Source organism: Lepidochelys kempii, chromosome 14, assembly GCF_965140265.1.
Source record: "Lepidochelys kempii isolate rLepKem1 chromosome 14, rLepKem1.hap2, whole genome shotgun sequence".
Classification (NCBI taxonomy): Eukaryota; Metazoa; Chordata; order Testudines; family Cheloniidae; genus Lepidochelys; species Lepidochelys kempii.
Genome location: NC_133269.1, coordinates 14753693 through 14893875, shown reverse-complemented (window position 1 = coordinate 14893875; position 140183 = coordinate 14753693). Strand labels below are relative to the sequence as shown.

At 44.9% G+C, this 140183-nt stretch overlaps 7 protein-coding genes across 18 annotated transcripts in view; 4 read left to right on the top strand and 3 right to left on the bottom strand.

The window, feature by feature from the left end:
* Positions 1-22791, top strand: part of GGA3 (golgi associated, gamma adaptin ear containing, ARF binding protein 3) — a 33706-nt gene extending 10915 nt beyond the window's left edge. For 2 of the 3 annotated variants that reach the window (XM_073311855.1, XM_073311857.1), the window contains exons 4-17: positions 230-328; positions 1371-1494; positions 2433-2536; positions 3083-3163; positions 5383-5520; positions 7051-7132; positions 7677-7793; positions 9012-9275; positions 10060-10127; positions 11300-11604; positions 12344-12612; positions 13533-13702; positions 15591-15701; positions 18721-22791. In XM_073311855.1, coding sequence (XP_073167956.1) covers positions 230-328; positions 1371-1494; positions 2433-2536; positions 3083-3163; positions 5383-5520; positions 7051-7132; positions 7677-7793; positions 9012-9275; positions 10060-10127; positions 11300-11604; positions 12344-12612; positions 13533-13702; positions 15591-15701; positions 18721-18831 — 2043 coding nt within the window. In that variant the 3' untranslated portion in view covers positions 18832-22791. The remainder of the gene's footprint in view (positions 1-229; positions 329-1370; positions 1495-2432; positions 2537-3082; positions 3164-5382; positions 5521-7050; positions 7133-7676; positions 7794-9011; positions 9276-10059; positions 10128-11299; positions 11605-12343; positions 12613-13532; positions 13703-15590; positions 15702-18720) is intronic. The other variant, XM_073311856.1, reaches the window with a different exon arrangement.
* NUP85 (nucleoporin 85) lies at positions 21618-38751 on the bottom strand. 3 transcript variants are annotated; one of them, XM_073311858.1, is made up of 19 exons: positions 38591-38751; positions 37935-38025; positions 37112-37274; positions 36244-36314; positions 34409-34452; positions 33382-33451; positions 32149-32270; positions 30634-30768; positions 29869-29991; positions 29198-29329; positions 28640-28746; positions 27713-27796; positions 26627-26692; positions 25973-26124; positions 25754-25871; positions 24078-24178; positions 22639-22790; positions 21890-21976; positions 21618-21799 (listed from the first exon to the last, which is right to left on the bottom strand). In XM_073311858.1, the coding sequence occupies exons 1-19, from the start codon at positions 38621-38623 to the stop codon at positions 21698-21700; spliced, it is 1953 nt and encodes a 650-aa protein (XP_073167959.1). In that variant the 5' UTR covers positions 38624-38751; the 3' UTR covers positions 21618-21697. The 3 variants fall into 3 exon arrangements, with proteins under 3 accessions (XP_073167959.1, XP_073167961.1, XP_073167962.1); XM_073311860.1 differs by lacking the exons at positions 37112-37274; positions 37935-38025; positions 38591-38751 and adding an exon at positions 36734-36746; XM_073311861.1 differs by lacking the exons at positions 21618-21799; positions 21890-21976; positions 22639-22790; positions 24078-24178 and adding an exon at positions 24464-24665.
* An 8816-nt stretch (positions 38752-47567) lies between these two features.
* On the top strand, positions 47568-57809 carry SUMO2 (small ubiquitin like modifier 2). Its single transcript, XM_073311309.1, has 4 exons — positions 47568-47708; positions 49753-49884; positions 55503-55574; positions 57173-57809. The coding sequence occupies exons 1-4, from the start codon at positions 47688-47690 to the stop codon at positions 57233-57235; spliced, it is 288 nt and encodes a 95-aa protein (XP_073167410.1). The 5' UTR covers positions 47568-47687; the 3' UTR covers positions 57236-57809.
* A 4363-nt stretch (positions 57810-62172) lies between these two features.
* On the top strand, positions 62173-80188 carry JPT1 (Jupiter microtubule associated homolog 1). Its single transcript, XM_073311308.1, has 5 exons — positions 62173-65385; positions 69062-69204; positions 69701-69798; positions 73265-73289; positions 79248-80188. The coding sequence occupies exons 1-5, from the start codon at positions 65330-65332 to the stop codon at positions 79394-79396; spliced, it is 471 nt and encodes a 156-aa protein (XP_073167409.1). The 5' UTR covers positions 62173-65329; the 3' UTR covers positions 79397-80188.
* Positions 80189-81497: 1309 nt separating this feature from the next.
* Positions 81498-95501, top strand: NT5C (5', 3'-nucleotidase, cytosolic). 4 transcript variants are annotated; one of them, XM_073312035.1, is made up of 7 exons: positions 81773-81799; positions 86129-86445; positions 87502-87602; positions 87681-87741; positions 88578-88692; positions 88791-93987; positions 94498-95501. In XM_073312035.1, the coding sequence occupies exons 2-6, from the start codon at positions 86296-86298 to the stop codon at positions 88976-88978; spliced, it is 615 nt and encodes a 204-aa protein (XP_073168136.1). In that variant the 5' UTR covers positions 81773-81799; positions 86129-86295; the 3' UTR covers positions 88979-93987; positions 94498-95501. The 4 variants fall into 4 exon arrangements, with proteins under 4 accessions (XP_073168133.1, XP_073168136.1, XP_073168134.1 ...); XM_073312033.1 differs by lacking the exon at positions 81773-81799 and adding an exon at positions 81824-82108; XM_073312032.1 differs by lacking the exon at positions 86129-86445 and having other exon boundaries at positions 81498-81799.
* Positions 84137-93790, bottom strand: ARMC7 (armadillo repeat containing 7). 4 transcript variants are annotated; one of them, XM_073312038.1, is made up of 4 exons: positions 93735-93790; positions 92564-92658; positions 92259-92402; positions 84137-90628 (listed from the first exon to the last, which is right to left on the bottom strand). In XM_073312038.1, the coding sequence occupies exons 2-4, from the start codon at positions 92652-92654 to the stop codon at positions 90291-90293; spliced, it is 573 nt and encodes a 190-aa protein (XP_073168139.1). In that variant the 5' UTR covers positions 92655-92658; positions 93735-93790; the 3' UTR covers positions 84137-90290. The 4 variants fall into 4 exon arrangements, with proteins under 4 accessions (XP_073168139.1, XP_073168138.1, XP_073168137.1 ...); XM_073312037.1 differs by lacking the exon at positions 93735-93790 and adding an exon at positions 93321-93726; XM_073312036.1 differs by lacking the exon at positions 93735-93790 and adding an exon at positions 93346-93726.
* Positions 95502-101707: 6206 nt separating the features above from the next.
* SLC16A5 (solute carrier family 16 member 5) lies at positions 101708-126801 on the bottom strand. Of its 2 annotated transcripts, XM_073312030.1 has the most exons (6): positions 126502-126568; positions 125346-125507; positions 121797-122041; positions 107779-107922; positions 105167-106033; positions 101708-102276 (listed from the first exon to the last, which is right to left on the bottom strand). In XM_073312030.1, exons 3-6 carry the CDS (start codon positions 122011-122013, stop codon positions 102035-102037), a joined length of 1470 nt encoding a protein of 489 aa, XP_073168131.1. In that variant the 5' UTR covers positions 122014-122041; positions 125346-125507; positions 126502-126568; the 3' UTR covers positions 101708-102034. The 2 variants fall into 2 exon arrangements, with proteins under 2 accessions (XP_073168131.1, XP_073168130.1); XM_073312029.1 differs by lacking the exon at positions 125346-125507 and having other exon boundaries at positions 126502-126801.
* Between the last annotated feature and the right edge of the window lie 13382 nt (positions 126802-140183).

Sequence of the window (140183 nt, the reverse complement as noted above, 5' to 3'; positions counted from 1 at the left end):
CATGCTCTCTCGAGATTGGGGAAGCTGCCTGTTTCGATAATTTCACAGTCAAAGAAGTGGGGTTCAAGCCTTGTGTCCTTGGGTGGAAGTTCCTCTATCTCAATGAAATGTGACCCTTACCTGTCACCTGTTCTAGTTGGGGCCTCCTTTAGAAGAAACCAGCTGTGTGGGATGTGTTTGGGTTTGGGATGTGTTGATTTCACCACCTGTTTCTGTTGCTTGAACACAGGTGCTGGAAGCTTGTATGAAGAACTGTGGGAGAAGATTTCATAATGAAGTAGGGAAGTTTCGGTTTTTAAACGAGTTAATAAAAGTTGTGTCTCCAAAGGTCAGTCTTTAAGCTATTTTCTATACCTATTTTGTAACAGTCTGGCCTTTCTAAAACCACAAGTAGCTCCCAAAGTGTGCAGCACAGTATCTGGCTCACTGTGTGAATTAGTCTGTAGCTTTTGTTTGCTGGGTGTTTTGCACTGTGATTACTAGTTCTCTCAGCAAGCAGCAGTTGTTTCTCGTTGCTTGTGCAATACTTAGCATTGCTCATTCCCTTAATGTGGTGCAAGCACTTTTAGACCTTGTGTTACTCATTTTGTTTAAACATGATCATCAGCAGGGAGAGGAATCGTAATTCAATGATTAGAGAAAGGGACTAGGAGTTGGGGCTCCTGGGTTTGGTTCCTGGGTCTGCTACTGACTTGCTTTGTTGTCTTGGGCAAGTCACTTAACCTCTCTGTGCATCAGTGTAGCAGGCGGGTAATACTTACATTTCTTTTAGGGATCTTATGGGGCTTCATTCATGTTTGGAAAGCATTTTGAGATTCTTTGGTGAAAGGTGATGTCAGTGCAAAGTATTATCATCACCATCATTTTCTTATAACAAAAGCAACTGGATACTAACAGGAGGTTTGATCCTTCTTCCATTGAAGTCACTGGCAAAGCTCCTACTGATTTCACTGGGAGCAGGACTGGGCCCAGAGCATCCCATTTAGCCATGGAAGAACTCCAAACTGAATTTGTCTCATGTTGTCTCAGGCAGGTGGAGACAAGATGATGTTTTATCATGAAACACAATGTAAATATTACTTTAAAGAGGTAAGGGAGGTTTATGTCATGGTAAACTTCATCTTGTATCAGTGTAGTTAGTGATGAGTGCTCCTGGCCATCTGTGTTACAAAACTGTATCCCAGATCAGCACAGACAGGATACAGGGGGATATTCATACTCCCATCTAATGTGAAAACAGACTTTAATGAGCACATAATGAATTCCCATATTGAGTGGTTGGGTTGGTATTTTTTTTTGTTTTGTTGTTTTTTTTACAAAGAGAGAGAGAGAGAGTGACATGTTTTCCTTTCTTCCCCCTGCCCCCTCAGTACCTGGGAGACAGAGTCTCGGAGAAGGTGAAAACCAAAGTTATTGAGTTGCTGTACAGCTGGACAGTAGCACTGCCAGAGGAATCCAAAATCAAAGATGCCTACTATATGCTGAAGAGACAAGGTGGGAAGCAGCTTCTCATTCGTGCATTCCTGCACCCTACATGTTTAAGCAGGAATGTCTCAAAGTGGGGTCAGTCAAGAAAGCAGCCTGTATCTGGGGGCAGGACTTGTTCAATCAGATGGTAGAAAAGACCTAGAAAAGTCTATGTGAGAATTTTACACTGGTTTAACTTAAATTGGTTTTTAAGCTGATTTAGTTAGTGCAAACCTCTGTGTAGACGCTCTTATTTTAGTTTGAGTGAATTATCCTGATTTAGCTTAAATTGATTCCTAATTAATTTAAACTAAACAAGCCTGGTTTAAACCAAAATAAGAGCATCTTTTTCACATAGGCAAGGCCTAAAGTGGTCAGAAGAGACGCTCATAGCTTCAGCACAAAGAGTCTGTCTTCGGAAGCCTCTATGAGTATAATGCAAAGTTAAGGATTTTGTGGTGGGGCCTGGCTGTGAAACTTGATCCTTTCTCCAACTAGTGGCTTGAGTCTGTGGATACCGCATCCTGCATTATTGTTCTCTGCTTGTCTGTTCTGCTTCCCTTATGCTAAAAATACACATGGCTTTGGATTTGCATAAAGCAGGATTACATGGGGCCTTACATTGGAGTTCCCAGGCCAATGTGAAAGGAGAAAGACCCAGAGTGGAGAGCTATCGATTATGTGGGTTGTAAGGATGTGGCAAACTAACCCCTGGAGTGTTGGCCTTTCCCTAAGGAAAACATCCCTCAGTTCACCAGATAACATGCACAGGGATTTTGCTGCTGTATTAATCCTCACTGAAATATCCTTCCATCTCAGTGTTCGAAGAGCTGGGCTGCATGTTCCCTCTGAACCCAGTATGTGAATAGCAGCGCTGCACCCTCTCTGTGCTGCCTGTATACAGATATTAGCACTATCCTGAGTGACTGCATGTACAAACCTACTTCGTTTCTCTTTCTTCTCAGGTATTGTTATGTGTGACCCTGTAATTCCAGTGGATAGAACTCTGATCCCCTCTCCACCACCTCGCCCAAAAAACCCTGTGTTTGATGATGAGGAGAAATCCAAGGTAAAGTGAAGGCTGGAATCTTGATACCCACCAACAAAACAAAACAACTTAAAGTAAAAGGAAGTGCTCTGACTCAGCTCTAATCTGCTGGTATGTGGGCCTGATTTCACTTGGACTGTGGGTTTGATTCTTACCACTTGGAGATTCAGAGTTGAAATCCTGAGTTAGAGACCATCTCAGTGTTGTCACTGTCTGGCCATTTCTAGTTAAGTCGCTCTCCAACTGCTGTAATGGAGGAGAGAAAAAGCTTTTCACCTTTCTGCACCGGGAGGAATTCTTGTCTAGTATCAGAAAGTCTCCAAGATCCTAATGTGCTTGTACTGTACATGAATGAAAATCTGGTAATTTAACAAAAACCAAAATAGCAAATCCATTGAATGACTCCTAAAGAAGTTACTGTAGTTGGAAAAGCTTTGACCTAAGTCTGCTTTCTCTGAACTGTCCACTTCCCTTTCTCCAGTGCAGCAGCCATTGGATACATGATCTTTCTGCCTCCCTTTATTAAGAAGCTACTTTTCCCTAAAAAGTTCTCTTCTCTTCTTACAGCTTTTAGCCAAACTGTTAAAAAGCAAAAACCCAGATGACTTACAAGAGGCGAACAAGCTTATTAAATCAATGGTAAAAGAGGTAAGAAAACACAATAGAATTATTTAAGAAACCCCTGTAGTAATGATCATTATCAGGGGCTTGCTTTGTCATTTGTAAACATTTTAACACCAGCTGGTACACAGCTTTAGTGACTCGTGAACAGCAGAATCGCTGGACTTGTTCTTTCACTCTCCATTAGTATTGCACTAGTTCAACTATTTAAACCGGCCTGCTCATCTGTGCTTGAAGCTTTGGGGACTGAATGACTCAAGGGAATTAGCAATGAAGTCTAGAACCTTTCACCTTTAGGATTGCCAGTCACATCCAGTCCATAGTAACTGAAAGTTGATATCATCCAGTGGCTGTTGGGTGGGCTGTGTGAAATGAATTTGTTGGTGAGTTTCACTCTGGGTCCTAGTTAGCAGGTGTTTGCATCACAAAACCTCTATAGCTGGTTCCCTAGTTGGAATATAATAGCAGAAAGGGCAAGGATCAAATGAACCATGGGGAATGAACTACCTTCTCACTCCTCAAGGGGGCACTCTGCATCAGGGATTGGTGAGGGAGAAGCTTGAATTGCTGCTGTCTTTGTAATATCTGATCTATGGATACAGAGGACTGTCTCCAGGGTCGTCAATCTGGCACTTATCGCAAGTTGTCTACATGCACATATACATCCAACCCTACCTATTAATGAAATTCTGATGTGTCCATCCACTCCAGTATCCAGGCGTCATGGAGTTCAAGTGACCCAATGTTGTTCTGGCAAGGAGAAATACAGTTTCTAATTTGGAGAGAATACAAGTCACTGGAATCTCTTTTCTGTATAAGTTAACCCTGCTCCCATGCAACTGTAGGCATCACATTGAGGGGTCTCCCTTATCTTTGGTGGAGAGCATATGTCATAAATATAAAGGGAAGGGTAACCACCTTTCTGTGTACAGAACTATAAAATCCCTCCTGGCCAGAGGCAAAACCCTTTCACCTGTAAAGGGTTAAGAAGCTAAGATAACCTCGCTGGCACCTTACCAAAATGACCAATGAGGAGACAAGATACTTTCAAAAGCTGGAGTGGGGGAAGAAACATAGGGTCTGTCTGTCTGTGTGATGCTTTTGCCGAGACCCGGTCAGGAATGCTCTTCAGAACTTCTGTTAAGTTAGTAAGTAATCTAGCTAGAAATGCATTAGATTTCCTTTTGTTTAAATGGCTGGTAAATAAGCTGCAGTGAATAGAATGTATATTCCTATTTTTGTGTCTTTTTGTAACTTAAGGTTTTGTCTAGAGGGATTCTCTATGTTTTGAATCTGATTACCCTGTAAGGTATTTACCATCCTGATTTTACAGAGGTGATTCTTTTACTTTTTCTTTAATTAAAATTCTTCTTTTAAGATCCTGATTGCTTTGTCATTGTTCTTAAGAGCCAAGGGTTTGGGTCTGTGTTCACCTATGCAAATTGGTGAGGATTTTTATCAAGCCTTCTCCAGGAAAGGGGGTGTAGGGCTTGGGGGGATATTTTGTGAGGAAGACGTCTCCAAGTGGGCTCTTTCCCTGTTCTTTGTTTAACACGCTTGGTGGTGGCAGCATAGGGTTCAAGGACAAGGCAAAGTTTGTACCTTGAGGAAGTTTTTAATCTAAGCTGGTAAGAATAAGCTTAGGGGGTCTTTCATGCAGGTCCCCACATCTGTACCCTAGAGTTCAGAGTGGGGAAGGAACCTTGACAGCATACATGCCTAATTAGAATGGGTTAGAAATTTTCTGATGGAATGTTTTTGGAATGGAAAATGCCAATTTGTTGAAAGTGAATCATTTTGCGGAAACGTGTTGATTTCAACAAAATTTTGTTTAGGGAAAAAACAGAATGGAGCATTCCAATATTCCAATTCTAACTCTTCGGAACGGAATGTTTTGATTTTCTATTTCAAAATGCCTTTTTGTTTAATTTTAAAAAATATTATGTTGTGTAATATAACATTTAAAAAAGTCAAAATGGGAACAAAACATTTCAATTGACCCTAAACAATTTTGTTTTTAAATTTCTTTCACAAGAAGTTTTGAATTTGTTTTGGTTTTGTTCTGTGTCAGAATGGAAGGCTTTTTTGAAATTGCAGAATTTCCAGCAAAATAGAAAATCTAGTTCCTGCCCAGCTCTATTTCAAATACGCATCAGCATTTCATCTGATGCGACTCACAGCTGAGCTCCTGCTGTTGAGATCTTGTGGGAAGATTCACTCTCCTCTTTTTGTTTTAAACCTTGAAGGATGAGGCTCGGATCCAGAAGGTGACAAAACGCATGCACACTCTAGAGGAAGTGAATAACAATGTGAAGCTGCTGAATGAGATGCTGCTTCACTACAGCAAAGAGGACTCGTCGGAGGCTGATAAGGAGCTCATGAAGGTGAGTACAAGCTCATCGCTCTGCATAGGAGTCCTTCAGCATTTCCTTCTTCCAGACTTTATGGAGCTTTACCTTTGCACAAAGTTGCAAATACGCAGAACAAAGTGGTCAATGATATGAAGAGCAGCAACCAGAGCTGAGAGCAATCTATGGGAACAATCAGCTGGAGATGATAATACTATGTACTTAACGGCACTATCTCTGTTTACAGGTGGTGAAAGTGAGCACACCAAGAATGCATGACTTGTTGAGATCACACAGTGTGTCAGTGGCAGAATCAGGAAGTCACATTTTCTGATTCCCAGTGCCACTGGCCATGCTGCTTGTGGTGGAAAAAGTCATCTCTCAAAGGACCATATTCAAATAAACTTACAATCTTTGATCCAAACAAAAAGGTTTCCTTCCCTTCAGGGGAAGAGCTTGTCGACACTGTATTTAATGGAGAGAGCACCAAGAAAATAATAATCGAAAAGGACCGTAAAGATTGGTTTAATTTCTATAATAGACACAGATTTTTAATCCACCAGGGGTTCTCTGTGGCTGTACATGCAAATTTCACTCTATAATATAAAAAATAAAAATGATACATACATGAGCACCTCAGGTGATGGTAAAAAAACACCACAACTAATTCAGAAACTTGCCCTTCCTTGAACCCATCTCCACCAGAGTGGAGGTAGTGACCTGTGTGCTCATGGACCACTCCCTGGACTGAAGACAGGAATTTTGGTTATGGCACTGACTGGGACTAAAGAGATCTGGATTCAGTTCCCAGCTCTGACTTTGAGTAAGTCATGTGGTTTCCTTGTGCCCAGTTCCCCACCTGTAAAATGGGGATGACCATACTTCCGTTCTTCCAATTAGATCGTAGGCTCTTTGGGGCAGGGAGTGTACAGCACCTAGCACAATGGGACCCCATCCTCATTTGGGGTCTTAAGGAGCTACTGTAGCAGAGATGATGATTAAAATAGTCCAGCATATGGAGTACAAAGAGAATTAAGTATAAATGCCAATAGCATGGAGGACTGATGATATCAGTGGCAGGCCATGACATTTGTAATAAGACATGCAACAACTCACTTGCATGCCTTATGTGGTCCAAATGGTGTCCTCCATTCAGCATGACCTTCCAAGTACAGCAAGCTTTACAAAATGGCATCCCCCTTGGGGGCTGGACAGAAGAGTCCTGCGATCTGCCAGTGGGACAATGCACAACCAGTTGGGCATGTAGTGTGTGCCTTGTGTACATAGCATGCCACTGGCTGGTATTCATCTTTATTATACTGAGAATGTAGATCGGACTTGGTCTCCTTATGCTGCTAAAATGGTGAATAGCTCCCTATGGGACTGGGAAAGGGGAATTTGGACACCTAGTTGGACCAGCACTCGCATCAAGAAAAGACTCTGGGTCTCCCTTCATACTGGGACTTCCATGCGGATGAATCATTTCATGCTGACTGCAAGAGCAGGGTTTGTTGCTGTCGATGGCTTTTGGCTAATAAGATGCTTTCTCCTGATCTCTCTTCCCAGGAGCTCTACGAAAGGTGTGAAACCAAAAGACGGATGTTATTCAAACTGGCCAGTGAAACAGAGGATAACGACAGCAGTTTGGGTAAAACAACCATCTCCCCTTTTTGGTGGGAAGGGTATGTGGCTTAAGGAGGAGTTTGCAGCCAGGCTGGTGTGGCCAGTAACTGTGCAGGGATACAGCAAGGGGGCTATTAATGTTACATTACTTCTTTCCGTGCTTCCATGGATGTGAGTGGCCTCTAACAGGCAGATAAAAACCCAAGGCCCTTAAAGCTTACAATCTAAATTAGAGCAGGGCCCTGGCAGTAAGAATTGGTAGGGAGGGAGGCTGTGTGGGAAACGATCTCAGTGAACACAAGGTAGGGGGCATACGGCTCTTAGAGGAGGGGAGATGTCCCTATGGGAGCTAATCACTGAGTTGTTATTATTTATTACGGCAGTGCCTCAGGGCCAGCTGAGAATGGGGCCCCATTGTGTGAGGTGCTGCACAGACAGCCCCTGCCCTGAAGAACTTGCAGTCTAAATAATGGGTTGTTGTTGATGATGATTATTGAGCATCCAAAGCAGTAGAGAGAGCAAAGTGACTGAAATCTCTACTGGAGTTTTTGCCTCTCTCCCACATCTAGGGGAAATTCTGCAGGCCAGTGACAATTTATCCTGGGTAATAAATTCCTATAAAAAAATAATCGAGGGTCAAGTCATCAATGGTGAAGTGGATATCCCAACACTGTCTGCAACAGAAGGTGAGTAGCCATCTGTTTGGTTCGGTTTTGAATCCTGTCATTTTGAATTTCCTCTTTTGAAGGGTGTCCAATTAATTGCAGTAAAGGACAGTATTATCAGCTGTTTGGGCTAAAATCTTCCCAGGTAGGAATGACAAATCAGCTCCCAAACAGCAGCCATGATGGACACACGGATGAGTTTATAATTCTAGCCACCGGTGACAATGCTTTGACTTGGGAGGCTCTGCCATTTGCACTGCTGGCTTTTTAATAATGAAACTTTATGACTTGTGACGTTCTGACTAAGCAGACCTGCATGTGACCTTGGCTTTCCTGTCTGGATTACTAACAGCTGATGTGGAATGCAACCTTTTAGTTAGATTATTCAACCGTCCTGGCCCCACCTGAAGGGTTAAATACCATCAGGGGAGAAGTTAACATACATTTATTGTTTATCTTGTTCTCTGTGCTTAAATGTAAGGTTGGGAGCATTATCTAAGGGATTGGAGCAGGGCCTAGGAGTCGAGGGATGTGGGTTCTGTTTCTGGCTCTGCTAGCAACTCAGTTTGTGAATTTAGGCAAGTCCCTTATGCTGCCACTATCTGCCTCAGTTTCCCCATCAGGAAAATGGGACTAACAATAGCCACTTCTCTGGGGTGCCATGAGGCATAATTATTGTTTGGAAAACACTCTTAAGATTCTTGGATGAAAAACATGAGGGAAATGATCGTTGTACAGAATGGTGTCCCTTGTCACAGGGAAGAGTGAGGATTTGCTTGTGATGAACTTGAAGGGGACTCTGGACACAGAGAAAGCCCGTAGTTCTTTTTGGCTCGCTAGTACCACCTTGACTGAGTGCAACCTGTGCTGCCTATTGTCACCACACTGGGTCTCCCAAGTTCTAGCCAGAGCTAAGCAGGCATGGAAAGGATTGCCAGCTACACTACACATAGTGCATGCAGTGGAGAGAGCAGTGGCTGGATTGGGCTCCTCTTTTTATACAGAAGTTTCCTAACTATACAGTGTCCAGCTCAGTAGCAGTGTAACAGCAAATCCTCCAGTGGAAAATATCTAGGTTTCCTTTCTTCTGACGAGTCCAAAATTCTGATTAAAAGAGAAACCCCCTTACCCAGAGCATCTCTCTGATAACTTTGCCCTGGCTATTGCCTTCACATTGTTCAGAGCCTTTGCTCCAGCTGACTGCAGTCCCTCTTATAATTTTTCTCCCCATCTCTGCAGGGAGCGATCCCACCAGTAATCTCAGTGCGCTCATTGACCTCGCTGGCATGGACATCTCCAGCACCCCGCCACCACCAATGCCACCTGCAACACTAACGCTAGTGCCGACACAAGCTTCATCAGAAATCCCCATCCTCCCACCTCCTCCTCAAAAGTTTGGTCACTCGCGGAGCCGGTCCTCCAGCCAAGCAGAAGCTCCTTTGACTCATCAGAGCAGCACGGCCAGTTCCCTCTTCTTGCTGGATGAGGAGCTGCTGTGTTTAGGTAAGAGGCTGGTGTGGCTAGGGTATGTTCTGGGGAAAGGGTTTTATCATGGAGCCTGGTTCTTGAGCTGGGCTGCAGAGAACAGTGTATCAGTACTAGCCATAGATTGCCAGTTCTGTGGTTTCTTATTCTGGTTTGTTTTGGATGTCATCATCCACTGGACACCTAAGAAGCTCCCTCCACAGAGTGGCCCTGTGAATGGGAATTTGGCAGTAGGCTAGAGTTAAAACCTCTGGAGACTCTTCCTGAAATAGGGGTAGGTCACAAATGCAGTGACTTTGTTGTAATCCCAGTCTAATCTCTACGGGTGCTTGTCGACATCAGAAAACCACCACCACACTTGGTTACAAGTTTCAGGACTGAAATAGCAGTGGGGGCTATGGTTAGAAGAAAAGTGCATTAGCAAATCTGCATACAGCAGCCTGCACAGTACTTGCCTTTGGGACTCTGATACTGAATAACAGAGGATGCTACAGGTCAGGAAACAGGAACATTGGAAGTGCTGCATGGAGAAGGTTGCCTGTGTGTGCAGGACATACCTGCATTAGATCATTGAGCCTGTGGCTGATCATTGACACGGAATGTGCATGTCTCTTTAATGAAGCTTTCAAACTGTACAGAGTTGAACTGAGTAGTTTTACCACAGTGGTGAAACACCCTATAGGAGGTGGGAGAGGGTTAGAAAAACTAGCCGTCGAGCTCCCCTTCTTATTGCCTCTTGACTTTAATGTTGAGAATTTTTGCAATTTTACTCCAGTATCCAAATCTTTTCTTCTGCATTCAGGCCTGAATGACCCAGCCCCCAGTACAGTGAAAGAGTCGACGGAAAACAACCAGTGGAATATGTTCCAGGTACGAAGAGAGGGATTTATTGACAGAAAGACTGTCATTGTGGGAGATCTCTGAGCACTCTTGATGTATGCTTTTACCATATCCTGTGGGAGTGCTCACACGCAGGCCAGAGATGATAACTTCCAGACGTGAAGGCCTGTGTCTTGCCTCTGGCCTTGTGTAACTGGGATATCTGAACCAGTACAGAGAAGATATCTCTGCTTTCACTTTCCTTCTTTGTATGTGCTGCTTTTTGGTATCTTAACAAACCTTGATACAAAAGCTACCCTTTCACATGGGAAGGATGTCGGTAAGTCTAGACTGAATAGAAACACAAGGGATGCACCCAGTTTGCAAGGGAATAGCTGTATTCTGGACTGAATACACTCGGAGGCCAAAGGCAGAGTCCATCGTCCCAGGAGACTGGGACTGCTGAATGAACAGTTAGCACCCTTCAGTTGTTGCTACGCTGAAATGTACTGTCCATCTTCTCTCCCCTCTGCTCTGGCTATTTACTCCTGAGGGCATTCTGCGCCAAAAAATTAAAAATTCCGTGCCAAAAAAATAAAAATTCTGCATACAATATTTTAAAATTCTGCAAGTCCCGTCCTCCCCAGCACAGCCAGGACTAGTAGCTGAGCTCAGTGCAAGGTAGGAGCCACCAGCCAGGTCTTCCCCAGTCCTGCCCCCTGCGATTTACCACTCTGCTGGCTGCCCTGGGCACCCAAAACATACTGCTGGGGAGGGTTGGGTGACCGCTCTTGTGGCTTCCCTTTGCTTCCCTGTCAGAAAGTCATTTTTCTGCATGAAAGCAAAGAAATCTGCGGGGAACATCATTTCTGCACATGCACAGTGGCACAGAATTCCCCCAGGAGTAGGCTATTGTAAGTTTCTCTGCTCTGTTAGGATACTGCCCTTAGGAATCCCCATCCAAATGCCCATAATAAACATGGCCACCTCAACTTCTGACTCCTCCCCACTTTGCTCCTTTCCACTAGTAGTATCCAGTCGAGCACAGCACCATATGCTGTCAAGTAAACTACAAATTGGATGTAGTCCAATAGATGCAACATATTCTTCTGCTTGCTTCCTCCCCCTTCATGTCCTAATGGGTAAGGCCTATATCAATGAGTTACCATGGTATCTAAGGCATGGCAGGAATTAATAGCATGCACCTGTCCCCTCTGTTGCAGAATGACCAAATGGACCTTGACTTCTTTAGTCCGAAGCTGGTGACTGTCGGCTGCAATACTGCAGTGAACCCTCTTCTTCATCACACATCACAGTCTGTGTGTGGAACATCAGCGCCTCTGCCTTCCACTTTCACAGCCTCTCATATCCCTGCACCTAATACAGCCCCGTTCTTGTTCTCTGCTGGACCAGCAGCCCCTCTGGACCCGCCAAAGACTATGCCAGTTCAGTACCTCAGTTCAGCCGTGGGAGACAATGCTTTGCATAAGATGGATGCACTGGGACATCTTCTTGAAGAGGTCAAAGGGTAAAAGTCCTGGATTTTGCTTCCTCTCTCCCGTTTGAAAGTTATCCTTGCTATAGCTGTCAGGTTGACAATAAGGATGTCCTGTTTCTCGCTCTAGTTTGATGGAAGTTTACTGTTGGATAGTGATGGTCTTACATTTATTTAGCATCTCTCCTCTTGAAGGATCTCAAGCACTTTACAAACTGATATACAAATTATACCCAAAGGTCACTGACCCACCACTGAAACGCAGCCATCTCAGTGGTGAAGCACAGCATCTGCTTTGCACTGCACAGCTACACTACACAATGGTTTAGGTAGGCAGATTGGTAAGTTGACCAGAACACTGGGGCTAACAGGGCCTACTCTTGTGAAAAGTGCCCTGAGATCCTTAAATGACCGTAAGTGACCAGGACCCTTGTTTTCATCTCATCTTCCAGCAGTACTGGGTCCCAGCACAATGCTGAGGCACTGGCTCATTGCTGATTTGGAGAGGAGTGACACCTCCCAAATCACCACCACTCCCTGAAACATTGCGTAATGTTCACCCAGCCCAACACTGCTCAACACAGAAGACTTTACAGTGTCACGACACGAGGGTATGATTGCAGGCCCCTGGTTTCACTCTAGTGATTTGCCATTGTCTCTGGTAGTGCGGGAGATGGAGTGAAAGCCTGCTTCACGCTCAGTGCTGTCACTGCCACTTCCGCTAGCCAATATAGTTCTTAATTTGCCACTTCTGTTTTTGTCTCCCTCCTAGGCCTTCAGCCCAAGTGAAGTCAGCGCCCTCAGTATTCCACCCTGGGGTTACCTTGCCAGCCACTGTCACCTCTGCCCCTTTAATATCCACCACAGGATTGCCAGTTGCTGCTCCAGTGGCCCCTACTATTCCTTTTCCAAGCATCTGCACGGCAGGTTCAGGAAGCCCTCTATACCAGCCAGCTTCATTCCAACAGCAGGGCAGCCCTCTGAAAGGGCCTGATGCTTCTTTGGCCAATGTCCATGTTCCACTGGAATCCATTAAACCCAGTAAGTATCTCAGACCCTTTTCAGCCTGCTCCCAATCCTGGACTGTTGCTGTTCCAATACTCTAACTCTCAGACGTTGTCAGTTAGCGGTATAGGGCCAAATTCTCTCTGTAGCACCCAGATAACACTGAAGCATGTCTATGGGGTTGCAGGGATGGAACTGAGAGCAGAATCCAGCCCTCAGCACAGACCGCATTTAGGGAGGCTATGCAACCAGTTCTGGTTGTAGCTTTCTGGTTCCCAAGGATGGGGCTGTTGGCAGCTAAGCATGGAATGGACTTTCTTTCACGTGGTCCTGTCCTGCCCACAATACAATATGTGCAAAAGATTGTAGGGTCTCAGGCCAGGGTTTTATGGCCAACTCCTTCCAACCAGCAAGAGAATCAAGAGGTTTTTAAGTCCCTTAATTTGAAACTACTGTTTCTCCTTGGAATCCCCTGCCTGTGTTCTCGGTATACTGCCGTATGCGTACAATAGAGCCGACAGTTGCCTCTGAGATTGTGCTGCCACTTACAGCGCTGGAGTGCTCTGAAACAACACACTGCAACGTGCCACTCAACCCAGGTGCTAAGAGCCTCACTCTTGATACTGCAAACCGTGGTTAGCTTTGAGCCAGGGTCCCTACTGTGTAGCAGTGCTGTCATCTTGACACACACCCCACTATGCTTCTTGCCTGTGCTACTGCCATTACACACCTCCACTGTGTTTTACCTAAAAACCATCGGGCTATGTTAAAGCCCAGTCCAGCCCTGGCTAAGCAGGAAAGCGACATGCAGGGTGTCTGTGCTGATGAACAGGCGATTGGACTTTGGATAAAGTAGGTTGTTCTGTCAGCTCTGTTGCATTCAGAGCACAAAACGTTTGGCTTTTCCTACCACATATATAGTCTTGTGTTTCTCTTCCCCTTCCCTCCGTCCCCAGGCCGTGCTCTTCCAGTGACAGCCTACGATAAGAACGGGTTCAGGATCCTCTTACACTTTGCCAAGGAGTGCCCACCGGGGAGGTCAGACGTGCTGGTTGTGGTGGTGTCCATGTTAAACACAGCACCTCTTCCTGTGAAGAACATTGTACTGCAGGCTGCAGTACCAAAGGTAGGGACACACAGACTCAAAGATAGATTGGGATCATACTTCGACACAATGGGTGTGAGCTCTGGGACTCAGACATGACATTACAATACTAGCTTTTCTTGGGCCTCTACTTTTTCTGCTTCCAAAGAGCCCTAGAAGAGAGGAGAGACGGTCTCTGTGTATCCTAAGTAACATACAGCAACAGATACTGCTGGTAGGGAGCATGTACCCCCTGCAGGGTAAGGTCAGCTCATAGCAGCATCAGGGATCCTGTTAAAACTTGGCCAACAGTTGTGGTGTAGCTGAGAGCTACCCATGTCCCTGTAACTGGGTTAAAGCCTCAGCTTCCTGACAGCACGATCAACAAATGGAATAAACTCCCAAATGGTGGGTTTAAACCCCATTGAAAGGGACATTTAAAACTAAACTGGACATTCGACCAGAAAATATACAATGGGGAATAATCCTGTCCTGGCCAGGATTGAACTAGAAGATCTAACAAGGCTTTTCCTCTTGTCTTTTCTGATCACATTGGGGCAATGATCCCATGTTCTGAAATCCCTCCTCCACCAACGTCAGAGAGTGTCATTCAACAGAATAGGAAAGCTGGCTTCTAAAATGCAGACACAAAGCAAATGGGTGGGGAGGGGTGTGTCCAGTTTACAGAAGGGGATTGAAAGACATAGAGCCCCAGTGGAAGTAGCTCCTGGTCATGTTTTTAGAAAGGGGAAGAGACAAAAACGAGACAATTTCAGGGGCTAATATTATTTTGCACTGTGCCCTGGGAGAGGTTTCAATGTGAGCTTTTGATTTTTGCTCTCTCTAGTTTTGGATGCCTGATTATAGTGTTTGAACATCAGCTCGGAGCTTGGTTGTATTCTGTCTGCATTGGCTAAGGCAGTGGTTTTGAAACTTTTTTTCTGGCGATCCAGTTGAAGAAAATTGTTGATGCCCGTGACCCAGCAGAGCTGGGAATGAGGGGTTTTGGGTGTGGGAGGGGCTCAGGATTGGGGCACGCGGCTGAGAGCTGTGGGATGGGGCTGGGGATGGGTTTGGGGTGCATGAGGGGGCTTTGGTTTGGGAGGGCTCAGGGCTGGGGCAGGGGGTCAGGGTGCAGGAGGGGGTCAGGTCTCTGAACTGGGGGTGCAGGCTCTGGGCTGGGGCCGGGGATGAGGGGTTTGGGGTGGCGTGGGGTTGGGGCTTACCTCAGGCGGCTCCCCATCAGCAGCGCAGCGGGGGTGCTAAGGCAGGCTTCCTGCCTGTGCTGGCACCACAGACGGTGCTGCACCCCGGAAAAGGCCAGCAGCAGGTCCAGCACCTAGGCAGAGGCGCTCTCGCCCGCAGGCACCGCCCCCTACCTCCCATTGGCCAGTTTCTGGCCAATGGGAGTGCGGAGCTGGTGTTCGGGGTGGGAGCAGCATGGGAAGCCCCGTGGCCTCCCTCCCGCCTAGCAGCCGGACCTGCTGCTGTCTGCTTCTGGGGCACAGCGTGGTGTCAGAACAGGTAGGGACTAGCCTCCCTTAGCCAGGCAGCACCGCCGATGGGACTTTGAATGGCCCGGTTGGTGGTGCTGACCAGAGCCACCACGACCCAGTGCCTCACATTCCGCAACCCAGTTTGAAAACCACTGGGCTAGGGAATCTGTATTAAAATCTTTCCAAGGACACCGCTGTGCTAGAAAGGTACTGTCATGGTTTTCCCAGCCAGTGCATTATCTCCGTGTTGATTTATTTTAGTATGTGCCTATGACTATATGCTCAGTATAGACCAGGCTTATCTGTGTCCCCTGCTCCTCCCAAATGAACACTTGCTCATGTACACAGCTTGGGTGTGCAGCCTGTGCGTAAACCCTTTGTTACCCCAGTGCAGGTCATGGTACCTGAGGGTTCCTTTTGTTTCACATTTGCAGTCCATGAAAGTGAAGTTGCAGCCACCCTCGGGTACAGAACTTTCTCCATTCAACCCCATCCAGGCACCCGCTGCCATCACCCAAGTCATGCTGCTGGCAAACCCTGTGAAGGTGAGAGGGGCTCAAAACTTCAGCAAAAGTGACTTCTCTTGTTGTTTTACGAATCTGATGAGGATCAAATTCCATGTGGGTTTAGACTAAATATTTGTACAAGCGTGATTGTCTGTCCCCAAAGAGGAATTACCCTGGAGTGCTGTCTTGAGGCAGAGTGAGATTAATCATCGCGGAGGAGTATGTTGGTATATTAGCAGTATCTCACCCCAGGGACAGAGAGTCAGGGGAGGGAGAGATGGACTGTGCTTTTGCCTCACTCCACAGCAATCCTTCTAGATCAGTTCCTGTACAATTCCCCATAATGTTAACACTTCAGTGGCAAGGAACAGTTAGGGCTCCACCAGGGACTCTTCCCTCACCCCTTATGGGATAACATTCACGTGACTATCTATGGTGATAGTTTACAGGGTGACATGAATTGTAAGAAGTGATCGGGTATAATAGAAATATTATTGCTTTATTGAGTTTGTAGCCAGACTAAGTTGACCTAATAGCACCTAGAAAGGTCCTTCTCCCCTGTACCTTTGCGATATTAACTGAAGTTTAATTATGACCACTTAAATAACATAGTTAACCCCCTCTCTTCTGATCATCATACTAGAAGCATTCAGCTATCATATTTACCTGGAGCACCTTGCTATCCCAGTTGTGTGCTATCTATTTGAATAAGATGTTCCAAAATCAGATACTCAACACAACTAATATTAACAAGGGGGAAGGAACACAAGCCACAGTAGGGAAATAATAGGTTAACGAATATTTAGAGAAGTTAGATATATTCAAGTCAGCAGGGCCTTATGAAATGTATTCTAGGGCTCTTAAGGAACCAGCTGAAGCAATTTTGGAGCCATTAGTGATTATCTTTGAGAACTCATGGAAGAAGGGTGAGGACTCAGAGGACTGGAGAAGGGCGAACATAATACCTTTAGAAAGGGGAACAAAAAGGCCCCAGGGAATTATAGACCAGTCAGCCTAAATTTGATCCTTGGAAAGGTACTGGAACAAATTATTAAACAATCAGATTGTAATTACCAAGAAGGTAATAGGGTTATAAGGAATAGCCAGCATGGATTTGTCAAGAACAAATCAGACCAAACCAACCTAATTTCCTTCTTTGACAGGGTTACTGGCCTAGTGCATGCGGGAGAAGCATTAGTCATGGTATATCTTAATTTTAGTAAGGCTTTTGACACAGTCCCACATGACATTCTCATGAGCAAGCTAGGGAAATGTGGTCTAGATTAATTTTCTGTGAGGTGGGTGCACAACTGCTTGAAAGACCATACTCAAATAGTAGTTATTAATGGTTCGCTGTCAAACTGGGGAGGGGACACATATGGGGTCCCCAAGGGTCAGTTCTGGGTCCATTACTATTCAATATTTTCATTAATAACTTGGATAATGGAGTGGAGAGTATGCTTTTAAAATTTGCAGATGACACAAAACTGGAAGGGGTTGCCAGTATTTTGGAGGACAGGCTTAGAATTCAAAACGATCTTGACAAATTGAGAGAGTTTGTCTGAAATGAACAAGATTAAATTAAATAAAGACAAGTGCAAAGTACTACACTTAAGAAGCAAAAATCAAACGCACAGCTACAAAATGGGGAATAACTGGCTAGGTGGTAGCACTGCTGAAAAGGATCTGGGGGTTATAGTGGATCACATTTTGAATAGGAGCCAACAATGTGATGCCGTTGTGGAAAAAAAGCTGCTATTTTTCTGGGGTACATGAACAGGACTGTTGTATGTAAGACACAGAAGGTAATTTTTTCCTCTCAACTCGGCAGTGGTGAGACCTCAGCTGGAGTACTGCATCCAGTTCTGGGTGCCACACTTCAGGAAAGATGTGGACAAATTGGAAAGAATCCGAAGGAGAACAATAAAATGATGAAAAATTTAGAAAAGCCAATCTATGAGGAAGCGTTAAAAAACTGGGCATGCTTAGTCTTGAAACAAGAAAACAGAGGCGGGGCCTGATAACAGTATTCAAATGTGTTAAGGGCTGTTATAAAGAGGACAGTGATCAAATGTTCTCCATGTCCACTGAAGGTAGGGCAAGAAGTAATGGGCTTAATCTGCAGTAAGAGATTTACGTCAGATATTAGGAAAAACTTTCTAACTGTAAGGGTAGTTAAGTCTTGGAATAGGCTTCTAAGCAGTGAAATCCCCATCAATGGAGGTTTTTAAGAACAGGTTGGAAGAAACACCTCTCAGGGATGGTCTAGGTTTACTAGGTCCTTCCTCAGTACAGAATGCTGGATTCAATGAGCTCTTGAGGCCCCTTCCAGCCCTACATTGCTAGAGTATATAAAGTTCAGAGTCTGAACTCAAGTAGTCTTTTGATTTTTCAGATAACCTGGACATTTGCTACTTACTATTTTTGAAGATTATGGTAAAAGTGGCATTTACAGCATCAGTTAAAAAGTGTTGGATCCCAAGGTACAAAGATAATGGGGTTTTGTTGGATTTCTATAAACTCACTTTGTGGAATATCTAGAAAAGCCATGTAACCAGGGGAAGGCAGATTTCTTTTTCCCCGGGTCATTCTCTAAGGAATAGGAATCTGTCAGGTTTTATCCTTCCTCTACATCCTGCAGTATAGTTTTGTTTTGAAGCTTCATACTCTTTTAGCACTACTAAAGCATGTGTTCAGTAGGATCACTGGGAAGCAGCTGAACTACGAATGCTGGTCAGTGTATACAATGAATCTGTATTGCAATGTAAGTGCTTTTCTTCTGCTGTTTCACTCCAAGAGATGGATCTCTCATATTTACAAACTAAAGAATAAATAAATCAGCCTTATTAAGTATCCAGAAATGCTCCATTAACATATGCTGGCCCCTTACCCCAAATGGTGTGTCCAGACAGAGCTGTTGTGGGCTCTAAAATGTTATTACAGAGAAGTGTGTCATTTGGAAGTACTACCATTGTTCTCCTGCTGCTACTGATATCATGGCCTTCCTGCTCCAAGGCAGGCTGCTACTTTAACATCTTGTTTTTCTTCTTCCTTGCAGGAGAAGGTGAGGCTGAGGTACAGACTGACTTTCACTTTGGGAGACCAGCCCAGCACAGAAGTTGGGGAAGTGGATCAGTTTCCCCCAGTAGATCAATGGGGTAATCTATGACCCAGCGAGTCTGCCACAGTCTCCATGAGAGGACCAGGCAAGGATCCCAAAGGGACTGAAATGAATGTGGCGTGGAAGGGGCACACATGCTATCCACTGGTGATGTTTAGCTTTGTTTACATGTCCTGACCACTTCGCTTGTAGCTTTAGTCTGGAATGTTTTACCTCGGGTTGAAGTGGGCCCGGGGCATCTATGCCAAGAATGAACTGAGTGGCAGCCAGAGAGAGGCTTTGCTGGCTGCTTTATCTTGGTCTCTGGGTGAATCTGGTTCTATCTTCCACTTTGTTATTAAACTTGAAATTATGGTGTTCTGCAAGGGAGACCTGTAGCCAGAAGGGGACTGGTTGGCTTCCTCCCTTGCTGTTGTACAGAGATGCCTACAGGCTGGTAGGGTTATGATGCCATCCCGAGTTTCCTTGGTGCAGAACCCTAATGTCTGTGCCTGCCCTAAGGCTATTGTCTCATTGACACCAGAACTGAACCTTCTAGGCATGCTGTGCAGTAACCATTGGCTCCAAGATGGGAGGGTTTTTTTACAGTAAAATGACACTTCTTGCCCCCTCTGTTCTCCTCTCCAAGGGCCAGCCTAAGCCAGTGCTGCCCGTTCAGACAGTAATTGTGCATTGTGTGACACTCTCTTTAGTTGCTTTCTTTTATTTTATACTTCCAGCTGCCTCTGCACTGTCTGTCTTCCAGGCAGCTTGTGCTAATTTTTGTACTCACATGCCTGTACTGAATATTCTTCTGCCTTCATCACATTCCATAGTATGGGGGAGAGGAAATGTGTGTAGCGAGGAGGTAAAACCAACAGGGCCAAAGGGCTCCAGTTGTCTTTGCGTGGGCAGCATAGGTTACACTGATAAAGGATGGCAACTACAGTGCAGCAGCCTCAGTGCAACCACTAATCAGGTGCAGAGGCTGGACCAGGGGTACGGAGAAAAGCCTCTCAGTTTCCCTTGTGCAGGCGGTATTATTATTATTAAAGTTGAATAGTGTGTTCTCTCAAAAAGACTAGGAATACAAGATGTAAATAGTAGAGCTAGAGGACATCTAATGATAAGTGAGCAGATTGACGAAAGTAAGGCAGAATCCACGAGGCTGTGACAGTGCACTGCTGGGTTTAGAACCCTATTTTATTTGTTCCCAGTATTAAGTGGCTCAGTGCAATTGTCTCCACACGGGGAAAACCAACTGTATTTTTAAATCATGGGGCTCAGCCGAGTGAGCCCGCTATCTACATGACTTAGGAGACGTAGTTCAATACACTGAAAGTTTGATTCCAGCAGTCTCTCCCCCCCCCTTAATTTAAAACCTACACAATCCTTCAGTGACCTTTTAGCAAATTGTTTTAAAGAAGCATTTTTTCCTGTTTTAAGTCTGTAACCTTACACTCCTGTGAAGACAGCATGTGGGGTGGCTGTATGGAAACTTAATTACACTAGACAAAGTATTTCTAGCAGTGCAAGGTACAGGCAAACCGCTCTTAAATGGTGAAGGGAATAGTCAGCCTGACTGTCCAGACTCAGTACAGCAGGAAGATACTCCAGCCTCTTATAAGAATAAAGCTAAAATGAGGAAGTGCTGCTGGATTTAGTGGAGGTTATAAAACACATTACTGTAAGTAGAGCTCAGAATTCTTTCTAGCCATCTTATACTTTCCACTGTGGCTCCATGTTTTTCTTCAGAGTAGTGAGAAATACGAACCACAAGGAGACGTGAAAGACACAGCAGATGCCCTGATGCGAAGGGGGCACTAGCCCTTGAAAGGTAAGTGTAGAAGTAAAAATCCAAACTCAGCTCGCTGAATGTCAGCACTGGTTTGGCACTCAGGACCAAGGCGTGTGGCCTCCTCACTTGTCTTTGAGTGGAAGATGCTCCTGGATCCTGAAAAAAAAGCAGCAGCTGTGTTCTTAAACTGATGGAAAGAGGTGGTGAGCAAGGAACAGTCTTTCTGCTTTCAACGTGGGCCTCACTGGCATTGTAGACAATACATTTAGGGGCTTCGCTTAGCTCTTTAAGTCTGCCCAGGTGCTGTAACGTATTGTTAGGAAGCAGATTTCACTGCTTTAGATGCCTAGACGTGACTCTCACGGTGGCTGTGAGGAAATCAGAAGAGCACAAGTGCTTTCTGCAGAATGGCTTCATCCTCCTTGTTAACGGCACCACAGTGCCCATGCTGTACAGTCAAAGGGCAAAGTACCATAGTCTCACTGCGGGGAAAAGTATTGTACAAGCTTTGGAAATTAAACTATTTATGAATGTTACTTGTTCATAGGTTGAGGTTGCAGCTTCATACTGAGCCGTCATTGTAAATATGTCTCCAATGCATTTGTTTTGCTGCATGTTAAATAAACTGTTTTCCCTACTTTGCTCTGTGTGCCACACTTTGTGACAAACTAAGGAGTAGGTTGCCGTTTGTGGAAGCCAAGAGATTCAATCCACCAACCCCAAGGAGGTGGTGTCTGCTACATCCATCAGGTTTGAAAGGTGGGCTATTCAAATTCAGTTCTAGTTACAAGAGATGACACAACTGAAATGGTATCAGAGGCAAATGTTACACGTTTAGCTACTTGACTAACCATGTAGGTAAGCCGGGCAAGCATCCCCCTGCAAGCTGACTTATAGCAACCAAATCCTTCACAGGAATCTAGGGCCACAGAATGCATGTTGGGGACAGTTTATCACTAAAGGAATGTGGAGTGGGAGGAGACTTCCTACATGTTCATTGTCATTTAAAACAACATTTAGAGAAGACAAACAACACTGGCACAAGAACAGCTAGAAATATGCAAAACAAGACATTTATTCTTAGAAAAGCAGTCAGTTTTATGTACAGTATGCCACAGTTACTTCAGTAGCCCCTTCTCATGATCCTTCCAACGTACCCTCCTTGACAATAGCTCGGGCAAGGTTTCGTGCAAGAGCAAGTCTCAGGATTTCCACCTTGGTGGTCTCAAAGTCATCAACCTAGAAACAAGAATAGTTTTATGGAGACTTGCTTCCTCTTTCCCATGCTACCCCAGTTGAATCATCCAGTTGACCTCAGGCCAACATTACCTGGAGTTTCTGGTTGTCTGTCTTTCCAGCTGTCAGGTCCTCCAAGCAGCGCATCAATTCATAGGTCTGCTCTGCTGAAAATATTACCTGTGGGAAAGAGACTGTTTGCTTAAAACATTAACCACTTATCTAGGAGATCCAGAATGAGAGGCTCCAGAGGGATAGGTCAACGATTGGAGAATGCTTCTGCATGCCCATGACTCCATTTGGACCACTTAACACCTGGTAAATCGTGGGTCTTGCACTTGTAAGGCTGTACTTTTCTGGATGGACCGTAAGCCAGAGGAATGCACACTGGAAAATCCCAAATTCAAGCACCAAAAACAACTGGGCAAGTCTGTAGCAAACCTAAATCCTCAACAATGCATTGAGAGTCTGCTACTTTGAAAGGAGAGGGCTGAATTTAGTGCTGATTTACACCCCTATCCCTCACCACCTGCAATCCTAGTGTAAACATAAGAATTTCACAAGATGTGCATCAGAGATTAATTTTGTCCTAAGTGCCTCTGCATACTCCTCGCCACCACTGGCCATGACTTTCACATGGCCACACATTTCTTGAACAGCCAAATCTAACTCATTTGCATGAGAAGTATGGAGAGTCGCTTGTGTCAGTCATGAGGGGTGGACACGTAGTTCTGAGATTCCCTGTCATATTTGTGTACACCTACTTCCAGTCAGGAAAAAGAGGGGTGCCTGTGGGTCAACAAGTATGGTGGTTCTGCCGTTGCATCAGAACCCACATTCACCTCTTTTTGCTCCAGGAGGGGAAGAGCATCAATTAACAAGGTCATCCAGAAGGAACACGGAGCAATACGAGCCGTCATCAGCATCAGGAGCAGCTTGGCAGCTTCAGAGAACCGTTTCTCACCATACAGCCGATGGAATTCTCGGTACTTCCCTGTGCGTGTGGTGGGCGAGGGGAGTAAAACGTTAGTTGCAGTCAGAAGATCCCAGGCTTTGGTTACAAAAAAAATAAGAGGGTAATCCTGCTAATACAAAGCCTGTGGTACAACTCCCAGAACTTAAATGGGTGGAAGACTGGGCCCTTTGGCAGGTCTGGGCTAAAGAGGGACGCTGGAATCTTGTACAATTTATACATCCAAATAGCTTAATAAATACTGGGTGAGGACAGAAGGAAAACTGCCTTTTTTTGATGTTTACCACTTGAACCTGCTTAAAGGACAACACCCCAGTTTTGTTCAGGGCAATATAGCGAGTGTCTGTGCAGCATCTTCCAGAATAGCTCAGAGAACAGTTTTAAAATCAAACACATTCTGCAAGTCACCATTTCCTTTAAAAGTGGCCTGCAAGGGAAGAAATGGGCCTCTGCCCTGTGGACCTGCTTTAGAACATAACAGGGTTTGAAAGGCTTTCCGGAAAGCATTGATTTTTCTGATTGCTTATATTGGAAATTTAGATCTTTGTTAACCTGCAAGTCTCGGAACCCCCAGGATCTGGTTAGGAGAAGATCTGACACCTAGGAAGTGAAGTGGTTAATTGAGGAGGGAAGGGATTTCACCAAAAGACAGGCAGGTATTGACAGCGTATGGTTTGGTGCCACCAAGGGAAAGAAGTTGTGCATATACAAAGGAAGCGGATGGAGCCCTTCCGGTGCTATTTGGCAGAGGGCCAGCCCCCTAGTTCCTGTATGGAGTCAACTCCTCCTCACTGTGAGCTTGGAGTTCCATGCGGAACAAATAGAGCTGCGGAAATGTACTCTGGAGAGCTCTGAGTAGTGGGCAGAACTACCCTATGGGCAAGGTAATTAGCACAAGGGGGTTGCCCTTGTGTGGATCTAGGAAAATCGGCACATACGTTTTTCCAGGTTCTGATCACTAACTCCTCACAGGAAGCACCGCTAGATGGGAAAACTAAATGCTTACTGAGTTAGACTTTAGTTTAGATTTATAAATCCCAGAGCCCTAGACTGCCCGGCACAAACGGTGGAACATCAGAGACCTTCTGCGAATGCAGTTTGAGGTAAAACAGTCTGCCAACAACAGCGAGAGGATGGCACCCCAAAGCACACCCAGTAATTTGCTCTCTCCCTGACATCTCTAATGGACTCAGGATGTAAAGGGGAGAAGAAATTAAGAGAACCAGTAGCAGCTCCAGAGAAATGGTTGCAGGGTGACCACCACTCTAAAGCAGTTCTAGGAAGGGTCTGCAGGCAGCAGATTCTTACCAAGAAATGTCAGCCGATCACTGAGCAGCATGGAGGGCCCCAGGTTGTCGATAAGGTCCAGGTCTGAGAAGCTGCCCCTCTCACAATAATCCTTCAGGAACCTACAGGGAAGTGGCACACGCTGGAGGTCAGAGACTGGTGTTCACCAGGTTCAGCCTACGCTTCCCAGAAGCTTAATTACCCAATGTCACTCTGTTTTAATCACCTGCCCAAAGAGCCAAAACCAGTCCACGGAGGCAGGGCCCATTCAGATGTTACTGTGTATGTTTAATACACCCGTCCATGCACCCTTTATTTCTGTTGTTGTTCAGGATATTTGCAGTCACCAGGATTTGTTTTTCAAAGCAAAGGTGGAACAGCAGCAGCACAGCAAGCAGTCCTGAGGCAAAGAGATGCATAAACAGCTCTGCCAGCTCATAACAAAGGCTTTGTTTTTCTGCTGCACAGAAGAGGTGATAAGCAGCAGGAGCAAATTAAGTCTTAAGAGTTTTTCCAGTGGAGCCTTTATTATGCTGCTGCTTTCAGTGCCTGCTTCCTGGGTTGGTTTTCTTCCACATTCTGTTCAAGTAAATAGAGTCCCTCCCCCTCCTAAAACAAGACAAAAATAGCACTCCTTTCTCAGGTTACTCAGCCCTGAAATGTGAAATAATACCTTGGGCTTCTATGGCAGTTTTTCCCAAACAAATGGGTCCTGGGGGTTGTGGGAAGATTCTAGATGGGTCGCAGGACACTAAGCAAACATACACTTCTCCCAGCCCAGAGAGCAGGGTGGCCCCCAAGGAGTGTAGGTTGGAGATCAAGCCTGCCCCACGCTCGCCCAACAGTGTCAACTCCTGTCCCAGGGGCTGGGCCCAGCTCCTGCTCTGGGGCATTGTGACCTGGCACACAGGGTTGCAGTGCCACCCAGCTGCCCAGGATTAGGATTGCGATGGCAGGGCAGAGTGCGCATGTAGGTAATGATGGATCACAAAAAAAAAAAAAAAAAGAGAAAATGCAGTTTGTGGGTCACCTTAGCAAAACGTTTGGGAACTAATGTTCTAGAGTATCTTCTACCCACTGATCTCAAAGTTACAGTTTAATCCTAGCTGAGACACGGGTACTTTCCCCATTTCCTCCAGCTGTAAAAAATGAGGCAGGTATATGATACGACTTGTCAAAGATCACACAGGAAGCCTAGAGCAGGTCAGAAATGGAAACCAGATCTCCTTTCTCCCAGCCCTGTGTTCAAACTAGTAGGGTGTTCCTCCTCCCGTACAGCCCCCTCACTGCCCACAAGATTAAGTGCTGAATAGTTTATTCAGTTCAAAACTAGGATCTCTGTGAAATAAGGTTAACTTCCTCTGTTACCTAAGATTAAGTCAATCTGTAGGTCTTATCTCCCTATTCTTGTCCTCTCAGGATTGCAGAAGGTGGGGAGGAGAGTGGTAAGGAAAAGAGAAAGAGCTAAGGAAGAAGGATGTTGCAAACATTGCATAATCCTTCGTCTCTGAAAGGGATCAAGAATTTAATTCACTAGCACAGGTGCTGCACTAGTTTGTCCTAAGGGGAGGAAGGTTCTATTCTAAAACAGATTGTCTCAACTAGCCTTCAGAAGAGCCTTCTCAGGACAGTGGTCCCCTCCCCCAACCATTACTGCAATGTCTTTAAAAGGTTCTGCTCAGAGAACAAAGACCCACCTGTCCGATATGAGCGTAGCAAACGCTGCGTCCTTGGCTCGGATGCTCCAGGACAGTGCTGAGCCTAAGCGATTGTTCCGCACAGCTTTCATGGCCATGATTTTACAGATGCTGCGAACTTTGGGATGAAGTGGGGAGAAGAGAGAAATGGAGAGTCAGTTTTTAGTAGTTACACCCAGGCCACTATAAGGCAAGGAAATGTCATGAAGAGTTAGTCACCTTGTTCGTGCATCTGTCTCTGCTCACAGATCCTCAGCACCTTGAGGGCTTTTTGCTCTGTGTTGAGGGGGATTCGCTCAATATGAAGCTCCAGGTAAACCTTGCCATACTCTGGACAATGATCAAAATAATCTACCCCCAACTGCCACAGGCTACAAAAGAGGGGAGGGAAAGGTCAAATGTTCCTTCTAAGGAGAACTCTCAATTAAAGCACTTTATTATAGTCACAAGAGGGATTTGAGTCCAGATTAAGAACAGTAACACTCTGTAGGAGACCCCTGATTAGGTCACTCATCTTTGAGACTTAAATTGGCTTTTACTTTTTATCTAGTACTGATCCTATAGTAACCGCTCTGGAATACCGCCGCCTGCACCAGCTGCTCTGCACACTTTGGGTTGTGACATTTATAACTAGAAAAGACAAAGCACTAAAACTATGGTATAGGGACTTGATGGACTCTAATAGATCTCTTCCCTCTTTAATTCATGGTTCTAGCAGAAGCAGCCCAAAGGCTTTGTCAAACAGCTTGATCGATATCCCTTTCCATAACTCGAGCCACTTAATTGTGCTGCCTTTCACATCATTAACATGAAGGTTTCTCTTTTGTTGCCCAATGTCAGTCTGGTATCTGAAAGCAGAGAAGGAGTTGTTACCTGTGATGGGAAAAGAGCCCGGAGGCATACTCCAACAGGAGGAATTCACGCATATTGGAACCAAAACTGCAACAGAAAAGTAACACATTTTAATCCTAACGTATACTCAGACTACCATGTGATTACCTAATTTATTAATGACAGGATTCAGAGTAGCAGCCATGTTAGTCTGCATCCGCAAAAAGGAGTACTTGTGGCACCTTAGAGACTAACAAATTTATTTGAGCATAAGCTTTCGAGACCTACTGCGCCGTAGCTCATGAAAGCTTATGCTCAAATAAATTTGTTAGTCTCTAAGGTGCCACAAGTACTCCTTTTCTTTTTGATAATTTATTAAGTGTCTCACACAGTCCAGGCTACAAGTTGTTTTTGTTTTTTTAAGAAGTCTCTAAACTAGTCTATTTTTTTACATCACATGCACATCAAGGTTTTTTATTGTAGTGGGATCCCTCAGTACACACCCATTAACAGCTGCAAGGTTGTATCTCAATGAAAAGACTCTGCTGAAGCTATTGTTAATAAATACTTTTCATCCTAGAGTATCTGAGTGTGGTTTACAAACTCCACTGAAAATCGGCCACCTCTTGGGAGAGACATCACAGCTGTTGCATAACATTCCACAGCTAAAAAATAATTTAGAAGATCCTTTAGCCAACTGAAACTGCAAGCGAAATTTAGATAGAACGCAATTACTCAAGTTGGAATTTAGCAAAGGCAAGAGGATTAATACTCCTACTTCATTCAAAATGTGCCATGAGATCTCTAATAACCAGTCAGTTATAGTTCACCTGGAAAAACTTCACTGCCATCAGCACAGAAGACCCTAACATCACTCTGAGGCGCTGGTTCAGTATCAACTCAGAGGTGTGGCAGGTTGGCATTCTCTCCTGCAACATTACTTCTTGCAGCACTTGGATTTTCCTCTCTATTCCACAGGTTTCACTGGAATATACAGCACATCCCCTCTCTCTGAATCTCTGATATGTGGTTCTTCACCAAGAAAATACTACATTATCCTTCTATCACCACTCCTTATTTCTACCTCTGGCCTCTGGACAGTTGAGTAAACAATGCAGAGGCACTTACTAGAGATTGTGAGACTGCAGGAGTTTGCAGTGATCCAGCAGGTCAGCCAGATGAGCCACAAACCACCAGTTGCTCAGGGCGATGCTGCATTTACAAAAAACAAAGGAAGAAAATATCAGCCTGTTAATCAGTGGTTCTCAAACTTTAGCAACCCGACGAGGACCCCTATTTTGATTTAAAATTTTTCACAGATCGCCAAGCCCCTCTCTCAGCCCCAGGCTCCATCCCTTTCCCCGAGTCCCCACCTCCCCCCCCCCCCGCGCACCTCCTCTTCTCCCCCTCTTTCTGCCCCCTCTCATAGCATGCCCCGTCCCTCCCTCCCCCTCCCAGTGCCTCTTGCACACCACTGAACAGCTGTTCCCTGGTGTGCAGGAGGCACGGGGGGGGGGGGAGGGAGAGGAGAGTTGATCAGCAGGGCTGGTGGTCCCAGACATAATTCCGCCCCCCTCCCATGAGCATGCCCCATCCCTGCTCCTCCCAGTGTTCAACAGCTGTTCCCCAGGGTGCAGGAGGCGCTGGGAGAGAGTGAGGAGTTGATCAGTGGGGCCTGCAGACTCCCCTGGAGTACCCTCACAGACCCCAGTTTGAGAAACACTGCTGTAACTGACAAGTGACATGTTATGTTTTCTGGCAACATTTCTGACTGTCATAGAAGCAACACACTGCCCTAACCCAGCAGGCTTGCAGACGAGTGACACTATGTCACAGACCTAATGGAATGGTATTTTAATTGCTGTCTGGCCTTAGGTGTTCTTGCCAAAGTCTTTAAAAGGTAGATCAGAAAGGCTCAATCATTCTTCTTATGTGCACATATCTTCACATGCAGGCAGACTCCTCTCCACAAGAGATGCCAGCTTGCTGTTGGACTGAAGGCACAGAGAAGCAGTGCTGTATAACCAAGAAGTCAAAGTCTTACTAAAACTCAACCTGCATTCTTTAATCACTTGATGGATCTCGAACTCAAAGGCTGCCATTAAGATGCTGTCTAGAGGCTCAGGGCTGCTCTCTCCTCCCAGGAACAGGTTCAGGCTAGACTGTGGAAGCCCCAAAAAGACAAGACACAGTCAATGCAAAGGGCCATGGGGACAGTGCAGGAGAAGAAATTTGTTTGGCTGCATCAGCCTTATTTAGACCGTTTTGGAAAAAAATTAGGGGGGGGGGAGATTGAGAGATAAACAAAAAAAAGTGACTGAAAGGGTTAAACAGGATTCATCTGTGTTTTCCTAGAACAGATTCAACGCTATGACTTAAGGAAATTAGCATAGGTATTTGCAGTTTGCAACATTCACGTAGAAACTGAACCAGTTACATGGCACACTGAAAACTCTTGGTCAGCTGCAAATTTTTTACTCATAGCACATGTGTGAAACTCCCTGCAGGTTGCTGTTCCACTTTCAAACTCTGTAGGAAAATCACACAAGTATCTGGGCCCTGTAAAATTTCAGCCCTCCCAATGTGGTTTGAATGCAATAACCCCAGACTTACCTGTGCGTAGAAGCGAAGTTCCACTGGCTTCACAGTTGGATGGGAGTAGACAAGTCGGGTGACCAGAAAGTGGTACCAAGTAGTCATGAGCTCCTTCTTCTCCAGTATGGTGTTCTCATCTCCCAGCAGGATCTAGCACAAAAGAGAAACACCTCCATAAGCCCCCGAAGACTCACATCTTCATTACTAGCTTCATTCCTTTTAATCCCTCAGCTCTGCTTCTCTTGGCATCACGCCCTTAACAGGACATGCAATCAACAACAACTTAATTAAAACCAAATAACTAAGAGGAAAAGAACAGCAGCTCTTGGGCATGCCCTTGACCAAAGCATTGTATTGAGGGGAGAGTCTGAGCTGATGGTATCAACCTTGCACTTAGGATAGCAGATTTCAGCAGAGAGCCTCAAAGTGTTTCACAACAGTTAATCAGGCCTCGAAACATGCCTGTGAGCTCAATTCTATAACCAGCATTGCTGCCCGACTTATGGAGAGGTGAAATAAGGGGAAGCCATTTGCCCAAAGTCATGCAGAGTCCAACACTCTAGATTTCCTGCTTTAACCAGCAGACCAACCGTACCTGTGTCCACACAGCACTCCCAATCCCCAGTGGATGGCTACTGGTGCCTTCCAATGTGTGACCATAACCTCCTTCCTTCCCAGCCACAACACACCTTGCAGATGGACTCCATGTGGGGATTAGAAGCAAAGGTCCCATCCTGGAGGTACCGCTGACATTCTTCATGCCAATGCTGCCATTTCAGTTCCATCTCAGTCAACGTCTGTGTGTTGCCAATCTGAACCGGGAAGATACATACATACCATAAAGCAAATGCAAAGTCCAACCTCTACAATGGTCATTCAGTGTGACTCTCAAACAAGACTTTCATGGGCAGAACAAAACACTGGCCCCCGGCAAGGATTTTGATGTGTGCTGCTACCAAGCTTCTCCATCATTTCAGCCATTTAAATATCAAAGTGACAGAATGTACAGGAACCCACAGGGGACCACAATGTAGCATCTGCTGCCTTTTCACCATGAAAAGACCACTGCAGCATGTGCGGGTGAAATCTACAAGGAAAGTTCTCTGGGAGGTTGTATAAGAGCTGTCAATTGGAACATTCTGAAGAACTAGAAAAATGACTCCCCCTCCCCAGCGTTGAGTAAGAACAGGAATCACCGCCAAGGCCATGTTACCTTTTAACATAATATGCCGTTCTCCCTGCATATGGGTCTTTTGGGTTGTTATAGAACATGTATGTTTCAGCCAGAAGGCGTCAGAATTCAGACATTTTAGTAGTCAGTAGGCCAGGATGTTATGTTATAGTGGCCCACAGGTGAGATGATACAGAGTGGACTACAAATGCCACCCCCACTACAGACCACTGCATGCATTATTCCCCAGTGGAACTGTATGAGAAAGCTGCTGCATGCATACAGTAAGAATGGGCATCTTCTTCATCAGGTCATCCAGAATTTTGCACATGCCCATCGACGTGGGGTTGGCACTGGCTTCCTTAGAGAGTAAGTGCCGTGCATCATCCATCCGGCCCTGCAGCACGAAGATGTCCACCTGCAAAAACCACCACAGTTGTGAGCACCAAGCAGAAGCAATGCTGAGACACCACCTTCATGCAGAATCAGACCAAAGGTGAATTTTAACTGAGTTAACATTTGTGGCTTAGAAAAGTTAAAGGAGCCAAAAGTGCTTAAACTACAGATCCTGTTAACTCAAATGCGTGCGCAGCACAAGCCTCCTGGCACAGGGTGAAGGGCCCCTTTAAGAGGGAGGAGAGTCCATGACTCCTCAGCTGCTTCCCAGTTGAGTTTAAATGCACCTGGATCATATAAATGGAGAGACAGACAGTGGAGGAATCAGTCAGGAAAAGAGCCTGAGAGAGACAAGACAGAGGGAGATGAGAATTGCTTGGGGAGGAGAGACCCAGACAGAAAAAGAAGTAGCAGAGGAGAGCTGGTATACAGAACCAGCGGGAAGAAGGTAAAGCATGTTGGTGGTGGGGACTGGCCAAAGCTGGGGAACCCCTGCCAAGTTACAGCACAGTTCATGCAGAGGCCTCTAGGAACCAGGGGAAGAACCAGCCCTGGTTAGGAGAAACCAAACCCAAAACAAGAAGGTTGATGCTGGAGGGTGGATCCTAGGAGCAAGGGCAGGACTCACAGGCAGGGGGACTGGGGTGAATGAAACACTACAGGAATACCCCCTGCAACACTCCTGAATGGAGAACTGTGGGAAATCACACCCAGAACAAGGGGTTGGTCCTGCAGGGACATTCCTTGAGCATGGGTAGGACTCTCAGGCAGGGAGGCCTGCATGGGAGGAACACTGCAGGGAGTTCTCTCAGACTTGGAGTGATCAGAGAAGCATCATGGGGGGAAGTTTGACACTGGGAGCTCTCAGGTGGATAGCCTGGAGAGTGATGCCTTGGAATAAGGGTGAAAAGACAGAGAAGATTGGCGATGGACTCTCCCTCAAGAGGGTGAGCTGGAAATGGTGTCCCAGGAGGGGGCATGAAAAACTGCTATGAACCTGCTGTACTTGTGGATTTCAGGGAGAAGGGTTTTATACTGTAGACTATTGTATATGTGCAGGAATTAATTATGCCTAAAGGTGGGCTTTTGAATCAGACTTTGAAAGAGACTGGTCCTTTTATGGACGGACCTGTCATGCCAGGTCCTGCTGCAGGAGGGCACCCCAGGTGGGGTGGCCCTATAACATATCCCTATACTGTGCTGGCCCTGGCCTCTATTTTGATCTGAAATCCTCTCTAGGGGTGAAGGTAACAGTCTTCATGATGGCTTTAGCAACTCTGCCAAATGTGAGTTTCTGAGATGCAATCTAGTGTACAAAGCCACTCATGAGGAAGGAGGGACAGAACACGCATGCAAATGTATAAACTCCTTTGATGGAGAGAGCACTAATTTCTTTACTCACAGCATTCCAGAAGTCTTTATGTTTTGATGGATTTTCACTGCTCAGAACTTCACGGACCATGCTGTCTACGTCACAAATATGAAGACGAACCCAGTCGAGAAGGTGAAGCAGGAGATGACCAGCTGTAGGCAGAGAATACATCTCTCCATCAGATCCCTGTTGTTTTAAGATTCGATCCCTGTTGTTTTAAGATTCTAACATTATTAGTTTCATAATATATTTCCCGCAGGCAAAAGCAGAGGACAAGTCTACCTAGTCCTCTGGCTCATTCATAGGATTTTTATCTGCCAGGCTCAATCCACCAAAGGCCTTGGAAGAACAGCAGGCTGCTGCCAAATTAACAAACTCAGAATTTTACAGACTGAAAGGGGATTTGCTCCTTTGTCTATTAACCTGCTCCATAACACAGAGACAAAACAAAGCTAGTTAAGATTGCTAGCTAACAACATTGTTGTCACTTGTCACAGGCACTTCAAAAACAAGAAGATGAATAATTATCATAATCTTATATTGGCCACATGAGGCACATAGTTTTACTCTTCATTTTATTTTCCTCTCCAATCTGTTCTCTCTTCGCTGGAAACGAGGAGGAAAACTAGTACCAGGTAATTCATTTACTCTCAACAAACCAGTTTGAGAACCTCTCTTCTGGAATGTGTGAGTGAATAGGCATCATATGTTTACATATTTTGACTGCCTAAAAAGTAACTTGGATTGAAATCCTAGGCCAAATCCTCTCCTGGTGTAATTCAACTGATGTCAGTGAAGACACTCTAAAATCAGTGGAGCTGCACCAAAGAACGTGGCCCCTAATGGGTAAGTGATACTTAGCATTTATATATAGTCTATGCTTATGAATTTAATAGTATTTTGTACTTAGAGGTTGTTTATGCTTGAAATTCAACAACCTGAGAAAAAAATTCTGTTTGATATCACACTTCTCTATTAATTTCAAGTACTATGAGCCCACTCCAGTTCCACTGTAGTACAGAGGAAGGCAAAAACTGGAACAGAAAAGAAAAGGGAAAGAGCTCTATTAGTTTAGGGCACAGTGCAAGACAGAGAAGACAACTCTTGTCCTAGACAGGAAGCATTAGGGGTAGGGTTTGTTGCCACTTCCTGGCAACATTAGTATGACTTTTAGAGACATGCCAAGATATGTTCTGATGGGCACGTTATACATTTCTAGAACAAATACCTATGCAAACAAAAACATCATACTCCAATTCTCACCTGGCACTACTTCAACGAAAAGGATCTCACACAAGTTCCAGATCAGCTCCATCGCGGACAGAATAGAGACCTGAGGAGCAACAGGTACAGGTTTCACATGCAACAATCACTCCAGAGTTTCCTAACATAGCAACCAAAGAGACATTTGAACCACAACATGTCAAATATCAGCCTTCCTCCTTATCCACTCCTCTGATAAGTTTACTACTTTGGACAGAAGTGTTTTACTAACATTTCAGAGAAGATCAGTAGTCAAATGAGACACTGGGCCACATATTTGATTTAGGAAGTTTCAATGCTGCTCGCACATTAAAATATACCATATTTTGCTTGCGCATTAAAATAAAACATCTCCCATCTGTGGTCAACACTAAGATAGTACAGGAATTCTTTCTGACATTAAAGCTCAGGAATCTAAGAGACCTCAATTGAAAGTTACAATGTTTATTTTGGTTCTCAGTGAGACCTCAATTGAAAGCTACAATGTTTATTTTGGTTCTATAAAGATAATTTAGATCTGAATTTATAACCCAAGGAAAAGTTATGATAGAGAGAAAAGGCCAATATGGCAACATTAATGCTGAGAAGATAATGCCACAGCTTGCATTCTTTACTCTTCCTGGACAATAGTTCCACTATTGCTTCAAGTGCATGATTTCAAGGCTCGCTACAGGCCTCAGCAGTTTTGGGGTGGGACATCAGAGAGGTAGGCTCTAAGGGGGAGGGGGGGAGGCTGGGGTATTAGTTCATGGTTGGACTTTGTTAGAGGGTGACAGTATCGGAGGTCTCTAAAATTGGATCTATACATAGATTACATCAGAGCAACCACAGCTCTCAGATAACTCCTACAACTTGTGTCTCTTGCAACATTAGCAGCATATTGCTGCCTATACCACCAACGCAAAAGACTAAGGAAGCAGATTTAGAGCATATCATTGTCACAACACACTTGCCTGGTGTATTTGCCGGCAATAGGTTTTTTTTCCGGTTGTGACTAGATTTCATAATACAATGTTTTTTAAATTACCTGGGTGCTGTGCTGGCATTGCAGCTCAGGGTCCCGGGTAGAAACTGAGGGAAGAGAGAAAGAAGTCAAAACACCCCAAAAACATTTTTCCAGCCCTCTGACACTGCTCAGAAATGAGGCAGTTTCACGTTTGGATCCAGTGATATGTGTGGTCATTCTCCAGTCTCGCTATCATAGACTTTTAAATGTTATTAGGTATTTCCTTAGTCACTTAGCACCTTTTATTAATTTTGTATAAGTTCTGATCTCTTTTATAAGTGTGACAGAATGCATAACATCATTCTGAGAGCTCTGTGAAAAGATAATATTCATAAGATGTTATAGTAGTAAGCATCCTTCAGTCTCGAGAGACCAGGGGTATGCACCCCTGAGAGGTAAAGAATTTACTCAGTTGATTTTATGGCAGCTGCGATCGTGGCTGAAGAGACCCACTCGAGAGAGACAATCTTTGCCATATCGGTTACATTTAAAGATGTTTTGATAACCTCCAAGCACCCATTAAAGCAGGCACACTGTGGCAGGACAACACCCTATTGTCTGGAGACTGCCCAGTTGTATGCGGGCGGTGGTTGTCTAGTTAGATATGATGATCTCTCCCACCACTGGAGACAGCCCCTGATCTATGCCAACCGAGTAAGAGCTTAGAACTGGTGGACTGCTGCCTCCCGTGTCGTGTCGATGCTCGAGGTGAAGCTGGAGTACCTCTCCAGGGACAAGCCTGGACGGATGATATGGAGGTCCTGAGTTGCCCATGCATCAGCCCCCCCCACCCTCCTCGACATCACCGGTAAATCCAGATGAGAGGAAGAACCAATACATCTGGTACCCAATCTACTGCTGGAGTTGCCGGAAAGATACTAAAATATTAGTACCCGACCGCCTTTAGGGCTCCACTCCAGATTTTCTGTCTGAGTTTACTCTCATAGCCCTGCATTCCTCAACAAGGCAGTGGGGCTTTTCTGTCAGGGGTTGCTCCCTTAGCCTTACACCCTCCCGGGCTACCCACAAGGCAGTGGATTTGATGAGGTAGTACATCTACTCTCATTATGGTAGTACGCATAGCCTGACCTGACTTTCTATGATGTTATATCTGGAAACAATTTTGGTTGCTGGACTGTATTTCAACATTGATTGATTGTGGTAACTGTCCTGCTAAATGTCATTATTACATATATGATATACGATGCTCAGCGGTACAAGAGGAGTAGGAGTAAGGAAGACAGCAAAGTTATAGATGGGGTGCCACATGCAAGAGAGAGCCTATTAACTAAGGATGGAACCAACTGTCATCAGACTCTGCCTAAAAGTGACAACAAAACAGGGACATTACACTTGTAATAATGATCCAGTATGGTTACCTACTCTTCTGACTCTAAGAGTTAGAAGCTGCATTTCCCAGCAGAGAAGATGAGAAGGAATCTTAAATTAATGGAGTGACAAATAAATAATGAGAAGCCTGGCATTCTAAGAGGGACAATAAGAATGACTGTTTGAGGCAGTTAGAAGTGGGAGATTACAAAGCATCTTGAGAAAAGGAAAAACATCAGATTTGTGAAGCAGCTGAAAAGATTAAGGAGGGAATCAAAGAGTAGAGAAATAAATTAGAAAGAATAAGAATCTTAAAAAGTGAGTGCAAGAGTAAATTTTGAAAATTCAATTAAAAAATAATGCACAAAGTCTCTCCCTAGGTTTACAAATTGACATGGCACCAAGGGAGTGAAACTGCAGTCTCAACAGTTACTGAAATCTGAAAACACTTTTACAGCAGTTATAACAAATTGCAAATGTTATTTTTATGGTCTCGAATACAGTCTCTTCTTAAATGGAGAACTTACTAGCCAACTGGTGCATCTCCTCCATACAGGCTCTTATGACTGAACGGTAGTTTTTACTCACTCGAACCAATCTGCCAAGAATACAAAGGCTTTCTTTAGAGATTTATTTATTGTTAGCTTGTACCTATAGGCTAATAGGGCCCCGATTCTGCACGTTTCTCTGCAGAGGCAGACCCCTTCTGCACTATACTGAAGTCAGTGGGGCTCCACACAGCCAAGAGGTCTGTCTACTTGCCGGATTGGGGCCTAATTTTGTAAAATGAATATTGGAAACATTAGTTTCACAATATTACAGAGGATCAGCTGCTGAGAGAATTTCAGTTTCATTATCTTCCTCATTGGATATAGATTCATATGTTTGGTAGAAGGGGAGCAACATATTGGTCCTTTCCTGCACAGTATAATTATTATTGTATCACCTTGCCTCGCTTCCTAACAAGACAATCTGTAAAAGGCAAATACACCGGTCAAAGGGGAGTTGCTCTCCTACCTCATGTCTCTAGATGAGGCAGTATCCATCAACAGTGAAGGAGACTGGGTATAAATAAAGGGAACAATCAAGATAAGATATGTTTCTTTAATAAATTCAGAAAATGAACAACAGGTATGTACACAGGTATGTACTGTATGAACTGTACCTTTAATAACTCTCACAAGGTTACCACCTAAGGAGATGCATGGACACCACACTATTTGGGAAACAGATCTGAGGGAACCCTTCCCAACCTGCCTTCACCCTCCACTATTAAGTAGCACAGAACAGACTATCTGAATTGCACCTCACTATTGACAAGTTCTCCATGGGGGACAGGGAAGCTGACATGTTCTCTGTTTGTTTCAAAACTATCTATCATTTCTGTTTACTCACTGTGCTTTCCTTGACTTCCCAGCCAACTCTTCCTCACTCCTCTGGAGTCCAACAAAGATCCCATGGGATTCATTGAAGAGTTTGCGTAAGGTCTGCGAGTACACATCTTGATCTTTGCGAACAATGAAAATGTTGGGGCAGCCTGGCCTTTTCTCTGCATGTTCTGAAATGAAGCATGTAAACCATAAAATAACCAAATGAATGCTCTGCAGTGTCTAATGCAGATAATCCATCTCAACCCTTCAAAAGTTAAAGCCTACAGTAATGGTTCTTAAAATATTAACTAGCAATTTGTTTGGTAAGAAGTCTAAGAGTCAGCACAAAAACAGGGCAAGAGGCACAGAACTACTGATAAAATATCAAACACTCTGTAAAACTCAATTCCAACAAAAACCGCTAATAATTTGTGTGTAATAATGCAAATACAAATCTCTTCAATATATTAATTCTTAAGTCTGATCACCTATGCTTTATAAACACTGACTGAATTCTCAACTCTGACACCATTTGATGGTGTTCTTGAAGCCTCAATTCCTGGAGTCAAATGACTGCCCAGGAAGTTTCTAGCTCTCATGTTGCAGAAAACTTGAAAGAACATGATCTGAGAGTACCCCAAACTCTTGGAAAGGCAAATAAAAAGAACCCCAAATTTATTTTCAGATATCTCATTTTAAGCTAATTTATTTTGGGACCTAACTCACAATTTCTGAACACCTGAGGTTAGGCATACACCTGAGGTTAGGCATACCCCTATTTACTCTGCATTAGTAGTTAGTAAAATCCACCAAGATAAACACTCAAGAATGAAAAAGAAGTTATCCACCTTTTGGGAACAAAGTTTCATACACCAGCATCTCTCCAGGTCCCCAGGCAAAACACATTTGCTTCCTGTTGGAGTCCACCCCAGGAATCAGCTGTTAGGAAATAGGGCAGAGGGTTTGTCAAGAATGCAGCTGTTCTCTAAGAGAATTGAACAGGCAAACAGGATTCCTCTTCCCCTTCTAGGGTATGTTTACCCTTCATCCGGGAGTGAACCTCCCAACTTCGGTCCACAGGCTCATCTATACAGCCATTTTTATTACACTAGGCCCAGCCCCATTAGCACAAGTCTGTCTATACGGGCTGGGAGTCTTGTTCTCAGATGCAGTAGAGACATGCCCTCAGTTTTCCCATCTGTAAAATGGGGATAATGATACTACCCTCCCTTGTAAGCACTTTGAGATCTACTGCAGAAGGGTGCTGCTCCGATTATCCCTGCATCTTTTTGAGGGAGGACTCATTTGTGCTAATGAAGGAAGACAACCAGGAATGCACATTCCCGAGGTCGAAAAGCTGAAGTGAGCCACAACAGTTCCCTGCCCCGCACAGCCGCTCCCCTCTGCCCAGCGTGCCCCCTTGCCCGTACCCTCCCCCACCCTAGTGCTCCTGGCAGAGGGTGTCCGCCCCCACCCCGGGAGACGGGGGCTCGCTCTGCCCTACAGTAAGCGGCGGCTCCACGTCCAGCTCCTCCATGTCAGCAGCGGGTTCGCCGAGCCGGGGACGGCGACAGGCAGCGGAAGAGAACGAGCTCCGCCGCCTCAACAGATGGCCCGCACCCAGGGAGTCCCGCCCAACGCCAGGCGCCAGGCCGGGCGCCGCGCAGAGACAGAGGCCCCTGGTTCGGGGCTGCCCTGGCGATGCCTGCAGAACTCTACTCCTCCGGGCCCTCACTGCTTCAAGCTTCCCCTCTCGATCAGCTCCCGGGGACGGGGTGGGGACTAGTGTGTGTTAGAAAGTGTGTGTGGGGGGGATAAATCCTCCCTGTGTGGGCTTTATGTTGCGTTTGGGGAGGCCCTGAACTGGACAGTCCGGTGGTGCGACGGGCTCCGGAAGGGCCCCGCGAAGGTATATAGGCGGGAGAGTCGGCGGAGGCGTGCCAGTCAATCAGTGTGTGATGGGGCCTGTGGTTGTGTGTGGATGGAGTGGGGGTGGGGTAGTTGGCGGCTGTTACCCGTTTCCTGGGTCAGCTACTGGGGTTTCTTCGGGAGCCCGGCTTGTCCGTAGGTCAGGCCTCTGGTTGTGCCTCCCTAGCGCTGGCAGGGCAGCTGAGCTGCTCGCGGCGGGACGTTGCCCCGTGCTGTGGTTGTCTCCCTTGATCCTGGTGACGGCTGTAGGGCGCCTTCATATCGCGCCAGTGGGCAGCCGCACCCCCTCAGGATGGAGCGGGAGCGCCGGGGGTGTTGGTGTGTTCCCGTGTGTGGGGGGGGTACTTCCCCATCCCTGTGAGCCCAGAAATAGCTCAGGGGTGAGAGAGATGGTTGTCCCAGCAGGGCTGGCAGAAACCCTGTCTGCTGGCCTCGTCTTTCTCTCCGTCTGCATAGGTGGGGAGGATGGAGTAAATTGGTGTGATGGAGGGGCTGCCTGATCTGCTCCACATCCTGGGCCTTGCTGCTGGTAGTCTATTCTGCCCACTGATGGGTATCATTATCTGTGTGAGTTGAGGTGTGGAGAGTGTAGTTATCCATCCCTTGCCACCCGGGGACCTTAAGTTGGCATATGCCTCGCCATTTATGATCGTCATTGTTAAAATTTTTCTTCTTGCGAAGGGGCTCAGAGAAACTTCTTAATGGTTGCCGTGCCTACACAGGTGGTCTTGAACAATGACAAACAGGACAGCAGATGGCTAGGCGCTTTGAAATATTACTAGCCTCCATCCGTCTCACCAGGCTGACTTGGGATCATGAAGTTAGCATGGGATTTCAGGTTCTCTGTTCTCCCCTCCTTTGGTCTGACAGTTAACTTCTCTAAGAGCCCCAGATGCCCAGACAGGCCTTGCCTTTCATGCAGTATCTGGCCAAGGCCAGAGGGTGCTGGTCCTAGCCTCCGTGCCTACCTAGGCCAAGCTAGGGAGTTGTCAGGTCAGCATGAAACTTCATCTTGCCCTTTTTGGGGACCTTGAAGCTTTTCAAGCTATCTGGGAACATGACAAAGAGCAAACCCTTTCTTGAATTCACCACTTGCCTAGCCAAGAAGCAAAAAAGCATTGTGTCCTGGAAAATGTGAAGTTTGTTGAAAAATGAAGTGATTGATTAGTTTTTAAATCTTATACTTTCTAAACCAATCTCATAAAGTTGGGGGGGCGGAGGGTCTGATTGTGAATGATGAAGGTTTGGAGTGGCATTTTCTACTTCATGCACAGAACTAGAATTAATGCAAAGTGAAAGCTGGAGGTTATAGTGGATCACAAATTGAATGAGTCAATGGCATGCAGGTGGAAAAAAAGCTAAAATCATTGAGGTGTATTAACGAGTATATGTGAGATACAGAGATAATTGTCCTATTCAGTACTGATGTCTCAGCTGGAGTACTGTCTAGTTCTGGGCACAACACTTAAGGAAGGATGAGGGTATTTTTGTTGCCCTTTAGAACATAGTTTGACAGAAACAAAATAAGATCTTTCTCAGATGTTGATGAGATGAGCACGAAATTGTACAGCACATTTGTAAAGGACACGTGACAGAGTGATATCTATGGCTCTTACTGAAATGAGAGCATTTAATTTCTAAACAATCCACGTATGGAAATGAACAAACTTAACTCTGTCTTGTAGTGACATTCTGCAATAACTAATGTTATGATTAAGATATTTTGTTTGTAGTCCCAGATTAGATTAAACTGTTTTTTTTAAAGACATGTTAGAAGTTTTCCCTTTATGGTGTCAGCAGAGGGCAGAATTAAGATTGGTTGGGTGCCTTAACTTGCAGTTTTTAAACCATGATTTGAGGACTTCAATTGCTCAGACATAGATGAGAGGTTTATTGCAGGAGTGGGTGGGTGAGATTCTGTGGCCTGCATTGTGCAGGAGGTCAGACTAGATGATCATAATGGTCCCTTCTGACTTTAAAGTCTGAGTCTAACTGTGTATTTCCACACCTTAACAGAGCTGGTTGGAAAAATTCCGACAAAACATATTTTCATCAGAATTTTGCTGATTCATCTAAAACAAAACGTTCCATGGGGGTGGTTCAATTCCAACAAAGTTCTGCTGGAACTCAGGGAAGGTTCTGACAGAAAAGCTGACTGGCTTTCTGCCACCTCACCCGCTGGCTACTCAGCAGCCCATCTGGTGGGGCTTCAAAGGAGCCTGGACTTCTTGACCGCACAGCAGCTTGCCTGGCTCCTAGCTCATTGGCAGCCCAAGATCTAGAGCTCTAGGTTGATTTCCTGAATTTATAACACTTGATTTTGGGACAATTATAGCACATCCCTCTAATATATTTTATCCTTAAACTACTACTATGTTCTCTAAAGTTGAACTCTGTTAACATTATTTTTTGTCTGTGAATGTCCTTGGTTTTTAAAAAATTTTTGTCATCCACGAGCACTAACCAAGAAACCCAAAGAGAATATGACCATGTAATATTTCTAATGATTTGTGGTATCAACTTTGAATCATTCTTTAAATCTTAACTTTTAAGAGCAGATTCAGCCCCTACACCAGAACAAGTACCACTGGCATCACAGTTCAGGCAAGTTCTTTCATAGTTAGGGGGTGGTATAGAATAAAGTGCAAAAATTGTTTGTAGGAGAAACAAACAGAGAGCAGGTTAAGGCAGCATTGCCAGAGCAGAAGGGCAGATAAGTAGGGAGAGGCAAAGATGTGAATAGTTTTGATGAGAACAAGAAGCTTGACTTTATGCAGTGGAATGGGAGTGGGTGGGGAGGTCCCATGGTAAGGAAGATGATCTTAGCAACTGTATGGACAGAAATGGGGTGATGTTGGTTTTGGGGAGGTCGGAAAGGAGGAATCAAGTTTGGAGATGAGGTCCTGAACAAGAGTCTTAGCTGTGTGGACAGAAAGGATTTTAGAAATGTTATGGAAGAAGCAGTCATATTTAGGCACAGCATGGACGTGTGGGTCAAGGGATAGCAAAGGAGATAAAAATGCATCTCTCCTGCTGCGCTCTCCAAAGTTACTGGTCTGAGTAACAAGGAAGGTGATTGTGTTTTCATAGGTTTCAGAGTGGTAGCTGTGTTAGTCTGTATCAGCAAAAACAACGAGGAGTACTTGTGGCATCTTATAGACGAACAATTTTATTTAGCATATATCTTCCTACTGTATTTTCCACTCCATGCATCTGATGAAGTGGGTTTTAGCCAATGAAAGCTTATGCTAAATAAAATTGTTCATCTATAAGGTGCCACAAGTATTCCTCATTGTTTTGTGTTTTCATAGTGACAGGTAGTGATTAAAAAATTAGTTCACTTTTAACCGGGATGGATTTAAATTGACATGAAATACCCAGGAAGAGCTATCAGAGAGACTGAGGTGTGGATTGGATTGAGGGAGTCAGGTCAGAAGTGGAAAGATAGAATTTCAAGTCATCAACGTAATTGGAGCTGTATGGGTAGAAGAGGTCACCCAAGGAGTGTAAAGAGAAGGGACCATGAAAACTGTGGTGTCTAAATGGAGACTAGGAAGGAGTTAGGGGAGCAGGGTGGTAAGAGGGGTCACTGAAGGTACAACCAGAGAGGTAGGAAGAGAAGATTTGGAGGAGGAAGGCAGGGTAGATGGTCTCAAAAGCAGCTGAGAGCTCAGGGGAAACTCAGGATGATGTAGAGATCCTGAGATCTGGTTGTGAAGAGGTCTATTTAGTGTTTCAAATTTCCTTATTAAAAAGCTAATATGGCTGCACTTTGGCTAATCACATGAAGCATTAAAGTATGGTTCCATCTGAAATGTGACCCTATAAAAATACCATTGTGAGGAGACTCGCTTATTGTCTATGATTTCTAGGTCAAATTTGATTAATTTACAGGTACATATTAGTTTTTGATAACTACCAACAATGCAAATTCATCCTGGGTTCTGAAACCTAGATTTACCTGTAATCTAGATTATACCTTTAGTCTGAGCCTTTATTGTGGTGTTTTTAAATAGTTTCCCTGTGTCTTGTAGGCATTTCACTCTCGTATCTCTTCCTTTTAATTTCTATTTAACTAGCTTCCTCATTTTTGTGTAGTTCCCCTTTTTGAGGTAAAAGTCTACTGTGGTGGGTTTCTTTGGTATTTCCCCCTCTACAAGGATGTTAAATTTAATTGTATTATGGTTGCTATTACTGAGTGGTTCAGCTATATTTACTTCTTGGATCAGATCCTATCCTCCATTTGGGACAAATCAAGAATTGCCTCTCCCTTTGTGGGTTCCAGGACTAGCTCTTTCAAGAAGCAGTCATTAATATAGTCTAAAAATTTTATCTCTGCATCCGGTCCTGAGGTAGCATGTACTTAGTCAATATAGGGATAGTTGAAATCTCCTGTTACTGGGTTTTCTGTTTTTGTAGCCTCTCTAATTTCCCTGCATATTTCACAGTCACATCACCATTTTGGTCAGGTTGTTGGTAGTATTCTCATACTGCTCAAGCATGGAATTTCTGTTCATAGAGGTTCTATGGTAGATACACTTTTGTACATCGCTAAAGAATTTTGTTCCCTCCTTAGTGTTGGTATCCTTTGAGAATTTGTGGACTCTTGTTACGCCTTCCCTTTTATCTCTAAATTATTCCTTGCATGTTAACCCTTCGCATCCTGAAACTCAACTGTCTCTGGCAGTTGAATTGCATCAGCTTGTAGCATCTTTGCAAACTGTACCTTTTGTGGACCTGGTCATCTTGAGTTCCAGAATCTAATCTTTTGTTTAACACACACACAAAAAAAAAAGCCTACAAGTCTGGAGTGCTTGATTACTAAGTTAATCTTCAAACTGTTGACTATTTGACAGAAAACCTGGAACAATAGTTGAGATATGAACTCCCTCTTGTCTCGGAGTATAGACTGAAGCATAAAGATTATTTTGTTTGTATTATAAACATCCCCCCCCAAGAGCCCCAGTCATGGACCAGGATCCTATTGCGCTTGTTGATATACAAACATGGAACAAAAAAGATAACTAACTTCTGATCAAAACATGTAAGAAAGAACAGTTATTGTAGGAAGATCTGCCCAATCTACTGTGAGTGGAGTGTTGTTGTGCCTCAAGCAGATACAGCTTGGAAGAATGTCTCACTTCCACTCCCTTCCCAATTCAACCTCTGACTCTCTCCAGGTAGCCAGTATCTTTCTGATAGAATGTGTTGCCCAGAACTGAATGCAGTGTTCCATAGCAGGATACAGAATGAATAGTACATTGGTAGTGTTCAAATACAGTTTGGTCTTTCCTGTGTTTGTATCCAAGCCATGTTATGAAGGCACCATATTGGGGCCCCTTGAACATGAAAAGGAGTAGAATGTTGAGACCAGAAGGTTGCATGGTATCTGATGTTAGATTCCTACTATCAGTGCTGTGATAGAGTGAAAATGTTACAGTACATGGGAGGCCAGACTATAATGCAGCTCCCCAAAGCAAATTTATGTTCCCTGCACTGGATGTAGGTAGTGGTCAGTCAATCCACAGAGTGTATGACTCAATAGGCCAAGTCCCTCCTGTAGGTCTGATGCCCTGTGATTACCTCAAACTCTTGGACCTAGCTTAGTGTGAAGATTTAATTTCTAGACAACGCCTAACAAGTGGGTGTGAGAATTCAGTTTGCAGCCAACCTTGTGTAAGGCTAAGTTAGATGGGCTTTGAGAAGCGGACTACTAATAGAGAAGAAAAATCCATGGCAAAAGACGATAAAAAAAGGGGAGCAGCATCCATAGTGAAACAATACTGGGGAAATCTGAAAGGAAGGTTGAGTTTTGCTGGTGAATCGAAGTTTTCTTATTTGACATTGCACAACTTTCAATGTTTTCATCTGTGCAATTTTTGTAATGTATCTGCTCCTAAAATGCACCTCCCACAAACTTTATGTATTAAAAATGTACACATTTTGTTTTGTTTTTTGCCTCATAGCCCAAGTATGTCTTGAAACAGCTGGATATGATGAAAACAGTTCCATTAGCAAGACCTAAACTTTAAAGACTCAAGAACAGCTTTGATGGAACCTAGTCTCAGGCTGTTAGATATCAGCTGAAGGTCTCACAAGTGCAAACATCAATTCCATGGGTGTCTCCCATCACCTTGATAAATTCTTGGATGAATTTCCAGATGGCATGTGTGACAACGGTCACTGTGAGTCGTTTGGATCCAGCAAAATATACTGAGACATCATTGGTTCTCTGATGTATAGCTGGATTTGAAACACCTGAATGTCCCAGGACATTTTTAAGCATGGCAGCAGTGACTTGAAAGGGTCAAATAATCAATGAGATTCACAATAGAATGCTCTGAGTTAGTCCCAGTATATCTGTTATCAAGTGATTTTTCTAAGTATCATATCACATTCTTCCTGAGTTCAAGGATCTGAAAAATAAACTTTGAAATTGAGTCAGATTCTGCCTTCGGTGTACATGCAGGACAGGCCCCATGACTTCAGCAGAAGCTACTAAATTTGAAAGAATCTCACCAGATTTGATTTATGCCTACGATTTCTTGAGAGGAAAGCCAGCACAGAATTCCTTGAGGTGGGAGAATTCTGTCCTTCACAATTGAACTAGCCCCTTATAAACACTTTATATAATGTATTGGACCCTCCACTAGCAATGAGAAAGGGTAAGAATAGAAGAGAGGTTCTCAAACATGATCAGCAGACCACCAGTGGTCTGTAAGCTCCATTCAGGTGGTCCGTGGATAGTTCCCTCTAAGGTGCGTGTCTGGGCGACTACACAGAGGATGAAGAGCCACCCACCTAATTAGTGGAGGCATGCAGGCGTGGCTCCACTAATTAGGTGCCTGGACCGTGGAGAAGACGCATATATAAGGTGAGGTGGTGACCTTGTGGGGAATAGGAGGGGGCAGTGGGGTGAGAAGAGGGGTTGGGGGGAATTTGGGATGTGCAGGACTGCAGCAGCCAGAGAAAGAGGCAACTTTCCCTAGCTCCAGAGCTGCGGCTGCCAGGGAGAAACAGCCCTTCTTCCCAGCCTCAGCTCTGTGGCTGCAGTGGGGGGAGAGACACCCCTCCTTCCCAGACTCAGCTCGGGGGCTGCCGCAGCAGTGGGGAGAAGGCACATCCATCACATTAGAAAGGTAAGACTACTGATATTAAAAATAGTTGTGTGCTTTTATTTGTGGAACAAAAAAATAAGTATGGGGGGGTTTTATATAGTTCTTTTATCCACAGCGCTTTACAATAGTTAGCTAATGGTACAAACATTTGGAAAAATCATTAAGTGGTCTGCGGAGACCCTCAGCGATTTTCAAATGGTCTGCGGGAAAAAAAAATTTGAGAAGCACTGGACAAGAAGGTTTGAAAAGGATCAATGTAATGATACTATATTGGGACTTTGCTACTCTAGCTGGTAATACTGTGTGGGGAAATAGTATAGGAGTAAATGGGAAGGATGATAGCATTACAACCACAAAGTGGTGTACAGGGCTTGGTCTACATTAGTATTTTACAGCAGTATAGCTGTGTCTCTCGGGGTGTGAAAAATCCACACCTCTTGAAAAATGTATCTATACCAACCTAACCCTGGCTGTAGCCAGCACCAGTTCAATGGAAAAAAATCTTCTGTTGAGTGCTAACAGCTCTTGGGGAGGAGGATTTCAAAGCTAGTGCAGCTGTAGTGTTTTAGTGTAGACAAGGCCTAAGTGAGAGTTATATGGCAGAGGCGCAAGCGGGTGGCTGGGGGTAGCAGTGATGGGGGGTGATATCTCTAAAGGCCAGGGACTGGGTGGCGCTGCAGATGTGGGTTCAGGGTGGCATATAGGTATGTACACCCTTACCTGCACCTTCCTATGTATGGAGATGCAGGTGTACCTGAGGGGCATGGTAGTCCAAGGGTGGGTTTACAAGGGGGCATTCAGAGGACTGTGTAGCAAAGACGGGGGAGGGAGGGGGGAATTGAGAGCCTACACGGTGCTGTGCAAAGGGGGCTGAATAAAGGGGTATGGGGGACATGGCAGTGTATGAGGGCCACAGTACAATTGTGGCTAGGACTCCAGCTGGGGATACATATGAAGCAGGGGCGTGTGTGGGCCCAGAAGGAGCTGTATATGAGGGGAGTGTGGTGAACCTTGGAGTGACTTGAGTCAGGTCTGTGGCCCAGGAGGGACTGGTTAGGAGCCCCCTTGGCCCCTGGGTGTGTATCTAGGGGACTTCAGGGGACCCACCTAGGGCCAGACCTGCACAGTGCACAAGGCTGGGGAAGGCTGCTATAGGAGGGTAGAGGGGTGTGTGGTGGGGCACTTGGGCAAATGGAGGCCGTAGCCGCAGACCGGCGGCCATTTTGAGAGGACAATACACTCCGCACGGGCACGGCACAGCCCATTGCGCCCGGCCGGGCGGGGGGCGCGCACGCAGGGCTGGGAGATGCCCGTGCGCGCGCACGCTCCTTCTCTCAGCCGTGTTATGTAACGGATCAGCGCGCTCCCGGCGGCCGGACCCAATGGGGCCCGGGCTGGGGGGCGGCGCGGGCGCGCGCACGCAAGGTAAGGCGCGGCCCCGCGGCAGTGCGTGCGCGCTCACCCAAGCCTCCCCCTCTCTCTCTCTTCGCCTCGCTCGGTCTTTCTCCCCCCTTTGTGAAGCGCTCGGAGCGGCCCGGACCCTACTGACTTGCCATGGCCGACGAAAAGCCCAAGGTGAGGGAGAAACCCCCGAACGGGGGTAAGGAGAGGTCAGGCCCGGCCCCGGCCTGGCGGGGGAGCAGCCCTGACTCTGCCGCGCCGGCTCTGCGCGCCATTTTCCTCCCCCCTCCGACCAGGCCTGGCCGTCTTCGTGCTCCGCTTTCCGGCCCCCGCAGGGCCGCCCGCCCCGGCCCCGCTGTCTCCCCTGGTGGAGGACCTGGCTCCGTGCCAGGGGGATCCCTGGGGGGCGAACCGGAGCTGTGCTTCCTCCCCTGCCCCAGGGAGGCAGGCCCAAGCGCGGCTGCGGCCCCCGCCTCCCCGAGGGGCTGGATCCTCCGCCCATGTGGGCCCGGGCCTTGCTCTGCAGGGGGAGACGGGCTGCAGCATCCCGCACCTACCCTGAGCTGAGGCAGTTCCCAGCCCTCCCCCTCTGAGAGGGGGGCAGCTCAGCCCAGCCTTGGCGTTGCCCAGGCCTCCCCTGGGAAGGAGGGACCCTGAAACAGCGCGGCGGTCCCAGCTCTTCTGGGCCTGGGGAGGCTGATCAACACCCCCCCCCCAACCCCGCCTCGCTCTTTTGTGCCTCCTGCTGCCCAGCGCCCCTTGCCCTGGGCGGGTCTCAGGAGGCTCTGAGCGGCCTGGCAGGGGGGATGAGAGCAGCATGGAGCAGCCTGTGAGTCCCTGCTGCTGCGTTTTCATTTTAAATGGAGTTTGAAGGCGCCAAAAGCCTCTCCCATTTAAAGGACCCATCCTCCCTCTCCTCCAGGGCTCTGACTGTAACTCTCCCTAGGCAGCAGGCTGTGGTTATCTCCCCCCACCCCCCCTTTTGCTGGAGAATCTGTCACACGCAGACCTGGCCCCCTGTTTATACCTTGTTTCTTCTGAAATCTTATGCGAGGCTGGAATTGGGAGGACTTGGCCCAATAGGGTGGCATGGGGTGAAGCTGGAACACAGCCCCCTGTGCTCAGTGTCTTTGGTATTACTTTTTTATTAAACGCAAAGGCCTCAAAGAGCTGTCTGATGCTTAGTTTGAACTGACTCCTGTTGTGTTATTGCATTGGGTAGCTTTTTATCATTGGCATTAGAGAGCGCCCTCCCCCATCCCACCCCCAAATTATTTGGAAATGAGGCATACGTTTTTAATGGTGAGAGTAATTAACCATTGGAACAAATTACCAGGGGTCATGGTGGAGTCTCCATCATTGACAATTTTTAAATCGAGTTTGGGTTTGTTTTTTTCTAAAAGATAAGCTCTAGGAATTATTTTGGAGAAATTCTATGGCTTGTGGAGGCTGAACTAGATCATAATGGATCCCTCTGGCCTTTGGAATCTATCAATGTATGAAAATAAAAACCCTAAAGTAGTTTTTGCTTTATTTGTGTATAATATGTTTATATTGAAGCAGAAGGTTTAAATTGTTTCTACTTGTTTAAAAAAGAATAGAACTGCCAGTTTCAGGACTTAATCACTTTAAAGGACTCTCATGGAAGTCTAACAAGATGCAAGGTCTGAACTTGTTTCCTTTTGAGAGCTGTGGTACTGAAGTTAAATTTAAACTTTCCTGTAATCTGTAAATGGCAGAAATAGCTTTACTGGTTTAGTTGAAATACAGTGAGAGAGAGATTTTATAGGATATTTGAGATTATAATCCTAAATGTAAATTTAGTTTTCTTTAAAAGGATAAAATGTACTGTTGTATATGAACACATGACAACAATATTCTTATTTCTTTAGCTTTGAAGAATTTTTGTAGTTAAACAGCTAGTATGTGTCTGTCTTCCTTTCAAGTTTATCTTCCATCACCGTTGTTTGTACTAATGAATTTCAGTAGACCTAGAAAGAATTTGTTAATTTCAATACTGTTGGGTTTTTGCTTTTCCAAATTAGGAAGAGTTTCACACTAGGAAAATTGAAAGACTAACGTTATTTCATAATTCAAAGTGTGATGCTTGTAGAGTACTTTTGCTCCTCTGTAATGGCCTGTTGCCACATGGTAAAATGTTAACTTATTTCATACTTTTTAAATCATACCTCTCCTTTCTTTCTTTTCTCCTCAACAGGAAGGAGTGAAGACTGAAAACAATGACCACATTAATCTGAAGGTGGCAGGGCAAGATGGGTCTGTGGTGCAGTTTAAGATTAAGAGGCACACGCCACTTAGTAAACTAATGAAAGCTTATTGTGAACGACAGGTGAGGTGCTTGTGTGAACACTAAAGGAAGTAATGTCCATAAGAGGGGTCATCTTCATTAAGGTGGATGAGGACAGTAAATGTCTTATCACAGTATTGCATATTTAACAAAACATATCACGTTGCCGAATATGTATTGCTTCAAGGGTCTGTTGCTAAATAGACTGGAAGAAAGTTTTCAAGAAATAGATAAAGTTAAATTATCTTTTCAGAGTAGCAGCTGTGTTAGTCTGTATTCGCAAAAAGAAAAGGAGTACTAGTGGCACCTTAGAGACGAACCAATTTATCTGAGCATAAGCTTTTGTGAGCTACAGCTCACTTCATCGGATGCATCCAATGAAGTGAGCTGTAGCTCACGAAAGCTTATGCTCAGATAAATTGGTTCGTCTCTAAGGTGCCACTAGTACTCCTTTTCTTTTTGTTAAATTATCTTTATCTCCTTTACAGCCCCCTCCTGTTGGAAGGCAGCTTTAATGTTGCTATCTTCCAAAACATAGAGAGGGTGTGGAAGAAGGAAGTGTGGCTAGGCAGTTGAACAGTAATAATGGTACTTCTATAACAGTTGTTTGTTTGGTCTTGATCTTATCTCAGACTTCTGATTTGTGGCCTTAGTTTTACTGTACTGAGATAGGAAGTGCCAATAGCTGGTCATAGATTTCTTTGAAATGTAAAAGTATATGGGGGTGGGCTGGGAAAGAACAGGTGGACTTTATGATCAGTTTCATTTTCTGGAGTGCAGTGGTTCTCAAACTTTTTTTTTCATGGACCACTTGAAAATTGCTGAGGGTCTCAGCGGACCACTTAATGATCTTTCCAAATGTTGTTTGTACTGTTAGCTAACTATTGTAAAGCGCTTTGGATAAAAGCGCTATGTAAAAAAAACCTTAATAATAATCAACGTTTTTTGTTCTACAAATAAAAGCACACAACTCATACTTTAATATCAGTAGTCTTACCTTTCTAATGCGATGAATGTGCCCTCTCCCCCGCTGTGGCAACCCCCGAGCTAGGGCTGGGAAAGAGGAGGCGTCTCTCCCTGGCAGCTGCAGCCCCAGAGCTGGGGAAAGTCGCCTCTTTCTCTGGCTGCCACAGCCCTGCACATCCCAAATTCCCCCCACCCCGTCTTCTCCCCCCACTTCTCCTCCCTCCTGCCTACCTGCTATTCCCCCCAAGGCCACCACCTCACCTTACATGTGCATCTTCTCCAGGGTCCAGGTACCTAATTAGTGGAGCCACGCCTGCATGGCTCTACTAATTGGGTGGGTGGCCCTTCATTCTCTCATGTTCGGCCGCCCAGGCACGCACCTTAGAGGGAACTATCCGTAGACCACCTGAATGGAGCTTGTGGACCACTGTTTGAGAACCTCTGCTCTAGTGGATTAGTTGTCTAGTGGATTAAGTAACTCATCTGAGTAAACAAGTAGTCTGTTATCATACAAACAACTGAGTCTTCGTATAAGTTGTAAATAGATATTGGAAGAAAGGAGTTTTCAAACAGTGGTTGCAGAAATAAGAATGACAGCAGAGAAGCTATTTTTTTGATGAGTTGAATACCCAGAGCTTGAAATATCATCTTATTTTAGGAAATTTACTGACACCTATTTTGTTGCTATAGTTGTGGGAAAAGTTGTCTGAGACACTTGGTCCAGAAGTTTCTCATGGATGTGTTTTTTTAAAAGTCCCCTTCTCTAAAAGGCTTGTTTTCAACATTAATCTGTACATGCAAGCTTTAACAATATTGGTATAGTTAAAACACCTTTATACCTCTATAACTCTATGTACATTGCATGTTGTGCCGGTATAACTATTTCAGTAAAAATCAGATTCCTGCCCAAAACAGATACATTGATACAAGCACTGTGTAGACCAGGCCTAAATCTAGCAATTCGGTCTTTCTCCTGCTGAGATGGGATTATTTCAAGGGATTTATACAATAAGATCAAATGAAAGCTATTGTCTCATTTAAGGACATGTTTCAGAGTAACAGCCGTGTTAGTCTGTATTCTCAAAAAGAAAAGGAGTACTTGTGGCACCTTAGAGACTAACCAATTTATTTGAGCATGAGCTTTCGTGAGCTACAGCTCACTTATGCATCCGATGAAGTGAGCTGTAGCTCACGAAAGCTCATGCTCAAATAAATTGGTTAGTCTCTAAGGTGCCACAAGTACTCCTTTTCTTTTTGTCTCATTTAAGTTATTCTGCTTTAGTTGTATGATTTCAATGTATAACATATGATCAAAGGTGCTTATAATGTACTTTTTTCCATGTCCGGGTTTGAGCTAATCTTGGGAGCCTCAGGAAACCTAGGTATTATGCAGGAGGAGTTCAGCAGACTTGCTTAATGGTGAGAGTGGATTTGGTTTGAGTGACAACTGCACTTGACAGAATCAGAGACCATTTTGAATGGTGCATCCTTTCACTTAGGAATACTACTGCACTATAAGCACCCTGTTCCAGTATTCAGAGTAGCAGCTGTGTTAGTCTGTATCCGCAAAAAGAAAAGGAGTACTTGTGGCACCTTAGAGACTAACATTTATTTGAGCATAAGCTTTCGTGAGCTACAGCATCCGATGAAGTGAGCTGTAGCTCACGAAAGCTTATGGTCAAATAAATTTGTTAGTCTCTAAGGTGCCACAAGTACTCCTTTTCTGTCCCAGTATGTAAGGGAAGGAGTGCCGTCCATACACCTTCCTTACCCCACTAGGTGTTATGAGGATAAATTAGTGAATGGTTGAGTTGAATCTTTTTTTCTAGCCCTGCTAATGGCTCATTGTTATCTTAGGTAAGTTATCTGACCTCAGTTTTCCCCATTGTAAAATATGGATATCACCACCTTCATGGTGTGTTGTGAGATATATCAAACTGCTGTAAAGTGTGTTGAGAATTCTGGATGAAAGGTGATATTAATTATGTGTGGAAAGTATCATTCATATCCACATTAGTCAGTATAAAATGCTTGTTGAGTTCATATTTCTTTAATTAAAATTCATGCAAGAAACTCTGGCTTTCCCATAGAAAAATAATCCATCAGAATCCTAGAAATGTAGGGCTGGAAGGAACCTTAAGAGGTCTTCTAGCCCATCCCTCGCTCTGAGGCAGGATGAGTACTAGGATGTAGGCAATTTTTGCAATGAGCAGAAACCAGATTTTGAATAAAGTAACGTACAAAATCCTGTTAAAATAGGAAATGAGGTAAGCAACTATTTTAAAGGGTTCACAAGTCAAGGGCAATGACTTTCAAACTTGAAGGCCTAAAGACAAATATCCATTTAAATATTTAAGCGTCTAAACAGGTGGGCAGATTTTTCATAGGTGCTTTCATAGATCCCACAACTTCCATCTGAAGTCATTGAGGACTGTGAATGCTTTGCACTTCTAAAAATCAGAACTTATGTGCCTAGCTGTAGACTCCCAAGCTTGAAAATTTTGGCTAAGAAACATAAAGTTGAAGCAAAAAACTTCATGCATATTGAGAAGACACAAAAACTAGTCAATGCAGAGGACTAGATACCTTTAAAGAGTAGAAGTAATGTAGTGTATATAATGGTCTTCAGATATAGGTTCAGAAGATCAAGGCTATTGAGGATCATTGTTTCTGGGAAGAATGTATTACTGGAAATTGTTCCAATATATTGAAATGCAGAAAAATCCATCTCTTTGTGAGATTGGAGTTCTCAAATGTATATTTTTCTGTTAAGTCTCACTTGGGACCCATACAAAATTGCCAGGAACCACTACAAAATAACTTAACTTTTTCAGAATGCAACATATAAGATCCACAACATCAGAGAAAGTAGTATGTTCTTTTTCTCTTGAGTGGAGCCTCCAGTTTCCATCTCTTGTTAGTCCTTCCCTTCAAATACACTATTTTAGTAACTAGACTTAGTTTCCTGAAGAGGCTGGCAACATCAGTTGCTTCATCCCAAGGGCTGAGTAAGCTGCCTATATGCAGCACTCTGTCCTTTGACACTGGAGCTTGAACCAAATTCGGCAAATGCAGCAGAGGGTTCTGGAGCCACTTTTCTGTTTGGTCAGCCACAGGCTTATATCTTAAACTCCGATGAGCTTATGGATGAACAATACCAGAATCTGAAAACTTATTTCAGTCCTTCAAGGTGAGATGTTACCCTAGAGGGGAGATTCCTTCATTGTGAACTATAAATTGGTAAGATGTTGCTAATCTGAATATTCTTGCTAAAACATTTTTCCTGGCAACACAATCCCCCATAACAAGTAATTAATCAAACAGATTTCTTTTTCCTCTCCTATATCTGTTCCGTGGCTAACTGAGGACTTAACTCATCAGGGTTGTCAGTCCAGCACTTTCCACCACATTAACCTCACTTGAAAAACAAATAATCTTGCTGAATGCTCAGGACTCCTACAGGAAAACTAGACAGTATATATTAGATGGAGGACAGAACTGGGAGGCTGAGACAACAGAGCTCTGCCATTGACTGTATCCTTTCCTAACTCACTTGGGCTGTCTGCTCTACATAGACATAATGGACACTGACAGAAGGAGTTTTAGGCTATTGTAGGAACACCACTTCCCTAAACAGTGTTAGCTATACCAACAGAAGCCCTCTTCTCTTGTCATAGTTGCATCTTCACAAGGGGTTTTGTCAGCAAAGCTATGTTGCTCAGAGATGTTTGTTTTCACACCCTGACTGACATAGTCATGCTGCTATAAGTTTTAAATGAAGACCAACCCTTAATCTTTCCCTATGTGTAGAATGAGGATAGGCCAGCTGAAGAAGGGTGCTGTGAAGTTTAGTTTGTAATGCTCTTCGAAAACAAAGTGCAGAGTTGTGATTACTATTTAGCTAGTTTGTTTTCAGTCTGTCAGCCCACGTGAGAATGAGAAACAGTACTTTGGGGGATGGAAAGGGTCGCCAAATGATTTTAGTGAGAGTGATAATAGAAATTTCTTAATTAAAATTATCTTATCTGGGTAGTCTCCCTCTGAAGGTATATGACTCCCTTAAAACCTAACTTCATTTGCTCTCTGAAATGGTTCATTCTACTGGTTTCTCATCTTGTGTGTGTTCTAAATAGTCAAGGTTCTGTAATTTCATCTCATGAGCCTCTTAAATTCAATAAGGAGGTTAGACTTGATATCAGCATTAGATGCTGGAAGTTTAAATTAATTCCAAAAGTAACCATTCAGGATTAATCAGCTACTTCTTGAGTCACTTCAGACTAACAGATTGATGTGGGCTTTCCATGAGAAGAAGGAAAGGGTTCATAGAATATTGCTGCTTTTAAAGAAAGTGAAATTGAGCTGTGCTGAACATTTGAGCAGGGATATTATTCCCCTTGTGACACTTATCACCCAAAGTGCTACTTCTAACTTTCCTCCAACTGAATTATTTAAAATTCTTGTAAAAAAAAAAAAAATTTTTTTTCAGTGGCTTCTGGCCTTCAGGACTTGATTTGGGATTTCTAGTACACTTTATTTAATGCCCAGTTAGTAGGGACAATGATGCATCTTTCAGAAACTAAACACATTGCAATTTGTTATTCAAAACAGGTCATAATCAAAACATAGCTCCAGTTACAAGTCAGAGTGAAGACTGAACAGTTTTTTAACATGTCACTTATTTCTCTTTGCGCCAGGGTTTGTCAATGAGGCAAATCAGATTCCGGTTCGATGGGCAGCCAATCAATGAAACAGATACACCTGCACAGGTAAAAATTATACTTAAAGTTTGCTACAGAAATTAATAGTTGTGTATAACACTACTGCTAAAGAGAAACAGCCATGTAACTCTTGATGCTTAAGTAACAGAACTTGACCATTGGTATAACTTCAGACTTTTACAGTAACTAGTTCTGAACTGTTGGGAATAGAATCACACTGTATTCTGCATCTAGAATATTAATTTTATACCACCACAGTGCCAGATAAGTTGATTTACAGCTTCTACTGATTCTAAGCCCTGTAAGGATATTACTTTATGGGTTCAATGATTGTGGTGGGTTAATAGTCCTGGCAGGTAAGTATTGGTGTTCTCCTTCAAATAATAATTTGTGTTCGTTAGCATATTGACAGGCCTGGCAGGTGATGGTTCTGTATTGTGGAACTGTACGCTGTAATATGAAAATTATTGTCCAGTATCTCTAGTTTGTTAGTATCTCAGTAATATGAAGTTACCAAATGTTGTGCAGTTGGGCTGGTTGAAGTATGTAAGTTAAAGACAAAAATCAATCCAGTAATGTAGGATGCTGGTTCACTGTGGCAGTAATGGGTGGGGATGCCCAAGAATGTCTTTCTGGAGTGTTCTCTATAGTTGCATACAAGCAGTTGCCCCTGAATTGCATGCTGTTTGAAGTTCACGCTTTCAGCATGCCGTTTCATGATAAATAAGGGACTTCACAGTTTTGCCAATGTTGTCATAGGGTGGTTGTCTCCAGACTTTTGCCACTCTAGCTATTTAAATTTAAACTTTTGATTGAACCTGAAATGCTGAGAATTAAAATCATATGCAATTTGTACTCCTCTCTATGCATGCTATGTTAAAGCTAAATCAGTTTATTGAAAACAGCAAACACTGTGGACTTTCGATAGATGCAGAATCTGGCCCTTAGAATTACACTAGAAGTGCTGCAGCGGCTCCGATGTACTGTAGACCTGATCTTAGACTTGATGCCGCGCGCCTTTTTTTGCGGTGTAAACATACCTGTAAGGGCCCCAGAGTGCCAGTTGCGAGACTTGCATTATAGAAAAGACTGCTATAGTAATATGGCCTGCAGTTTAGTACTCTGGTACTTTATTTACTTTACCATATAACATGTCTAGAAACAGTCTCTATCCTCAAATTCTTCGTACTTAGTAACTGGTATCCCATTTTCTTTTTTTGTTACTTACTGGATGTAGGGACTTTGGCCATAATAATTTGCTTTTAGTACTGTAGCTTAAGCCACTTAGATGCTGTGCGTTTGAACAACCACGAAGTGGGACGGAGGTGGTGTTCTAAGGGAAATGGGAGGGATGAAGTGGTCTGATGGAGCAGGCAAGAAGATTAAAACATAGTAATGTCTGTGAGGCCTTTAGAGAGGAGTAGATCACTATACTCATGTATCTTACTTTATTTTAAATAGTTATCCACCATTCTTTATATCACTCTTTAAATGTAATGTTCCTATGAAGCAGGGTGAATGCAATACGTTGGGAGTTTGTTCTGATTTTAAGTTGTGGTTAGAGGTAGATGTGAAACTAAGAACATTTCAAATATGTCTAATATTTAATCAGCTGAGCTGAAAACAATTCTTTCTTTCTGATGCAGTTGGAAATGGAGGATGAAGATACAATTGATGTGTTCCAGCAGCAGACAGGAGGAGTCTACTAAAAAGAGAACCTGCTACTTTCCTCTCCAGAACTGTGCTCCCACAGATGACACATTCACAATTAGAAAAATGAGACTTGGTTCAGCCACATCCTGACTACTGCAGTATAGTTTTTTCTCTTCTCTCTTTTTCCCTCTTCCTTCTATTGTACATAAAGTAACTGGTGTATGTGCACAGACACAATGCATATTTTTTTTAACTAAATGGCCAATGGTATGTTTTGATCAACATGGAACGGAGATGGGGTGGGAAAAAAAACTGGTTCTGTGAAAATACCCCTTTTCTCCATCGTGGCATGCTCCTTCAACTTTTATCTTTATATTCCAGTAAGTTATTTTGCTCTCACTGTTGACAAACAAAAATATTGCATACTTTGTTTGATTGGATAATTTCAATGTTTTTCTTTTATCATTGTAAAACCAAGGACGATTTTATAACTTTTTTGTACGTAGCTGTTACATGTAGAGCAATCTCTGTCTAAGTAGGGGTAAATTACTCCAAAAAACATTGATCCTAGATAGTTTTCCCTTCAAGTAAAGCATCTTGTTGTTTAAATAAACTTCTTGTTTAAAATAATCAGTTTTTCTTTATTTTTCTGCATAGTGATAATACTTAGCACTTGTAGCTCTTTATATCTCCACAACGATTTACAAACTTTAATCCTCAAACGCCTATACCTGTATGGGTATGTCTACGCTGCAGCTGGGAGCAAGCCTCTCAGCCCAGGTAGACACTTGCACTAGTGGGGCTTGAGCTAGTACCCTGAAAATACCAGCTTGGATGTTGCAGCCCCGGCAGAGGCTCAGGCTAGCCACCAGAACTCAAACTAAGGGGTCATCTTGAGATGCAACATCCACACTGCTATTTTGAAGCACCCAACTTGAGCTCTGCTAGTGCAAGTCTGTCTGCCCACGCTGGGAGGTTGGCTACCAGCTGTAGTGCAGACATACCCTATGTGGTAAGCAAATAAGTATAGTCCCCATTTTACAGATGGGGAAACTGAGGTAGGAAGAGTGTTCAGTTTACATTAATGTGGATTAGGGGAGATATGTTTGGAATATCAAGGTGAGAATCCATGAAGTATAGAAGATAGATCAGAAACTTGATCTCTGTCCATGGGTGCATTCATTTATTGTAAAGAAGGTTCCAAACCCTGCTTCAACATTATGCTGTGTTACAGGGTGAAAGAGAAAGAGTCCAAGCCCCATTTAAGCACTGAGTCATATATCAAAGAAGAGTACAAAATATGAGGGCTACAGTGGAGTGCAGCTGTAATCCAAGACTTCAATGAAAGACCATGAAGATCTCTTATTACTTTCTCCCTTCACTGTCTGTATAGAATGTTCCTGTTTGGCTTTAGGTCTGTTCTACTTCACCAGGAGTCTCCTAAGGCTTTTGGCTAGTCATAGTCCTTTATGCATAAAGGAAGTAGGAAGTAAAGCCCTGTCCTTTATGACCAGCTTTTGCAAGAAGACAAATAGCCCCAAGAGTTGATCATTGTGTGAGTGATCCCTCTGCCTGCTGCCCAAGCAAATGAAATAATTTCACTCACAATGATTCCATGTATGGTAGAATGATATGGCCTCTATGCTTTAGAAAAGTTAGATGATTGAATGGTGTTTTCTCAGATCACCTGGTAACACATTGTTACCCACCTTCAGAGGACTCATAAACATCTGTGAAGAATAAACTACTGAACGAGCCTGTGCTTTGTGGTAATTTTTCAAATAACTATTGGGAGTATTAGTTTCTGGTTGTAGGCCACTTCAGTTAATTTTAAGGAATCCCCAGTCCTAGTAAGCAGAGTCTTTCCTTCCTCAGCATGCACTTGTTCTGGACTGCACTTCTGATCTACATTGTCCTGCAGAGATGAAATTGCTCTTTGCTGCAGATATTTCTATATTTGGAGCCACAGGCAAAATGATTCCTTTTAAAAAATAGTTCAATGACTCTGTTTAGTCTTTGTTTCCTCCTTCAGATTCCTATGTGGGATTCTGAGAGAGCTTCAAAAGCTCTGCCATTCAACCTGGCCAGGAAAGACTTGTCTAGCCCAACATTTCTGAAAACCCACCCCGAGTCTCTACAATTTCTTTCATCTGGATGGTATCATGCCAAGACTTAGTTCTTTGGAAAAAGCTCTCTGTTCATCCAGAAGAGATCTGTTTGAACTTGCTTAAGCTTCTAAAATAGAGGATGAGGTCTTCTTACATTTCATTTATTGATCTTTCCTGCCAACAGGTAGGCTGAAAACTTCCAGTTGCATTTTGATTTATGTTCCTTCTTCCCTCAGGGGTTAGGAGTTAAAAAAATAAACAAAACAAAACAAAAACAAAAAAACAGGCAGGGAGCACCCATATGTTTTCAAAAGTGGTATGGTATCCCTTAAACCTCATACAGAAGTTCAATGGTGCTGCATTTGTCATTAACCTGCCCATTGAATTCCTGTCAATATCAAGGGGAGTAGTCAAGGAAACTAGACCTTTAAAATGGGTTTATATCCAATTTACAAATGTTTCACTGTGTAAAAGAGGGAGGAAAAATATAATTCTCTGTAGCAATGAGTCAGGTGCTGTAGCTTTAAGAATATCCCTCTACATCTTATGTTAAGTCCTTGCAGAAGGATTTCAACATGTTACTAAAACAAAAGCCACAATCGGTTAACTTCAATTTCTTTGTGTCTAGTACCTCATTCTCCAGTTGATGTTGCCTGAAAGTGTCTGCTCAAACAGCTGTCTTCAGTAGTACTGGAAGATGACTGTTTGAGTACAAACTCCTATTGTCTTAAAAACATTTGATAACTAAAACTATTGTCCACAAATCCTTCAGAGATTTTTTTTTCCCTCAACTAGTCTTGCAAACTGATGAATAGAAGGCGCTTATTCATTCCAACATATAAAATGTAGCAGGGATAGCATATCAAATCCTTTTTACGTCCACAAACTTGTCCTTAGGATATTTGTCCTGGTATGCTCTTGCAGTTTGTATCCTTTTGACTTAAGTGATACTTCCTTTGTAGACTGCCAAACAGCTTGGAGGTTTTGCTGTTGAGTCCTGCTTCCCACAGTCTGAATGTGCTGCCTGTGTGAGGAAAATAACCTATTGCTGATGATGGGTGTCAGGAACAGGTTCATCTGGACATGGCTTTTCTACCAGTGTGGATCAGAACAAATGTTCAGCATTGTTTCAAAAAACTGGTTAAAACTGGGTCAGGGATGAAAATGGTTTGGTTGCTAGGTCCAGACCCCATCCAAATGGTTTTCCTGTTTACACTAGCAGCCAAACTGTTTTCAACCCCATTTGAAGAAAGGCAGAGGAGAATTGGTCAACAGATGCTTTTCCTAGTGCAGACAGCAGTCTTTTGTATATATGATACATTTGGGATCTTCAAGGGACTGGGCATTTTGAGATTTCACTCAAACATCTAAATAACACTTATTTTAAAGTGATTGTCATGTAGTTTAGCCCCCAAATTTGTTTCCTTAATGAGGATATGAAGTCAATAGACCCATAAAGGATAGAAATGTTGCAGGCAATGCATATTAGCTACATACAATAGGGACCACATGACCTCCTTCAATACAAAAATCTTAATGCAACAGACTCCGCATTAGATCCTCAGTAAGATACAGTTTAATTTTACTGGCTCTTCATAAATCACGGCTATCCCACCAAACAATATGCAATGTCAATTTTTGGACACCCTAAGACTTATTTCCCCATAACTGTTGTCTTAATAAAAATGTGTAATCTAGGAGTTAAAATAGGGCACTAGCAGGAGTCCTGGGTTCTGATTCAGTCTTGTCTTTGGCAAATAACCTATGCCAACATTTTCAAACTTGAGTGCCTAAAATTAGAGATTTAAATCCATATATAGGGACCCTGAAGAAAAGTGGCTTGAGTTGGAGGTCTAACTCCCATTGACTTCAGCGGGAGCTTTGGGTACTTAATACCTAAAGATCAGGCCGTTTTATTCAGGCCTCTAATTATGGATTTAAGTGTCGATCCTTAGGCACACAAGTTTGAAAATGTTGGCCTTAACTTCTATGCCTTAGTTTCTCTATCTGCAAAATGGGGATGATGAGAATATCTATCCATCTAACAGGTGATTTGAGGATTCATGTTTGTTAAATGCTTTGAGATATTCGTGTGAAAGGGGTCCTAGAAATGCAAAGTATTATAACGTGCTTGTTGTCTGAATGTTCTGAAATGGAACATGTTGAATAGTTGTTAACTTCTAGGGGGCAAGGAATACCTCAAGAAGAGTATCTCTTTTATATCAGATTGTACTGGCATGTAGCGTGCTCTCAAGTTGGCTTTCAAGAAAAAAGCTGATTAAATCAAGTAATGCTAATAAAATATAGCATGTTCTGATGCTGCAAAATATGTACAAAGTCAAAGCTAAGATACTGATATAAAATAAACATCTTGGCAAAAGATAGCTACGCTCAGAGCCGATACTTTTCTTGCAAAAATATTCTTTTCCAGTAACTTCACTTCATTACTCATATGGCCTAGCCAGTGTAATGTAAGTGCTGTCATTTTGTCTGATGGATGTTGATTATATGGTGATCATTACTGGACCATTCATAAAAATATATTTTATGATTAGCCCAGAGAATTGACTCTCTGTGCTTCAACCAATCAGAAACTAGTGGATTTCTAAGGATATAGTTATTTGTTTTCAGAGCTAAAAGGAAGATGATCATCTTTTGATCTTCACATTTTAAATATAAAGTGAACATAAAAATGGGAGATTTTGTTAAGATAGAATTCAAGATTGTGGTCTCTTCTCCGTACATGTCTGTATCCCCTAGTGTGATGGGCTATTCTGGAACAATAAAACAAAGTACCATTTAAAATTTTTATTACTTCCACATTTAATCATGTTTTAATCTAATACTTTTCTCTATGTAATTATTATTGTGCTTTATTTACAGAGGGACAGCATGACGGGGTGGAATAGGCCATGAAGCCTCCTCCCTACCACACCCTACCCACAGAAAATGACAGTGGAGAGGGTCCTCCAAGCTCCCTAGAGCAGCTGCATGGGATGAAGCCAATCAGGGCCCAGCAGGCCTGTATAAAGGGAGCTGCAGGGCCAACAGCAGTTCAGTCTGCTGTGGACTGGAAGAGGAAGAGGTGGTTCTGGCAGGCTGTAAGGGTCAAGGCAGGTAGTTGCTGCTAGGAACCAGGGGAACAAGGAAGGTGCTGCTGGATGGCTGCAGGGACTCAACAAAGATAAGGGTTGTGGGGAATTGACAGTTATTTAAAGGGATGTGGCTGCTACTTAGAAGATTTCTGGGTTGGGGCCTGGAGTAGTGGGTGGGCCTAGGTTCTCCCCCACAATAACCACTGCGGACATGGCTGTACCATGAGAGAAGGGAGTTTTAGACAGGCTCAGGGAAGGGACTGAACATAGAACTGTTACCCTACTCCTAGAAGGGGGCTAGACAGAGACTGACTCAGCTAGAGGGCCAGAAGACTAAAGGTCAGGTGAAGAGTCATAGACTTGTATGACTGGAAGGGATCTTGAGAGGTCATCTAGTCCAGTCCCCTGCACTCATGGCAGGCCTAAGTATTTTATAGACCATCCCTGACAGATGTTTGTCTAACCTGCTCTTAAAAATCTCCAATGATGGAGATTCTACCACCTCCCTAGGCAATTTATTCAGTGCTTAACCACCCTGACAGGAAGTTTTTCCTAATGTCTAAGCTAAACTGCCCTTGCTGCAATTTAAGCCCATTGCTTCTTGTCCTATCCTCAGAAGTTAAGGAGAACAATTTTTCTCTCTCTTCCTTGTAACAAACCTTTTAGGTACTTGGGAGGAAGTCCTGGGGGTACTGCTCCATCCCAGAACAGGAACCTTTGCACATAAGCTTGCTTAGTCAGGTACTCAGATAGGCCCTGCTGGTCAGACTGAGGATCAGGGAGGGCTGCAGAGACGTTGTCAATAGAGGGGTAAAGTGATGGGGTTTGTTGGATTGTGAAGGGATTGAGCCCAAAGAGCTGCAGGATGTTTTGGAAGATTTTGGGATAGGCCCGGTTGGACAGTATACCCCAGGAGGGATTTGTTTTATTTAGTTTCGTACATGGACTATGTGTAACTTGGATGGAGGGTTGAGTCACTAAAGGCTTGCCTGATGACTGCAGCGGCTGATGCCGGGAGAGGGGGGGGACTGAGAGCGGAGGAAAAAAAACTGCAGACATACTCGACTGGAAAGGGTGCTTGCAAGAGGTGGGTGTGACACCACTATAGACAGATTAATCTCTACTGTAACAACGTCCCCAAAGTCAGTGTATTCAGACCAGAGATGCATTCTGTTTGTTTGTTTTGTTATTGCAGGAAGAATGAGGAACTGTGATAAGGAGGCCATGTAGCTGTGTTGGGGCACATGATTTTGAGGGTGGGGAGTAGAGAAGCAAGGGGGACTGGAAATTTGGCTTCTGATCTCCATTCTGTGTTACTTTGTGACCTTTGTCAAGTCATTGAGTCTCTCTGTGTCCCTGTTTCCCCCCATCTGTAAATTTGGGCTAATACTTGTGATCTCCCCCCGCCCCCTCCCCCCGGGGGGGGGGGTTGGGACATTTAATCAGTTAATATTTATGAAGCGTTTTAAATGTTTGGATGGAAGGTGTTTTAGAAATACTATATATTACTATTACTTGAGATTAGACAGATACAAAGTTCTAACCTATGTAAGTATAGTGGGTGATTTACCCAGGATGGAGCACTAACTAGCCAGTCAGGATTTGCATTTTCCAAATAACACATTACTAGGTGCAAGGTCATTCCAGGATATCCATTTGCCCGTGGTACTTTGTGAGATGTCATGAGAGAATAAATATGTGACAGATATTAGTCATGTTTCTTAATGCACTTTTGGAAGGTGCTTGGATATTATGGTGATGAGCATGGTATAAGAACCTATATAAGATAGAACAGAATCTGGTTTGATGCAGTGCCAATGTATTGCAACAGAATGAGATTCTGAAACAGCAGCATCTCACTGCATTATCATGTGGATTTTTTGACACACAATCAGTACGGTGTGTTACATTTTGAAGTCCTGTTGTAGATCTACTTGTGTGAATGTTTGAGGCTGCACTATGATTATCTTGGTGTGATCAGGTCTTGAGATGGTGCTACCTTGTTGTATCTCATCACAATGTTTTGAGGCGTCCTGCTGCAATACAACGGTAGCATTTTGAGGCAGTGGGAGTCATTGCTTTGTTACAGCATGATGATAGTCTTAGGTGGTTTCAGAGGAACAGCCGTGTTAGTCTGTATTCGCAAAAAGAAAAGGAGTACTTGTGGCACCTTAGAGACTAACCAGTTTATTTGAGCATGAGCTTTCGTGAGTCTTAGGTGGGTATGCTGGTGTAACTGTTTTGAGGTGGTGGCCTCACATTGGATCACAGGAATATGACCTTTGGAGGCAATGACATGGCATGAGATCATGACACCATGGTGTGGTGACTTTCTGAGACAGCACCAACAGCATGAAAGCAGTTTTGAGGCGTTTGGTGCAGGGTGGTGCTTGGGTTAAAGATTAAATTTGTGGGCCCACATCTCAAACTGTAGTGCAGCCAGGCCAGACCCAGTCACTCGCTGTGTGGGGGATCCAGCAGTTCCAACTTTGCCCCCTCATAAGGAAAAAGCTGTGGAGAGAGACTGGGAATTTGTCTGGCCTTATGTAGTTGAGCCAATCAGAACGGACTCAGGTGAGTGACAGCCAATCTTTCCATTCAGCAACAAAGGGACCCCGGCACCAAAGGCAGACGATTGTCTGCGAGAGGACGTATTTCTCAACCAATCAAGTTTAGGGATAGGAAAGAGGGCGGCCTCTTACCACTCAGAATACAGGCTGAAGCCGGACAAAGCACAGAGTGGCGGCTCTTCGCCCAATGGCGGATGGGATCGCGTTTGAACCGTCCAATGAGATAGCCGGAGGGCGGCACGTCTTTTTGCGGGTATAAAACCAGCTGCTGGGGCAGGGGGCGGCGGCGGCGGCTGGCATTTGTTGGCGGCGGCGGGGAGTGCAAATTATCTCCTGCCGGCCTCTCGCTCCGGAGCGTTCGCCTGTCTCTCCCCGCCATGACGACCACCACCACCTACAAGGGCGTGGACCCCAACGGCAGGAACAGCTCCAGGTCGGTGATGGGGGTCAGTGCGTGCCCCGGAGCCGTGGGGGAGCGGTGCGGGGCCCGGGGCTCCAGGGGCAGGGCTGACTGGTCTCTGGGACCGTTTCCCGGGGGGGGGAAGACCAGTGGCTGGGCCGCCGGAGTGAGCCAGCGGGGGCCGGGCGCTGAGGGACGCCCCCCCCGTCCCTGGGGTAATGGTGAGGGGCTCCCTCTCCCGAAGGATGGGGTGCATCCGGGGTTCAGGGGGAGGTAGGATGCTTTAAAGCCCCGTCCCCGGGGCAGGAGCTGGGGTTGGGGGGGGGGGGGGAAGATCTGGTTCAGCCGTGCGGGTGCCTGGGCTGCTCTCCCGGGGCTGGCAGGCGGCGGGGATACGGCCGCACCCAGCCGGCATGTGCCGCCCGTGGGATTCGCTCTTTCTCGCTGCGAAGCCCTGACGCAGTTGCCTGGGGACGAGCAGCAGCAGGGCTGGGAGCGCGGCAGACCCGCCCCGGGCTGCTGCGGGCGGCTGTGGCTGCTCGCCGAACAAAGGAAGGAAGCTCGCTGCCCAGCCACGCAGCCGGATTCGCCTCTCAGTCCCTCCCCAAAACCCCGGCACCGTCCTCCCTGCAGTCCCTTGTGCCGCTTGGCCTTTGCTATTCGTATCTTGTTCCTTACCCTAGCGGAGCTGCCCCGGGAGGGCTTCCCATACTGGGTGGGGCTGGAGCAGGTTCTATTGTCTCTTGTCTGTAGCCTCTCTACCTGTTAACCTTAGCAGGGGGCAGTGGTACACTTGTAACTCATCACGCATTCATTCATCTAAGAGGCTGCTCCTATTCGGAGACAGTTGCTGCAACTTTATGGAAGATTTGATCCTGCCAGGGTTTAAGGTGTCTATGTTGTTAAGCTCATTGTGTACCGTTATTTCAAATGGATTACAGGCAGATAGATCTCAAAGAGCGTGATCTAGTGCTGGGGGAAAGTGAAGGCACTACACTGCACATCCTTTCTCCACTGATCACAACCTGCAGTGTTGCATTGGCTATTCTTGGAGGGGGGGGGGATTCCCACATAGGGAGCCATTTTGAGGGGGCAGCAAACAAGGGCTATGAGACTGCTGTAGAAAAAGAAAGGGATAAGGGGACAAGAGAGAGCATGCTACTAGATCAGGGAAGCCATGGTTTGTCTAGAAACAAAGAGAACTTAATGCATAGCATTCTATAAGAATCCTCTCAAACTAAATTGAACTCATGGATTTCAGTGGTGCAGTGTAAGATGAGGCAGTGTATAAATCATGCTATTCTGGGCAGGGTGGAACTGAGGCAGATGTTTTTTGGTAAGTCATTGTTTTAAACATGCAGAAATTTCCTATTGAGGATTTGGGAATTTAAAAGGTCTCTCTGTTGCAAGAGCTTTTTCTTCATGGCGCTTATGTTGGTTTCTCAGCCTGTTACACATTGGATTTCATGCAAAGAGCGAGCAGTGCCTTTCTGAAAGTGTGGCTGTCAGCTGTTGCAGGGCAAATGTAAAATCCTGGGATTTGGGTGACGACTAAAAAGCATTTCAGTTCACCCTTAGCTGGGTGACTGAATAGAATATCAGACCTTATATGGAAGCTACGCTTAGCAATTCGCTTGGCTACCCTTTTGTATTTCTGCTTGATTCACCAGGATGTCTTAAGTCTGTTTGACATCAGTCTGCGGAGGAAATGATTGTCACTGCCCTGTAAAGTGGGGGGGATATGGGTTGTGGATGCAAGCCCTTGTTTGAACACTCTGCTCTAAGAACTAATAAATGTGGCAACTGATGATATGGAAGACAATAAAGGAAGTTTTCACATTTGAACACTTTCCCTAGAAGGATAATTTTTCTCTATCAAATATAGGAGTCCATTAAAAATAATCTATTGAATATCTGAACAGTTATACCAAACTACATAACTCACAAAGGGGGAGTAGGAAATCATAAAGGTATATGTGCATTCTTAAAAGCTGTTACTTTTGATCCACTTGGTAGTCTGTGGATTCCCCTACTGTATGTTCCGTTTGTAGGGGAGAATTGGATGCTGTACAGAATCCCCCCACCATACACTAAGGAGCAGTGCAAATGTTAGGTTTTCCCTGCTAAAGATTTCTTACAAATAAGTTTAAAAACTCAGTTCAGTTCTAGGATATTAAACAAATGAATTTTTAGGTGTTGTGTTGCTTGCTCTTATGCTGTATTTGAGGTTAGCAGGGTAAAGAAGTGATGTCTTGTGTTCTGCCTTTAGTGTAGTAGGCTTAAGGTCTGGAAAGATCAGAATTAATTCCTGGCAGTGAACAGCCATATCTGAGTCAAAGGCTCACTATTCCAGCTGTGTTTGAATTTGTGTTTGAATTTTTGCATAGTGAGACTCTACAGACCTCTTTCTACTGTAGGCTAAGGACCAAAAGTTTGGGAAACTGCACGAAAAAGGATTGGGATGCTGTCCACTTCACTATCGTAGAATCATAGACTGTCCATTTTTCATAACTTGGATCTGAACTTTATATGAAAGCAACTTCATTTGATACCCTGAATCAACAACTTTGTCAGTATTTTGAACTTCAACTGAGCGCTGTTCATGTTTCTCATGTAGCCTCATAAGTGGTGGTAATCTTCTGAGATTTCTTTGGTTTCCTCAGCTGTTACTTTTGTTGAGCTAAAGGGATGCTATGCTGAAGAAAATAAGCTTTGAATTCCTTCAGCCATAAAAGTGTTGAGCTTTCTTGCTTTCACTTCTTGACTTTCAGGAGGAGGTACCAAACAGGCTTCTTCATGTGTCTTCCTGATCAAGATCTCACTGCTAGATTTTATTTATTTATTTATTTTTGAGCTCTATAGACATGCCAGGACTTTTTTGCTTTGCAGCTAAACTCTGCCCCTTAATAATCCCTGCTCAATACAGATGGCACTCAGGCAATTTTTACTTTAAAGCTTTTTGGTTCATCTCTTTAATTCAGGAACCTGCTGCATGTTTGGGTTTTAAAAAAGTTGGAACAGTTACAAATAGTCTGGAATCTAGACATGATCAGTCATGCAAATAGTACAGTGGTTCATGAGTCAAATGTTGGTCTCTGCCACATTGCTTATTTCAAGATTAATTTCGATGGGGTGTTCTAATGAATTTGGCTGTTTAGCAGTTGAAAGATTGGACTCTAAGATAAATAGAAGGCTTTTTTGGCTCTGAGTTTGAAAAATGTAGCATCTTTCGCTGATCCTGGGACACAAGGATAAATGGAGCTGGCTGTTTTTCCTTGTTTGGCTGTCTTTAATATTTAGTGTTGTAAATTGTACAGTATCTCTACAGTCCTCCGATTAGCTACCAAAAATATGAATAGCAGTGACAGAACAAATGTGTCTGTGCTGCCCTGAAGTATGTTGTAGGTCCAGGAGTGAACTACAACTGTAACCCATTCTTGGTGCCAATCTGGTGCTTGGCTTCTGAGTGCCAACAAGTGCAGTGCTGGTCAGTGTTATTCACCGGTTCATTGTGAAAACTAACTGCCTTATGAGTAGCTTTTAGACCATTATGAAACTGGGCTGAATTTAACCCATGTGATTCTATTATATTACTGTTCCCAGAGCCATCAATCCCTTTGCTTACCCAACCACCTTTTGTATAATACTTCAGTAACAGTGGTGGTAAAACTCTTGAAATATAAGATTGTCACAGTGAATCTTTCTCCAGGGTATTGCGCCCTCCAGGTGGAGGTTCCAATTTCAACTTGAGCTTTGATTTGCCAAAAGAGCAGCCTGTGCGAAGGAACAAAATGGCATCCAACATCTTTGGTCTTCCTGAAGAGAATCCAGTTTCTAGGGATGGCTCAACAGGTACAGCTTCACTTTGGTTTCAGTGTCTATTCTAGTGACTATATTCTAATTTTGTAATGCTTTATGGAAAAGGCTGTGGGTGACCCCTGGAACTGTGGAGCAGGATCATTAGCATCCTGTAGTGGATGCAACTGATGACTCCTAGTACAGAGGAAAGATGGCTTAGTAGTTAAACCACTGGCCTGGAATTTGGGCAATGTGGATTAATCTCCCATCTCTGCCACACATTTTCTGTGTGATCTTGGACCTTAGTTTCTCTGTGTAAATGGGGAAAAAGTAGTACTACTTTCATGATGGTGAGACACTGAGGATAGATTCACTAATGTTCGTGAGGCATTTTAATACTGCAGTGATGAGAAGCCTAGATGCCTAGGATGAAATCTTGGCCTGCTAGGATTTTGCTAGTTCATCAGAAATAAAGCTTTGGATAACTGTGCCAGTCTGCTTTCTTGTAGGCTGACTTTACATCCTAACTAAGACAAACTTCTGCTTTCAGGGGCCATGCCCAGAGGTGTCAGAGAAGATTCTGAACCGTCTGGACCCCAAAGGAAAAGCTCTTCTGATGCAAACTGTGGGGACTCTGTAGATCCAAAGGTCAGTGACTATCAAAAGCTTGTGCTGTGCTTGTGGCTGCTTAACCACTGCTAGTAAGGTTGTATGGTAGGAAAAGGGCTTAAAGGCAGGTAAGTGGCTTTATTGTGGCCTCTTACTTTCTACTTGGAGAAAATATGAAATCTCCCTGCATCTCTAACATGCTGTGGGCTTTCAAACTAAATACAGAGTTCGAGATTATTTTTAAACTGGGTGCTCAGTAAAACTTTCTGGCTTGTCCCATCCTAAAATCCGGTAATGGTGAGGAAATCCGTGCCTTAGCCACAAGTTCAATATCATTACCAGCATTTTTGCTTGTAAAGTTCAAGCTGCAGGGCTCTTTAATCGGCGGGGGGAAGGGGGGACAAGTGTTGGGGATGCCAGCTTTGTGCTGGCGTGTAAAACAAGTAGCCTGGATGCTTGTGTAATGAGTTCCATGGCTGTCATCTACAGGGAGCAGCAGATGCACTAGCCTCTGTATGTGGTCTGGCTTCTTGGGGCCAGGGGGACGACGACAAAACCATGCTACTAGCACAGGTTTTTGCTTAGTATGTGATTCCAAATCCTGGAGAAATGAGATATAGAATAGTAGCTTCTCTGCAGATAGCAAAATTGGGGGGGCTAAAGCAGACTTCACATCTGTGATTCAATTCTAAAAACTAGTCCTCTCACAATCTAAAATTCAGTAATTTTCAAGAAAAGATAAACTGGGTAAAGTATAGCCCCCAGGTATGATGATAGGACAACAGATAAGTGTCTGGAGACCTTCTGTTACTCCTATTTAAATAAAAAGAAAAGGAGTACTTGTGGCACCTTAGAGACTAACAAATTTATTTGAGCATAAGCTTTCGTGAGCTACAGCTAGTCTCGAAGGTGCCACAAGTACTCCTTCTCTTTTTGCAAATACAGATTTTAAATGGTATCTAAGTCACAAAGATAGATTAAAGTTGGCTTTTTTTGATCCACAACGAGATTTATGTGTGTAGGAAATGTCTTGCTTGCTAAATGGGAACATAGCAGCTGTAAATTTCATCTAGTGATTACAGCAGAAAACCAAAGTAAGCTGTTTTGGTTTAATTCTATTAGCTGTTTAATTGTATTACATATTCTGTAGCCTGCAGAGGTTGACTTTGTGAACATAATTCCTCACACACAATCCTTCACTTGCACAGTAGCTGTATCAGCAAACAGTTTAAACTTGTCTAGTATAGTCCAGCCCAGAATTTAAGAGGTACATATACATGCTTCAGCCTGTCTCATATAATTATGTTGAGATCAGTGGAGCTGTGTCAGCTTACACCTTAGCAACACGCACACAATTCTGATAAGACTCATTAGCTCACTGTGTTAAAGGGTTGATCTGCATCAAGGAAATGACTTAGTAGTGTATCGATTGCCAGCAACAGTTTAATTTTGGGCCCCAACCTGGTGTTAAACTATCTCCTAAAGCAAGTAAGGAAATTTTCAATGCTGTTACAGAAAATGTAATTAGGACTGAGTGGAAGGTGAGCCACCTTTTGAGAGAGCCAGTGTCAGGAGGGGTAAGCTTCCTAAAGCAGAGGGGGACAAACTGAAAATAATTACCCACAATATATTTAAAATTAACTTCATTGCTTTATGGCTGTAAAATGTAACTTGTGTAAAGTTATCAAAGTAAACTCTTTCTAATGAAAGATGTTAGATGAACAGTATTGCACTAGTGCTCTAGCCATCTGGTTCTTGCACACATGGGCACAAGACAAGTTTCTTCATGTCGTCGTAATCCTGGCCTTTAGAGTGAGTAGCATCTATGCCCATTCAATCCTTCCCACTATGCTCTTATAAACAGACATGTCTGTATTTAAAAACACAGAGATATCTAATTCGTTTCCCTGATCGGTTAGCAAAATGTCATTCTGGACATTTGGTTGAATTGATCACCTCCATAGGTGTAAAAAGAAAAGGAGTACTTGTGGCACCTTAGAGACTAACCAATTTATTTGAGCATGAGCTTTTGTGAACTACAGCTCACTTCATCGGATGCATACCGTGGAAACTGCAGCAGACTTTATATACACACAGAGATCATGAAACAATACCTCCTCCCACCCCACTGTCCTGCTGGTAATAGCTTATCTAAAGTGATCATCAAGTTGGGCCATTTCCAGCACAAATCCAGGTTTTCTCACCCTCCGCGCCCCCCCCCCCCCCACAAACTCACTCTCCTGCTGGTAATAGCCCATCCAAAGTGACAACTCTCCCTACAATGTGCATGATAATCAAGGTGGGCCATTTCCTGCACAAATCCAGGCTCTCTCACCCCCCCCCCTTTTCCCGGGGAGACACACACACACACACACAAACTCACTCTCCTGCTGGCAATAGCTCATCCAAACTGACCACTCTCCAAGTTTAAATCCAAGTTTAACCAGAACATCTGGGGGGGGGGGGGTAGGAAAAAACAAGGGGAAATTGGGAGTGGCTAAGTCATTATGCAAGGTAGCCTATTTCCCCTTGTTTTCTCCTACCGCCCCCCCCCCCCCAGACGTTCTGGTTAAACTTGGATTTAAACTTGGAGAGTGGTCAGTTTGGATGAGCTATTGCCAGCAGGAGAGTGAGTTTGTTTGTGTGTGTGTGTGTGTGTCCCCGTCCATCCGTCCCCGGGAAAAAAGGGGGGGGGGTGAGAAAGCCTGGATTTGTGCTGGACATGGCCCACCTTGATTACCATGCACATTGTAGGGAGAGTGGTCACTTTGGATGAGCTATTACCAGCAGGAGAGTGAGTTTGTGTGTGTGTTTTTTGGAGGGGGGGTGAGAGAACCTGGATTTGTGCAGGAAATGGCCCACCTTGATTATCATGCACATTGTAGGGAGAGTTGTCACTTTGGATGGGCTATTACCAGCAGGAGAGTGAGTTTGTGTGTGTGGGGGTAGAGGGTGAGAGAACCTGGATTTGTGCTGGAAATGGCCCAACTTGATGATCACTTTAGATAAGCTATTACCAGCAGGACAGTGGGGTGGGAGGAGGTATTGTTTCATGGTCTCTGTGTGTATATAAAGTCTGCTGCAGTTTCCACGGTATGCATCCGATGAAGTGAGCTGTAGCTCAGGAAAGCTCATGCTCAAATAAATTGGTTAGTCTCTAAGGTGCCACAAGTACTCCTTTTCTTTTTGCGAATACAGACTAACACGGCTGTTACTCTGAAACCTCCATAGGTGTGACTGGCAATGTTTCTTCTGATCAGCAGAATACATGCATTGTCCACGGTGCCGCCTTGACATATGATCTGGAAAATCCAGCATCCCAAGATTGCTTCCTGTTTCTGCATTCCCACAACTCAGAGGGCTCTGCTAGGCATAGAGAAGCATGCTAGACTAGCTTTGTTTAGCAGTCGTTGCTAGGTGGGGCCTGGGTGTTCAGTGCCGCACACTGTATCTAATATTGAAAATGCATTGCAAAGTACAGGAAGTAATATGTGTTCTCTTGTAGGATGGGGAAAGCGGTGAAACTTTTGGTGAGTAACTCTGTCCCTTTCTGGTGTCTAACCTGTGTAAAGTCTTTCAGGAACAAATGAAGTTCTGGTGCATTTGAGGTGTTGGAAGGAGATACCTAATATAATCCAGCCTGTGGTTACCTCTTGGGTCCTTCAAAAGGGTGGTGACTTGAATATTTCCAATATTTGATTAGATGGAGTCTAATTGCAGAATGCCTCCCCCCCCCCCCCCCCCGCTTTTTTTTTTTTTTTTAACCCATTGGATTTGGGGTCACAGCCTGTTCTTTTGCCAGCAGTAAAGTTAGAGCCAAGAAGTCTGCATTTGGGACTAATATTACAAGGGAAATAGAGTTGAGGAGGGACAATCCCTAGGTCTATTAACTGCTGCATTGCACCATTTTAAGTTTAATACCTACATTTTATTTAACCTAAATCAAATAAATCTTTAATGTGTGACTATAGGAGTTATGAAGTTTTCTAAGACTTATCATTAGCATCCTTAATTATCGGGGATGCCACAAATGGATCATTAGTACTAGGATTTTAAAATCAACGTAGATGAAGCTTTGTAAATGACTTTTAGTTTCTGAACATTTTGCTGACACTTCAAAGATACTGAGTTCAGACACCATGTAAATATTAAGTTCTGGGTTTAGTTTTATTTAGCGTAAATTCAAAATAAAGTGAGATGAAATGTGACTGTCTTGCTGATCTTTGTAGCTATTTGTCCAGTATATGCCGTTATACAGGCAAAAGTGGTCTCTTAGCTGTTGAGCCAGGTGCACAATATGGATTTGCTTGCAGCAAATCTCCTAAATGGAGACAGAGTGAAGGTAATTGCCAGTGTCCCAAGTTGGCAGCAATCACAAGAAGCAAAATCCATCTGTTTAGTGCAAAATGCAACTTGCAAATCTGTTCCAAAATGAATATGCAGCTCCTAACACTGTCCTCTGATCAGACAGGATTTGCACACTTGAAATTGAACACTTTAAAGAGCCACACTTGAACATGAGTCAGTTTCCTGCTTCCAGAAAGAACTTTCAGAGCACGCATAAGGCTCATATTTTTGTCAAAGCTGAGCTTTCTTCACTAAGCCAAATGGATACTCAGTAACAATCGGGATTTGTGCATGATTCCTTAGGGCAATGGTGTCTACCCCATGCCCATTAAGGCTCTTAATTATGGCCCTTGAGGAGGGTGACTGTTAAGTGGAATTGGTATTCGATTATAAATTGAAAGTGCTATAAATATTCATGTAATCTTTTTAACAAGCCCCTTGAAATCCTAGGCTCACTCTTTTTTCATGTGTATTCATGAAACTTTTAATCTGATTTCAAGTTCATAAAGCTAATAGTTTTTTCTCTTGGTCTAGCACTCTACTTTATTTGGACTATCATCTGAATAGCCTTGCTATTCATGTACTGAGGGCATGCTTCCTCCTGAAGCTGATTTATAGTGCCTTTTCTCCACCTGGAGGTAACTGAAAGCCTTGTGGCCTGTCATTAGGGGCACTGGCAGCTTGAATCTGTTCCTCAGTGACCAAATAGATTTAGCTTCAACTCTGTTAATCGATCTTTTCACTCAGTATCGTTTTGGCAGGGACATAGTCTTAAATGCTTTACACAAAACCTCTCCAGGATTGGGCAAGCCTAATGTCCTTTGAAAAAGCCAGATGGTACTCAAGTAGGAAACTTGCCTTTCCTTGGTGGATATAAATGGTTACCATCAAATTAAACAATACTTGTAATAAGTGTTTTTTATAACCTGATAAGTTTTCTGTATTTTAAATTTTGTGTATTGGATGACACTTGGTAATTATTTTCACAGATCTACCAGTATAGTCAGTCTCCATTTCCATGTGGTCCTTTCACACCAACAGATTTCTTTAAACATAGAGAAATGATTGCCAAAAAATAACACATTGGCAGGAAGACTCAAAAACAAGTATAGTTGTAAAGTGATTCTTAACTCTTTATTTTTAATGTCTTTTACCAACTAGTTTTGCTGAGCAGGAGTTTATTATTAGCAAAATAGCCCATGTAAATATGGAAAAGCATTCATACCTTCACCTAGACCCTGGAGGAAAAGACTATTCATGATTGAAGTCTAATGCCTTTCCTACCTTCTTAACTTTACACTAGAAATAGCCCATTTCCTGATTAGAACAAATATTCATTTCTTTTTACCCCAGTACTTCCCTCCGTGCTACTTTTCACACCTGTAAGCTTTAGCTTCAGGATAAAGATCAGCAAACCTGTTAATAGATACATTTCCCGAAGGAAAAATCTTTCCTCTTTGTTCTTAAGTAGCAGCTATGGGCTGGGCTTGACATCTGATAGCCATATAGCTAGTGTTGGTGTGGGAAGAGTATCTAATGCCCCTGACTCAACTATGCAGCTTTCCTTAATGTTTTCCTATGAGCCATTACTAATGTGGTTTAATTAGCATTGCAGTGCAACCAACACCATTACTAGCAGAAAATTTGACTAGTACAAAATATTAATTTTGTAGCTCTGCTTGTAATTGAAACCCCAGGGCTACTGGAATAGTTACTTCCAATTGCACTGGATAGTCAGTCAACCCATTTCTCACTTCTTGGTTCAGTTCTTGTAGGTGGCCATGTCCGTGAAGTAAACAGCTATTTAAGCGGCAAGTGAACTGGAGTTGGTTTTCCTGATGCAACATTAGTGGAAATGTTTTAGTTTAATAAACTATTGTGACTGGCCAGAATAAGTTGTGAAGACACAGGCAAACCACTCACACTTAAACCTAATGCCATTGACGTGAGTTGTAGAGGTTCTTACACTCTTCCAAAGCAAGAGCAGAAATGCTAGGGAGGCATCTCACAAAGTCCCTTGTGAACCCTGGCAAATCACTCAATTTCTCCTCTTCTTCCCCCCCACCAGTTTGCTGTGGATACCCCGAAGCAAATAGAGTATGGTCAGAACTGCACAGCAGTGTCACTGAGCTATCTCACAATGTCTTTTGATATTCCTATCATGTGAAATGTTACATCAGTCATGTAGGTGAATGTTCCATGTCCCACGTTGCTCATACTTCCAGTCTTGTTCTGATATTTATTGTATTATCTGTCTTTGGTTTCTGAACGGCTCATGGAGGAGTGAGTTTAGACACCTCTGAAGGGGAAAGCTTTCTCTCTGCATTTAAAGTTCCCCATCTCAGTTTGGGGTGGCGCTAAATCCTAATGGGTAAGTGTCTCTTAAAGGATACTCTCTAAAATGGATCATATTCAAATCTAGTCCCTCCCCGAACAATTCTTTTTACTCTTTTGAATTAAGACAAGCTGCTTTATGATGAACAGTGCTGCTGTGAGTGCTTAGTAAATCTTTAGTTTTTGCTTACATGGAGTAGACCCTGGTTTTACATTGATCAGGTTGCATGCATATCTTCAGGACAAAATCGAATGGGGTCCTCAAGGAAAAACATGTTTTCAAAGGGGTATAATCTGTCTGCATCATGGCTCCTAGAACTGGGTTCATAGGATTCATTTACTCTTTGCTGCAAGTGCAGACAAGAGAGCATTCAGTTCTCAACATGAATCGGCAGTCTGTCATAATATTTCTCAGTTCTGCTGAGTAGTGTGGCAGGTTGGTAGCATGAGTCAGCCTGAGGCTTCCAAAGAATTTAGAAGTCTGCTGCCTGGTTTAAATGTGCCTATGAGCTAATGGCTCTGGAAGTAAATCATTATATTGTAGATTCCCTCTCCATTTTAACATCCACATTTGCTCTTTCAAATAAATTTGTCTTACTGATATTTTAACTAGGGCTATTTTCTGACAATGTCAGGAAGAAACTGGTCAGGGTCTACTTAAGCCAGTGGCTCCAAACTGGTCAGGGTCTACTTAAGCCAGTGGCTCCAAACTGGTCAGTGGCCTGGAGAGCTGCTGGATCTCACTTCTAGCTGATACATCAGTGTAAACCACTTATCCACAAGCAGTGGCTCCAGCTGCCATAGGAGCGTTGATGAGACTTAGATATGATCAAGACTTGGAAAAGCTTGAGAACACCATCGCAATAAATAGCGCTTGACTTTCCTGTACATACTATTGTATGTAGTGCACTGGTCTGAAATAGTGACCCCTTTCAAGATTCTGCTGCTTCAAAGGAATATGGATGTAATCTGTAATTCTGCAGGATTTTGTAAAGTGTGGTATCCATTTATCCAGTCAGTTTCAAATCATGCATTGTTACTGCGAATTTTACTATATAAGAGAAGCTTAATCTCTTTGCAAAAAGAAAGGGAGTACTTGTGGCACCTTAGAGACTAACCAATTTATTTGAGCATAAGCTTTCGTGAGCTACAGCTCTCACGAAAGCTTATGCTCAAATAAATTGGTTAGTCTCTAAGGTGCCACAAGTACTCCTTTTCTTTTTGCGAATACAGACTAACACAGCTGTTACTCTTAATCTCTGCTGGATCATTGGGACTTTTTATATATTTCTGACATAAGAATTAATTCTTTTCCCTGGGTCTCATATAGGTGAGGTTTGCTTCAAGATGTTTAAAATGCCCTGCTCAAAGCTGTGCTCTTGATTAAAATTTGCTGATCAAATACCTTTCATTTAGTCTACTGATCTGAATAATAATCTTTGTCCAGCAGGAATCTTTCATCAAAACGAGACTTGATTGACTTGTCAAAAGGAGTGGGGGGGAGGTGTGGTTCGTGGTTTTTTTTGTTTGTTTGTTTTTTGCTACCACTGATGCTTATTGCCACTCAACCTTGACCTATTCTGTTTAGTAACAGCAAAGCCCACAATCCTCTTCATACTTCCAAAAATACTGAAATAAACTAAGTAATCAAGACTAGACCTCTAAATAACTGATAAATTTGGGGAAGAAGGGGGATGCATTTTCTGTTAGCTTTTTTCTGGACTTCATGGTACACATGGCTGGATTTTGATCAAACATGTGACATCCTTCCTCTCACACTCCTGTCTGTAGGAAAACTTATTGTAGATTAACTATGTGGATTGTCCTAAGAGAGTAGAGGGTCTGATGTTCTGGGACAACTGCATGGAAGCTGTCCCAGGCTGCAGCGGAAACTGATCTAGGTGCATCCCTCCTTGCACAAAGATTCACTTAATTAAAACTCCTCTTCCCCAGAAATGGCTATCAATGAGACAAGCTGCATAACTGACTCTAATGAATAGAAAACTCAATAGAGTTGATACCCTAGCAAGCAGCACTTTAATGAATGTGCTACATGTGTAGAGTTCCTGCATGTGTGTTCCTGTTTAGGGTCTTTTAACAGCATTAGAACTAGATGAAATGGCCCACTCTTTTCAAGCAGGCCCACACACTTTAATGTGAATTTTTGGAGGCTTGTAGACAAACTGTAAACACAGACCACAGAGGTTTAGGAAGGGATTAGGCATTTTATCTCACTCAGCCTAGATTCTGTGGCTCCAGATTCTGTGAATGTAGCATTTAAAACTGTTAAATGCAGAACTCGGGTTCAGACCTGCATTAGTATTCAACGCATGCTGAGACTTTTCACTAGAAGCCGTTAACAGGTTTGATGATCCATAACATGCATGACCACAGGGGTGCCGAAACAATTTGTATAGTGGGCATGCTGAGATTCATTGAACCAAACTGTAAACCCCATATCTAATGGAATCCACTTCCAGCTGGGCGTGCAGCGGCACCCCTAGTTACAGCACCTATGCATGATCATACTAACAGGTTACTTCTTGCCATGAATTGCGGGCAAGTACTGTTTTGATGGCAATGGAAGTAAATTGGCCCCTAAATGACTATAGTCAAGTGTACGATGTGACCGTAGTCTCTCAAGAAGATGTACGTGTTACCCACCAAAAAGTTAATGCTGTCTTGCCAGCAGGTGTTGAAGCAGAACGTGGGGGAGAGGTGTACCCTAGTGGAGGGGGGAGTACCTGAGAGAGCAGATTTCCCTTTCTTCTTTTCTATATCAAACACCCTAAAATCTTTTCTTCTAGAAAACATTGAGGCTGATGTAGAAGCTGCTCCAGGCCAGAGTGAAGAAAAAACCCTGCCTGCTGCACCTGTTCCTAGCCCAGTAGCACCAGTACCTGCACCATCCAGGAGAAATCCACCTGGTGGAAAGTCCAGCCTAATCCTCGGTTAAACCCGTTCCTTTCTGACTGTTTTGAACTCGTGTCTGTTTCTTTTCCCCCATGCTTGTGAACTGCACAACTTGAGCCTGACTGTACATCTCTAATTTCTTTCATTAAAAAGAAGCACTTTATGTACTGCCTTTTTTTTGTTTTGTTTTTTTAAAGAACAAGTTTTTTTAATTTCTGTTTGGTCTCCCCTGGATCTACTGGAAATGACATGTGTTTTCTAGTAGTAAACATGAGGGAAAGCTTTGAGGGATAGTAATTGGCTCTAAGTGTGCTTAGAGGGTTTTTGTATGGAGATTTTTAGAACCTCTTATAGTCAGCCTTTACAAGGGTTTAGAATTCTAGTTGACCAGGCCAGCAAACAATGAACGAAAGCAGACCCCCTTCACCGCACACAACTGTTGGTTATCCAAAACTTAATTGACTTCCATGTGGTAAATGTCTAAGAACAGTACAGAAGTGTGATCTAGTGTATGCCATGCTGCCTTTAATAAGGAGTATCTTAGAGTTGGACCATTATGAAATCGGGCATGTGCCATATTTAGGGCTGAGATGCCTGTCCTAATACTGGGGAGGGATTTGGGTGTACAGCAGAAACTTAATCCAGTAAAGGTAGAATGAGGTGTGGATCATACCAAGTGAAAATTACAGGGGCATTTTATTATAAATGACTCAATGCTGTGCATGATCATGCTGGTGCTTGACCATGAGGTGAAAATCTCATCCTTTTAAAATGTGTGTTGTAACTTCACAAAGCTGGACTGTTGCTTAAAAGTAAATAATATAGAAGTTTTGAAGCAGTGTTTCCTGTGTGGGTTTTATTTCTATGTTCTCTCTACTACTGGTACAGCATATCTGATCATTCCTTTGAAATGCTTCCCTCTGTTATAGCAATAGTTTAATTAACCTCCATGTAAATAAAAACACATGCAGGTTGTAAATCAAGGAACATCTCACCAGAGTTCAGATAGAAATGGTAGAAGGGTCATCTCTGATCACCCTTGTACTCCACCTACTTAGTATCCTGTCAGCTAGGGCTAGCCCATGATCTGAAGCACAATGGCTTACATTCCCTTTAAAAAGTAACTAGATGTGTAATTCTCTCAGAATGGTACTAAGAGCTTAGTCAAATGACAACTTGTGGCAATGAATTCCACCGGCTAATTACTTCTCTGCAGCCATTTTCCTGTGGGAGGGGAGGGGAAGGGAAGTAAGTGGCTGATGGACCAATTTTATACCAGTCACTATGGTCCAGAGGCAAGCATATCAAGACTTATTTTGTGGCTATTTTTTTCCTCATATATATGCTAACCTCTTAATTTTTTCAAATGGAACAGAGAAAAGGGGCTCTAGTATTCCTTGTCTAGCTTCATCACTTTGAAGTTCCTTTGCAGTGGTCAGATTTAGCACAAGCCTGCTCTTCCATCACTATACAGGCATGTGTTACACACAGAAAGAGCAAAACAAACATTAGTGTTAAAATCAGAACTTAACTGGATTTTGGGACAGACTAGGAAAAGTCAAGTAACGATGTTGAGACTCTTCAACAAGTGCTGTGGAAGGGCAAAGACTTAAACTTGTTTGCTCTCCTCCTAATTCTCAGTCTGCCCCAAGAAGGGATAGTGCAGCTAGGTCAAACAGTGATGGGTTCAGCTTGTGTAGGTGAAAAGCTCTAGTTCTCTTCTCTACGAAGTGTGGGGCCTCCTGGAAGCCAGGCCTGAAATGGGTTAGGCCTAAAGTTCAGGCAGCTGCAGGAGCACAGGGTTGGTTGGTGGTTTAATGACTTCAGGAGAGGCATGGGCAAGAAAGCACTCCCACAACTGATCTGGCCAAGCCTGCTACCTCCCGAGCCCCACGTCCTAGCCCCCCAGCAGGACCTGGCCCGGCTGAGCACCCGGTCCCGGCTGAGCTTCGGCACGATCTGCAGGAGCGGATTGCGGCGATGGAGGATTTCCCCACTCGCTGCTCCGGAGCCCAGCCTCTTCCGTGAATCCATCCATCCATTGGGAACCCCGCCTGCGCGCCCCGCCGGCCGGGCTTCACTGCAGCCCCCAGGGCCGCGAGCGCTCAGATCCCTGCCGCCGGCGGCTTGCCAGGGACGGATGAATATTCATAAAGACAAGCGCCGCCCAGTCCTATTGACTAACAGCCTCTGGGGGCTCTAGGAGGCGGCTGCTACCGCGTGGGTTCCAGTCTAGACCCGGCAGCCGGCCCCGAGCGCTATGGCTGGGTCGACCGCGTCCCGCCTCCGCGTGCTGGTGGACATGGACGGGGTGCTGGCGGACTTCGAGGGCGGCGTGCTGCGGCATTTCCTCGCCCGCTACCCTGGGGAGCCCCACGTGGAGCTGGCGGAACGGAGGGGCTTCTCGGTCCGCGACCAGTACCGCCGCCTGCGGGAGGACCTGGCGGTGAGAGGCCGGGGGCTGGAGCTGGGTCGCGGGCAGTGGGCGTGGGCAGAAGTATCCGCCCAGCTGGCCGGTGCGCTGCACTGCGCGGCGGGCCGGGGGCCGCGTGCCCGGTCTGGGCAGACGGGCTGCCGGGGCGGGGGAGTGGTCATGCGGGGTAGGTGTGTCACCGAGCAAGGCGGGCGGTCCGACCCCAGCGGATCGGCTTTAGAGCAAACCCAGAAGGAGCGCAGCGTGAGTGTCGTTTGGGGCAACTGAGCAGTTCTCTCCGCTTTAGTGGAGAGCGAGAAATGCGCTGTTCCTAGACTACCGGTAAGGGCAAAATGGAGGCGACCCTGTAGTAGAGAGGATTGTTGAATGCTACCACTGTTAACCTTCAGTTGTAGCATAATCGGCTCACCGTGAGCGTGCCAGCCCCTTCCCAAGATGGGGGGGACGGGGACGGGACGAACAGTCTTGCCTCCTCACTCAGCCACAGCCAGTAAAAATATACTCCAGCTGAAAATCTGTCCACTATAGCATCATCATTGCGTTCATTCACCCACTCGGACAACCTGTTATTGCTACACAGCAGCGGTAATGAAACCATCCATCCAAGGATCTCTAAGTACGCTATAGAGGTTAGCTGAGTCTCGCCCCAGACCTGGGATGGGGGTACTGGGGAGGGAACTGCAGTGCACAGAGCAGCTACGGGAAACAATGTATTAAAGCTGCAAATGAACCCAGATCTTTTAAGCTTCCAGTAGCCTAAACTATTGCCTTTGGTGGATTCCCCTAATGTCGGATACTGAATGAGAGTTTTCAGAGTAGCAGCCCTGTTAGTCTGTATCCGCAAGAAGAAAAGGCGGATTTGTAGCACCTCAGAGACTAGCAAATTTATCTGAGCATCAGCTTGTGAGTTACAGCCCACTTCATCCCATGCATTCAGAGGAAAATGAGAGTTGTGGCTGTGTGTTTGTTTGTTTTTTAAGTAAACTGTAAACATTAAAGAATAAAACTACTAGGAGCATGGATTTGAAGCCTTCTTTTCTTTACAGAATATTTAATGCCCTCTACAGATAGTAAGAGGAGTGCTGGACCAAATCACATCCCATACCTTCCCTGAGACATCCACTGCTTCTATTTTTAAAGTCCCAAATAGGCTAGAAAACCACCCATGCCTGTAACTGGCAGTTAAAAGACCATTATTCATGTTCCTCTTTTTCTCTGTCACCAGAACTAGGTACTTGGATCACTCAATTCAGGTCTGATTTTTCATAGGTTTAATCTGATCAGGCTATTCACTTGTTTGTAGTTCATGGCTATTTTTAACAGATTTAATAATTTTATGAAGATGATAAAAAAATGGTACAGAGTTTAAGCGTAGAAGTTTCTGGTTATCAGGGAATAAGGTACAGATTATCAAGAGGTGCAAAGTTAGATTTAGGATCGGATGGTGTAAGGAATACATAATCTGCAATATCCCCGACTGGGGGAAAAAGGTTAACGGGTCAAAGTACAGACACTGAGATATGAGGGTATGTTGTTCATATAATGGCTATGTTCAGGTGTGGAGCACGAGTGACTACGATGATGAGGATGGATTTACCCTCATTTGGTGGGATTTAATGTTCAGTGAGTTTATGGTTCCAGTTCATATGGTCCAATGGAAAAAGTCTTTCGGTCCCTTTCTCATAGTTGATGCACAATGTCATACTAGAAACTTTTTGGCACCTTCCTTGTCCCCTACGTTCAAGTAAATAGGATCCCAACCCAATTGAAATGAAAATAGTTTGTTCTCTGAGTGAATCTGACCCTGGTATCCAAATGCTTTGGGGCAAACATTTTTCTTCTAGTAGGCTAAGTGCTCGTCCGTGTTGCTAGCCTATACATTATTATGTGGTGAGTCTGTAATCCACCTCATGGTGGCAAGATGGATTGTGGCCTTTTTGTGGGTCTGTCAGCCTGTTACTGATCCATACCAATACTGCCCATGCCCCCAAAACTCATGGGTGCCAGTGGGATACAGAGTCAGTCCCCTCTAGATCACTGGTTTGAATCCAGCTGAGGTCAGGATGAAAGAAAGCTGTTACCATCTGATTACTGTTAATTTTAATTGTGGTTGTTCTCAAAATGTGCTTGGTGTTGTACATGCATGTAAGAAGAAACTGTCTCTGCCCCAGGGCGGGTACCATGTCTTTGTATGTGTCTGTACCCCACCTAGCATGACTGGGGGTACTAGCTGCTACGCTGATTTAATTTATTTGATGATAGGCACGTGTCTTAGTTCCATATTTAAATAATCCACTCTGCCCCTTTACTGAATCCCATTTTGTACCTTTTGGTGTTTAAATGTCAATGTTTGGTATTTTAATCCTTGCCTAATCAATAGGTATTTTATTAACTGTCCATTTGTTCTGAACTTTAACCATTGCCTACTACCAAGTTTTAGTTGTTAATTCTTGTTTTAATATTAAATGTTGTTTCCTTTCTATTAATGGTCACAATATAAGATGACCTAATTCCACTTTGTAAATGCTTTGTTTTTTAAAAGTTATTTGTGTTTAACTCCTTTCTCTTTACTGTACTTGACTGCCAAGTTGTCTGTGTGAAACGATCTGGGTTCTGCTTCTCAATTGACAAGTGTTCACAATACAACACCTGGATCCTAGCTTAGCCAGATTCAATAAAAGGATTTGACATCTGCAGACATAACAAGAATACCTAGAGTTGCAATAAGTATTTAAAAAAATAACTCAACAAACAACAACTTGGGGAAGCCAAGAGAAGGGGGCAGTTTGCTGCAGGCCCCCAAACTGAGTTGTATTGTGACATGGCGCACCAGGACGCAATACCACTCACTAAAATTTGGTGATGAAAGAGCTGTCGGACCAAACCTGAGGAGCTGAGCTGCTGCTGCAGAGTGAGTGCAATGCAGGCAAGTGGCATGACAGGCTAGCCACTCCAAGTACAATCCTGTCTAAAACCCTAGGCATGTACTTGGGGCAGCTAGCCTGTCCCAACACTCATGCCACCGTAGCTACTATTTTTAGAACACCAGCTCAATCAGGGCTAGTGCATGTATGTCTCCTGGAGCTGGAAACTACACCCCAAGCTCCCATGTAAACCTACCCAAAGTGTGAGTGGGAGCTTAGTCCCCACATTCTATTCAATCCTTTAGACTATTGTGATTGCTAACGAGAGGGTGAAGAGTGGTGGTGGGTTTTGTGATGTGAGTAGCGTTCGGCTACCACCAGCACTGAGACTCCCCAAGTGATTTCACCCAGGTCACTGACCAACCACCCAGTCTTAAGTCAATTACCAAAAAAAAAAAAAGAAAAAAAAGTTGAGTTGGATGCAGACCAGTTATTTCCAACTAAAAGGTGCATGAATGACCCTTTTAATTTTGTTTGCTGTGTTTTAAATGAGGAGGAAGCACATCACTAAATGAATGGAGGGTTGTACCCCCACCTCAGGCAGTGTAGCTTCTTCGTAGGGGACAAAGGTGCCTCTGAACCATATAGCAAACCATACAGTACAGCTGTATTAACTCACCTTTTCTGTGCCTTTGCCTCACTTCAGGCCCTTGCTACCCTTAAACGATTCTCCTCTGAAAGTGAACTTTCTCCTAGCTTATGATCACTCTTTTAAACCCTGCCTGGATGTAGGTCAAAAGCTTCCTCTGTTCCTTTTAAAGGTCTGGTTTCCATTAACTGCAAAATGTCTTTGTCACATGTTATTCCCCCTCCTCCCCACATCATCACAGCTCGGGCAGCTGCATGAAAACACTGCCTCTTGCTCCTTTTGCTGAGAAATGAGCAGTAAATTTCCCCTCTCTCCCCCACCCTGAAAACTGTCAGTTGTGGAGCTGACTAGGAGTGTCCTGTTTCTGGCAGGGGAGGGACAGCGTGGAATAGAAGCAGATAAAACTCTGATATTATTACAAGCAGGCTCATCCCTGTGCCTGGAACACAGGCACCAGGAGCAAGGGGGAAGCAGCTTGTGCTCCCATACTAATGGGCTGTGGGGGCCAGTGGAGTCCCCCCATGCAAATGAGGGCTGCTGTAACTTGTTCCCCTCCTTCAATGAGCAGGGGAGCAGAATCACCAGGCTGCTGGTCTGTCCTGGCCAGGACCTTCATTCATACCCCCTCCCTGCCTCCACTCTGTTCCAGAACAGTCCCTGCTCCTGTGGCTGCTGGAGATGGCTCTGCACCTGGTGTAAGAGTCTCTGAGCTGGGTGTTCTCCAGAGCGGCCTTCTACCTGACTTGCAGCACTACTGTTCTCCAGCCTACCTAGCTAGCACAAAGGGGCCAGAGCACAGTGATAATTCTGTCACTTATTTACTTCCAGAAACGGACAAGAAAAGTCAGCATGGTCTCAACTATGCATGAGACTGGGAACAAGGACCTCACCAGACTCAGAGCCAGTTCTGCCATTTGCAGTGACCACAGACAAGTGCTTTTAATCTCCATTTCTTTATCTGGAAGAGTCAGGATAAAATCTACCTTGCAGGGGCAATGAGGATTAAGGACCAGGAAATGCCCTGCATTATTGAAATGTCTTTGTGGCAGCAAGTCACAGGAGGAGGCTGCATTATATTAAAAACTACATTCATCATTGTTCTGCCTGGTCCCTTTCAGCCTCTAAAATCAGGCCCTTGGCTACAGGTATATGAAACAAACAGTCAGTGACAAGCCTCTCATCCCTGTTTCAGAAAAGCCTGTCATCTCTGTTGTCTTTCAAATCTGAACCAGTCACTTTGTTCCAGGTGGGTGGTGACTGGCCTATGGTGGGTCTCTGCCAGTGCACAGGTGCCCCTCCCAAAACCCACTACCACAATTGGTTTTAAGTGGCACCTTTATTGTCAGGGTCAGGTGAGATGGGGTTGGCAAAGCTTGTGCAGTTGCTCTCACTGCTGAACTGGTTCTGTGGATGAGGGACTCCAGTCACTAGCACTGAATTGCACAGGACTGCTAGAAACACCCCACTCCATTGCTGAACTTTCTAGAGACTAATTTCCCAGCCTTCACACTGCCTACGCTGACCCTCACGGTACAAGTAACTATCTAAGCTTTGAATTTCCTGGCTTTGGTCATTTTGCCACTAACTTAAACATCTTAAAATAGAATTTGCACTGATGTTATCACCATGGGGAAACTGTTACACTGAAGCCAGAATCTGCTCTTAAGACATTTTAATCTTGTTGCCTGAGGCTTTAGAGAGCACATATACAACAGCATGGAGAGCAACACAGCAACCCTCCCTCCAGTATGCTTCAGTTGTGGTCTGGCAGGATCAGTGGCAAAGCATGAGGATGACTGAGTCTCTGTGTCCCAGTCTGTCCTTGACCCCTCTGCTGAGGGTGCCAATTATCATAGTGTGGTGGTCTGGGGTGTTCGTCTGGTGGCACATTTGTTTGTTTTTGTAATGAGGTGGATATATATCTACTTGGAACTGGAATGAGATCCAACTCCTCACTTCACACAGGCCACCAGATGGTAACAACTTCCAGTCTTTATCTGCTTGGCCTGGATTTGTCCTGGCAACCAGTAGGTGAGACTGTGTAACCCATTACCAATTATCTCAGCCACTTGATCTCCCTCTGAAATGTGGACAAAATAGATCCTTTTGATGTTTAATAACACCCCTGGGGTAAATTCAATAGCTATTATGCAGAACCCTACAATAAAAAAAAATGCTAATTCTCCTCATCTCTCTTCCAGGCTAAGGTAGCCAGTGTCTATGAGTCACCTGGCTTCTTTCTGGGGTTGGAGCCGATTCCAGGAGCCATTGAAGCCATGCAGGAAATGATCCATATGCAGGAGTAAGGACACTTTGCAGTACACAGCTCTTTTATATTCTCCATGTTTGATGATTACTAATCAGGGCTGTTTCTTTTTAGCACTGAAGTTTTTATTTGCACGAGCCCCCTGATGAAGTATGAGCACTGCATCCTGGAGAAGGTTGGAGATCTCCCCCTACCCTCGCTTTAAGACTGCTATTGCAGAATCTAGCCTCTTTCAACTGTTAGTACATGCCCAAGTACCATACCAATGTGAACAAAGCCAAGCTGCAGCCTGTGAAGTCTGTAGGGCCCAGCATGCAAAAATACTCCATATGAGTGGCAGCTTTTCAGACTGAGAGGAAGTATAAAAGGCCAGGAGCAGTACTGTGTCATGCCTTTTGCAAGGCATCTGAGTCTTACGCAATGGAAGCCAGAATATAAAACTTAAAAACCAAACCAGACAAACAAACAACAACTTTCAGCAACTCATACCCACAGTTGCAAGAAATGGCATGGGAAGAGTAGGGAAGGGTAAAAGAACAGATGCAATATGGTCAAGTAGACGCTGCCTTGACTCACTGCATACTCCAGAGGCAACCAAGGGGTTTCTAATGCACTGCACCGGGACGGGACTGCATGCCAGAGGCTCCTCCTCTGAGAAAATCCTGACTAAATTGAGAGATGATCACTGCCAGGCAGAAATGTAGGGAGAGAGGGGTTACTCAAGTACTTTGGGGTTAGATAATGAAGGGCCTGGTATATGCCCTAGGTTGACTTCCTCTCATGCTGCTTTACGCCAGTGTAACTTCATGGTACCCAATGCAGTCATGAGCGAAGAGCACTGAAAGTACAGTTCACATCAGTCCTTTTAGTGGCCCGCACCACGGCCCAACTGCAGGGTTCATAACACTCCTAGAAGAGATTTGGGCCTGTAGCATGAGATCACTATACTATAAATAGTCAAACTTGCTACTAAGTAAAATTCTTCTAATGCTCTACTTCTTCCCCTAACAGTACAGCTGGGTGGAAAAATACTTGGGTCCTAAGTTTGTGGAGCGACTGATTCTGACCCGGGATAAAACCGTTGTGTCAGCTGACCTCCTGGTTGATGACAAAGACACCATTAAAGGTTTGGGAAACTTGAGGTGGAGATTTCACAGCAGATGATTTACTGTTGTTTGGAGAAAAGAACGACTAACTTCAGCTTTCCATTCTGGCTCTTCTCAGGTGCGGAGCCTAAGCCAAGCTGGGAACACATCTTGTTCACTTGCTGCCATAACAAGCATCTAGAGCTTCAGACCCCACGCAGGCGGCTGCAGTCGTGGGCCGATGACTGGAGGGGGATAGTGGAAAGCAAACGCAGAAACAATGTGGAAAAAGAATGCTATGCTAGTCTCACTGCCAATGGGAACTGATAAGTTAGGAACTGGCAACGAAATCCCATTTAAAGAAAGTGCACTGACTTGGGTAGGGGCAGTTTTAAGGGCCAAAGATACAAAGCTTATTTTTTTAAGATTTGTGTCTTCTTTAGACTATTTCTGAAATGTAGTTGCAATTAAATTACTGACTCTTTATGGAGAGTCATTAATGACGTTTGGAGGGAGAAACTTGACAAGAGATGAGCAGCTGCTTTATAACGCTAGGTAGCATGTTTTGGGTTGGCAGGAAGGGAGGATGAAGAAATTAGAAAGAGGAAGTAGGGCTGTAAAACTCCATGAAAGTACTCTGCTCTCTGCCCATTCACTCAAATACCTGAAGCTGTAAGTATGAGGGACACCATCATGTTAGGAAAGGAAATCTTGTTTTCAACAGTTTAACCATTTTAATAATCTCACATACTGAGCCAGACTGGCTGTTCAGCACCCTTCCACTTTTTACCCTACTTGGCTCATAATGAAAGTAGATAGTTTCACTTCCTGGTTCTCCTGCATTAATATGAGCTGCTAAGATTTAGGTTGCAAATGCTGTAGTTGGTGAATGTCTGATCCAGAACAGTTTACACTTAATAAAGAACGTAAGAGGAAGTTTTACAAAAGCTACCACAAGACCAGTTGTCCTTCTGAGCTGAAGTCTGCTGTTAGTATTCCCTTTTAAATCTTAATCTGCATCTTTCTCAACAGCTATGTTGTGGTGAATATATTATTCCTATTGATATTTAACATCAGTAGGGCTAGTCCTGTATCCTAATTAACTGGCCAGGTGCCTGTGGTATGAGGATGCTGGCTCATACTTAGTCCTGAGGTATGTGATCAGACTGCAAATTGTAGGGGGAAGGAGGAGTGTTCTCTCCTATTGAGAAATAAAGACCATATGATTTAAACATATTTCAAAGCTATAACCATTGAGAAGACGGGCAGCAATAGTTGCAGCTACGGCGAAGGTGATGCAAAAGAATTGTGTTAGAATTGTGTGTTTAAGTTACCTGACAACCACACTGGGAAGGGTAACATCAGAAATGGTTATTTGGGTGATGGTTCAGGAATTGCTTGGCCTGCTCTCTAACAGCCATAATATGTTTTGTATTAACAACAGTTTAGCTGCTAATCCTGACTTCTGGACCCATGTCCTGGCTCCCCACCTGCCCCTTTCAAACTGAGGCAGAATTTTAGCAATGTCTTTCACTAGTTTCACCAGTCCTGCAGGTGGAGGGGGCTCTAAAGATGAAATCAAGAATATCTCTTCTCACGCAATAACAGTCTCAAGCTACTCCCTCTGCTCTGCACTACATCAGTCCTTTGGGAGCGGGATCCCTACAGCTGTATGTTTGCTCAGGTTCCTGGCCTCCTCCACCTGCACAGGAGAACAATAATCCTCAAGGAAGACCCTTGCCAGGTTGCTTAGCCTCCTGTTAGCTGAGAGGGAGAAACGTAACATGCACTCCACCACCGGGAGTGCCGTGGTCTGCTGGCGAGACTGTGGCATGGTCAAGTACATCAGAGTAGTCACTGCCGACATCACTGTCTCCTCATTTGAGCTGGATAAGCAGTTTATTACAGGTGCCACCCCATCTGCCTCCAAAATATAGTCCTTGTTTGTCTTATCCAGACAGAGGTTACAAAGACCACCTGAAATAGAAAAGAGAGGGAGTGTGGCACCAGCTACCACCACCTTAGATCCTCCTCTTACTAATACCTAACTAACTCCCTGTTGAGGTTAAGTGGCATTGCTTCACCCAGGATCCTCAGCTCTTTCTTAGGACTTGTTTACATGGTAACTGAGATCAAAATAACTGATCGTTGCCATTTATGCCTTTAGTTAGTTCAGAGCAAGTCTAACAGTTTTCTTTAAAAACAAAAAAACCCCAACAACCTACTTAAGTTAGTTCACAAGAGCATACTATTGTGATATAAGTGTGTCCATACATACACTTGCACTGAACTAACTACAGGTGTTAATTCCACCCAATTTAATGTGCTTATTACTGGTATAAAGTACATACAATACCAGAAACAAAATACTGGTTTGCACTTCACTGAGACCCTTGTCCCCATATAGAATCAACTGCCCAGAATATTTTTATAGTAGTTGGAAAACTGTGTCTCCCCTGCTCCCGGGCTAAGTTTATTCTCAGAAGTCAAGGTGATTTTTCAACCAAAGCACTCATTCCCCTATATGACATTAGGGGGCACTATGCTGTTGGAGGTAACATCTTTCACAAGAGATTAAACAAACAGAACTTGTCATTTAAAAATCCTCTGGTTAAAAGACTTGGTTTTCTGTTAAGGAACTGCCTTATTTCACCTCTACGGTGGCTATAATCCAGTAAAGAGTGTGAGATTCCTAGAAATACCTTCTGTACTGCACAGGCTTAAGTGGCCTGTGGCTTAGTTAGTTATGAGAGGTGCTATTAGAAGTAGCATGGCATTATTAATACTAATTAAGATATTGTAAATATTATTTCTATTGGTGCAAATACTAGTATGTATCCTGTACTAACACTTTGCACTTAGGGTGCAGCCATACTAGCAACATTTTGATTGATAACACCCCCAGTGCAGCTCTGTCAGTGGAAGCTGTGGTAAGTACACAGGGCTATGTGTATTTAGCCATTACATCATCATCTAACCATTCAGGATTTGAATTTGGCATGGCTGGCTCCCAGTGTGTATTGAATCCACCCTGACTGGCTCTAATGGGATTCCTCAGAAGACTTCATTATATTATTTAGAACCGGTCCTTTTAGAGGATTAACTGTCAAAAATAGCTATAGTAACAATACTGGACCTGCTCATGCTCTATGGAAAAACCTTAGTTGTTCTCAATGACTGTATCATTACAATAGGGACATGCATTACAAATTACCATTGAACTGGAGTTTTTGTTCCAATATTCAGGGTTTTACCTAGTCTTATAAATAAGTTTGTTTATTTTTCAGCACTGCAGCATGTTAGTGGAGTGAAGGGGAGACTTGCCTTAACGTGAAATAATTCACCTCAAGCCCCTATCCTGATCTCTCTCACCTGTTCCAGGTATTCTATATAGGTTTTTATACTGTCCTCATCACCATAGTATCTGAGGGCCTTCCAGCAGTGCATTAAGTAGTTTGTTCAACATCTGCCACAGATGGCTTGTCATGTGTGATTGATCCTCTCTCCCAAATTCAAGTGGACTACAGAATCAAAGCAGCGATATATCCAACCAGTGCTTGGAACTGCTATTGTTCATTTTACAAATAGTTTTAAATCCACTCCTTACCAATTGCAAACTCCACAAGGGTCTCATTATCCTCTGTGAGCATATCTAGGAACAGGTCAAGGACTTGAAGCTGTCGGAGATATTCGTAGTTCTTGGGATCGTAGGCAAAGTTGGCTAGATTAGCCAGTACTTGCTCCTTGGCTTCTGCAATATATAAGCAGCATTTAGGTGACAAAAGAGGCAGCTGAGATGGGCTGGGCTCTCTAATTCCTGAAGAAAAAAAATCAACCAGCAACTGATGAGCCAGTTATGATCCTGACATTTGGAATATACTTTAATAAAAAGAAAAAGGTTTATAAGCTCACCTGGACTCTCTGTTACCTGGAACTCGGTGACCAGCGCTTGCAAGTATTCAAGCCGCCCCAGTTCCAGCAGATCCCGCTGCTTCTGGGACATGGTGCTAGAGACAGAAAATTAAGTTTTGTTCACAACAATGTCCTGAATGGCCCCAGTTTCACTGCAAGGTTAATAAAAACATTTTAATAAGTGTAAAATATTCAATTGATTTTCTTTTGCCTCCCTTCAGACTCACTGAGGGAACTGCAAGTGGCAGGATTACAAGCTCAGGCCCTGTCCATGTTGGGATCAGAACCATGCTAGCTACAGTGGGGTTTAAATATTCCTTATCTGCACTGAGAATAACTGATAATTGTCCCATGTTTGGTCTAGCATAGGTGCAGCTCCATTAGTGGTAGCATAGACTAGCCATGAGTGTTTTTACTGTAGTGTCTTCTAACTCTTTTCTGAGTAGGGCTAGATGAATGCTGGTAAAAACCCCTGATCCTCACCTACACTACAGTTTCCATCATTGCAACCTTTGGTGGATTTATTATGTTGATTTCCCTAGAGTAGATGAGGCCAGTTTGAATGGGGCAGAAGCTCCCTCTAATCTTAAAATGCACTATTGCCAATCCCAAACATTCAAAAATTATGAGTCAAGATGCACAAAAAAATGAGATTGGTTTAAAAAAATCTGAGGTTTCTGAACCTTTGGGCTGCACTAGGGGCTGGGGCTGGATCACATTTTCATGTTTTTCTCCGCAACTAGGGATAGAATCTGACCTTTTTAAAAATGAAAGATTCTCACATAGTCACAGGACTCCAGGAGCTGGGGCTTTAAGAACTACCCCCAATTATTGCAAGACTCCCACTGAAAATCAGAAGAGCCGGCAACACTGCGACGTGGTCCAGGTCACCACCCAGGTGCCTCCTGAACCAGTTACAGGGGGAACCTGCTTTGCAATCCAGCTCGGGCCTTACACCGTCTCCAGCGCTGTCCCAGGCCCTGCGAGCAGTGGGCGGTCGGGTCAGGGCCTGTGGGGCGCAGCTCTCAGCCCAGCAGCGGCCCACATGCCCCGGGCACAGACTAGGAGGACAGGGACCCGGGACGGGACCTGCTGAGCTGCTACCAGGCCCCTGGCTCTGTCACCCCAGGCTCCCCCGCCACCCTGTCCTCACGCGCGCGGCGCCACTAACCGCTCCCAGCGCCACACGCACGGAGACCTAGGCAGCGGGGCGGAAATGACGTAAGGGCAACCCTGACAGAAAGGCGGCCAGGCTGAGCGCGCGGCCGGATGTGACGTTTGTGGAGGGCGGGAGGCCCCGAGGCGCGTAACGGGGCCTTGCTGCTACCCGCCATGGTGGGCCGTATGTCGGCGCGGAAGCGGCTGGCAAAGCCCCTCCTCTTCGGCAGTATCCTGTGTGCGTTGGCCACCGCCTTCGCGTACAGGTGCGGGGAGGAGGGACTTGGCCGGCAGAGAGCGGAGGGGAGGTGCTGGGGGGCCTTGGCTGGCAGGGATTGGGGGGCACTGGGGGTCTTGGCCGGCAGGGATTGAGCGGGCTCAGCTGTGTGGGGGACACTGAGGGCTTGGGGGGCACTGAGGGCTTGGCTGGCAGCGATGGGGATCTCAACGGTGTGGGGGGCACTGAGGGCTTGGCTGGCAGCGATGGGGATCTCAACGGTGTGGGGGGCACTGGGGGCTTGGCTGGCAGCGATGGGGGTCTCAACGGTGTGGGGGGCACTGGGGGCTTGGCTGGCAGCGATGGGGGTCTCAACGGTGTGGGGGGCACTGGGGGCTTGGGGGGCACTGGGGGCTTGGCTGGCAGCGATGGGGGGGCTCAGCTGGGGGGATACTGGGGGCCTTGGGCGGCAGGGAGGGGCTCAGCATGTGTGGGGGACTTAGATGGATGTGGCGGGGGCACGCTCATTTCACTGCGGTGACATCTTTCTCTGTCTCAGGCACCGCTTCTTCCCTGAGGTGGAGGAGCTCCGTGCTAGGGAGTATGAGCGCTATGAGAAGAAGCGTCAAGATGTGGTGGAGAGGCGCCAGAAGCAGCTGGCTGAGCTGGCAGAGAGGAAAGCTTCCCCGTAGGCTGTGATGGGAAGGAGATGCTCTGCTCCAGGGAGCCTGCTCCTTCAGTGGGGATGGGGAGTTGTGTTCGGAAGTGAAGAATATATGTATACAACTCTTGCACATGGCTCACACTGACTGCGTGAAGTTTCCATCAACCTGGCAGGGATGTTGGCTGGTGGTTTTCCTCCCTCAGCTTCCTTGATCTGCATGAGTGATGGCTTCAAATATCTACCAGGTGGTATCATGGTCTGCTAGTCAGATCAGGGCTCTGGCAGTGTGTCTGCTAGTCAGATCAGGGCTCTGGCAGTGTGGGTTCAATTCCTAGCTCTGCCAGTGATCTGCTTTGTGTGATGTTGGACAAGGTACTCAACCTCTCTGGGGTTCTCTCCGCTAGGAAAAGTACTTGAGTTTAGTTTGGACTTAGCTAATGTGCTAGCTGAGCCTAACCTAAATTTGACCCTTTTCCTACTGTAGACACATTTAGCTAGTCAAATTGTAGCCTAGAAGATGTTACCCTGCATCTACACTAGGAAAAAAAGTCAGGTTTCGCTAACCTGTATTAGCCAAGCCTGATCTGAACTTGACCACTCTTTCTAATCAAGAAAAACTCTCTGTGCCTCAACTTTCTTATTTGTACAGTGGGTAATAATGCTTGCCCACTTGTATGACGCATTCTGAGATCCTTGGATGAATGGTGCTATATAAGTGCTAAAATAACTGACAGGTGGTAATATACCTAGGCTAATTGCCAGGTAGGGTGTGAGGTATCCAGAATTCTGGGTCTCTTCAATGTAACAATATTGTATATATTATCTAAAGTGATTTTTGTAATCTGTTCTTTTTGCCATGATAGTGTTGCACACCACCAAATAAGACTTTAACCACAAAACTTCTGTCTGATGAGTCATCTTTAAGAGTGATTGATGAGCTTAAGTTAGGCATAAAATGACCAATCCCTGGATGCAACCCACTGGTTATTTATTGCTCTGTGGGGCATTCACAGCAGGCTTCTTACTGTTAATTGGAATGTTTTCTTCCCTATATTTTATGCTGAAAATGAAGGGACCACTCTCCCTTGAAATTACAGATGTAAATAAACAAATACTATAATGTCTAACCCTTCCTGTAGTAGAGAACCTTCGGTAGGAGCCTTTTCATTGCTGTAGGAAGGGCCTAAACTTCCCCATGCGAGGAAGAGTTACCCACACATAAGGCTTTCGCTCATTATCTTTGTATTTCCTTACAACAATATTTTTTAAATCTCCTGTCCCGTCCTACTTCCCCAAACTGCTGTAATATCTGCATTCATAAGAATGGCCATATTTGGTCAGAGCAGTAGTCCATCTAGCCCAGTATCCTATATCCAGCCTGCTACTAGGAGGGCAAACAGCTTCATTCCAGGCTGTAACTGTGTTGGCCAGCCGTCTTGTAGACAAGGAAAACAAATTTCAGACCTACTCTGGACCGAAATGGAATCTGTTCATCCACCCCTTTTGGGTTTGTTTACTCTGGTAAATTATTAGACATGCTGAGTTGCAAAACAACGGTAAAAAAAAATTACATGGGATACCTGTGGCTTCAGTGGATAAGAGTGTGTGTATGTGGGAATAAAGTTTTTGAGACCCTTGGGAGAAGAAAGGAGAGAGAAAACATACAGGAGATGATAGAGAATGGAAAATAAAGTAAGGAAAGAAAGGGGAACAGGGCAAAGTGGAGGGAAAGAGAATGAAAAGAGGGAACAGCACGTGCACGGCAAGATACATGCTTTATAAAAGGAAAGGAGAAATGGAGTGAAGCCAGGAGGGGGAGGAACATCTAGCAAAAGGACAGGAGATAACTACGCCAGGAGTACAATGTCCTGGTCTAAATGCAAAGTTGCACAGGTTTAACTAAAGGTGTGAGTCTAATCCAGTTTACTTAAACTGGTGCCACTTTCTGTATGAACACTCTTAAATGGACTTAAACCTGGCTTGTGTCAGTTTAGCTTACACCTATATTATTTACTTATTTATATTTTATTTTTTGTATTACTTGTAAAGTTATAGGTGTGAGCTAAATTTGATCTAAACAGCCTTAAGCTGATGAGTGTCCACACAGATTTACACTGGTTAGTTAAATTGAGTTTTAAACCAATTCAAGTTAAACCAGTGGAGCTTCAGTAGACAAGGCTTAGCATAGGAGTCAGAATGAACTGATTAAATAGAAAGATGATTGCTACAATTAAATGCAGCACCCAAACAGCACCTAATCATTTAAAAATTATAGAAGTGTGGCTAGTTGTGTGTGTTAAAGTGCAGGTATTTTCACCTATGTTTGTAGGCATAGGCCAGGTTTGCACAAGAAACTTTTGTCAGCATAGCAGTGTTGGGTAGTGGCACGATTTTTTTTTTTTAAATGACACTGTTATATTGGCAAAAACCCTACTCTATAACCACTGCAGTTACACCAGCATAAACATGCTTCTGCAGCATAGGTTTTCACTCGGGGAACTGGTATAAGGGAAACCAGCAAAATCACTCTTTTGGTGGTATAAGCAGCATCTCTACTAGGAGGGTTTGCTGTTCTAGTATACCAGCAATCCTTTTTCTAATGTCCACTAGGCTTCTGTCCTTAAGGTAGTAGTTGTAGTATTTTCAAGCCCTACCCATCTGTAAATGGAGAGTGTGTGTATGTTGGGATGGGGGACAGTAAGTGCAGGGAGCTAGCCAGTGTATGAATGTGAAGGGGGGTGCGGGGAAGAGTATGTGAATGAGAGGAGAGAGATGAAGAAAGATTGCGGGAAGACGGAAGTGATTAAGAAGAGTTAGACTGAATGTAGGGGATGGAGAGGAAACGTCCTGAGAAGGTGAATAGGGATGAAGGAGCTGCACTCAGAAGTATTAAATCTGTGCTCAGTCAGCCTGTAATTCTGCACACAGAATTAGAAGGAACATTGGCCAGTGGCACGTATTGGTTTTGCCCAAGGAACAGGGAAAAGGAATTGTGGAAATGGCTTGTGTCCATTAGTTGAAGCTGAACGTATATACTGTAGGGGCACACTGTTCAGTTCGTGCTATTCACTGCAAGGTTGGTGGGGAAATAAGGCAACAAACCATCCATAATATCTGGAGGAGGAGCCCAACTTTGCTTGTCTTTTTGAGACCTGCTAGCTCTGTTTCCTCTGGCCGTAGTCTTGCTTCAGCATAAACCCAAGTTTGCCAGAAGGTGTGGGAGTGTTTTTTGCATTTAATAAGGAGAAGCTGTGTGGAGGTGGTTTAATTGTGTCCACCTGGCTTATGAGTCTTGCGAGGTTTACATAGCAATTGTGGGACGGAATTCACAGACCACACTAGTACTCTGTGACAGGACTCTTTTCAGGGCAATCCAGGTGCTTATCACCTTCAGGCTAGCTTATAGCAATGAACTTGACTTGGTTACCCATGAAGACCATTTGTCAGCTTCAGCTAGTGCAGAGTGGTCCTCTGTGAACATGTCACTCTGATGCTCTGTGCTGGCTGTTTACTTATAGTTGTTGGGTATGTTCTCTAAACGGCCGAATGCGCCAAGTACCAGGTAGTTGACAGGGTCATTAACATCTGTTGGGATAATATTGCTAATAGGGCATTTACAACTGAGGATCTGTACCAGTGGAACTGGTTTCTGTTGGTAGGCCACCAGAGCTGGAATTTAGTGAGTTTTAGGTTATAACAGGCATATGCTCATTAAGAATTTGATGCTTAGATATCACAGTGATGGGTGTCTTTAGATTCAGCCTAAACTCAACAGGTTGCATTGTGCGGATCTGATTGCAATACTCTTTGTTACAGGACCACAGCAATGAGTACATTGTTTAAATATCTATGAGAATGTTTATTGCTATGACATACAGATCAGGAGTGCAGATTTAAGAATGTTTCACAATTATGATCAAATTTAACAAACAGGCATATTGCAAAAGTGCTTAGCCCATAAGGGTGGATGAGACCTGCAGTGACAATGGGATGAGGGGGCTGGAAGGTGTGGATTTATTTCCGGACAATTTTGCCTGCTCTGCCAGTGCTCAGTGGTTTATAATCTGGCTGAGGCAATAATGTTTGGACATAATTAAAACTGATTTCACTTTCCTGTCTTTAGGAAGTCAATAGAAACCAGTTGTGCTTCGGGGGAGACGTGGTAATTAAGCTGTGGCTGCATTGCATAAGTGGGTGACTTTAGGTCGAATGAAAGAAACCTTTGTTACCTTATTTTCTTATGACCTCAACACCCTCAGGGCTTGAGTTCTAATCTGTTCTGCTGTATCGCTCCAAAGGGGCATTTTATTGTTATTCCTACTGCGCCATCAGTGTGCATGGCCCTTTACAAATAAATACAAGGACCCAGCCCAGAGGAGCTTATAGTCTAGGTTGAGAAAAGAGGCAGAAGGGATGTGGATTAATGATGGGGGAGGAGGACAAGGGCTAGATTGTAAAGGTGAAGCAATAACTATCAGCCAAAATCCAAGAGGAGCTGTGATCCCTGGCCTTATTAATCCAACAGGAAGAGACATGAAGCCTGGTCTCACATGGCAGCACAGTAAGGAGCTGAGTCAGTTACCAATCATTCATTTAATATGCCATCTCTTAACTCTATACACCAGGTTTTTTCCTTACCAGAAAAATGTCTCAACTTGTATGAAAGCCAAACCAAACAAAAACTAGGGCGCTGGCCTTGAAATTTAGGAGTAGAGTAGCAAAACACAATTCCCCATACTTGGTTCTGGATAAATGTATCTTCACTCTTTGCCCTAAACTGTTGTGTAATGTTGCTGCTTGGGTATGCTCTATTAACGTCCGTCCCCGAGTTTCTTTCAAGTAGTGGAAGAAGTGATCACTGTCTGTCAGTTTTCTGAGTTTGTGAAATGTTAGTTCTTTTTCTTTATCATGTGGGGAGCAACATGCATCATACGGTTCGTTCCCTTGTTTGAGTGAGCCATGATGAGTAGCACTGTAGATGCAGTACAGTCAGCTCTTGAAAGGGAGGGAGATGCCATCCATTGCTCCTTCAAGTGACTATTCTGTCTCATTTAGGAGCAGTTTTGATGGGTCCACATCCTGTCCTCCTTGGCTAGGATATTCATTACAACAGGGGACCTTGAGGTAAGTAGAGATCAGTTGACTCCACCTCCGTGGGAGAAGAAAAAGTTAGGAAGGAGTGGCAGGAAACACAAACCACTGAACTGAATTTAAAATTTAGAGATCATGTGAAAAAACCCAAACCCCCACACATGCTGCTGCCTAGCTCCTTTATTCACAAAAGCTAGAACAGGTCTGAGACTCACACCCTTCTTAATGGTTTGTTCTGACGCAGGAGAAAACTGCACATTTCCTTAAGGATCAAAGAGTGCTTGTGTATAACCAAATTGAGTGGCAAGGGTCCCAGCTGTTTGCTTTGTGGTTGCTGGCCATTTACACAAGTTACTAAATACTAATGACTAGAGATAAGACATTTTTTTAAAAGCACATGGCTGCATATAAACATCTCCCAACTGTAATCTTATTTAAGGATATATTTGACAAAGGAAGGCAAAGTGTGTTGGACCGTTGTCAAAAGAGGCACTGCTAGATGGTGGGATCCTCGCAAACAATAATGGTTAGATATGAATGCATTTATAGTCTGGAAAGCCTGGAGGCTCGGCTTTCTAGTGGTTTAATGCATTTGTTTCTAGGCTTGTCAGGTTGGGACCTCATAATCACATCATTCTAACTAGCAGCTGGGTTTTTTTTCATTAGAATTGTGACATGACTTCAGTATCTGTTATCTTGGCAACCACTAAAGCTAGAAGCCAATGCTTCTACTTTCTGAGAGCATCTTAAACTCCCATCTTTCAAAGGGTTTAAAGCATTAATCTCCATCTCCAATGTTCTGTGAGAGATCTGCTGTTAGTCATTTCAGAACTGAAGCAGAGTAAAAGCAAAAATGTATTTTATGTGCATTATGATAGCTGGTATCTTGGGCCACATCCAGAGAAGAGTCTAAGCTGGCAAAGTGATAGCTTCTTCCGTGTTACACCATCTTAGATGTCCTTTAGACTCCTTTCCATTTATATGGGGACAACCCATTTACCAACAAGTAACTTATACCCACATTTAGCTTACTCCTCATCTCTGAATTTGGTTCACTAAGAGACCAAAGGGAGGTCAAGCTGGTATAACTCACATGCTAAGGCCACAAAAAAAGGAATGTAGCAAGAAAGATCACTAACGGGAGTGTGTAAGTAAAACTAAATTTCCCCCACACCTCCCCGCCCCAATTTCTTCTGACTCTTTGGCATGTAAATGACACCCGTGTAGACTCCCTTTTATACTGGAAAATGGGTGTAATTAAGTCTGAGAGTCTGGATGAGGAGCTGCTCCCATTTACATAAGATGAGGATCTGGCCCTCTGAGTGTAACAGAGTCTAGCTTACCCTGACTCTGAACTTGGCCCTAGGTCTGGACTAGTGCAATTGCTTTCAGGCCTGGCACATTTTTCAAAGTACTGCTCCTGGAAAGAAAAAATGTCCATCCCTGTATTTGCCACTCATTCTCCCAGTTTCTAAGTGCATTTACACTGGCCATGAACTGTCACATTCTTTCTTGCAGCACACCTTGGTAAAGGTGGAGAGGAGAGAGCTTAAGACATCATGGCACAGGCTATAAAATGTAGACACTTTGAGTCTGTCCAGTTTTATTGGGGCTTTGGATTTGAACCTTTGTTTTCCTGAATATGCCCTTGAAATGCAGGAATGATTTGGTTACTAGCTTGTAAAAAATTAATTTGGCCTAGACACAACTGATAGCAGGTGCTAGCGTGGGTTCTACAACCTGTGTAATATTCCATGCAATATCCAGAGATGGGGGAGAAAGCAGCAACGCATCCCCCAGGAAAGGGGTTTTCCCTGCCCCTTGTGGGAGGCAACCAGATGACTTCACTACAAAGTTAGTCTTTGCTAGGTTGGCATGTCCAGACAAGGCGATTCAGTGGTATTTTAGCTCTTCCAGGACTGACTGACTGTCACTGTGTCAGGGATCATTGTAGTGCATAACCTAATAAATCTTTCTAGTCTTAAAAATTAAAATATACAAAAAATGTACAGCCTTAAAAAAAAAAAAGTCACTGTCAATTTAATTCTGTTAGCTTAAAGTAACACATATTAAGTCACAGATCTACTATCCTTGCCTTATGGGCTTGCACCAGGTATAAGAAGTGCTCCTTGTTCTTTGGCTTTCTGGCTGTTGCAAGGCTTTGGGCTCTGCCTCTGATCTGGATCTTCCATCTGGAATCTGAGGCAGCGCTGCTGAGTAGATGCTCACTGCAGGACCCAGATGGGTTATTGTGGAAAGCAGGCATTTCCTCCCATCTTCCTCCAGTTACGCTACATGTTGCGGTTGTGTGGGTCACAGAATTCTATGGGTTCCTCTTCGTTTAGATGCTTGTGACGTACATGACGGCAGGAGCAGCTTGTTTTTCAGGCCCTGGGTTAGTTGGCACTTCGGTGTATTGGTATCTGGAGGGGCTATTGGAGGTTGGCTTCAGAGCCTCTTTCAGTTTGTTCTTTCTGTCCAAAGCACAGAAGCTGAGACCCATGAAGAGTGCAGCTGACACCATGAAGAAGCTGGAGGCATAGAAGACATAACTGAACTGGCCAGTTATATCCACCAGAAGACCTGAAACAGAATCAGAGTTCAGTCAGAGCAAAGTTGCATACCAAAGAACAGTATCTTACATTGATATAGTCCCCAGGGACCCATATAGTTCATAAACTGCCACATACACAGCACTCAGTTCATCCACCATTGAAATGCAGCTGCCTCTGAAATGGAACAAAGCAGCTGTTTAATAACACACAGGAGTGCTACCCAGCCTGGTAGGACAAAGTGGTGATATCTTTTCTGAGCAGAATGCCAGACTATATTGATGCTGATGTGATGTAATCACAGTCCGTGGGGGTAGGTCTACACTTCAGCTGGGAGCAACCCTGGCTAGACAGATTCATGCAGCTCATCTTAATTTAGCAGCATGGGATTGGCAGAGGCTCTGGCTAGCCATCTGACTCGGGGCCAGGTGGGTCCAAGCTCAGGGATGTAGTCTAGGCCTCTGCCAGTGCTGCAACGGCCATGCTGCTATTTTTTAGTGTGCTAGCTTGAGCTGATCTGAGAGAGTCTGTATGCCCGGGTTAGGAGGCATGCTCCCAGATGCAGTGTAGACCTCCCCTTTCGGGGAGAAGAATAATGAAGAAATTAACTAAATAAGGATGTGGCGTAATGGCTACAGCAGGTTGTATGTCATCCCCCATTCCCTCCCTCCGCCCGAAATAGCACTTATAGCAAATATTGCTCTGAAATAGCCCCAAAAAAGGCTTGGTCTGTCTCCTGTCTGAACCAGGCCAACGCTCAAAGTGTCCACACATGGATTAAGTTCTTCTTTGTGTGGTTTGACTGTGCTTTCTGCTGTCGCCATGACTGCTCCACAAGAGGACACATCATTAAAGAAGAGGTGGGGGGCAACCCAATTTCCATCTCATGCAATTCATTTATTTGTTTTGTTTCTGCAACTGGGGCCCCATAACCCTTGCTGCTGATAGTCACCGAATAGAGGAATGTGTTGCCTTGCGAACTCTGAGCCCAGGATAAAGCAAGTAAGATAACGGTCTGTACAAATCAACTTGTTTTGGCCTCTCTGCTGAAAACACTTTTAAATGGCTCAGTCAGGATGGGGAAACTTTTCAGAGCAACAGATATTAGCTAACCAATGCTGTTAACGTGGTGTAAAAATATAAAGTCATCTTGAAGGGTTGTTGGCCATACTGACCATTAAAATGTTGATATTTATTGTGTGCAAATAATTAACCCTCCCAGAAGCTAGGGATGGAAAGAAAAAGATTTAGATCAGGCAGTATTCAGCTGGTCTGTAAGATGTTCCTATACGCTTGTGTGTGTGTGTGGTGGGGAGAATTCTGCAGTAACGTTCATTATTTGCATGCATTAAATGCTAACACCTTAATTAACGGCACCCTTTGTAAGGATTTCTCCTTGTACTGGTATAAAGTGTCAGTACAAGTGCCCTGTTTATAGGTATAGGAGCAAAAGTAAATATATTTCTACTGTTTTATTAATAAGGCTGGGCCCTGCTGCAGCACCTCCTATCAGAAGATCTCAAAGCAAATAACAAACGTGGATGCCATAAGTTTCAGGACACTCTTGGGAGATAGAGACATACAGGAGATATTCTCATTCCCTTATTAGAATGGCCCCAGAGTTTGCAGGCCTGCCCTGCTGAATGCACACTTGAATGCTGTGTTCCTGTCATTTACAGCCGGAGCTGCCCTTGTACAGTGGGGAATGATACAGTACAAGACAGTATAAAATAGCATGGACGTGTGCCATATATGTAAAATGAAGAAGGAAGTGAGGTCAGTGAGAGAAAGGCATCCTGATAAGCCTGGGGAGAGGCAGGCTGGCATTTCATCAGCGTTAGGTGCGTTATAAGGCATGGGGCAGAATGGCATGAGGCTCATACCAGTGTAGCATTAATGCACTGGCTGTCAACTCTTGATTTTTCTGTGGCTGGCATATCCCACCCAAACTCTCTTCGATCCTACATGATCCTAATCTGATTTAACCATTGGCTGGGCCCCTTTCAGGCTCTTCCAGGTGGGGGCAACCTGTTCAGGAGATTAAATTCAGGCTTGAAGCAGCAGCCTGTTCTGGCTGCTGTCATGCTGAATTGATGACTCTGTACGCAGCTTTGCATCTAGGGCACCATTAGAGGATATCAGTGTTCTCAGAATCAGTTATTGCTACTTCTGTGCATCCAGCGTGGGCTACTTCAGAACAACACAAAATTCACTCCCTGGGGCATATCAGTGTCCTCTCCATAGCACACCCAGCTCCTACTGAGTCAGGGAGTCAGACCCTAAGCCAAGGATTCACAGTCAGTACCAAATGTTCCTCTTGATAGTCAGCCATCTGAGTTATTTGCTGGGTTGTACCACAGTACGTTACGCAGAAGGAGCAGAGATACTGAGAAGACACCTAGGGTGAACTGCCACTTTACTGGAGGGGCTCAGCACCACTAAGCGTCTTTGTCAGTTTCTGTCCTTTCTGCATAGACTGTTGCAGTATAACACAGCAAATAACTCTGATGACTATCAAGAAGGAGACTGAGTAAATTGTTCCAATGGGTAATTACCCTCATTGTTAATTTCTACTGTATTTTCCAGTCTGATTTGTCTAGCTTCAATTTCCGGACATTGGATCTTGTTACACCTTTGTCTGCTAGATTTAAGAGCCCTTTATTATTAATCTTTCATTCCCAATATAGGTGCTTACAGATCATCATCTCCTCAACCCTTAAACCACCTGTGAATAGGGGCTGATAACTCCCTTCTGACTCTCCTGTTAATGGTGCTTCCCACCCCATTGCCTATGGGGGTTTGATAGCTCCTCACTCCCTTCTTGTTACATTCCCCAATGTCTGTCATCAGAGGCATAATACCCCCTGTCCTTTCCCCAGCCTGCTGTCACCGGGTCTCCAATAACATTTTTGCGCTCTCACCTGCGAGTGGGGGTCCAAGGAGGATGGTGACGCTCTCCAGGATGGTGAAGAGGCCTAAGGCACTTGAGAACCTGTCCATCTCCACCACATCCATCAGCACCTGGAAGATCAGTGCCGCAATGCCACTCATGGACATGCTATAGATGAGGCAGTAGAGGATGAGCATGCTGAAGTCGGCAGAGATGATGCAGATGAGATTGCTGAGCCCATTGAGCAGCATGGCCAGGCTGAACAGGTAAATCCGCTTCCCAGTGAAGATATTGAGTCCTGAGAGCAGCCCAGCCATGGGGCGCATGAAGATATTAATGAAGCCAATGATGGAGATAAGGAGGGCGGCCTTGCGCTCCTCCACCCCGTTCCGGATGGCATAGGGCACCAGGTAGATGAGGGGCAGCACAAAGCCCATCACCATCCAGGCCACACCAATGGTGTAAATCTGGTAACCTTTGTTTTTGCAGAAGATATCAAAAGCCAGGTACTTCTGCAGCGTCTGCTTGCAAGCAGCAAACCTGGCCTGCTGCGGGGGCTCCACCTGATGAGGGGTGGCTCCGTTGGACAGCTGTGCATCTTCAGCTGAGTTGCCTGGCTCCTGTCCAGGGCTGGGCTGCAGCGGTGACCTGGGAGGCCCAAACTGGACTGGTCTCATCACGGCCCCACAGACACAAGCATTCAACAGCACACCGCCAAAGATGAGGAAAGTGTTTCTCCAGCCCATCTCATCCAGCAAGTACTGAGAAATCAACGGCCACAGTGTGAGGCCAATGGAGGCACCGGTGGATGCTAGGGCATTGGCCAAAGCCCGTCGGCGCACAAAGTAGTAGCCCAGCACAGTCACTCCCGCCTGGAAGCCAAAACAGGATCCTAGGCCTTTTTAAAAAAAAAAAAAAAAAAAAAGCAACAGCTTATTTCTATATAGTGCTTTTTTTGCTGGAAAGACCTCAATGACCCAAGCACCCCTTCTTCCACCACTGAAGTACTTCTCCTTCTGCAGTGCAGGATGTCAGCTCTACAGCAGCACACAGAAATGCTACTTGATAGTTCAGGATGGGAGGTGAAGTTGAATGCTGTACCTAGATGAAGTTGCAGGCAGCCTTCGGCTGGCATACATATCTAAACTGAGATGTGTCCAACAGGACACCCTATTCTTACTTCAATTGCTATGAGATTGTAAATGACCAGAAGTGGCCATGACTTCCATTTTACATCTCATGCAGCAGCAGCTCTGTGCCATACACAACACCATTTTGAGGCATTCGTTCACTAGGGGTTCAGAGAGAAGAGTGATGCTTATTGAATCCTCAACAGTACTAGGGCGTTGTTTGTAGGTCTCCCATCCAAACGTTGACCAATTCTAACTTTGCTTTGCTTGTAAGATCCCATGGGATCAAATCCCAAGGTGATCTGGCTGCAGACATTCATTGTTTTATGTTACTAGAGAGCAAGAGTCCAACACCACCTCCATAAGAGCTATTGAGAAGGGGAGAAGTTAACATAAGAATGGCCATACTGGGTCAGACCAAAGGTCCATCTAGAATCATAGAACTGGAGGGGACCTTGAGAGGTCATCTAGTCCAGTCCCCTGCACTTGTGGCAGGACAAATTGTCTAGACCATCCCTGGCAGGTGTTTGTCTAACCTGCTTTTAAAAATCTCCAGTGATGAAGATTCCACAACCTCCCTAGCCAGTTTATTCCAGTGCTTAACCACTTCCTAATGTCCAACCTAAACCTCCCTTGCTGCAATTTAAGCCCATTGCTTCTTGTCCTATTCTCAGAGGTTAAGAAAAGCAATTTTTCTTCCTCCTCCTTGTAACAGCCTTTTACATACTTGTACTTGAAAACTGTTCTCATGTCCCCTCTGTCTTCTGTTTTCCAGACTAAACAAACCCAGTTTTTTCAATCTTCCCTCATAGGTCATGTTTTCTAGACCTTTAATCATCTGTGTTGCTCTTCTCTGGACTCTAGCCCAGTATCCTGTCTTCCGACAGTGACCAATGCCAGGTGCTTCAGAGGGAATGATCAGAACAGGTAATCATCAAGTGATCCGTCCCCTGTCGCTCATTCCCAGCTTCTGGCAAGTTTCCATTTTTATTACTTCTGTACAAAACCCCACCACATTTTTATGTTTGTTCTTAGAAAAAAGGTGTCTCCATCCCTCTGTAAATTGGGAGGAGTGAAATATGGATACACACAATCCATCTGGATAACATTCCCCCCACACACCCCATTTCAGTTCCAGGGAAATTAGGGTCCGAAAAATGTGTTGCACTGTATGGGATATATGCTCCCTCTCTCCTCCTCAAAAATAAATCACCAGCCAGCTTCTAAAAGTGGTAGTCTTTATTTACTGATTGTCCCCATTTGGGACCCTTAGCCCTGTGGGGCTCACAGGAGAAGCAGTTCCTAGGGATCCCAGCTGAACAAGGGGTGGAGTAAAGGGGAGTGGAGAAGGGTACTGGCTATTCAGGATATGAATCCTACTGCGCTGCAGTTCTGATCTTTCCTGTTTGTCAGATGAGGGAAGGAACCTATGCACTCATTCTTCCCTGGACACTAGCTACATCCAAATACCAACCACAGTGATTTATTTTTCACGTCCGAACTTGGTACTCACCAGTAATGAAGCCGGCTGTTACGTAAAGCTGGCTGATGGACTTAGAGAAGGAGCTGGCAACCATGCCCACTCCACTGAGTACGCCACCCAGCATCACAGTGAACCTGCAGCCAAATCGCTCCACCAAGATGCTGCAGAGGGGACCTATAAAGCAACCAAACAAGCATCAGGGCAGGAATCAAGGATGGACAAGTTCTGTCTTGGGTTTTACCCTAGTGGCTGCAGGAACAAAGCTCCACTTGTTCTGAGTGCACAATATGATTTAGTTTGGAATTCCCCTGTGATTGTCCCTGGTCATACAGGAATAAAACCCAAGTCTCCTGATACACCCCCCCCGGCCCCTCCCTCATCTTCTGCTTCACTTACGTCAGTAAGGGAGAAGACTCCTTTGATCTGATCATCCACTGGCCGTTGATTAGGGTACGAACAAAAAAAGGATTTCCATTATTCTGTGGGGTGGATTCTGGGTTGAATGGGGGCAGAAGGGAGGTTCTTCAAATGGAATTCTGTGTGCACATGGTATAGATTCTGCGCACATTCTGGAAGAGGAGAAGAACGTGACCTGGATTTCTGTGCCCACCGGGAATAGATTCTGGGAAGAGCTCTAGCTCCATTTACCGGTCTCTAGGAAGGGGGATGGAAGAGTGTGGCTTTTTATATGTTTTGCAATTAAATCTTACAAACATCTCTCAGCCTCCAGTTCCGTGTCAGGGCTCCCCCGCAAGCTCCCTGGGTGCACAGGGGCTGGAGCAGTCCACAGTGATACTCCTAGCCCCCTTTCCACTCCCATGGCCAGGTTTGCGCCAAGTCCAAAGAGCTTCCAGTTGGCTCCCTGCAGCACTCTGATCCCCTATAAAAGCAGAGCAATGGCTGGGGAGGGCTCCCATACTGCAGGGGGGAGGGACATATTAGGGTGAGGGGGATATGAGGAGAAGAAGAAGGGATGGAGGAAGAAGAGAAGAGGATGAGTAGGATGGGCAGATACTCCAGATGCTACTCCAGTATAAAAAAAGAGAGAAAATGGTGGAATGCAGCACCCAAGAGACAGAAACAAGAGGAGCAAAATATGGAGAAAATCCACCCAACCAGAAACAGATGAATTCTTGTGCAAGTGGGCTCAGTTCCCAGAGACTTCCCACTTTGCCCAGGCTGACTTTGGCCTGGAGTCCCTGCCAATCACAGCTGGGAGGTGCTGGCTCAAGGAGAGCCAGTTCAAGCCTCAGGAAGTCCAGTAGAGTACTGGCTGTAAACTCTGAGAGACCCAAACTGGCTCATCGGGCACCAGCCTGGGAAAAGGAAGATTTGAGCCCAGCTCTGACACAGAATTCTTGTGTAACCCTGGCAAGTCATTTAATTGCTTGAGACCTCAGTTTCCCTACATGGAAAAGGGGATAGTGCTTATTTCCTCTCCTACAGGAATGCTGTGGGGGTTAATTTGTTAATATATGTGAAGTGCCCAGATGCTTCACGGCTGGAGGCCTTAAAATGCTTGTACATAAGGCTAGTGAGAGTTTAGAGCTGGGTTCAAACTCTGCAGTGTGGGTTCAAATTCTGATTAAAAGATCACAGCAGCTGGTCAGAAGTTTCCCTTGCTGGATGTAATGACTCCTCCCATCTGACTCTGAGCCTCCAACAAAACCCTCTTTATACTGTTCCTTCCTCTCTCTCCAGCTCCACTTTCTTCAGCATCCGTTATGGAGCCAGTGCCTGCTGACAGTTCCCTGTGAGTGCTTTGCTGATGGGTCCCACTGGAACCTAAGCAGCTTCCAGGTCCTATCTCTTTGGGTTCCTGCTTGAAAACATTTCAGTAAGTGACTCTAAAACACTGGCAGTCCCAGAGCTATCTCTAAGAGCCAGCTCAGTGCTCTGCTTCCTGGGAAAGGAGCTGAAAACAACTGCAGGGCTAACCCGGAGGCACCGAGCCAAAGAGATGGAACGGCATTCCGAGCTCTCAGCAGTTTATAGCGAAGTAACAGAGTATCCAGTGTTTCTGAAGTCTAGAACTGGGCAACATTCAGCCAGGGCTGAGATTTCGCACTAAAGAAAAGACAGATCAGTCCCGAAACAAGTCAAGGATGGGAGAGAGATAGGAAGTGTCCTTGCAGATGATCATGTAGTAACAGAATGAGGGACACATTTTTGTCTGCATTAAAGTCAAACCTGTTAGGCTTACAGGCATTTAAGCTGTGGCCTGTGGAGTTGTGCATCTGCCTTGCAATTGCTCTGCCCCGGACAAAACTAATGCTGTGTTGCTGATGCAACTCCTTATGTCCATCAGTCCCAACACACTGGAAAATGGCGGGGGGGGAGAGGGAGTGTCATCAGCTCCCCTTTGAGGAGGGAGAAACTGAGCAGTGCAGTGATACAGTGAGAGATGTAGTCACAGAGTATAATGCTTCAAAGAGGCCAGAGCCCGTGTCTGCTGTAGGTCTCCAGTGGGAGGGCTGGGTTTTATTGTTTACATTGCTGGTGAACATTACATTGTTCTGCTAACAAGCGATTTCTATTCATCTAGCAAGGAAAAATATAATGCACAAGCAGTGGCCACTCTAGCTTTAGGCAGTATAGGCAGTTGTAAGGGTGGTAGGGGATGAGGCTGTCCATGGAGGGGCAGCTACCAGCTGGGGCTCTGGGGAATGGGAAGCAGCCAGGCTGCCTGGGCAGCATTTCTGCCCCCTCCCCAATAGCTCCCTACCCCTAGCATGGAAAGACCACAGCCACTGAGTGCTTAGAGTCAGGGCTGCTTCTGGTGTCGCTGCAGGGCTTCCCCCACAAGTGCAGCGACACGCCTGGCCCTATGTCAGCGCCCAGCCCATGTGGTTCTGCTGCCTAGGCGGCCCCCAGCTCCTGCCTCAGCCGCTGCTTCAACCCGACCACGTCTATGCTCTGGAGGCGCTGCTACCATGCAGGCTCTGAGCCCCATAGCAAGGAGCTCATCTGGAAAGGTGTGGGGGTTGCTGGGAATGCACAGTGCAGGGGGTGGGGTACAGGGGTCCGGCTGATGGCCTGGTGATATGGGGGGCCAAGGTGTGGAGCTGGGTGTGGGGCCAGACTGGGGATACAGGGACCCCCACTCTATCCAGTGGGAAGGAGTCTGCCACCCCTTTTGTGAGGGGGATCAATGCCCCCAGCCTGGGTGGCTTTTTGCGGGGCGGGGGGGAGGGGAATATGTGTTGCTCATTATCCAGGGGCCAGGCTCTACAGGCTGGGAGCTGCCCTCTGCCGGTGCCCTGGTTTCAGACTGTTCCCATACCACGGGGTCTGTCACCAGTGCCCAGCAATCTCTGCAGCCCCGGGCCAGGATCTGGCCCATCAGCCTCCAACTCGGCTGCATGAGGTTCAGGGGTGGGGGTCACAGCAGCAAGGGAGGCACTGGGGCATCTGCCATGAACTCCCAAGAGGGTCGGTGGGAGGGCAGAACACTGAAGTTTCACCCAGGGTGGCCAATTGTCTTGAGCTACCTCTGTGCACAAGCAAGTTTGGATGTGTGCGTATATGGTCAGTTAAGTACATGTAAACTTATGCAGTTTTGGGGCATCTCATAGGCTCCTGGTAAATTGCTAATCTACCCCTTGGCATTGCAAATTTGGGTCACTTCTCTTTAGGGCTGGGTAAGAATAGCAGTGACATGCCGGCAAGTTGCTGGGGAGGAACATGCTCCTCTGTTTAAAGGACCTGTGTTCTAGTGGAAGAGGAGAGATGCTAGAGTTTCCCTTTTGTTCCTAAGAGGAGGCCCAAGGATTTTCAATTGTTTTTTTTTTTTTTTAATATAATGTTACATACGTGAATCTAAAATGGTCACAAGCTTCAGCATCAGCAACTGATCAGAGTGGGAAAATAGCCTGGCTCATGTTTGTGGCCTAAGACAATTCGCTATTTGAAACAAAATCCACAATTGTCAAGCAAACAGCTGAGTTTGATTAAAATGAAGGCTGCAGCTGCCTATATTTTGATCTGCTTGAGAAACTTCACCTGTTCATGGCTGAATCAGCCTTTGAAAAGGTCATTGGCCAGCTCAGCAAACTGAGGGTGGAATTTTATTTCTGAGTGGGGGAACTTACAGAATGGTGATGTAGGTTAGCCAACCCCAAACATGTAGAATTAACAAGTCCAGCCCTCTAAAACCACGAGACTGGCTTAAAAATCATGAGATTAAAAACAAAAAAAGCACATTAGATGTTTTTTTGTTGTTGTTGCCTTTTGGAGTCTGAGCCTTTAGAATGTGTGTTCTTCATGTTTTCAAGCTTTTCTCTGCAACCATAAAAACTAGAGATTATTAATTTTTTTTAAATGAAAACTGAGAATCTCATAAAGGCTCATGAACCCAGTAGTAAGGAAGGGCTTGAAGAAAACAGTTTAAAAAAAAAATCACACGATTAGTGATTAGTGCATAGAGGCTGCTCAAGACAATCTGCTGTGCTGGGCAATACTGATGGAGACTGTGAGTCAAATTCTACTTTTGCTTACAGCGGTGCAAAGCTGGGCGTAGTTCTTTTGAAGTCAGTGGAGTTTTGCAGCCCTACAGTGGGGTGAGAGCAGACCAGAGTGCAGGCAAGGTTATGTTTGCTTAAACCAACAAACCTTGAGGAACAGCAAATCTGGGCAGAGCCAAACTGTTAAGAGTTTTCAAACACAGGGACAAACTTGGGTGATAGAAGGATCATTTTAGAGATCTCAAACAATATTCATATCTATTGATCCCTCTCCCATAGAGGTTTCTATAGTGCCCATTGGTGGTCCATTGAAGCATTGCATGGGTGAAATAGATCTGTGTGCCAAGGTCTGTTGTGAACATTAGTGAGTCTTCTGCTCTTCCCGGTTTCTCGAATGTTCTGCTTGTGGGTGTATATATGTTAGCAGCGTTTTTGCAGAGCTGCCTAGCAGTCTTAGATGCCCCATTCCATGTTCAGCTTTGAAAGCCACAGCCAATGCATATTTGCATCCTTCCAGTTATGGTGAGTAAACTATAAAAAAGGTGAGTCTTACTGCAGGTTTTTAAATATCAGATTTTTTTATCAGAAATTTCCTCTGGTAGCTCATTCCACAGCTGTGCTCAAATGAGGACAACCTACCATCAGTTCCTACCCACTTCATCCTGCATTGCTCAAGGCAGCGCAGCTGTCCTGTCAGGCCATGGATGGAGATGCTGGAAATCACTGATATAGCTAAGTCCTTGCCTGTTGGTGGTGTTGCAGATCAAGGCCTTGTATCTGGACCAGTATCGGACGAGGAGACTTGGAAGATGCAACAGTACAATGGTGGTGTGCTCATGGCAGCCCGTCCTGCTAAAGAGGCAGCCCATAGCATCCTACATAAGCTGCAGCCTCTGTACTGCTTCCACCTTCCTCCATCTGGTCATCCATTGAAGACCATTGTGGCTACTGAAGTGGCATTGATGGAAGGTCACAACGCATACAGGAAGTGTTAAAAATTCTTATGCAAGTCTGCTGAGGAGTAACCGACATGACCAACAGGTTATGAGGATTTATTACTGGGGAGGACTTAATTTCATACAACTCTCCTGAGCATGAATTTTCTTAACAAAGCCAGTGGATGGCAAGGAATATCTAGGGGTCGATTGGTTCCCTCATGATTTTGTTTCCTTCTTTTGCAGTAAACATACTGGAGTAGAATTCCCCCGTTAGTATGAGCTGGGCAGAACAAGGAAGGGAGAAAGAACAAGCTGTAACAGATGCTTGAAGCACTGTAATCAGGTGGCCTCCTGCTTTAAGGGCTGGAGGCCTAAAGTCAGCCAGCTCTATCCAATTAGCCCTGCCTGCTGCACCTGGGGTGGGGTGTGTGGTTTAATTAGTAGAATCAGCTGACTATGGAGGAGCTGATTTCCCCCTATAAAGAGCAGCTGGAAGCTGGGTGGGGGGTGTTGCTTGGGGGGAGAGAGACAATGAGAGGGAAGTGGTAGTGAGGGACTACAGAGACTTCTGGGAGGGAGTACGCCCCAGGAGGGAATGCTGAGCCTTCAGGGAAAGGGCTTAAGGTAGTGAAAGGCTGGGAGTATGGACTTGATGGGCAACTTAAAACTCTATTTTGGGAATGATTTTGTTTTAATAAATCTAGTCCCAAGGAGGAGTTGTAGCTGAACCAAAAAAAGTTTTAGTAGCTTGATTGAGAGAGTCCTGTAAAGTGGGGAAAACGAGGCAGAGCGACCTGAGGTCATGAGGGGGTGCTGTGGAGGTGGCCAGGCTGTTCACGAGCACCTCTGGAAAGTGCTCCGACATACCCTGAGGTTCTAAGGCTATGTCTACGCTATGGGAATGATATCAACATAGCTATGCTGCTGTAACCCTGCAGTGCAGATGCAGCCTACAGTGACAAAGTGTTTTTTCCCTCGCTGTAGGAACCCTGCCTCCCCAAACAATGGTAGCTAAGTTGATGGAAGACTGTTTCTGTCAACCTCGCTGTGTCTACACTGGGGGGTTATGCTGGCATAGGTCCGGTGTTTAGGGTTTGGCTTTTTCACTCTGCTGACCAGCATAGAATTCAGGTTGTCCTATATTGTAGGGGTAGAGCAGGGCTTAATCAGTGCAACAAGGGTGGAAAGGCACAACAAAAGCCACACACACTCACTCTGAGCCTGATTCTCTTCGCATGTTGATTTCACACCACTTTGACTCCACTGAATACAGTTGCGTTACTCCTGCTTCACACCAGTGTAAGGAAGGCAAAAGCCAGTCCCTCTGTACTGTAGCTGACCCCAGGCTGAAATGGAGAAATACTGACTGGTATGCAGAGTAACTACAACTGGCTTGTAATTTACTGGTTACATAATGTCCTATAAAGTGCACCGGAGATAGTCTTCGGAGAGTAAATTTAATTAGCATGAGCCAAACTGTTAAGAGCTTTAATTAGCATGAGGCTGGACTTTCCTTATCAGTTGGATGGCTTTCTGATCAACTTAATGTCTTTGTATGTGACTTTGCACTGTAGCCCTGAGCTCCCATGAAACAGTTGTTTGTAGTCAGGAAAATAAGAGCAATGGTATTTCCATCCTGATGTGCACCAAGTAAGATGTTCCCAACAGGATCTGGATAGAGATTGACATTAGTGCTGTGCCTGGTCTAAGAGAGCCTTTTAAAGCCAGTGGGCCCTGTGCTCTTTCCCACTGATATTAGGAGATGCTGTGTGCACAGATGGAGGGCAGCGCATGGAATGCTCAGCTGTTTCCAGATGTGAGAGGAGAAGGTATCCATCTGTGTCAGGAGAAACCCTTGGTGAGCTCTATGGTCCTGTCTTTATTTTCTTTTTGGAACAACTCTGCCGGAGGGTTGCTTCTCCTGCCAACTCCTGATGCCTCTGGCCCCTCGTTTGCCTTTTCTTAGGCCTCATCTCTGTTACAAGGGGTTGATTTTCAAAAGCACTCAGCATTGGCCTACTTCTGCTGTGCAACCTGACCCAGTTACAAGTGTTGGGGTCAGTCGGATGTAATTTGCAGAGAATATATTCAGGCTTGGGTCAGGTTAAGTAGCCTCTTATCACTGAGGGCTTGTTTAGGTGAACAATTAGTATGGGGCGAGTTGGGGCAAGAAACCACCCTACACTAGCTTGCCAGGGTCTAACTGTCCATGTGCATATACACCCTGGTGAAGCGCTTTTGAACAATTTGTTAACAGGCTTTGATCTAGTCCCATTTCAAAGATGCAAATGGATACTTAGACCATGGCAGATTAGTGAGGGGTAGATTTACAGCCCAGCTTGCTGCAAACTAATTATTCATGTAGACAGCCCTTAGTTTGAAGTGTGTATATTTTGGATTATTATATTTCGGGAGGACGGGTACAAAACAACTCCACACACTCAGGCTTGGGTTGGGTTTGGGATTGGCTGTAGTCTACTCAGGTTTGGGTTAGGCTTCTAAATTGGGCTGTGCTCTGCTCCAGTTGAAGTCAGGGATAGAGATTTCAGTGGGAGCTGAAAATTCCACCCACCGACCTCAGCCATGCTGGGAACCTGGATATAACGTGGTCAGCCCCTGGACTCCATTACAGTCTGGCTTGTTTTGGCTGGGTACATGGAACAGAGCTAAGTGCAGTTAAGTCCCTATCTACATCACAATGTGGATTTACATTGTAAATGTGTCTCATGATATATTTGACCCTTAAGGCCCCATCCATGCTAACTACAACCTTGTTCAAATGCAGTTTCTGCTAGCAGCATTCTAACACCAATTGACTATTGATGAGAGCAGTTATTTTTTGAGAACCAGGATAGACCTAAAGTTCCATCCATACAGCAAGATGTCAGGGGACAAGATGTTGTAAGATGGGTTGGCATTCTCTGGATAAACATGCCTGAAATGTATAATCATGTTTCTGTCCTGTAAATAACAGATAATTCCATAACCCAATCTGATCACACCTACACAAACAAGATCAAATTGTATTATAATGCAGTCCCTGCTGCCTTCCAACATGGTAAATTTTAGACTGTCCCCAGAGATCATTTTTACCATGGTTTTATAACATGATTATAACATGAGTCTCAAATCAATAATCCCTACATCCCCAATGGGTAGGGAAACCATGCTTGCATGCTAACGAATATGTTTAAACATGGCTCTAGTTAGCACATCTCTGATTCCAGCAAGGACAAAGTATCAGTTACCTAGGTTAGTGGTTTTCAACTGTGGGCTGCAGACCCCTGGGTGTCTGCAGACTGTCTAAGATTACCTCCATTTGAAATTTTTTAGGGGTTCGCAAATGAAAAAAGGTTGAAAACCACTGACCCTAGTTGGAATCTGCTAATTCTAGTAGGGTGGTTGTTTTTGATATATGAAGACTTGATTATTTAGTGCTATTCCAAAGGATGATCATTTAGTTCTGGGCCATATTGTACACAAAGGGGATTAATTTTAATAAGGAAAGATTTTGAGATTTGCTGCTAATGATCCAACATGGTTCATGTCACTTTCCAAGAACCCAGCTTCTGCGTATGGTAATTTAATAGGCATTTCCTGTACTAAGATGTTATAACTAGAACTAACACTCAAGGATGTTTAAAATGCTATGGCCTAAATTTTTAGAAGTGACTATAGTGATTTTGGGTGAGACACTTTGACGGGGCCTGACTTTCAGAAAGTGCTAAGTACCTGTCCTCTGGAAATCATGTGTCTCACGTTGGGCACCCAAAATCTCTAGTCGCTTTGGAATATTTAGGCCTCTGTGCACGTATTACTCTGCTAGATACCAGTGTGAACTGCTCCATCTCCACAGGGCTTTAATTGCAATACCCTTTAAATGAAATAGTTTCCCATGAGGCTTCTTCTGCACCTATGCCTTACATTTTTGCGTCCAGCTGTTTCTACTGAGGTGCAACCTCCTTTGAATGCCTCACCTGGTTGTCAGCTGCCATGTATTTTTCACCCCATTTGGGACAAATCAGACAGCAACTGGTTGCTTCTGACGAGGCCTTAGCATCAGCATGACTCAGTGTTTTTTTTTTTTTTTTTTTTAAATTTTTTTAAAGCGTTACCTCTAACCAGAACGGGGTGTGGCGGTATGCATGTGTAACCAGGAAAACAGTTCAGATGTTGAACCCTAGGCAACATGCTCTTCTCCTTTCCCCTAGTACCAGCTCAGATAGTCTGTTTACAGAACAATCACAGGAGAGACAGATGGAGAGAGATACACAGAGAGCTGAGCAAAACACACTCCATTCCAGGGGGAGTTCTGGAGCCAGCTGGATTTTTATTTTATTTTTTTCCTCTCCTGGTCATAAGAGTCTTGAAATCCAACACGATGGGCCCCATTTTAGTTGTCACCCCCTGAGTGTGCAGAGGCCGGGGGGGGGGGGTGGAGTGGGTTTTCCTTGCACACCTGTATTACTCTGATCTCTGGTTACACAGGCAGGGGAGTTGCAGTGCTGGCCGTGAGAGGCTACAGCTAGCTCAGGGAGCATGCTCTGCACAGGAGGTGTAAGGCACGGCTCTTCAGGATTGTGCTACTGGAAGCCTCCTATTCCTCTTCTGTCTATAGTACTTTTATGGCCCCCTTGCTGAGATATCTGAGCACCTCCCAACACTCTGGTAAGGTAGAGCAGTGCTATTATCCATGTTTTACAGGGGAGGAACCGAGGCACAGAAAACCTAAGTGATTGTCTCAAGGTCACACAAGGAGTCAGTGGCAGAGCCAGGGATTGGAGCCACGTTTTCCAAGTCCTACGGTTGCACCTTAACCACTAGGCCAGCCTTCCTAACTCCTTGTGTTTTTCAGGCGTAGCGTTCTCTCACCAGGACTTAAGCCTTTCTAGGAGCAATCCAAATAATCAGACGGCTCGCTTTCCCCTCTTGAAAAAGTATGTGTACTTACTAATACCAGAATCTAAAAGTAAGATGGAAAAACCTATTAATAGCTGACCAGAGTTACTCCCCTTCCAGCCCTACCAGTGACAGATTGTTCTCTCCAGAACATCCCTGAGGGTTTTGTTTATCGAGTTCAGCTGCAGGGGCTGCCACTGCGAATTGATCAGTCATTGTGATCTTACTGTTGGGAAATCTTTCCTGACATCCAGCCTACATTTCCCTTGCACCATTTCACCCTTTTATGTAATTATGAATCCGTGACTCAGCTTAAACCATTTTAATTTCTCTTTGAGTTATTTAATACTCCGAGGCACTTCTGTAGCCAAGATCTGCCAGAATGGGCCAGATGTTTTATGGGTGCAACTCCATTAGGATCACACCAAGCCCCGTTGTAGCGGGCAGTCACCCTGCTCTGCCTCTGAAGTGGTGAAAAGCCTTGGCTGATTGGGGAAACAGCCACAGCTTGGGCCATGCCCCAATCGGGCCACAACTGGCCCTATAAAAGGAGCTGAGAAAGAGTCTCTCTCTCTAGCAGTGGAGAGAGAAGGACCTGGCTGCCTGGGAGCTGAGCAGGGTACCTAGAGTGGAGCAGGACTGGGGGAAGGCCAGAGGAGCTGGGGAGCTCTAGCCTGGAAAATACGCAGGCTGCAGGCCTAGCTAAAGGCCAGGAAAGGTACTGGGGCTACAGAGGGGTAGCCTGGGAATAGGCAAAGGCAGCAGGTCCAAACCCCTTTGCCAATGATGAGTGGTTTACAGACTGCAGTCTGCCCCAGTGAGTGGGGGGCTAGATGGTGACTGGCAGTAGCCACTGAGGCAAGGTGGGGATAGAGGGTTGGGGGTTCCTCTGGATGGGGAGACCCAGAGTGTGGGTGTTCTGCCACAGGGCAGCACCCCAAGGTAAAGAGGCACCGGGGTCCGGGAGGGACAAGGGGACCAGCGGCAGGCGAGACACAGGCCTGCGGAGGGTGCTCCGAAGGCTGGAAAGAGCTAATTCCTGAGACTACCAGCAGGAGGTGCCGGACCAGTGAGTCATCACCTCGCTACACCTGTTCTTTTAGCTTCTTCTTACAGGTCAGTTTCCTCAGGCCCTTAGGGAGACTTGTTGCACTGATGGACTCCAAAAGTAAGACCAAGGATTTATTTTTGATTCTTAAACATCTAAAGTGTCCCTGGTTTTCTGTCACTAGATGGAAGGCTGTTCTGCATATGATTTTAGTATGCTATCTCATGATATTCTTCAGCTAGGTAAAACAGAGGAATAAAGCTAGCACATGTCCTCAGAGTGCTAATGAGATCGTAAACACTCAAACTTTGGTCTTGTAGTTACCTAGTTACCATGATTCAACAGAGAGAGAGGTTTTTTTTTTCCCATGGCCTATATAGATCAGCTTTACCTGTGTAGTATTTCTGGGTGTACATGTATCACTGTTACATAATTATAGATACACATTGATAAAGGCATATCTGTGTGCATTATACTACATGGGATATAGAATACTATTTCTTATTTTATAGTGGCTACAGGTCAGCTCAGTACCTCGCAGCACAGCTAAAAGGACAAAGTCCCTGCCCCAGAGAGCTTACCGTTGTATCTAGACATGACGTAACAAGGGCAACAGAACAATAGGCTGGGGGTGGAGGAAGATGGGCAGAGGTCATGGCAATAAGATGTAAGGGCATGTGAGCAACGTAGTTGGGAAGGGGTTATAGGATAAGTATGCACATATAGACATAATAGTCACTTTGTTGAGTCCCTTCTTGTGCATGTCAGGGTAGAAGTGAGTCTTTGGGAGGGAGTTAATGGGTGGGAGGACTGTTCTGGCCCCATAAGATGTAGCTCTAACAAGCCTTGAGCAAAGAACTCCTAGCCCTGCACTCAGTAAACAGTACGTCTAATCCCAGCTTTATTACTGACTCGCTACATGATGTTGGGCAAGTCGCTCAAACTTTTGGGATCTCAGTCCCTCCATCGGTAAAATGGGGCTGCTAATACCTCCCCCGTGGACTGTGAGGATTAATTAATTACTAACCACATAGCTCTTTGATCATGTTAAGTGCTGCTAACTGTTGTTAATCTTGTAGCTTTCTTTTTCACCATGGCTCCTCACCCTCCCTGGCCTCCCAACCCTGGATCATGTGTGGATGGCTGTACTCCTTGCACAACCTGGGAATAAGCATTTTAATACAAAGCGCATTCCTGCAAAGGAGATCAGCTTTCAGGCCTGGAGATACACAAGTAAGTAGCGAGGGTTGTGACTGGGGCCATATGTGGCACAGCTGCCTGCCTGGTGATCGTTTCACAGCATCACATCTCTGTTTCAGAAGAGACTCCCAGTGACAATGCTCAGGCATTTGGTCACACACACAGCCACAGTGGAATCTGCACCCCTGCTACAGGGGCAGAGTTCAGAGTCCCCAGAGGTTTCAAGCCCTGGAGCTCTGCTGAGGCAGCAGCTCTGGCAAAGCAAAAGGCTGAGACCAAAGAGCATTTTAGGGGCTAAGGAGCCAAACCAGTGAGCTAGAGGAAATGGAGCATTGGCTCTGGGGTGCCAAATATCAGCCAGAACTCGCATTCTCATATATGGCTCAGTCATCCCTGGTTTATGTGGGCTTCCACTAATGTGTCCCAGGCTGCTGGGCCCCTAGCCATGGAAAGTCTGCCAGCCTGTGGTGGCACAAGATGGTCACAACTTCCCCTCCACTAGGAGGGCCCCCCACCCCCGACAGCAGGGGAACCCCGAAAGTGGGCAACAAACTGGCTGGGAAATCATGTCCAGTAAGCGCCCCTGCTCCAGCCTCCGTTGGTGTGGCTCCTAGGAAGTACATGGCAGAAACTAAAGCAGCCTTCACTTAGAAAAGATACCCAAACACCCCTTATACCTCCCTTCCGTGCAGGGATGAAACTGGCCCAAACTCTGTAGCTCAGCGTGACTCGCATAATTCAGAGATAAAAGTCCCCTGACCACTATGAACTGAGTCTGAGAGAGCTGGAGAAGACCACAAACTTCTTTGGTTCTGTGAAGCTCTGAATCAGCCCAGCTCCATGAAACTCTTTCCCTGATGTAACTGGCAGCTGCCTGGGTTTTGTGTCACAGCCCGAAGAGTTGCATTTAACACCATTGTTTTGTATTTGAGGATCTAGACTATATGGGTCTAGCAAAAACATCTCAGCATCCCTTTAAACATGGAGGGCAAAGTTGTCCCATTGCACATGCTAGGAGACTTGCTCTCTGGGGACAGAGAGAGGGAAGGGACAGGTGTATCAGATAGGCTATTCAAAGGACTGTCATGGAAGAGGAAATGCATTTTTCCCATTCTGGAGAAGACAGCGTGAGAAGAAGATTGTCTTAGGCTTTTGTCTCTCTGGCATCTGGCTTACCCTGCCAAGGTGCCTCAAGGCTGAGCTGGAGAGATGAGGGAGCTCAGCATCTATGTCCCATTCAACCTGTGACCTCTCTACTTTGATGCTCAGAAAAGGCCAATAGTGCTGGAGAGACCCACCAGACTCCTTTCATGCAGGCCACTGAACAGCCAATGTTTGGTCACGATTCATGTTTGGGTGTTGTCCCCGTCCCCATAGCCATCAAACTGCCAGTATATAGCTACCTTAATGACATTTTAAAGGCTCATTAACTAAATGAAGCCTGTGTACTGGCTTAGCCAGGAGAGGAAGCTGAAGGCAGCTACTTGGCATTTTACTCACCACCTGCGTGCAGCACTGCTGTCACGATGGATGGGAACCATGACGTCTCACTGTTGGTGGCTTGGAACTCACGCTGCAGGTCTGTGAAGAAGACCCCAGTGGAAGAGGGGAAGCTCAGCGTTAGCCCCTGAAGCAGCACAGTGGCCAACAAGACCATCCAGGCCCATCCCCGGTCCTGAGCGTTGGAAATCCCATGTGCTGCTGCTCCTCGGGACATTTCCACTTTTACCTCCTTCCAAGCCAACCTGTTTGAAAAATCAGCTCAGCTGTCAGACGGTAGCACTTGGAGCAATGCAAGGAGAGTCACAGCACAGACACCTGCTCTCTGGCCAGGAGAACCAATGCCTGCTAAGCCTTGCTCAAAACACCTTCCCGTCTCTCACCACGGGATCCTTTTCCCTTTTATTTCAAAGCCACCTTTCCCTTTTATTTCAAAAGAGGCTGAACATGTTCAGGTACAGTCCTGAACACACCCCCTTTGAGGTATGAATTGGTCTTGCCCAGCTCCCTCCCAGAGCTTGTTTTCCCTTTCACCTGCTTCCAGCACACAGTCCCCTTGCTGAGGGTAGCTAAGGTCATAAAATCCTCATGCTAAGGAGGGAAGGAAGCTCATGCAAATACCAACAGTAGTAAAAATTATATATAGCGCTGCTGAGTAGGACAAGCAGAGCTGGGCACCTCTGTGCAGCCTCTGTCTGCTCCTGGGTACAATTCAAGCTGCAAACCATGATCTTTAAAGTCTTTTACAGCTTGGGATTTGGTAATCTCAGTGACGTGTCTCATTCCACCCTGTCTCGGCCATGGGAGACTCTCTGCGGCGGTTCCCAGGGTTGATCTCTCTGGGTCCTGCAGCATGAAACGTTCAGCTGAGAGCCCCTCCTCCCCTGCAAAAAGTGTTCCTCTTTGGCTGCCTGCTGGGCTGCATGGGCCGTGACCTTCAGGGCACAGTGCAATGCTGAACACTGATACAGGGCTTTTCACCTGTGGATCTCAAAGCACTGTTCAAAGGATGGTCACTGTCCCTATCCTCATATCACAGCTGAGGAAACTGAGACAAAGAGAGGGAATGTGTGTGACTTTACCCAGGGTCTGACAGGGAGACGTTGGCAAAACTAGGAATGTAATGTAGGTCTCCCGACTCCGAGCCTGAGGCTCTAGCCACAGGCCCCAGCCACGGGCCCCTAGTGCCGCCTTGTAATAAATAGTGATTTGGTTTAGCAGTTGGTTGAGGATTTGTCTGGGTTTTAAAATTTTGATTTATTTGTATTCCTGTAAAGTAAACTCTCTTATATCCGTTCATGGAATAATCTACGCTAGCTCAGCATTTCAAAGGCCCCACCCTTTACTTTAGTTAACTGGGAGTCCATATTAAACAGCAGGCTGGTACCAGAATAGCCATTCTGTAAATGAATATGATTAACGTGTGTGTGTGTGTGTACACATATACTGGGTAGGCAAGTTCACTCTATTATTAAACATATATATTACAGTAGCAACCAAAAGCCCTGCTTGAATCTCAGGCCCTAATTGTGCTAGGTAGTGTGTCCACAAACAGATAGTCCTTGCTCTGGAGCCCAGACAGTCTAAAAGAGACACAAACAGATGAAGGCTTTGGTGTGGAGACATAACATACAACCGAACCTGGGGATGATTGGCACTGTTTAATTCTTTGTATGCTGTGGCTGGGCAGAGATAATGCTACTGACTGGTTCATGGTCTTTCCCTTTGGTGTGATCAGATTGTTCTGTATTAGCTGGCTCATGGTCTAAAGTCTGTCCCCAGTAGTCACAGACCCAAAGACAGCAACCCAGAACATTGCAGTTCAACTTGTCTTTGTTCTCGATTGCACGGCTCAGACTGTTTTGTCCAGCTAATGATCCCTGCCACTCCCAGTTCCACCAGGTTTCCTATTTATACTCACTCACTGCCTACTAATTAATCTCTCATTACAATGCACACCTGCTGTAGCTTTCAACCAATTTCTCCATCTACTGTATATCGTTACAGGCCAAGTTTCCCTCCTCAGCAATCTGATTCACTAGTTTGTCTGCCCATGTGCCACTCCCTGAAATAAATGCTGAGACATTCTGCTTATAATATACTGACTAATGCAAGGAATGCCAGTGATCAGAGTGTCATGCCAGCTGCTTTCTGCCTGAACAAAAGTAAATGGAAACAAGGTCATTCTGGTGCCAATTTACCTGGCTCTGCCAAGTGGAACAACAAAAGAAACGCAGCTGTACAAAGCCTGGTATTAACTCTCCCTGTGGTAATTAAGTGATCACAGCAGTAAGTATGAGCACATTAGGACCATGTGAATTGCTGTACTAGAAATCCATCTAGTCCAGTAGCCTGTGTCTCATTAGAGAAAAGTGCAAGAAACCCTTTGTAATTCACCTGGTCGCTTGTGGAATGCTACAGCAGGTGGCGGTAATCTCTTCTGACCACATCTGAGGTTCATCTTAAGCCCCTCTGAGGCACAAAGGGCAGCTATCCCCTGAAATATTACTAGCCTTGTGTAAGAGCAGAATCTGGTTTTAGCAGTGTGTCTGTCTCATGCTTTGTTAAAGGTGTTTCTTAGTGTGTTAATTTAGTGCTCCTGGAAGATGCTGGATTAACAGTCCTGGACATTGACTATGCCTTTCTGCATTGACACCAGAGGCAGCTGTTCTTTCACATTGCCTCTCGGTTATGGTTCAAGGTTGGGACCACTACTGAGGCTAGTTGGTCTCCATGGCTGAGTCAATCTTGGGTCAGTCAAGGTTACCAATATTAGTGATTTTTGAAAATGTACTCTGGATACCTCTCCATTGGGGCTTGAACTGAGATCCAGCAAACACCTTTCACATAAACTACTGAACAGCCATCAGAGGAGACCAGCTGTCAGTCACGGATGGATTGCTCATCCTTACTGAATTTGAACCTTTCTCCCCATTGCTAATTCCCCATGCCATCCAATCCCTTGTCTGCTCCTTTTCTGAAATGGACTGAACTCTTAGCCAGACTGGAAGGTGAGCTGACAGCCAATTGAAGGGTCAAATGCCAAGAGTCCCAAGGGAGTGGAGTTCAGTAGAGCACAGCTTGTTTTCTTTGTAACCAAAATGGCTGGAATTGTAGCTACTGAAATCCAGCGCCTCTTCCCCTGTGGGGAACGTTGCATTCTCAGATACTCTTTTGTGTTATTGCCTAACACATCCTCCAAGGATGACTGAAAAGCTTGTGCAAACTTCATTGTTTTACTCCCACGGTTAGAATATTGTCCACTCATTTGACAAAGTTCTTTTGTCCTGTAGGGCCTGATTCTGATCCCATTAAAGTCAATGAGAGTTTTGCCAGGGGCATTAACAGGAGCAGGATCAAGCCGCTCATTACTTGATTTTCTTAGGTAGGAGACAGCAGGCCCTAGTTGTTAGTGCTCATGACTGAACATCAAGAGACACGGGTTTCAGGCCCAGCTCTGCCACTTTGCTGACCCTATGATCCTACCAGTTGGCCTCGCTGTGCCTCAGTTTCCCCACCTGTAAAATGGGCTTAAGTCTATGTACACACCTGGAGGTCTTTTTTTAGGTGCTCAGCTGTGGCCCTTTCATGAGCAGTTTATGGCAGTGAAGATGGTGGAACAGTGCTGCCACTTCCTTGGGAACAGGAGGACCGGGGTGGGGTGGGGAGAGCAGCATTGGGGGTGAAGTTTTGAGTCCCTTGTTCTCTGTGCTAATGGGCAAGGGAGAGACAAGGCAGGAAAAGATTTGGTGTAAGGTGAAACCCAGAGTCGAGATGGCTAGTTCCAGTGCTTTTGCCTTTAGTTATCCCTGGGAAGGCTGGGCTGTCAGCAGACAAGGATCCAGCCTTCTCTCCGCAGTCATTAATGTTAGGTCAGTGATTAGAAGAGTGTCCCATCCATGATTTGGTTAGGAGGGATGAGGCCCCCACCTTGTGGGCATTACTCAAACCTGGCTGGAGGAGCAGATGTGGCGCCCTTGGGTAATTCTACTCAAGATCTCCAGTGCCAGGGGTGTTTCTGGTTCCCTTGCTGAGGGGGCATGGGAGGGGATCAGGGCAGTCGGGTGTGGAAGAGGAGAGTTTCCGGGGAGACTTTGGAGCCCAGTGGCAGATCTGTTTGGGACTCTGCCCAAAGGGCCCACAGGGGCTTTGGGCCAGAGGGGTCCAAACTCTGGCAGGAGGCTGTTTACCTCCACCCAGGCAGTCCCTGCCCAAAGCCCTGGCCGCAGTCCCCGCTGACTGTCCCGCACCTCGCGGGGGGCAGTGCCCTGGCCCAGTTCCAAGGCAGCAGGCGGACAGGGCTCCCTCCTTCAGCCTGCTGCGGGGGATACCCCGGGGGAGCAGCGCCCTGGGCTGAGCCCAGCCTGCCTCCCCCCGGGCCCGGCAGCAAGGGGTGGCACTGCCGGCAAACAGCCCCCGACCCCTCCGCCTTCCCTCTCCGGCTGGGTCACTGAGCGCAGCCCGGGGCACCCCGGAGCGAGGCACCGCAGAGCGCTGGGGCTGAGCCGCCCGGCTCCCGCCGGGGAGTGGGATCCCAGCCGGGGCCCCTGCCCGCTTGTTGGCGGGACGGTAACCGTGAGACCCCCCGCCCCCTCGGGGAGCGCCCAGCCCTGCGAGCCGGGCTCCCTTCCGCTCTCTGGCTGTGCAGGACCCAGAGCTCTCCTGCGGCTGGCCGCCCCCTTCCTCCCCGGCCCGCTCCGCTTACCTGTTCACACGGGCCCCTCCATCCGGAGTGACTCCCACCCAGAGCCCGGGGAGGGAGAGAAAGAAGGAGGGGAGCGCTCCGAGGGCACCCGCGGCTCTCCTGCTCCTTCCCCCGGTCCTCTTCCTGGAAGGGCCGTCCTGGCTTCTCTCCTTCTCCCTGCTAGGGAGGAGACGCGGCGGTTGCAAGCCAACGGAGCAGCTCAGGGCAGGCACATCTCTGGCTAGAGGGGGAAGTTCAGGGGCGGGTGAGTTCATCCAGTGGGAGAGGACTGGATCCACTGGGGATTACACAGCATCTGGGGGTAGAGGGGCACTGGGTCTCTTGGTGAAAGGTTAGATCCACTGTGGGCGGAGTGGAGGTAGAATTGGGAAATTGTTAGATCCAGTAGGTATCACTAAGTGGGGGGAGGGGAACACCAGATGTTGTGAGAAGTAATTTCATCTCATCAGGATCACAGATGCTCTGGGGAAGAGGGTAGATCCACAGGGCACCACATGGGAGCCAGTGGGGGATGACATTGTTTTGTTGGGAAAAGGTTCCATCGACCAGGAATATCATGGGATCCGGTGGAAATTAACTGGCTGTTTTTGGGAAATTATTAGATCCGCCGTGTGCTCACACAGCATCTAGTGGAGGGTGCGAACTGGAACAATCCGGAGCTGTTTTGATTCACAACGGGTTGTACAAGATCTGCAGGAGATACTACTGGACCAATGTCATGTTCATCGATCCAAGCAATAGTGTCACAGGTTGGGGGGGAATGGGATGGTCAAAGCAGGATGACTGAATCCAGTGGGAGAAGTCCAGATCTGTTGAGGATTTCACAGAACCAGCTGAGGGAACTGAGTGGGGGATGGATGTTGAGATCTGGTAGGGATTTTCACAGGCATCTTTTGGTAGTCTTGAGATCTGCTTGGAAGGGGATCAAATTATTTACATTTCTTCAACCTACCTCATTGGATCTAGTAGGACCGGAACCACAAGCTACAGTCGCAGGAGCTGTGAATTCAGAGGTCCTGTTCAGGATTACTTTGAAGCAGGAATAACAGTGTTTAGTGAGAACTTTGGAGACTGTCTCCCCAAAAACATTCACTAGAGCGTGTTCAAGTGATCTGAAGATCCAGGTGTCCTCTTTCCCAAATCCCAGGCTTCTAACTCTCCATACAGCTCCCATATCTCTAAACAAGTCCCTTAGAACCAATCCCCTACTCTAGCACCTCTGTGATGGGGTGTCTACTTAACAGAGGTGGGCTTGGGGGGCCAATTTATCCGCCTGTTGCACATGGAGGGTGGGCCAGGCCTAATTAAAGATGAACCCCAGCTGGGTTAGAGCTGGGTGCAGCTATAAAGAGAGGAAGCCTGGAGCAGACCAGGGCTATAGGAAGAGAGTGGTAAACTCTGTAGCCATTCTTTTGGTAACAGAGCAGCCTGTGGAGAACAGAAAGGCTCCTGCAGGGAAAGGAAGAAGCCTAGGGAGGAAGATGTTGGATTAGAGCATGCTCCTGTGACTGACCCTGACACAAGGGTAAGAGCCAGACATCTGGTGCGAAGCCTTGGGAGGTGCTGCTTATTACAAAGAGTCTAGGAAGGAGCTGGGAAAAAGACTGAAGAAAGGCCGATAGTGGAAAAGTGTCCAAAGAGACAGTGTCTGATAAAGCAGACCTTGGCTGCCCATCCTAGGACCCATGAACTGGGACCCAGTGTAGAGCGTGTGTTTGTGTTTCCCCACCAGCGAGGTGGCCTGAAGCCCCCCAAAATACAGGGCTGAGGATGATTTAAACCTTGAGGAAAGGGTAGCAGGCCCATGCAGCCAAGAGTTGGAGCTGAGAACCAGATGTAACGACTTTGGATTTTTGTTGTTGGATGTTCTGTTACCCCAGAAGGGCGTGGAACTACAAGTGACTGGGTGGGAGGAAGAAGTTGTGAGAAGAGAGACTCCTGCAGGACCAAAACAACTGCTGGCCGAGGGTGCTAGAGTAGGAAAACCAGGAGGTGCCAGGGGTGAGTCCCCTCTTTTGCAATCTTATTCTATTGTTTACTCTGCTGTGCATGGTGAGATTTGTATGAACTACCCATTATGAAATGGTATTGCACAACACCGTGCATCTGATCAAGGGATAATCTACTTCAGTGCTCTGTCTCTGAGAGTAGCCGCTTCTGTATGTTTCAAAGGAGAATATAAAATCCCTATGCTGTCATCAGTAGAAACTTCTTCCTGATCCCAGGTGATACTCGTTTATGCCCTGAAGCATGAGGATCGACAGCCTATTTCACTTTACGTCAGCTGCAGATGCTGAATTCATTCATATGTGTCTGAAACTCTACAGTAATATCATGTGGCAGTTAGTTCCAATGCTTACACCTTTATGTTGGGTAGAAAAAAAAAAGTCTTGCTCCTTCTCCTACAGCAGAGTATCGCAGTGTGGGGGTGGTGGGAGTCAGGAAGAAACCAAGACCAAGGTCCTCAAAACTATTTTGGTGCCTAGTTTGCATTAAAATAATTTGTGCAATCACTGGAAGTTAGGTGCCTAAATATTTTTGAGGATCTGGCCCCAGGTGCTAAGCCAGAGCTGCAGGTTATCTGACACAGAGGTGATATGGCACTGAAGGGAGATGAAGTTTGATACCATGGTATTCATTGTAATTACGTGTCCTCACCCCTGGGACTGATCTGTTTACTCCTCAACAGAACACTAATTGGATGTATAATCTGATATGACTTCTGGCTGCTCCTGGCCTGCAGTAACTAGACACCTCTCCTCAAAACAAGTTTCAGAGTAGCAGCCCTCAAAACAAGTTTCAGAGTAGCAGCCGTGCTAGTCTGTATCCGCAAAAAGAAAAGGAGGACTTGTGGCACCTTAGAGGCTAACAAATTTATTTGAACATAAGCTTTTGTGAGCTACAGCTCACTTCGTCGGATGCATGCAGTGGAAAATACAGTGGGTAGATTTTATATACACAGAGAACATGAAATGATGGGTGTTACCATACATACTGTAACAAGAGTGATCACGTAAGGTGAGCTATTACCAGCAGGAGAGAAAAAAAAACCCTTTTGTAGTGATAATCAAGGTGGGCCATTTCCAGCAGTTGACAAGAACATGTGAGGAACAGTGTGTGTGGGGGGAATAAACATGGGGAAATAGTTTTACTTTGTGTAAAGACACATCCACTCCCAGTCTTTATTCAAGCCTAATTTAATGGTGTCCAGTTTGCAAATTAATTCCAATTCAGCAGTCTCCCACTGGAGTCTGTTTTTGAAGTTTTTTTGTTGAAGAATGGCAACTTTTAGGTCTGTAGTCGAGTGACCAGAGAGACTGAAGTGTTCTCCAACTGGTTTTTGAATATTATAATTCCTGACGTCTGATTTGTGTCCATTTATTCTTTTACGTAGAGACTGTCCAGTTTGGCCAAGGTACATGGCAGAGGGGCATTGCTGGCACATGATGGCATATATCACATTGGTAGACGTGCAGGTGAACGAGCCTCCGATAGTGTGGCTGATGTGATTAGGCCCTATGATGGTGTCCCCTGAATAGATATGTGGGCACAGTTGGCAACGGGCTTTGTTGCAAGGATAGGTTCCTGGGTTAGTGTTTTTGTTGTGTGGTGTGTGGTTGCTGGTGAGTATTTGCTTCAGGCTGGGGGGCTTTCTGTAAGCAAGGACTGGCCTGTTTCCCAAGATCTGTGAGAGTGATGGGTCGTCCTTCAGGATAGGTTGTAGATCCTTGATGATCCGCTAGAGATGATCCGCTAGAGAGGTTTTAGTTGGGGGCTGAAGGTGACGGCTAGTGGCGTTCTGTTACTTTCTTTGTTGGGCCTATCCTGTAGTAGGTAACTTCTGGGTACTCTTCTGGGTCTGTCAATCTGTTTATTCACTTCAGCAGGTGGGTATTGTAGTTGTAAGAATGCTTGATAGAGATCTTATAGGTGTTTGTCTCTGTCTGAGGGGTTGGAGCAAATGCAGTTGTATCATAGAGCTTGGCTGTGGACAAATGATCATGTGAAGTGGTCTAGATGAAAGCTGGAGGCATGTAGGTAAGTATAGCAGTCAGTAGGTTTCCGGTATAGGGTGGTGGTTGTGACCGTTGCTTATTAGCACTGTAGTGTCCAGGAAGTGGATCTCTTGTGTGGACTGGTCCAGGCTGAGGTTGATGGTGGGATGAAAATTGTTGAAATCATGGTGGAATTCCTCAAGGACTTCTTTTCCTCGGGTCCAGATGATGAAGATGTCTTCAATGTAGCGCAAGTAGAGTAGGGGTATTAGGGGACGAGAGCTGAGGAAGCGTTGTTCTAAGTCAGCCATAAAAATGTTGGCGTACTGTGGGGCCATGTGGGTACCCATAGCAGTGCTGCTGATTTGAAGGTATACATTGTCCCCAAATGTGAAATAGTTATGGGTTAGGACAAAGTCACAAAGTTCAGCCACCAGGTTTGCCATGACATTATCAGGAATACTGTTCCTGATGGCTTGTAGTCCATCTTTTTGTGGAATGTTGGTGTAGAGGGCTTCTACATCCATAGTGGCTAGGATGGCGTTTTCAGGAAGATCACCAATGGATTGTAGTTTCCTCAGGAAGTGGATGGTGTCTCGAAGGTAGCTGGGAGTGCTGGTAGTGTAGGGCCTGAGGAGGGAGTCTACATAGCCAGACAATCCTGCTGTCAGGGTGCCAGTGCCTGAGATGATGGGGCATCCAAGATTTCCAGGTTTATGGATCTTGGGTAGCAGACAGAATACCCCTTCTCGGGATTCTAGGGGTGTGTCTGTGCGGATTTGTTCTTGTGCTTTTTCAGGGAGTTTCTTGAGCAGATGGTGTAGTTTCTTTTGGTAACCCTCAGTGGGATCAGAATATGGCTTGTAGAAAGTGGTGTTGGAGAGCTGCCTAGCAGCCTCTTGTTCATATTCTGACCTATTCATGATGATGACAGCCCCTTCTTTGTCAGCCTCTTTGATTATGATGTCAGAGTTGTTTCTGAGGCTGTGGATGGCATTGTGTTCTGCATGGCTGAGGTTATGGGGTAAGTGATGTTGCTTTTCCACAATTTCAGCCCATGCACGTCGGCGGAAGCACTCTATGTAGAAGTCCAGTCTGTTGTTTCGACCTTCAGGAGGAGTCCACCCAGAATCCTTCTTTTTGTAGTGTTGGTAGGAAGGTCTCTGTGGGTTAGTATGCTGTTCAGAGGTGTGTTGGAAATATTCCTTGAGTCAGAGATGTCGAAAATAGGATTCTAGGTCACCACAGAACTGTATCATGTTCATGGGGGTGGAGGGGCAGAAGGAAAGGCCCCAAGATAGGACAGATTCTTCTTCTGGGCTAAGAGTATAGCTGGATAGATTAACAATATTGCTGGGTGGGTTAAGGGAACTACTGTGGCATGTAGTAGTTTTTCTCACATGAATGCCCAATGGATGCCCCACCCCACTCCATCCCCAAATACTCCAGTCCTAACCCCCCCCAGCAGGAGTTGCTGTAGCAAAGAGTTCTGGCAGAGCTGGTTTTAGGGGAAGCTTGACCCATGTGGTCACACAGGGCACTTGGAAACCTGGCGCTGATGTGGGGAGAGGCATATGGGACTGTGGGGTGCTTCAGCGTCTGTCTACTGCAAGTGGATAGCTAGAAATGAGTCAAACATGAAACTTGGGATGTGGGGTGGGAGGAGAGTGTGTGGGAGAGGAAGACAGGTAGGAGACCTTGAGGGAGAAACTGAAGTCTTCTGCTAGAGAAGGGTGAAATTGCAGGAAGGTGGAAAGCAATTGATGGAACAGGGGAAGGTGAGGGAAGGAAAGACTGGGGGAGGGTAGCTATGGAGAGAACATTTGTGAGAGGAAAGAACATAATGTAAGGAGAGGAAGGGGAGAGGTATGGAAGGAGAGACATTAAAAAGAAAGCAGAAGACACCCAGTTAAACAGTAGAGGGAGGGATATTATGTTACAAAACACAAACATACAAGTGTGTAAACCTGTCTGGCCATACACCTCACAACATTCTGCCATAACCGTGCCTCTAAGCATGTGTGTAATGAAAGGATATTTTATACAACCTGTCATAAATATAAAGGGAAGAGTAACCACCTTTCTGTATACAGTGCTATAAAATCCCTCCTGGCCAGAGGCAAAATCCTTTCTCCAGTAAAGGGTTAAGAAGCTAAGGTAACCACGCTGGCACCTGACCAAAATGACCAATGAGGGGACAAGATACTTTCAAATCTGGAAGGGTGTGTGGGGGGGAGGCTTTTGTCTGTCTGTGTGATACCTTTGCTGGGAATAGATCAATGATGCAAGCCCTCCAACTCCTGTAAAGTTAGTATGCATTCTAGCTAGAAAATGTGTTAGGTTTTCTTTGTTTTGGCTTGTAAATTTACTGTGCTGGAGAGAATGTGTATTCCTGTTTGTGTCTTTTTGTAACTTAAGGTTTTACCTAGAGGGATTCTCTTTTTTGAATCTGCCTGCCTGTGAGATTATCTTCCATTCTAATCTTACAGAGTGTTTCTCTTATCTTTGTTTTGTTCTTCTAATAAAGTTCTGTTTTTTTTTAAGAATCTGATTGGGTTTTTAGGGTCCTAAGAAACCCAAGCTGGTCTGTGCTCAATTTGTTTATTCTCAAGCCTCCCCAGGAAAGGGGGTATAAGGGCTTGGGGGGATAGTTGGGGGAAGAGGAACTCCAAGTGGTCCTTTTCCCTGGTTCTTTGTTAAAGCACTTGGTGGTGGCAGCATACCCTAGTCCAAGGGCAAAGTGTTTGTGCCTTGAGGAAGCTTTTAACCTAAGCTGGTAGAAATAAGCTTAGGGGGTCTTTCATGCGGGTCCCCACATCTGTGCCCTAGAGTTCAGAGTAGGGAAGGAACCTTGACACATCCATATGTGTAAAATATGCTGCATGCACACTCAAGTGTGTGTAAACTGAGAAGAACTGTAAAGTTGGCTGAAGGAGTGGCTAGCTTTGAGGGTGAGCGTTAAATCACCGTGTAATAATGCTCTGCCCTTCTCTGATGCCTTCCCATTCTGAGCTCTCAAAACACTTCACAAACACTAATGAAACAGTACAACACTGGTATTATTAATAGATATGTATTATTATCGTCAACTGGCTTGTGCAACCTCACCCAGTGAGTCGGTGGTGAAGCCAAGTATAGAACCCAGCTCTCCTCACTCCCAGTCCTGTGTTGTGATCACTGGGGCCTGCTGTACAGTGCTGTACACAAATCACACCTTAAACTAACTTGATTTGTGTGTGAGTGACCGAGTTATTACTGAAACATTTTGCTGTGCACATGTAGATGGCAACCTGATTAAAATATGGTTGGAGTATGTGATTTATAGAGTCGTTAAATCCTGTTCTGAACCTACTTAACCACTCCTAGCAAGAGGCATGATTAAACAACTACTTTGGGGCTTAGAGGAACCCCCATTTAGGATCAATAGTTTATTTTGAGATAGTGCCTATTCCAGAACTGATGTGTAGTCTAATCACAGATGGCTTTAGAGAGAAACTAGTGAAATTGTGTCAGTGGCCTACATTAGTAAACTCTCCTTGGAGAAATGGAATCCAGTGATGAAACAATTTGTTCAATTACTTATTTTTTAAAAAAATCAAGGAAATAAATCATACCTCATCCTTCTGATTCCAAAATCACTTTATGAACTGCGTGTACACAAGCATCATATCAACCGACCATTGAAATGCAGTCTCCTCTGGGGTGGAATAAGGCAGCTGTTTAACAGGGCACAGCAAAAACCACACAACACTTCTGGACAGGAAGTGGAGGATGCGATATCCTAATGAAACTGCTTAGCAGAATTATCCCAGTTGCAATTTTAGTTAAGATACCTGTACTCCTATCAAAAGTGCCATGGGATATTTGACAAGCACAGGTGGTTGGAAAGGAAGGTCCACTTTTTTACCACTGTATGTGTGTAGCTGGCGTTAGAGAAGAACTAAGTGATAAGTGGAGGGAAGGAGGCTTCTAGATTCCAATCTGCAGAATGCTGGATACAAAGGATACCTGTGTGCACCCCTGGCTTCTGTTGTGATAACTGGGCCTACACATTTACCCTAATTGTGAGTTTGAGTGAAAGTTCATAAAAATGTCATCATACCCCCTCAACATTTGTTATAGGTTATGGCCATTGGAAATAAGGCCTAATTGGTGGTGGATAAAATAATTCCACCTATCGCTCCCTTTTGGGGTCCTTAAAGAAAGATATGGCGAAAAAGTGGCTCCTGGAGTGAGTTTCACCCGCCACCCATCTCTTGCAACCTTAAGACTACTTCATCCTGATTCTGAGCTGTCCAGACCAGATTGGTCATCTGAGTCCCTCTCTCTGGCCATCACCACCTCCACTGGCTTCAGCTGAATCCCAAATGCACTCTGGGATGCCAGGCTTTGTCAGCTCTCCCCACTCCCCAGCGTGTTCTTTTCCTTCCCCACCTTATTTCTTTTTCCTATCTCTCTCCTTTTGCTTCTGTTTAATAAGTATGGCTTAGCTGGCCAAGACTGCATATTTGCAACATTGCAGTAAGCCTGCAGCTAAAAGCAATACACTAAACCGCCCAACGCTGGTACAAGTTTGCCAGGTCTCGAGCTGACAAGACCGTGTGCTGTCAGGGTCGGATTAAGACCTTTAGAGGCCCTAAGCACTGAAAAGATTATGGTGCCCCCCCATATGTAATTCAAAATAAAAACAATAACTATACCGTAAAATTTTATTTTTCAAAATGACATAAAACTTATATGTATGCTGAAATTAAAATAGCTTCTTTCTAGATTTTCTGATTGCAAAATTCTGGATAAGTTAATTGAAGCTGACTCGACGAACCATGTCCGCTTCCATACACAATAGGGAAAGTGAATCAAGTCTGTCCTGACACATTGTTGTTCTCTGAGGGTTTTTTATTCTTTTCAGCTGAGAAAAAGAGCATTCTGTGGAGCAGTTAGTAATCATCAGTGTTAGAAAAATACGTAGTGCGATCTCTACATTTGGAAATACACATTGTATTCCGTCTTTCAATATTGTGTCATGAAGATCAATGTGCCTGAATTTCATTTTTCCTGTTTGATTAAACTTTGCGTGCATATAACAGTGGAACTGCTGTACTTCTCCACAGAGATTCATGTTCAAGTCAACAGAGTATGAGTCAACTAGCTTTTGGGAACCTTGTGAATACTGTTCGTCAGATAAGTCCATATGGTTTAGAAAAGAAAATCTACTTGATACTACTTTGTACACTTCACCTCTCCTCTTCATATGAGCTTCAAGTGTATCAATTATAGCATAGTATGTAGATACGTGAAATTACACAATGTACACTATTTTTGTGTGTGTGTATAATATAATATGAAAGAAAACTAATCAAGTACGTATAACTCAGGAGAATAATAAAACATTATTTATCAATTTCAAAATTTATCAATAATAAAACAAATTTATTGCAATACATGACAGGATCTGATTTCCTCATATTATTTCGATCTATGTTAGTAGAATGCCCCATGGTTTAGGTGGGGATAAATAATAAAAAGAGAACAGAAAAATGGGGGAAGAGTGTGTAGTGGAGTGTAAGGAAGTCTAACAAAGTTCTGGTTTTTCCCATGATGACTACTTCAATGCTTTTTTTGAAATATCAAATATCCAATTTTTTTCAGAAAAATCTTTTTTTGGTGCCCCCTGCTTTGCTGGTGCCCTAAGCACGTGCTTAGTCTGCCTATTGGGTAATCCAGCCCTGCGTGCTGTGCCTGTGTTTGTCCAGAGGTGAGATTGCAAGTGAAAGTCAACACCAAAGAGAGAAACTGCATTTTCTGTCTTTGCTGTTTTTTTTCCCCCTTTCTGTGTGTCTTGTTTTGCCTCCTAGGAAATGAGATTGGATGTTAATAACAATGACTGCTCCAGCCCATCTTTCACTAATTTCTCTTTTCTCCCAAAAGACATTTAGTTATTACCACCTTTAATATCATGTAAAAGAGGGTCAAATAAGGGGGGTTTCCTTCTAAAGACTCCCTCCAGCTAAAGGGAACAAGGGACGTTGTTCAAATGAAAGCCTTACTTAATACTTTACATTTCAAATGCTTTAACAGTTCCCCCCCACACACCCCTTTTCTGTATCTTTAATGAAAGGTTAAAGGGACTTTTCATGATATTTGCCATGACACTAAGCAGGCTGAGGTCTTCGTATATCAAATCCTGAACCTTGTTTAAAACTGTTTGGATGTTGGACAGTGACTGGGTTATGTTAACACCTTTTGGCTCTCCGGGTCCATATATTCCATCTAAATTAATACAGCAATTCTAACTGACTTGAAAGGGTTTTGTGACTGAGTAGCAGACGTCACTCTGAAGGATCTGTAGAAGCAATGTTGTGAAGGAGAGTTTTCTCTGCATTTGCGCCCACCCCAAGCATTCAAAAACCATGAGTCAGGCTCCCCAAAATCATGATTGGTTTAAAGATCATGACAGCTCCTTAAACTACAATTTTCCCTTCTGGTTTCTGAGCCTTTACATGCCTTAAAATCACATTTTCCAGCTTTTCTCCATGACAATGAGGGTTGGAAACTTACTTTTCATTTAAAAACGACAGCTGAGATTCTCTCCTAATCGCATGATGCCAGCAGATGGGACACTAAGAAAAGCGACTCTCACAAATGTATCTAGTGCTATTCGGTGCAATGCTGCACCCGCAAGACTACCCCCTCCAGTAACACAGCGCTCTCCTGTAGCCAGGCTCAGTACCAATGCAGAATGCTGCCCACTGAATTCCCAGCCTCATTTCCTGCAGTGCTGGAACTTCCTTCCAAGTACTGATTAGACCATGTCCTACTTGGCTTGTGAAAATGGGAGGCAAAATAGCCTGAGGTAGGTGGGATGGGGGTGCAGAGAGAAATGAGAAAACATTTTCTTTTAAAGTGCCTGAAGACTACGCCCGGGATAATGAGACTATTAACTCAGGCCCGCTTTGCAAAGCAGCCATAGAACTGCCTTGGGAGACAGCCACAGAGCTTCACTGGGATGCAGCCAGTGCTGTCATCCGAAGCAAACTGCCTGCACTCGCTGCCAACAAAGGAACAATTAACATTCAAAAGATCTTTGAAGTTAACTTGAATGTGCCTGTTAGGAGGCCATGGTGACATAGGTCTGGTGAAAAGCTAATTTAACCAGTACAGGGGCCACCTGACTGTTGGTTAAAGACCACAGAGGAGCCTTTAAAGCTAGCCAAAAGATGTGGAACTTCATTCTGCTGTATGTTACACTAGTTCAATCCCCACTGAAGTCAGCGGGACCACCTGGGGACAACTGACTGAAGGATTCAACCCGCTGCTTTTGGGAAGAAACAAACTGTGACATGCTGTTTTCTCCATTTCTCTTGAGGTTTTTAATGAGACACACATTGGTGGAAGATTGCCAAAGACTGCAGGGCAAACTGAACTACTACCACAGTACAGAGAGGAAAACCTGGCTTGAGCGTGCTTCCTAATGGCTGACTTTTCCTGCTGAATATAGATGCAAAAAAACATGAACACAAATTTTGGCCATGAGATAAGATGGCCTTCTCACTGAGGCTGTGGTTAGGGACCTAAGTGAGGTTCTTTGGAGGAAGAAGCTCTTCTGATCACTTGATATGTTTTATCTATCTGTTCAGTCCCCTTGAATCTCACTCAAGCCCTCATTCTATTTTTAGATGCTAAAGAAGGCATTTGACCAGGTTGAGAGGAACCTCTGTCACTTAAGACAGAGTGGGCAAGTAGCTTAGGTGCAGAACCAGCAATCCTCCAGTGGCCAGGTCTAAGGCTACATTTATATCTCCAGATGAGTGCAGAGAAGCCTTAATGGAACACAGAATCCAGCCACAAGGAGGGAGAGAAATTGTGCAGGCTAGTAAAAAGGGAGCACAACTTGGAATAATGGGTTAATATTAAGAAAGGGAAAATCTAGGGTGAACATTGGGAAATACTTTGATAGATCAGTTGGCATATGGAATAATTTCCCAAGAGATGTGATGGTGCTGGAAATGCTGCCCCTTGGGATATTTCAATCTTGGCTTAACAAAAACATTAAATGTCAAGTAGGGAACAATTTTGCATTGGCTGGAAGGTAGACTAGATTTCCTAGGCTCTTTAGTCAGCACGCAAACAGATGACACCAGCACTCTCACTGACACCTGACACCAGTTCAAAGGGGTACAGCAGGATCTGTCTTGCCCTGTTATTTGTCCTGGTGATAAAACTTCTGGCACACAAGATTAGAGGGAACCCTGGAATACCAGGGAGAGACCACAGAAGTGGAAAATGTAAAATCACCTTGTATGCAGAAGGCAACGTCATTACCAGTACACAATATTCATTCACAGTTACTTGAACGAAAAGCAAAAGATTCTGGGTCTGATCCATAGCTGGTGTAAATCTGTGTAGGTCTATTGACTTCAGTGGAACTAACTCAAATTTATAGCAGCTGAGGATATGGCCCATTGGTACTCCTGGACATTTCATAGAATCATAGAATATCCGAGTTGGAAGGGACCTCAGGAGGTCATCGAGTCCAACCCCCGAGAGATTTGGATGAGAGTTCTTCAGAAATGAGTTGTCAAAATGAAGGATATCGTTTTATTGGAAAAAAATCTGTTGTGTTTGAAAGGGGACACATGCCTTAGGGCCCCCAGACCCCACCCCACTCCTGACTTGGACAACCTCTGTTCAGACATGTTGAATGCAACCTGGAAATTGAGTGAAATCCTGGTTCCACTGAAGTCACCAGGAGTTTTGCCACTTGGGGTTAGGATTTCACCCAGTGTGGTCGGCACGTTTGACGCCAGATGATAAACCCATACTGCAAGGCACTGAATATATACCAGAGTTAAGTAACAGTGAGTTTGGGAACAATACAGCAGGTAAATTACACAGGAAGAGGCTTCACAAATGGATTTTGGTCCCTGTCTTTCTTTGTTCTGACTTGCGGTATTTGCTGTCAAGTGGTTTGCTCCATGCTGCCTTGCAAGCTTGTACTTAACTGACATCTTTTGTTGAATCTGGTATTTTGCTGAATCAATGTAACGGGAGGAAAAATTTATGAAGATAAAATGACTCTTCTGGAGCATCTTGCATCTGAAAAGCCTTCGTAAGCCCTGGGCTAAGGTTTTCAAAAGTACCAAAATTTCACCTGCCTCAATTTTTAGCACACTCAACTTTAGGCCCCTAAAAGGAGCCAGTGTAACCCACATATCTTGTGGGTGCGGTGTTCTGTCCCATCTAGTGGCACCGAGACCACTGAGAGAGATAAAATGAGTCTGCTCTACAGCCTCAGCTAACAGCCAGCTCTCTTTTAGCTCATGCTGTAGAGGCTCATGCACTAAGCTCCAGAGATCCCTGGTTCAATCCCACCCACCAGGGTCTGTCGGTGTTACACCTGGTTTTGTTAAGGTGGGTGCACAGCACTTTCTGAAAATCAGGCCTCATTAAGGTGTCACTTGTTGTGGCACCCAAAATCACTAGTCACTTGAAAATCTTGGCCTACCTGAAGAAGCCTTGCTACCTCCTTGCAAAACACACATGTGTCACTGTTTTTACAGATGGGAGGGCAGGGGAGAAATGAGGCACAGAAAGGTTACATGACTTGCTCAATGTCACACAGTGAGTCAGTGGTAGAACAAGCAATAAAATCCAGGAGTCTTGGTTCCCAGCCTCTTCAGAATTACA

Excerpts from the sequence above, each read along its gene's own strand:
- NUP85 (XM_073311858.1), bottom strand. The coding sequence starts at position 38,623 with ATGGAGGAGCTGGACGTGGAGCCGCCGCTTACT. Across the intron at positions 36,315-37,111 it reads GGGAAGTCAAGGAAAGCACA|ATTGGTTCGAGTGAGTAAAA; the intron begins GTGAGTAAACAG and ends TATTCTTGGCAG. Across the intron at positions 25,872-25,972 it reads GAGACAGATGCACGAACAAG|TTCGCAGCATCTGTAAAATC; the intron begins GTGACTAACTCT and ends TTCATCCCAAAG.
- SUMO2 (XM_073311309.1), top strand. The coding sequence starts at position 47,688 with ATGGCCGACGAAAAGCCCAAG. Across the intron at positions 47,709-49,752 it reads TGGCCGACGAAAAGCCCAAG|GAAGGAGTGAAGACTGAAAA; the intron begins GTGAGGGAGAAA and ends TCTCCTCAACAG. Across the intron at positions 55,575-57,172 it reads AAACAGATACACCTGCACAG|TTGGAAATGGAGGATGAAGA; the intron begins GTAAAAATTATA and ends TTTCTGATGCAG.
- JPT1 (XM_073311308.1), top strand. The coding sequence starts at position 65,330 with ATGACGACCACCACCACCTACAAGGGCGTGGACCCCAACGGCAGGAAC. Across the intron at positions 69,799-73,264 it reads GGGACTCTGTAGATCCAAAG|GATGGGGAAAGCGGTGAAAC; the intron begins GTCAGTGACTAT and ends GTTCTCTTGTAG. Across the intron at positions 73,290-79,247 it reads GGAAAGCGGTGAAACTTTTG|AAAACATTGAGGCTGATGTA; the intron begins GTGAGTAACTCT and ends CTTTTCTTCTAG.
- NT5C (XM_073312032.1), top strand. The coding sequence starts at position 81,614 with ATGGCTGGGTCGACCGCGTCCCGCCTCCGCGTGCTGGTGGACATGGAC. Across the intron at positions 81,800-87,501 it reads GCCTGCGGGAGGACCTGGCG|GCTAAGGTAGCCAGTGTCTA; the intron begins GTGAGAGGCCGG and ends TCTCTCTTCCAG. Across the intron at positions 88,693-88,790 it reads TGACAAAGACACCATTAAAG|GTGCGGAGCCTAAGCCAAGC; the intron begins GTTTGGGAAACT and ends GGCTCTTCTCAG.
- ARMC7 (XM_073312038.1), bottom strand. The coding sequence starts at position 92,654 with ATGTCCCAGAAGCAGCGGGATCTGCTGGAACTGGGGCGGCTTGAATAC. Across the intron at positions 92,403-92,563 it reads CCAGGTAACAGAGAGTCCAG|AAGCCAAGGAGCAAGTACTG; the intron begins GTGAGCTTATAA and ends TATATATTGCAG. Across the intron at positions 90,629-92,258 it reads CCTTGTGGAGTTTGCAATTG|GTGGTCTTTGTAACCTCTGT; the intron begins GTAAGGAGTGGA and ends TTTCTATTTCAG.
- SLC16A5 (XM_073312029.1), bottom strand. The coding sequence starts at position 126,755 with ATGAACTCACCCGCCCCTGAACTTCCCCCTCTAGCCAGAGATGTGCCT. Across the intron at positions 122,042-126,501 it reads GGAGGGGCCCGTGTGAACAG|GTTGGCTTGGAAGGAGGTAA; the intron begins GTAAGCGGAGCG and ends TTTTTCAAACAG. Across the intron at positions 106,034-107,778 it reads AACAGCCGGCTTCATTACTG|GCCTAGGATCCTGTTTTGGC; the intron begins GTGAGTACCAAG and ends TTTTTTAAAAAG.